General features: G+C 39.2%; 6 protein-coding genes and 1 long non-coding RNA gene across 12 annotated transcripts in view; 3 read left to right on the top strand and 4 right to left on the bottom strand.

Annotated features, from left to right (window-relative positions):
- enox1 (ecto-NOX disulfide-thiol exchanger 1) overlaps positions 1–28,009 on the bottom strand; it is an 83,584-nt gene extending 55,575 nt beyond the window's left edge. The window contains 1 exon segment of the mRNA XM_043249066.1: positions 27,641–28,009. The gene's annotated coding sequence lies outside the window, so the exon portion shown is untranslated.
- A 1,124-nt stretch (positions 28,010–29,133) lies between these two features.
- Positions 29,134–36,569, top strand: lacc1 (laccase (multicopper oxidoreductase) domain containing 1). Of its 2 annotated transcripts, none has more exons than XM_043249666.1 (5): positions 29,134–29,966; positions 31,566–31,744; positions 32,883–33,048; positions 34,865–35,090; positions 35,890–36,569. In XM_043249666.1, exons 3-5 carry the CDS (start codon positions 32,910–32,912, stop codon positions 36,056–36,058), a joined length of 534 nt encoding a protein of 177 aa, XP_043105601.1. In that variant the 5' UTR covers positions 29,134–29,966; positions 31,566–31,744; positions 32,883–32,909; the 3' UTR covers positions 36,059–36,569. The 2 variants fall into 2 exon arrangements, with proteins under 2 accessions (XP_043105601.1, XP_043105600.1); XM_043249665.1 differs by having other exon boundaries at positions 29,135–30,618.
- Positions 36,570–42,195: 5,626 nt separating this feature from the next.
- Positions 42,196–65,328, top strand: serp2 (stress-associated endoplasmic reticulum protein family member 2). 3 transcript variants are annotated; one of them, XM_043248028.1, is made up of 4 exons: positions 42,196–42,316; positions 46,111–46,205; positions 64,857–64,929; positions 65,011–65,328. In XM_043248028.1, the coding sequence occupies exons 1-4, from the start codon at positions 42,300–42,302 to the stop codon at positions 65,102–65,104; spliced, it is 279 nt and encodes a 92-aa protein (XP_043103963.1). In that variant the 5' UTR covers positions 42,196–42,299; the 3' UTR covers positions 65,105–65,328. The 3 variants fall into 3 exon arrangements, with proteins under 3 accessions (XP_043103963.1, XP_043103962.1, XP_043103964.1); XM_043248027.1 differs by lacking the exon at positions 42,196–42,316 and adding an exon at positions 44,625–45,222; XM_043248029.1 differs by lacking the exons at positions 42,196–42,316; positions 46,111–46,205 and adding an exon at positions 60,834–63,709.
- Positions 65,329–65,861: 533 nt separating this feature from the next.
- On the bottom strand, positions 65,862–104,064 carry tsc22d1 (TSC22 domain family, member 1). Of its 3 annotated transcripts, none has more exons than XM_043248600.1 (3): positions 101,047–104,064; positions 68,077–68,128; positions 65,862–67,158 (listed from the first exon to the last, which is right to left on the bottom strand). In XM_043248600.1, exons 1-3 carry the CDS (start codon positions 103,548–103,550, stop codon positions 66,904–66,906), a joined length of 2,811 nt encoding a protein of 936 aa, XP_043104535.1. In that variant the 5' UTR covers positions 103,551–104,064; the 3' UTR covers positions 65,862–66,903. The 3 variants fall into 3 exon arrangements, with proteins under 3 accessions (XP_043104535.1, XP_043104537.1, XP_043104536.1); XM_043248602.1 differs by lacking the exon at positions 101,047–104,064 and adding an exon at positions 71,641–71,858; XM_043248601.1 differs by lacking the exon at positions 101,047–104,064 and adding an exon at positions 68,463–68,786.
- A 4,396-nt stretch (positions 104,065–108,460) lies between these two features.
- Positions 108,461–124,927, top strand: gtf2f2b (general transcription factor IIF, polypeptide 2b). The gene is made up of 8 exons (XM_043248149.1): positions 108,461–108,634; positions 109,304–109,377; positions 109,461–109,479; positions 109,588–109,729; positions 121,911–121,992; positions 122,074–122,173; positions 122,769–122,912; positions 124,139–124,927. The coding sequence occupies exons 1-8, from the start codon at positions 108,566–108,568 to the stop codon at positions 124,271–124,273; spliced, it is 765 nt and encodes a 254-aa protein (XP_043104084.1). The 5' UTR covers positions 108,461–108,565; the 3' UTR covers positions 124,274–124,927.
- kctd4 (potassium channel tetramerization domain containing 4) lies at positions 114,406–116,325 on the bottom strand. Its single transcript, XM_043248148.1, has one exon. The coding sequence runs from the start codon at positions 115,836–115,838 to the stop codon at positions 115,062–115,064; it is 777 nt and encodes a 258-aa protein (XP_043104083.1). The 5' UTR covers positions 115,839–116,325; the 3' UTR covers positions 114,406–115,061.
- A 245-nt stretch (positions 124,928–125,172) lies between the features above and the next one.
- On the bottom strand, positions 125,173–127,027 carry LOC122351258. The gene is made up of 4 exons (XR_006251720.1): positions 126,871–127,027; positions 125,898–126,049; positions 125,722–125,788; positions 125,173–125,484 (listed from the first exon to the last, which is right to left on the bottom strand). It is a non-coding gene; the product is annotated as an uncharacterized LOC122351258 (long non-coding RNA).
- Between the last annotated feature and the right edge of the window lie 17,152 nt (positions 127,028–144,179).

Here is a 144,179-nt window from a genome sequence, read left to right as displayed (position 1 = left end):
ATAAATAAGATGGGAAAAAAAAAAAAAAAAAAATATATATATATATATATATATATATATATATATATATATATATATATATATATATATATATATATATATATTATTTTAATGTGATTCATTTATTTAGTACTGAACAATTTTAATTTTATTCTTTACTAGGACCAACTAAAATTTTAGTATCAAAAAGTGAGTTTGTAAAAATCTATTTCCACTTGAGCTTTCATATGCTATATTTATTTGAACAGCTTTACTTTTTTTTAATTTAGAGTGTATAATACATCTTTAAAAAGATAAAAAAATACTTTCTGATTTTGATCCATGCTTTCGGAATGAACCTGAAAGATTTGGGTGTTCACACTTACAGTAGTTTCCTCTTCACAAGCACTAACTCAGACTTCAATTTCAATCCATTTCCTCTTGGGTTTTACAGGTCAAATTCCCACTGTTTAGCCAATTAAGTATGACAATAAAATAATTGCTCTGAGAAGCAGAAACACTTCATCATAAGCTGCACACGTGTAAATGAACACAGCGCTGCGCTTCACTATGAAACCGTAGATGGTTGGATTGTAATGTGTTTGATTTGTCATTTGCACTAAGCCATATTAAATTTAGTTACGTTCAAAATATTACATATCGCCTAAACACCAGGACCAATGCTAGTGAAAAGAAAAACTGTATTTGTAAGCTAAAGGTTTTTCCAAACAGGAAGTCAACCTGTTCACATTCATGTCTGGTTGTCACAGGCCTGCATATCTGCACTAAACAGCATGATTGACGGAGTCACTCAGCTATAGCAACACCGTATGTTCCCTTCTCTTCCAATTAATTTCAGACTTAAGCATTAATTGGTGAGCCTCAGAGGTGTGCACACTAGAGTAAACAACACATGTTTACCATCAAATCTATGAATAATATCCTGATACGGGCCCACCCTTGGCTAATGACAGGCGAGCTTAACTCCAAGGCGGACCTGATTTAGAAGCAGACGGGACCCGGTGCGATCCAGGCGTGTCTCGCTGCTGTCTGCTGGGTTTCAGTTTCACTGAGTTGATGAGAGACCCAGATGTTTTGGCTCTTACTTCAGGGCATCCCGGGCTGAGCTGCCTGCAGGTCTAGTTTCCTCAACAAGTCAGAAGAGTGAAAGCAGCAAATTAAACACAGACTGTCCGTTATTATTCCCGATGAAACTTAAGAGCTCTTGGCGTACCGTGTGAGCAAAGCAGCTCAACATTTTCCACAGTCTGGTTACCACAGAGCAGCATCGCTATTAGAAATGGACACGGCCGAATCTTTATCTTTCTGTCAAGACGCCACTTAACCTCAAAGATTTTCATAAAAAACACCAAATAATATGAATAAGTTTTTATGTGTTTACAGTTCACATACTTGACAATACGTACCAATATCTAGTTCAGTTCATCATCAAAGCGCACCATTGTCATTCTTGTTTAAGTCTGGCTTTTCATTTTTTCCATTGTTCAGTAAACCACAATGTCAAACAAAGCTAGATATCTATCTGGCTTTGCCTTATTTCCATATTCTCATCATATCATAGTTAACAAGAATTCCGAATAAACAACTGTTCAAATGTTCAAGCTCAGTACAAAACAAATAAATAAAAACACTAATATTCTGAGATATTGCTGCAGTTTAATTTAAATGTTGCATATTTGAAAATGTCGTCAAACCTAGGATTTTAAAGATATTCGAAATGTAGGCTGTATACTTTTTTTGGGCTGACATCAAGTCAAACATCCAAAAGGAAATCTTAAGAAACACCTGTGTAGTAAGATTGATTTTGTGTCTCTCACGCTTAGATTAGATAATGTTCACATAAAGTAGGACACGGTAGGACAGGGTTTAATATGAAATGTCTTTAATAAGCTGGAATTTTAGAGAGTGCAAAAAAAATAGATCTAATTGTATTCTATATTAGACATGCCCTCAAGTGTTCTCAATTTAATAATCACCACAAAATATTATCAAGCCTACTAATTTGAAAGAGAGATGATAGATTCATATGGAAGAAACTAGACTTGAACAGCTCTCTCTCTCTCTCTCTCTCTCTCTCTCTCTCTCTCTCTCTCTCTCTCTCTCTCTCTCAGATGATTTGAACTGAAAGCCTTCAGTGACTAAGGTTCATGTACGCTTCTGCATCTAATGAATACTATCAAATAAATCAACTCGCAGTCAAATTGTGTCTCCGTTTTGCTGAGAGGCAGGGCTCCTTTTCATAAAAGCCGAGCGCATTCAATAAACTGACATATTATGAGGCAATTCACAAAGTTTACTCAGTTCCTCTGAATAAATGCTTGATAGACCATCAAGAAAACATACTTCTCAACAGCTGAAATACAGCAGCACTTATCTCCCTTTAGAGAGATTCACTCTGTGCAGGCTTTAATAGAACTGCTGTTGCATGGAGATTATGCATAGAATCAGGAGAAAAAAAAACATCTGATATGCGGCCAATTAAAAATAGAGGAAACCGGCAAAGGCGAGAAAAGACTTTTTTTTTTTCCTCCCCAGAGATTCAGACACTATAGTCGCAGTCTTATTCGCCTCAGCGTTGAAAACGCAGACGCCTGCTAGATGCTAACAGTTCAGGTGGTATCCGGCTTTTTTTGGTCAAGAAATCACTTGAGATTATTCACCAGTAATCCTCCATAAAAACTTGAACAATATGTTCAGTTACGTAAGTGATAATTGCTTCAACGCATGCGACAAACGCTGATTTCACAACATAATCAGTTACACGCTACAAGGCTTTCATTTTCCTCTCTGTTTACCTTCTTTTGACCATGCAAACCCCCCTGAGACACGTTGTTGGGACGATATAAGCGAATTACCAACAAAAAACAAGCAAATTTTAGCACGAGACAATGAATATGTCAATTTGCTATTGTGCTCTCTCGCATGGAGCGCACTGGATCCTTCGGGCTGTTAACAAACAGGATCAAAATAGCAACATAAGCTCTGAGCCTTAGATATTTTAGCCCATAATGTGATTTTTGAGCCTTGAGTTATGCTCTGCGGCTGCAGCTGTGAAGATAACAACATGCAATTGAAATAGTCAAATTCCGAATTTTGAATATGGAAATCTTTGACTCTTTTCAAGCTGTAAAGATGGCTGATGAGAGACAAAGAGAGAAAAATAATAAAAGGAACAAATGCATAGCTGAAGGGTACAGAATAATGTGCTGAATTTTAAAAAGCCTGTGTTCAGAGAAGGAAAATATGACTTTAATGTAGGTGGTGGCCCGGCGCATTTAACACAGTGAAAGAAGAAACACTTGAATGTGACATGCCCTTCTCTTCTTTGCTGCTGTTAGGAGGTATTAGCGTTGCCCTGGCCACAAGATCTGACAGCGGTTCAAAATGTATGGAGCAAAAAACGAGCTTTAAAATGCCTCCTGCTCAAATCTCATTCGATTAAGTATGTAATACCACCAGCGGGAGGTCACGGGCAAGCTTCGAGCATCTCCATAATCCACCTGGACTAAACAACCAGCCATGTACATAGTGCAGTTTCTCTCTGGGCTTGTCTTGTGCGTTTGTCAAACTACCTCTGGTTTACCCATCAAACCTTTAAAAGTCTGAGCTCAGAGAGATTATCCTGCCCTGAACTGAAACTCTTTTCCAACTGACCTTTTTTACATTGTCTTTTTAATGTGTGGGAATAAATGTTGCAGTGCATTACCTTTTCAACCCACATTATTCCATCTGAACTTACGTTTTTCTGACATTTTTGGACCTGATGACACCCGTTCGCTTCAGAGAATCCACTAGTGATCAAGTCATGTAATGCTAAATTGATCCAAATCTTTTCCCAGTGAAGAAAAGAACATTGCTGGAAACTGCATACTGTACTGATTCCTTGCTTTAATTCCCAGTACAAAACCACAGAGGACCTCAGTGTCCATTCTTGCCTTAGAGTCCAAGACAGCCAACCATCACTTTATTAAGGACCTTGACTACACGTAAAGTCAGAATTGAGAGATATAAGATGGTGTGAAATATGAGATTAAAACTGCAATTAGCTTTTTTATGTTTCATTCCACTGTGGGGGAAAAAAATACAGCCATTCGCTAAATGACTGGAGAGCCGAACAAGAATATTTCAACCACACCGTTACATCCCATTGATGATCAAATGCACAGGTCTCCTCATACCAAGTCTGGTAACCAGTATTTTCCAGCGGAGTAGAGTAAACTAAGAATTCTGAAGATATGAAGATATCGTGATTACAAACAGAGCATTTCTAATAATTTGGCTTATGTGTAATAAACGCAATTTAAAAATAATTTTATACAGGACTGTTGCTTTAATTCCTGGAACAAAAACCAGAGAGGGCCTCAGTGTCCTCTCTTGTCTTTGGGTCCGGGACAACCAACCATCACTTCATGAGGACCCTGACTGCATATATAAACAGCATTTTGTTCTTGTGAATAATTTTGGTTTTGGAGAGCAAAAAAATGATAGATGATGCTTTCAACAAAGAAACAACTGTATTGAACAAACACTATCTGGGACAAAAAGAATATTAGTCAGTGGCCTGGGTGTACGGTTTGTGGTTTTTCTTCATGAAACGAAGCCAAACCAGAATGATCTATATATCCACATCAGCAGAAGGTCATGCGAGGCCTCAAAGGAGCCTTTATGTTGCTAGTTTCCCATTAGTTCTTTATCATTTGTCACATACGTTTTTTTCCGCCAAGTAAGGAAAGAATAAGAGCGAAGAGGATGCTGTTATTTTGTCTGTTGAAGGGATTTATATTGTTTCGTCTCACAAAGAAGGGAGGGAAACTGCAGGCTGCACTCCAGTGGAGTCTGTCATAATCATATATGTGACAATGTTCGTGAGATGGATGTTGTGTCATTTGAGCACAGAGAGTTTTAATTAAAAGGGAAAGATGATTCATTGCCACCACAAATCTTGTCTCGTAGCTGAAGTTCAGCTCAGGCGTGCGCTTCGATTTGAGAGAAAAACAAACTAAAGGTGAAGTGTGTCGTTTTTGCGACTCCAAACACAATTGCAATATATATATTTTTTATTTTAATTAGCCTGATTATTGACTTAACCAGCAGCATGAGTTTGACTGAACCGAATAATGGTAATGGGAAAAGCGATTTGGTGCAGTAATAACTCACTTGACTATTACAGAATGACAGGATGCTTATATATGCAATAGATTATATGTACAATCTTAGCGGTCCTTGTCATGGGTAATTAATTGTCAACATCAGCGCAAAGGCAGGGAGACTTTGATATTGAACACTCTCACGGTCTGTTGACATCGTGCGAGTCTCTAGAGTTCAGATGTACACCAGTTTTGCTGAAGTCAGGGGTTTGACCAACTGAAGGCTCGTATGCGAAACTAATCAGATTGTGACTTGTGAGCGACCTCTGACTTCACCCATTATTCAGCTCATAGTTCATTTGTTTTGACAGGGGAAAAATGTGGGCCTGTCTGCATTGAGATTGAAATCAGACTGTGCATAATACAGTGGAAGTTGTGAGGTAAACATATGTTTTATCATAAATCTCCATCATTTGCGCTCATCTTGTTAATTAAATAGCTAATGACTAAAAGCTGTTTTATTTTGCTGATGACAAATGAAAAATATGAAACGATGAAAAACGCAGGATAAAAAAAAAAAAGAAAAACACGAAACATTGCCAAGTCAAAATGAGAGATGCCCTCGCATGATTGTAAAGCGCAGCAATACACAGTAAACAAAAATGCATCATTTATGTAGTCCTTTATGAATAAAACAAATGCAAAATGTCAAATATCAAAGTAATAAAATGTTATATATAATGAAATAAAAAGTCTCTTATGCTCACCGACGCTATGTTTATTTCATCTCAAATACAATCGCAGCAATAAAATTGCAAAATATTATACGAATTTGGAATAACTGTGTTCTATTTTAATACATTTTAACATGTAATTTATTTGAGGTATCAAAGTTGACTTTTCAGCATCATTCCTCCAGTCTTCGGTGTCACACAATCCTTCAGAAATCATTCTAAAATGCTGATTTGCTGCTTAAGAAACATTTCTTTTTAGCATTATGAATTGAACAATTTCAATATTTCCAATCCTCACAGTAGTATACTAATTAAGCCTACTCAGTTATTTTTACAGGAACCATTTTCACTTTACTCATATCATATTCCTTTGGACTAAAAATCATGAGTATGACTTAATAAAATGGTGTGAGTCACTTTATTTATATAGCGCTTTTAATAATACCGATTGTGTCAGATGTGAAATGTAAAAGACATTTTTTGTCAAAAGACCAAAACTATGACTGAAACAAACAAAAAAAAACGATGGAAACAAGCATGCAACCACTTGTTCAGGACAAGGGGGAACCAGAGGTAACATTTTAATAATGTACCACTGAAAGCCCACATAAATCACCTAATAATATTGGTGTCCCTCAATGTCTACGGTGATTATGGCCCCGGATGAAAGAGAAAAAGCAGAAAATGTCTTGATCCCAGTCCACAGGCATATTTTAAAGACATCAGTTAACATAACCGTAGGGTAAACAGCTTAAAATGAGCACCTTTTAAATGAAGACAGGAGTGTCATATTTTCCCTTGACTCAAAGTTGAGTTTGATGCCACTGAAGGGAGTCGAGTTGAGAAAGTACTGGCAGCTGACAGCTGGACTGGATGTGAGATCATCATACACTCCAGTTCAACACAGAAAAAACAAAATAGTTCCCTGAGGAGACGAGAGCTTGACATCCTTCAGGACTCATCAAGAATGAACTCTGGAAATTACACCCACTTACTGAAATAAATGATTAGGACGGGAGGATCCAGACATACGGAACTCAGATAATACGCTGGCTCCATGGAGCAGTGAAAAGCTCATTTTTCGATGTTAAAATGCTTTCTTCTTTCCTCGTTTGGTGCAACAACCGTGCTTCTGCCATGGGATGAAAACAATGGCAATGAGATCATTGCATTTTTAAATCTCACAAATTAGGTGTTTTTGTTGCCGGTTTACATTTTACAATTCAGACTTTTGAGATATTTGGAGAATTAAAATGATGAAAAGTAAAAAAGCGTAAATGTAAAAAAGTAAACTCTGAATTCTGAGAAAAAGTCAGAATTGTGAATTAAATTTGCAATTATGCCGTGATATTTACAAAAGGTAATTACAGCTTTTTATATGTGACCCTGCAGAGTAAAACCAGTCATAAATAGCATGGGTATATTCATAACAATAGCCAAGAATACATGGGCAAAATGTTTTATCCCAAAAATTATAGGAATTAAGTAAAGATCGTGTTCCATGAAGACATTTTGCACATTTCCTACTGTAAATATATCATTACTTAAATTTTGATTAGTAATATGCATTGCTAAGTACTTCATTCTGGCAATTTAAAAGGTGATTTTCTCAATATTTTGATTTTTCTTGCACCCTCAGACACCAGATTCTCAAACAGTTGAATCTCAAAATATTGTTCTATCCTAACAAACATACACCAATGAAAAGCTTATTTTCACCGTTTATTCATGATAAACATTACACTTATGACTGGTTTTGATGTCTTGGGTCGCATTTTAAAATTTTTCTTGCAACATTGATTTTTTTTTCAGTTTTGAAGTCTGATATTCTTTCTAATTCTGACTTTTCATAACTTGAAATATCCCACAATTCCTATGTTTTTAATTGTAGTTCTGAGAAAAAATGTGAGACGAAACGTAGCAATTATCTTTTTTTTTTCTTCTATTTAAACAAGCATACATGCGTGAGCTATTCGGTCTGTAGGTAACGTTTCCCAGATGGCACAAATTTGGACTGGGCTATCTCTTCAGACAGGAGAAAGCAATTTACAACAGTCGTTTTTTTTTTTTTTTTTTCTTTTGATGATGCAAGCTCAGAAAAGACACGCTGCCGCTTTAAGAGAGATAAAAAGTTTCTGGTGACTGTCTCGGCGAGAACGCAACTTCTTGAGTTCATGTGACAAACTGCAACCCACAACAAAAGCCCTCTCTTTGTGTCACACATTTACACAAACACAGCAAGACAGGGAACAGAGCGTGCATCCAAACATCCTATCTCACTTACACAGACACACAGAACAGCCCTGGGCTTTGTCTTGTTATGTGAAATCCTCTCAAAACATCTCTCACTTTTTTCCCCTGCTGCACCCTCTCTCCCACTTTCTTATCCCGGTTTGGATGTGGTCACTGTTGTGTGAGGTTTTTCAGAGTTTTATAGCGCTCTACGGTCCCGCCGGGACAGCTGAATCATGGAAATCATATTCATGCCTAAATCTTTATGCCAGCTGAATGAGATGCAGCATCCTGGCAAAGACGTGTGAGCCACAAGGCCCGTCTAACCAGATCCTCCGCACCTCCTGCGAGATACGATCCCGAACACCTCGACAACAGCGGCCCTTCGCTTGGGCACAAAGTCCCCTTACCTCTGTGTTCGCAGTCCTTCCTCATTGTCTGCCGCCGTGTGCTTTTCCCGGTCTGGGTTTTTCTACTTTTGGTGTCCCTATCTCTTGCTCCGCTCCTATATATCAACAAGATGAAGTGGCCTTATAGTGACCATCTCAGCCTTTAATAGCCTCCGTAAATCACTGCAGGTTTAGCGCAGCACAATAGCAGCAGTGACCCATTCATCACCTCCACACTACAAGAGTCCTCTGACATATCAAGATGTTAATTCCTACGCCATTACTACAGCGTGTTAATTAAAAATGTATTTTTCCTCAATGAAACTGAACTTACAGAGCCTTAACCCGACTTTTATAATACCTCGAGAGGTCAATCTGCTGTAAATATTATATCAGCTATTTTACTCCAAATTCATGCTACATAGGCTGCCGTTATTTGTAGCTGCACGTGCTGAAAAAAAAAAATCTAGAATTTAAGACTTGTGATTTTAAATGTTAAAAATCTAAATAGACACAATTTTTAAATTGACATTTTTATGAAACTATCTTGAATTAATGCGTCAAGATAATTTGATAAATTCTAGCTAAATTATTAATATGTTGATCGTTTTACCTTATCATTAAAACCATTAAAAATAGTCCTCTTTCACTAAAATAAAGATAAAAACTAAATCAAATCTAAATATTATTTAAAAAAAAAAATTTAATACTGTCTTGTCAATGTAATGAAATAGCATATATATATATATATATATATATATATATATATATATATATATATATATATATATATATATAATAAAATAGTAAAAATAAAGCTAAATAGAACTAAACTAAGAGAAACCTGAAAATTGAAAACTAAGCTTTTGAAATATCAATAAATAATATAATAGTATGTAAATAATTCAAAATAACACTAATTTTGTCAAATGCAGTCAACACTACAAATTGGGAGAAAAATACAAATATTTATTAACCTCTAATCTTGCCAAAAATCCTAATTTAATAGGAAAATCACTCTGTAACAGATTTGCAGGCAAAATGTGGGACATGACTACACATTATGTTTTTGGCTACTAAATTACTTTAATAAAATCTTGATTAAGAGAAGGTTTAGACCTGAGTTGATGCAGTTGATGTGTCAAGCTACTTTTAATCTTAATACTCTGTTAGCTAATAATTTAATGCCATTAAACCACAAAGTCTACTCTGTTCGTGGGAAACTGCATGCTTGTGTGTTTTCCCTACAGGAATGTATTTAAGTGAGTGGAGGGGGTGAAAATGCGGAGTGAAGTGACAATCAGCTAATCCAGCGCTAATCCACTTTTATTGCTTCTCCTCTCCGCTGGCCATCAGAGACTGAGAGTGTCACACACCTGATGCTGTCTCTCTCTTAAGTGCATCATCAATATCTCAGTCATCAGCTGCATCAGATAGACTTTCATATCAGCCTCAGACAGCAGGATGCATGGTATATGCTGCAGATGAAACCTGTGGCTACAAGCATAGATTCTTGGGACATGTGGACTTAGATCGTGTTCTCGGGCTAATGCGCGTTTTATATCCTTCAAAAACAATCAGCGTCATTTTGAACCCCAGAGTATGACGTTAAAGGCAAAGCCATGATGAATCAAACATTAAATAAAGCAAAATGATTGGGAAGTAAATGAACTGCATGTATGTGGTATCCCGTCTGGTTGCAGCAGAAGAAATAATGAACTGAAAGCAGAGCAAAACCAGCTCAGATAAAACATAACAGAAGCTACTAACAATGATGCCTACATTTCCTCAGTCATTAATAAAGCAGCTACAGAAAACAAAGAACACTTACATTACCAAAGAACATCATCACCGACTAGCATGAGTATATTTCAGCGCTGACTCATCGGAATGCCTCTGATTGGTTGCTGTGTTCATTAATTCAGCGGAATCGTGTGAGATTGGCTATAACACGCAACATCATAAAAAAAGGGGCTTGATAATAATACAATTCATAATAACAATAATAATAACAATCGTTTAAAGGCATCATGCATGCAATATATCGACTATTGATACATGACACTATTGTCTATCGCCATACTCCAGCTACGGCCATGAAGTCAATCATACTGCATTACGCGATGAATGTCTTTCTTATTTTCATGTAAATGAACTCAAATCCGTCATTACTTGCGTGTGAATTGACCAATTAGCAGAAGTTATTGCCGCACCACCTGCTTGTGAAGTCATTAACAGCAGTCCTAACATGGTGTGAACATGTCACTGTGGTTTCAGGAAACAGTCGCGACTTATTTTTTAGTTTCTATTTAGTGTCACTGTGTGACGAACACATGCCTCAATTTCCTTTCCGAAGCTGGTTAATCAGAGGAGCCTTGCTGGTTGAGCTATCAGAATTTGGCAGCTTGCTAGACAGCAGCAATCCATGCTGACCAAAAATCAAAAGTGCGTTAGGAAGGAGGATAAGAAAATATAAATAAAAACCATTACATTTAGGGAAAAAGGTGGAGTATATAAAATACAGGAGGGAACGTGAAGTTAACTCAAGCCATGCCGATGAGCGTGAGGGAAGAGCTTTCGAATAGAAGTGATCGATATTTCTCCAGCTGCCTTGAGTAATATCGATCTCTGTAAAGGAAGAGATCCTGCCGCTCTGCAAGCCGTAGTGCTGCAGGGACAGGTGGCTGTAGTTTGGTCGTGTCCGTTCCCACAAATGCGGGCTGCTATCTGGGTCAGCTGTAAGCGGTGCACGCCCATCCTGACGAACGCCAGGCCCGTAAAAGCCACAGAAGTTTTTGGGCGCAGTCAAGCAATCCAGCATAGCAGGGTGGGATCCAGACATCGGCGCATGACATCAGATTTACATCAGACCTGTACAGACCTAAACAAGACCTCGAAAAGTGATTCAGTGTTGAATTGCATGTCAATGCAACAGTAAATATGATTTATCGTGAGTTGCAGAGCACAACATTGCTTTTTACGGCTGCTAATTATTAACAGATTTAAATTTATTTAATTTATTTATGTAATTCGGTGTTTATTTGTTTATAGGCCACATTATAAGCATAGTGTGTTCTGTTCGAAGACAATAAATTAGGAGGGGAGATCTATATCAGTGCTTTAGTATGTTAACTAAGGCATTCAAATAGTGTATTTTATGAAAGCAATTTAAAATGTAAAAGTAAAACTTGACAGTATTATGAAGTGCACTTTTACACACATTTAAGTGTCATTAAAGTCTACTCTGTTTAATACACAAGAGATTTAGTATTGAGATTTGTAGCGCACGTTCAGCTAAAAACTAGCATTTGTTTTAGTACTGTACAGTTCAGCGTAACATACAGTATTTTCCGAATCTTAAATGTTAAAAGCGAATTATAATAATGCACTTTAAACGGGAGACAACCTAAGCACATATTTTAACATTGGCAGATTAAGTTCAGTCGATGCGAGCCAAAATCGCTCCACCTGCTTCCAGCACCCCTGCAAAGGAGTGGAAAGTAGCACGTCTTGGCTGAGTTTAAATTGCAGCATAGGGAAGAACGAATGTGATGAGTGGCAAAATGCAGGACAGACGAGTTCTGCATGTCATGGAAAGAAAATCGGAAAATACTGCTGTTAAAGCAGAAACAAGTGTTGACTGAGTGTGGGGATACGGTTGCCAAAAATGCACATATGGTGGAGCGGTCGTGGTCAGATAACCTACGGCTAGATGAGCGAAAACTGCATAGCGTGGCTGTGCATATGGTGGAGAGCAGTGGGTGCTCTCTGACTCTGAAGGGAACGGCTCATTAGCTGGAGGATTTTTTGGGTGAGAGGTACATTCTTTAGTCGTGACTGCATGGAAATTCATAAACGCAAATGAATGAGAATAAAAAACACGGAAATAAACAATGCTAAATAGCGAAAAATGCTTCATGCACAAACCCGGTGACATTCAGTGAGGTTTATGATTAAAATAAGGAGAAAAAAATGAAAACAGGTCTCGCTGTTCTACATAATTGCGCGTAAAGATAAATGTATTAGTTTTTAAGGATGTTTTGATTTACGAAAATCTCGATTATGAGTCACTGACAGGCTTTTTGCAGTGTGACGATGAATGATCTGGACGTTTTCAGTCCAGACAAGATGATTCACCGGGTTCAGCATGTGAAGTGAATAGACTTGTGAAACAGAAGAAGAGCCTTGCGATGGCAGGCTCGGGGCAGAGGAAGAGTTCACAGATAAACAGCCGTCAGCCTGAGGTGCTGTGTCCTCCATTCATCATGATGTCCATGAACAGAGACACCTCCTCTAATGAGCACCTCTTGTGGCAGGCTGCTGGATGGAGTGTGTCTAAGAGGTGTGATGTAGGGATGAAGCTTTGTCATGATCAATCACCTTCAGCTAACAGAAACCTATGCTTCACTACCTTTATTCTGGTTAACACTGTTTGTCAGCAAGGCTCTATCGGCGCTACTGATCTTTCGCCAAATACACAGATCAGTCACCCACCCGGGTGAACTGCATCGTATACTCAGAAACTCAGCAGAAATGACTGTTTGAGCTTTCTAGGTTGATTTATGTTTGGTGTTATCAAAACAGTGGGCTAATTGCATCCAAAAAGGCAGCTATGTTCAGAATTTAAATATGAATTCAAATATTCAGATTCAAATATGTATCTCTGTCATAACAAAAAGCGAATTTAACAATATAAACAATATATATGGACAATATAAATGGAAATCCACAAACGGCGTTGGAAACCTGTGTCACTTGGGCTAGAGCTCTCAACCTGTGGTTAAAAAAATTTGACGTAGCATGACGTAGACTAATATAGATGAAAATACAGTCCCATGTTTATTCTCCATTTCTGCAAAACAACCCTTAAATACAATTCACAGCAGCTGAAATAGACGCTAGAGGCAGTAAAAGACCAATACCTTGTAGCTAGCACTTTTTCCATTTACTTTTCTGCCTGATTTGTTAGGCTTTCTTTTCCTTATAATGTATTGCAATCAGGGTCTGGAGATCAGATCTCTAGCTCATGTCTCATATGTCAAAACAATGTCAACAACCTAACATCAGATTATGATTACTTCATTCTTATTTCTGCCAGAATGTCCCCTGTGGAAAGGACATACAAAGAGTATTCGTTGTGGAAATGATGCACTAAAAACATTTTTGCAAAACTGCAAAAATGTAGGCCTACCTTTAAATACAATTCACTGCAGTTGAAATAAACACTAGAGACAGTAAAGCACCAGCTTGCCGCCATTTTACCAAAAATGTGATTACAAGGGGATATAAATGATAATATATCACACTTTGATAATTGTGCATGGTTGATAAACTGATAATGTAATAATGCACAATCACATAACAGCTTCATTATTAGCATTTCTAATGTAGTAAACTTTGAAAATTGAGAGAATCACGTTAATATATTCCAAATAGGTCTGACCGTGACACATTTTACTCTTAAAGGGTCTTGAAATGTGCAAGAAGTTAATAAAAGTGTCGTTTCTGAAGAGCGCCCATGTGCGAATGTCCTCTAGTGCCCTGAGAAACCTGCGATTGACTCAACAGTACAACAACAACAACAGAGAAGAAAAATAATACGTTCTCCGAAGCCATGCAACAATCTGACAGCAGCAACACTGGCTCAACCAATGGCGTGACATTATCTTTATAATTAAAGCACATTTCTATACAATTAACAGAACTTATTTGACTTTCAACATTTTGTGAGGAAAATGTTCATTGTTATCAAGCCTAAGAAACAAAAGAAGCGTAGGCTATTTATACCGCCAATTATTAAAATCGTAATAATTTTACCCACATGGATAATGCTTCTTTCTAATACTTTTTATTAGCTGTATTGAAAGCATTTGTGCTGCTTTAACCGCAAAGCGTGTTTTACAAACATTGAAAATAGCATTAGGCTGATCCGATTTAAAGAAAAAAAAAATGCCAGATGGGCATGTTTTCGTTCCAAGGCACACAGCAAAATGTTGGCTTAATTTGGTTGTCGTGGATCTCCACAGATATCGGCCAAATGAAAGAAACATCTGCCAATTGCAGATGACATATTTAGTTTGGAAATTGCCTGCTTCCAATCTATAGCTAATCAATCTGTCTACCCACTATCTAGTTATCAACTAGACATGCGTACCTATGCCAAGACACACAGCATATACATTTTGTGATTATGTTTACGGGCGTGTCGTCCGGTAATCGTTTCGGCTCACGCAATCGTACTTGGATTCCTTTCAGAGCGATCGTAGTTAAGCCGTGCGAGTGACCTCAGAGTGAATGCAACCCAGATTCAAACACTTTCGCAGTTTCTTGATCAATATACAGAAGTCCTGGTCTGATCGATGAACGGTAACTCGAAACCCTCTCTCACTTTGTCACAGTGTGTTTTGAGTAAATTACCAACACCTTCACCTCTCCTTTCTCGAGTGAGTTCAGAGATCTGGATGCCTGCTGGAAGCACAGCATTTGTTCCAGAGGTGTATAAACATCCAAAAGTAAAGACATTTATTGCATTATCCAGGTTTTCAATGCAACATTAACTTCAAAACAAAAACAGATGGAGTGGTTTGTGCGCTCGTCAAAGTCCATGCCGCATATCCAAAGACAGAAAACAAATTATGCATTGTTTACCGCAAACATCAGATAGGTTGCAATGCAATTGCACGAGCCTATTATGTATATCTCCAATCCAGGAAATCTGCGGCCTAATTTCTTTCACAGGCTCTGGAGGTGCTATTGATTTTTGTATCTCCAGAGTCCTAAACCCAGTATAAGTAGAGCAGAATACATCAAAGCACATTTACATCTCACAAAGACAGCCTTGAAGATGCACTTGGTTGCTTCTTTGTTATCTCCTCATGCTTAAAAGTTCCTTTTTGAAGCACAGCACTTATTCGTGCCTCGCAGATGGACCTTACTGCAGATTTCCAAAATGTATCTGATTTGCGTTCTCAGCATATTTTTATACCAGTTCACCACTGCATTTGAAAATATTAACTACAAAGGTCAATCCAGCCTGCTTTTCTAAGCAAAAATACGTTTTTTAAGATCTTCTGTTTAATGTAAAATCAAATACACCCATTCGGAGCGATTTCGTGACTAATTACCGTATCATTATTTAGAATAACTCTTGAAATTGGTTGTAATGAACTTAATTTTTATGATAGATGAGATAAGAACAGCATGGATAAACCGAACAAAGAAATTCCTCAGACAACCCCCATCGCCACCCCGAGCACGCAGCGGCATTATGGAGGTGGACGTCCCGTGAGAATACAACGAGACGCCATCCAATAAAGAGGATTATAGATTCTGGCCTGTGCACCCAAGTGTTTCCAATGAAATAACCACCTCCTGCAAAAGTCATTAAAATTTAAACCATCCTTTCTTAGGGATATCGCCACACAGCATATATTACCCGCCGAATGAGTGGAAAACAATCTCTACCTTGACGCTGTGCATTAGGCTCACACTGGAGGGAAAAGCGTGCCTTGCGCCGAGGGTTGTGTGTGCGGGTCAGTAGCATTCGAGTGTGAATGTGTGTTTGCAGTGCAGAGAGAGAGAGAGAGAGAGAGAGAGGGATTTCAGGGTACACATTGCTGGGTACACATTTCAAATGGTGACTTTAAGCTGCCGTGAGAGGGAGTGGGATAATGTTACACATATTTTTGTAGGCTCTATTTTTGGCTGATATTCGACGGTTGATGAAACATTCATAGGGAAACACCGTTTGCCGTTGAGAGAAAGTCTTTATCTAAGCACTTTGGGTCTTTATAGTGTGTGATGCCAATCATGCCTCACGCCAATAAATGGAGAACTGCTGTTATTTGCATGGATGCTATTTTATTCTCAATTTCTTAGTTGCAAATCAAGCTCTACGCTGTAAAATTGTTTTTTTTTTTTGTTGATATTGTTCATAAATGAAGCAAAGAAGATTATTGTGGTATTTTGGTACACTTTATTTTTTATGGTTACACCTATTAGTTGCTTATTAGCATGCTTATTGCTAGAATATTGACCATTTATTAGTGCTAATTAGGCACATATTAATGGCTTATTCTACATGATCTAATTCTACATCCCTAATTCTACCCAAAACCTAAACTTAACAACTACCTTACTAACTATTAATTAAGAAGTTGTACTGTATATATATATATATATATATATATATATATATATATATATATATATATATATATATATATAACGCATGTATAATAAAAAATACCACCTTGGAGATTATACGATTTTAGAGACCCCAAGCCTAAATAGGACACAGTACAGCAGTGTTTGTCCGTTTTTACAAAAAATACTATACTTAACATATATACTAAACAAAAATAATATTACTTTTTGGTAACATTAAACCTTTGCGAGGCTGCCTGACCAATTTATTTGTAAAAATGTCATACAAAAGCAATTTATTCACAAAACTCAGCCCAACGGTGGCTCTCTGAGTTTGTTGTTGTGTGCAGCCAGCAGGGACACTGCAATAGAAAGATGCGTTGTCTGTTTATTGTCTTTTATTATTTCAGTGCACCCATTCTTTCTCCCTCATCACATTCAATTCAGGCGCAAGCTCACGACTGGGCTGACACAGTTTCTTTTGCTGTGGTGCCGTGGCTTCGCTAGTAAACACTCTCAGAGAAATTTACTCGCAGAAACGAATGAAGATGTTCGAGAAGTGCTAACGAAACCAAATGTCACGGAAATCATTTGCTTCCAGGATGTCTTTTATTCTCAATCTGAATGCGCATTTGAATAAATCCTAGATATATTTCCCATCTGGATGATCATAAAAAGCGAGTGGCACTTCGACAATGAGTTTTCATTCTGCTTGAAGCTTGATGCTTCAGGAGTGAAATTACAAAGGCAGTGAGGTCTGAACCTCAAGTTCACCCTCTGAACGCCTGAGATCTTCATTGCATTGGCAAAAAAAACACACACTCTGTAGTCCTCAGGTGCTGCTGCTCTTTCATGCTTGAGGAAAAACTGAGCGAGTGTGTCCACATAAATAGTTCGAGGTAGATTGGACAGCGCGGGAGGTTTGCTCATGTTTCATTTATGAAGCTCTGACATGTTTTTCCCTGTCTGTGTTCCTACCTGTGACCTTGTCATCAAAAATAAGAAATGTACTGTAAATAAAATAAATAAAGAAAAAAGCACTGACCAGTCGGACCAATTAAGATTCAAGCCTTCCAAGGAGGCTTGTGCTTGTTGCTTAGCAACCTGTTAAATTCCCAGTTGAGAAGGTGTCAGATCTGTGGCAGGTACATGTGTACATCAGCATTTATGTGCTGATCTCTTCCTTTCATTGATGCTCTCCTCGCACTGATCTGATGAATCAAAGACAGCTTAATTCCCCCATCGTTAAAATACAACGCTCACCGCTAATTAATCCACAGAAGCGTGAGGTGACGTTAAAGGCCATGTGAATTGGTATTCTTGATCCATTTTACTGCAGTAATGTGACATTTTCATGTGAAATCTGAGTTAACTGGATGGTGGAAAGTCCATTACAATCCAAAACTAAACAAGACCATATGTGAGTTCTGAGTTACATATTATACACTATGCACTATGTAGTCAACTGCCTAATTTATACAATTATTTGGGGTCCAACGGAAGATGAGACAGTAATTTGAAATGTCCAACACTGATTATAGTAATAGCTTTTTTAACCACTATCCCACAGCTTACACAGCCTAAGTGACGCGACTGAAAAAGCTGTTTCAAGTGAAAGTTATTTTGATTGAATATTAAGACGACAAACACTTTTATTTTCCTGTGAAATAATGTGTAGTCATGAATCATCCACAATATGACCTAGAAAAAAGCTTTAGGAAAGTAAATAAGGTTAATTACAATTCCAGATGACGCTAAAGTGTCTTTAATTTTGTTATTTGTCTTAGCAGGGAGAACTGATTCATCAGGATGTCTTTATTTTAAAGAAACCTTTACATCTGACAGAAGGTACTTTTACAACCTCATTCTTACAGACATAATTATATTTGTGGCTTACTAATGATTTTGCTCAAACTAACAAATTGTTAATAAAACCAGATTAAAAGGCTGTATTATTATGCATTGTATATATATATATATATATATATATATATATATATATATATATATATATATATATATATATATATTAGTGCTGTCAAATGATTAATCGTGATTATTCAGAACCAAAATAAAAGGTTTTGTTTACATATACATGTATATGTGTGTGTGTGTGTGTGTGTGTGTGTGTGTGTGTGTGTGTGTGTGTGTGTGTGTAAATGCATGCAAATGTTTTACAAATATATGCTATGCGTATGCATTATACATACATAATAAATATACCCAGTACACATACATATTATGTAAACAAAAACCTTTATTTTGGATGTGATAAATCGTTTGACAGCACAAATACATTTTATAACGTCCCATGGTTTTAATTCATGTTACATGACATATTATTCTATTTTTTATTTGCTTTGAAAAATTCAAAATAAAAGAAATTCATAATCAGATGAAATTAAGACCTTTAATTTCGTATTTAATAAATACATTTTATTAAAGGTATCTAATATTATTATTATTATTCCACAGCTTTAATCTTAAAAATGACTTGGCAGTGAGCACTTGACATGAAGGACTCTGGTCATCTCTGACTGTGTGCATGTCATCAAGGGTAAGGACTTGGGTTAACTGAAGCGGTGCCGCGTTACAAATGTCAAATGTGTAAAGCTTTGTTCCTAATGCACAATTCAACGTGTGTGCCAACCCTCCTATGCCAGTCTCCAGGCCTGAGCAATCGTCCCTCTCAGAGATACAGAGAGAAACTCCAGAACTTCAATCTACAGATGACTCACTTTGTTCTCTCTTTTAGATATTGGTCTGGCCCTTTCTGGTTAGATCTATCCCTGAAGCAATCTAGCTAAGAGAAATGGAACGGAGATGAGATTTCGGCTGTGAGGTATACCCTGCTCCAACACTATCAGTGCTGACGTTGTTTCATTAGAGAGTTCAATGCAAAAGGCTGTCTGTGTTTACCAAGGCTATAGCCGGAGACTCTCCTCTGATCAGTCAGCAGTTTGGCTGGAAGAGAAAGCACAGGGCCTTTCTGCTTACTGGCCATTAATGTCTAGAGAAATCCCATCATCCAGCATGGAGCTCAGAGCTGTGGGTTATTCACAGACCTGTCTTCATCATCTCCCATCACCTGCAGCGGAGCTAGACAGGGGTTAAATTTGGGAGATGCAAGAGCACTAAAATCTAGTAAGAGATATGACATAAGTGTTAGAGCACTGACTCTGTATAATGCTTATAATGAATGTTGTTATTAAAATAAAGTTTTTATTACGCATGTATATGTATGCAATACATTTTGGAGGTTGGTAAAAAAAATAATGTTTTTAAAATAAGTCTCTTATGCAGTAAAAACTGTAAAATATTATTGCAGTTACAATAACTAGTTTCTATTCTAACATATTTCAAAATGTAATTCATTTGTGTGATTGTAAATCTGAATTTTCAGCATCGTTACAATCTTCAGTGTCACATGGTCCTTCAGATATCATTATAATATGCTGATCTGGTGCTCAAGAATAGGGATTTGAAAAAACAATTCTCACTGTTAACTATTTGCTTATTGGCTGCTTGTTAGTATATTCTGCACAACCATATTCTACATCCCTAATCATAAACTTACCAACTAATAGCTTTCAATAAGCAACAAATTAGGAGTTGTAGTTACAACACAGTTTTTACGTACCTTGCTGCACATTTCGCAGCAGTTTCACAGAAAAAACGTCTAAAACATAGGTTCAATACGTGAACCCTGGAACGTTTTCCTTATGTTGATATATGTATGCATTGTGGTGGTTTAGAATTTAAATATACGTGGACCATTGCTAAAAGCTAATGCTGGAAATATGCCCTACACCAAATTCAACCCTAAATCTACCCGATAGTGTTAACAAATGCAAAACTGATATAAAAAGGCATTTGTTGATGCAGCAGTTTTTTTAATGCAGATTTGAACTGTTTAGTATTTTTTTCACTTTTGATCATTTTAATGCATCCATGCTGAATTAATTTCTTTTAAAAAATCTTACTGACCCAAATTCTGAACGGTTAGCGCATGCATATGTTACGGGCCAATAGTGTGTACGTGTCAGTGGTCCAGCTCTTATAGCTCCATTGTCTCCCCTCCCCCGCCTTTCCAAGCCTTTGTCCTTGAACAGGACATAGACGGAGGAGATGAAAGCCATCTTTGAAAGGATGTTCCGTATCTTGGGATATCGGTGCAATCATGCAGTATCTGTCCATTGATTCATTGTATACGGCAAAAATCTAAATCATTTCAGGAAGTGGGAGACTTCTAGCCATCGCTTGCGCAACGTTCTTATATCAAATCTGTTGAAATCTAGCTTTCTAATGGGTAAATGAAGAAAAAAATTATCTTACAGTTCATTCAAAGAGTTAAAAAGCACTAAAACAATCTGGAGAGGAGTCTGCGTGAATCCAAAGAGACGCTTGGCTTTAGACAGAATGAGTCCAGGTGTGTTGGACTGAACCGCTGCTAACCATCTAACGTTTGAACACAATTGGCAGAGAAAGCACATTAAATTCATATTGGTTTTTAATCATTATTTTTGCCAGCATCGCAGATATTTTGATATACACATCAATATATATACAGATATACATAGCCTACATCAGCCATGCCCTGTGCACTTAGTACGAACTCGCTTTTTCCTTTTGTTGTATCTTCCAGATCAGCTCAAATCAGATTATTTGAGTCGTACTGCAAGCTCTAAAACCTGGAGTAAAACCAAGAGCTAATGTAAAACAAGGCAATAGAACAATCTGATACTCTCCGCCTGAAGAGATACTATCTTATTCAATCTATGCACGTCTAGTGATGCAGTGCGGGGTCAGGACAGTGGCTGCCACAATGAGGAGGACTTCCTGCTCAAATGAAGCTTGAGAAAACACGTAACAACACACTAAGTGCACATTACAGACAAAACACCAGTCCGTTATCCATAATAATGTTTCTTTCATTAAAAAAGTCCACACTTTCTCATCAAACATAAGTATGTAAAAATATACACACAATAAGAACGTTGTACCAAAGGATTCATTTAAATGTAAGTACATAGTAGTTAAGACAACCTAATATAAAGTAGGACCGAAGTATTTTCTGATTAAGAACATTTACGTTTGCTATGGCCTAAAGGTGAGTAAAATTTCTGCAAATGTACATTTTTGGGTGTATTATTAGTTTCATAGTCCAGTTTAGCTAATCCATGTATTAGACAGAGCAACCAAATATGCTTCCAAACTATACAAAAATAAATATAATTCAAAATAAGAAGCTCCCAGTCAAAAGAAAACTGAACACTGTAATATAATTTTATCACATTAAGTTCACAGAACAGTCAGCAGAAATACAGTAAATAACAGTTTTTACAGTAATAGTAATAATGCTAAAAAGAATCATTGTGTAGAAGCAGACCGATACTGAGTGTTTTTTCCCTTTCACAGAGTGTTTTTTCCCTTTTTTTACTTGCAGTAAAGCATGCAGAATGGAAGGATTGAATAACCAAATGAGAGAGACACACACAGCAAAGACCATTAACTCCCATTCCTGAAGGCTTCTGCATCACTGCCTGCTGCACTATTTGCAGGCAGAGGTTTGTGTGTGCGAATAATAATCTGTCTCTGGCCACAGGCTGGTAATGGGGAGACAGACGGTCTGTTCCTTTTCCATAGCACTCCTGTCAGTTAGAGACTAAGCAAATGCACCTCTACAGGCAAAGTAACACAGCTGAAGTCACGCAGCACTCTGTCCTGACAAAAAAAAAAAAATTCCAATGCGGTTGCCAAAAATCTTGACTTTTTAACTGACACGAAAACCCGAGAGAGACGAGGAAAGAGTCGTCCGTTTCAACAGCCAGACCCTGCCATTCAGCAATCAGCGAGAATGAAATAACACTGTAAAAGCAACCCATGGACAATTAACTTTAGCACTTAAAATGTGTAATTACAACAAAAGCTAGCTGAATAGAAGGCAAATACAGTCATTCACAGTTAATTATTGTAAACAGCTCTCTTTAAAAAGGAAAAACATTTCCCTATTGCTGCTCATTGGAGTTTAATTACTATAGTTGTCTATATACCTCTGTATTTTAATGGATTTTAATTCAGAATCCAGATTTTACAAGGTGGCAAACAATCATTAAATTGTTTTATTGTGCAGAAATAAACAAAAATGTCCTCAAAAACAAACACAAATGTGCCCTTTTGGTGTCTAAATGTCTCTTGTAATTGTTTCATGATCCTTACTCAATAGCTGACTGCACGTAATTGCAATAGGTTCGGAATTTCGCTTTTAATTCAATGAGGTACTTGCTGTTTCTTTGTAATTAATCGTGAAATTTACAAGCAAGTGCTGAGTGGAAATAGTTTCTGAATCAAACTGTGTCTGGAACCAGCAACACAACAGATCCGCGAGACACCAGTTTGACTCTCGCCGAAGGGGCTCCTCGTGTCCTGTATAACCCGGCAATGTTTATTCAGAGATCTGAGAGGCAGCAAATTGCATTTCCTGCTCGCTTTATTCCATGGATCTCCATATAAATTAAATTATAACTTGATTTATTGCCAAGCCTTATACTTCGGGGCTCACGGCCCCCTCCAAAGGATAACGCAGCTTATTGTGGCAGAAAAGCCGTCCCAGAAAAACATCCAAACATCAAAGGAGGCTTTCATAACTGCTGCTTTGAGATGCAGTGAGATACAGTGGCTTCAGACGGCGAGTGTGACCAAAATCATTCGGACACGGCACATTGGGCCAATTACAGTCTCGTCAACAGCGGTCATGATCATGTGTTAAAGTACAGGGGGTCTAGATGAGATAATTCTAATAACGGCTAGTATTTCTAAACTGAGGAGACAGCTGGTACGGGGGCCAGCCGAGGAAAAGCGTGCCTTGCAGAATAGCATCAACGTCACGGTGTCCTAAATCTGTAAGGGAAAGTGTGACATAAAATATGAAAAGAGGAAAGATTTAGCATTTAGTCTTTAAACACACAACTGAAAGAATAATTCCGCCCAAGGAAAGAATATTTGCTGAACAGTGAATGGGTGCCGTCAGAAAGAAAGTTCAAACAGCTGATAAAAACAACACAACTTCAATAACGTCAAGTAATTTTGTAAAGTTTGTAAGAAATGTTTATATTTAAACTGTTGTTTCCAGCTGAAATATGAGTCCTCTAAATATTGCAAAAAATTATCTGAATCAGGAGAGAAATATGCACAGTTCAACACTGTTTTAAATAGATATTTTGATGAGAGTGGAAAACATGGAATGCACTTTTCACTGAAATAAGCATCATTGTATATTATATATTATATTTTTTGCTAGATTATTCAAACTTATTGCACCTTAGTTGCAAATTTGTTTATCACAAACATGCAGCTTTTCATTTTACAGGATATTAATTGACGAACAGGAATGGTGTGGATTATTGTGATGTTTTCATCAGCTGTTTTGGCTCTCATTCTGACGGCACCCATGCACTGCAGAGGAACTATATGTGTGCGAATCTGTTGAGATGAAGAAACAGACTCATCTCCATCTTGGATGACATGAGGTAGAGTTAAAACTCAGAAAATGTGAACTATTCCTTTAAAGAGGTTGTGTTTATGCATCCAGAGTATCAACAGCAGACCTATTAAGAATATATCAGCACAGACACCTGGTGACTGCAATTTTCCCCAGCTGATCTTTACAATTAATGTTTTATTTGGAAGTTCGTGCAGCGCTACAAGTAACAGTTAATGAGAAAAACCGCCTGTAGAAGAAATGCATTTGGGCTTAATTGCACACTCTTTTAATCTTTTTTTTGCAAAAATACTGGCCAGCAGACCTTTTACTCTCACAGATGATTCAAAGATAAAGAAAAACAGAGTCTGTGGAAAGCATTGGAGCAAGCTAAAATGCCAATCCAGTTACTGAGGATAATTCAATTTGAGAGGGAAGACATTGTTATGGCATTCTTTTGTAGTACGACTGCATTGTAAACAATATGAGTGCATAAGGGAATATTTCCAGGACTCTCTCAAGCTTTGTAATAGCTTTCAAATCTTAACTGTAGTATTGGCATGATGCTATTAAAACATCACAGTGTGATGCATTGTTTCATTTTCATGAATCTGCCATGAAGTCGGTACAGATGGGAATGCTTATTTCTTACTACCACGAACAAAGTGCGGGGAAACATGTGCAAGCCTTTTCAAATAAATAAATAAATGTTGCATATTTAGCTATTTATTTCAAATCATCAAAGCATCTCATTCGGTCTTTACGGCACCCTTCTATAGAATTCATCAGTCTGCATCTTCCTTACAGTATACTTCTTAGATCTCCATCTCCCTAGAGATCCATAAAGATCCTGTATCTTAACAGTCACTATTGTTTGCATTAATGGTCTGTTTGCAATAATCTGACTTCATGTTTACACCAATTTAAACATATATCACTATATACCAGTGGCTAATATATTTATATGTAAAAGTATATATGAAGAGTTCATTTGCAAAAAACAGATTACCGTCTTTAACAATTTTCAAACATTTTTTTTTCATTGTGCATTCTAATTCATTAAAAAATGACTAGTTGACTTTATGTCGAGCGATTAATTCATGCTGTTGAATTGTGTGTTGATAATTGTGTTTTGCATAGTTTCGTATGTTTTGTTTTTCTTTTTTTGACTGATGTGTTATTGTTTTGGTTTATTTGTTGGTGTATTACTATTAAGATAATATAGCGTTAGGTCATGTGAAGAATGGCACTGGTATTGTTCACTGATGAAGAGCATAATCGTGAATTTGATTAGGTCAAAAATATATAAATACAGCTAATTAGCACAATAAAGCATAATAAAAAAATGACAACATGACTATTAAAAATAAAAAAGGTTATCTGTTTTTGCAAATGAACTCACACATAATACTAAAAACAACACATTTCAAACATATGCACTTATAAACAAACAAATATTGCACCAAAGAAATATATTAATGATATATTATAACAAATAGCGACCCAAGCATTCAACGTTTCTTTCAGCTCTGATTAAAGTGTAGTTATTTTGTACTGATTTTGCTTGGCCGTCCGTTAAGAAGTCATTAGCCATCGTTTCAGAAATAGTACTTGTTTAGGTACTTCACTGACCCTGTATAGAAAATAATGATGCATCAAATACATACAGAGTTCAGCGCCTCGTAGCGATGACAGCCCGTGAAGATGTCTAGAGCGCTTTCACTCGCTGTGACTGAAAGGTCAACTGAAATATGCACGTTTTACAATGGACTTTTGCTTTTAGTCTAATTGGAATGAAATCAAACCATTTCTAATTCTCCGGTTTCAACAAAAGACCGGCTTCTTTGTGATCTGTTACATTCTGTGCTAGAGCTGCAGTGATTGTTCAGAGGAATCGGTTGCATTTAAAGCAGTGGCGTTTTTACAATATCAGAATTAAAAGCACAGTTAGCTTTGTTCGGCAAGAGTGTGCAAACACAAAAGGAATTTATGGTGTTTTTTTGCGAGCTTTTGGTACATACAATGAGCAACAGTTTGTAATGATGGTATTACGTTTTGCAACTACCTATCAAACAAGCAAGTAATTAAGATAAAGTAATTACGGTTTTGAAAGGAACCGACTAGTTGATTCGCTGCACTGTCGACAAAAAAAGTTTTGTTTTTTGTTTTTTTTTCTTTTTTAAAAAGCTTCCGTTCACTAGAAAAGAGACAAAATAATGAGCCCAGCATGAAGAAGCAGTGGATTAGGTTTGTTCCTGGAGGGAAGTTTACCATATCTCAGAAAATGGCTGGACACACAGGAGAAGGGTGGGGTTAGCAGAACTCATTAGCATTTAAAGGGACGTGCAACAAAGCAGCTTGCTTGAAAAGAGCTGTTTTTAACAGGATAAAAGGGGGGGTTGTTTGCTTACACGACCACTGAGAAATTCTAACCAAAGTAGGTTAAGACTCATATCAACCTGTGGAAAATGAGCATCCGATGATCCCTTTAAAAAAGAGGATTTTTGTGAAGTGTTTCACACACACACACACGCTGGCATTTGTGGTTTATGGGGACTCTCCACAGGCGTAGTGACGCCATTTAGCATATTTTTAAGCCTTTTGAATCATAGAGACATCGGCAGTGTCCTCATAAACCAACTTCAAATTGTGATAAACCACAAATGCCCACACGCCACATCTAGTCCTGCCTTTCTGTGAAAATGTCTCTACGTGCTGCTGTCTCTACGTGCGACCGAAGAATTACTCAAGGCTTACTTGCCACGCAGTGAGCCAATCAAACTCGAGGACCGGAACAAACTACATAAAACATCAACCCACATAAAAGTTGTGCTTGTTTGTATTACACCAGTGCCACAGCAAACCTGAGAAGAAGAAAAAGTCGCAAAACACATAACAGAAGCTGATATCCGCTGCTCTGTGAATGGAGAGTAACTTGGGTTCCTCGGAACTCTCTCCATGGTGCTGAAGCGGTTGCCCAGGTGACAGGATATCAAGGGCATCGGCGTTTCTACAGAGCCGCTGAAGCATCCGACGCTCACCAAACCCCGGTGATTAACCACAACAAACTACAGACATCAGCCCACATTCAACACCAAACTTCTGAAAGCGCAATTTAGCCAACCTATGTTGTCTCCAAACGCCGTAAAGCCGAGAAAGCCGTTTTGTTCGAGACCTTTTATCGTGTTATCTGAACGAAGCGACGTGCCCCCCGCTGAAGTCGGTGTCGCTTTCTTTCCGGTGAGCCGTGCATCCCGAAACAAAACGCGTGCGCGTTTAACTTTCAAAACTGATCTAATGTTCGGCGCACAGCAGCCTGTAATAAACGCTCTGTCTCAACAAGTACGCCAACAAGTACAATGCGCATTCCGTCTCAAGAGAAACTACGCGATGTGAAAAAAATACAGCGCGTAAATAAATTGTAAACAGAGCGCGCTTAAACGCGGTCGATGCCTCGATAGGGGGGAGACGCTGTGATGGAGCTCGGCTCGGTCTGATGAAATGAGGAGAACGGGAACCAGCAGACGCTGTCGGGAAATACGGCGGAGCCGGGGAACGAAGGAGGACTCTTACCGCTCTGAATCAAGCCTCGGTGTGATTCGGCGTGATAATCCCGCGGAACGAACGCGAAGCCAGCTGAATGGCGAAACGCCGCCCGTAGTCGCTCTTCGGCGCTGCTGCATCTGACGGCGCAGCTGCTGCTTCCACGCGCTCAGAGACCGAGCGCGCGACACGGATCGGCGTGCACGAGTCCACCGCGAGCTCGCTGTTTTCTGTGTCTCAAAACTGACTAATTATCCGAGGTCACGAGTCAGCCGTCTGATGCGAAGCGTGAGTCAGACTGATGTGGTGACTGCTGAAATTAATAAAGCGACAATAAACGAGACAGTCATCATTATGCATTTAGCGGTTTGGTGCGTGATGCAAAACACATGACAAACTATTTCGATCTCGTCATTTGCGCTGTGGGTTTTATGCCTATCGTTTTAAATTTTTTTTTTAATTGCAAAGACTTGTACCTATAATATATGGATCTCACGTACGATATAAGCTTTGTGATCTTTTTTATCTATTATTAGTATTTGTATTAGTGGTAGCAGCGGTATATAGTAGTAGGCTCTGACTATTTATTTATTTTGCATTAGTCGTACACAAAACGCACTAAGCTCAATTGCACACGTCTGATATGAGAATCGGAGCAGCACTGCTGGTGATGGTGAAGGAGAAATGATCTGGTGATTGTACTCCCTCTGTTGGCCGCTGGACACACGTCGGGTTTGGAGGAGCGCTTCAGTTAGTCTTTAGTCTGTCAGATAATATATGTCTCTATGACACGTCACGCGGTTACGAGGAAGTGATGAACGTGAGCTCAGCGAAAGACTTGACGTCAGGTCAAGTGAGACAAATAACTGAGCGGCCCTTAAACACAGTATAAGGATCATTCTGAAAACCTTTTCATTTATTCTACGTAGAAATCCACTAATGCAAGCTTCATGAGCCTCTGGAGAGAATATAGCATAAAACACTTCTGGTAGTCAATTATGGATGATATATATATATATATATATATATATATATATATATATATATATATATATATATATATATATATATATATATATATATATACTACACCATTCTGATTTCTATAATTTAATCCATGCAATGCTAAAAACTAATATCACAAGGCATCACTGGATTTATATGCTTACTAATGTTTGTGCATTTGTTTTCTCACAATGTCACTTTCTTGAAGACGATGTTATGACCTGTGACCGGTTTCAACAAACCCCTGAAGGACGTTATTGTGATTTTTATATATTTTTTGCAAGTAGCTGATGAATATTGATATTACAAAAGATGAACACCAGAAGAAAGTGAAACTGAGCACAGGAATAAACAGCTTGCTTTTTTCTTCCATTTTGAATAAAGAAAGGAAACAGCGAAGAACCACCTGGAATCTTTGACTGTTTTCCGTGTCAAAAAAAAGTCAACATTCATTCAGACAAGCAATAATTATATTAATTTCATTTTATTTTATTGTTTTAATATTTTATCCAATATAGGACATATATAATGAGCAGAGCTGGGTAAATTAGTTAAAATATTGCAATCCATTACTGATTCCAAGTTAGATGGAAAAACTTGGTAACGTAATCCATTACAATTACACATTTTATAATCACACCACTTTTTGATTACCTTTATATCACTTGCTTATCACACTGATTTTAATAGCTTTGTAAATAAATACAAAATATATTTCATTTGTTGCTAACAATGAAACGAAGCACATTAGACATTGCATTACGTCAAAGTTTTCCAAACTGGGGTTTGTGTTTAATAAAAAGCCAATAATTTCAAAATAAGGAGCTTACTGAAAGCGATAGTGTTTTATTTGTTGACCCAAAATCAATGTTGCGGTGTTAAGAAAACACTACTCAAAACTGAAATCCTTTTTGCAGATCCGCTTGTTTGATCTCTGTGGTCTCTCAGTGACTGGTTTCTATGTGAATGTGCACAAGACTAGATCATTTATTGCGTGTCTATTATGTAATCAGTAAAAAGCAACTAGCCTGATTACAGTATTTTAAAACTGATTCAAATTACAAGCAGCCCGCTTCAGGTTTCTGGATGACTACCCAGCACTGATGAGGAGGAAATGAAAACCTCTCATGAAAACAAAGCAAGGTTCACCTACAGTATCAGCCCAGAAGAACTCTTCAATGGGGAAGTTCATGAAGACACCTGACAGTCTGTTACAGTCTGCCAGAAGCCTAATTCAGCACATTATAGCACCCCTCTGGACATTCATGCTCGTCTAGCGAGGAGTTTCCACCGAGGGCGGTGCTACGCTCTTTTCAGGAAGCGCTGGCTCAGAGGAAATTTTGTTTTCGTGGTAAATTAAAAAAAAAAAGTTCCTCGTTTGTGACATTACCATACCGCCTGGTGTGGTGTGTTTGCACGTCCCGGCGCGCTCCGTCCCCGCGAGGCGAACGCGTCTGCGCGCGATGACCCGCTAACTAACGACCAAGAGATGGCCGCGGTAACTCTCGTGGACCTCACGCGCTCTCCGCGCGGCTTCTGCGCGGAAAAGCGCGTCGGCGAGTTCCGCGCGTCGACCGGGGACGGCTCGCAAGAGCGCGTCTTCTTCATAGCTAACCCGGAGAGCTCCGCGGGGACGGGCGGGTTTCCCAGAAGCTCTATCCGGGAGATGTTTATCGGTTTCGGCGATTCCCCGCGGGTCCTGTGCGAGAGCTCGCTTTCAGCCGCGTTATACTCGTTCAAACGGGCCATAGACGAAGAGGGCGTGAGTAACGTGAAGGTCGTGACTTCGAGCAGCGGGAGAGGATTGTTTCGGGTCTACCAGGAGCTCCTTTTCACTTCTGCGTACGAGTTCGAGTACAGCGTCGTGTTTGACGAGCCGTCCTGTGAGCGGCGTCCCCCGGGTCCGCGCGCGCCTGACGCTGAACGCGAGCTCAGCGCGTTTCTACAGCACCTACCAGCGCTCAAAGGAGACGTTGCCATTCTCAGATCTTCTTTAATTTCAGGTTGGCTAAATATGCATAGTTAGTGCTGGTGAGACAGGACTAGTGATACATGCTTGCATAATTTCACCATATACATACAATTACGTTTTATTAAACATTTCGAAAAACTGAGAGAATATGGAAAGCTATGGGAGCTTACTTTAAATTACTGAGCCAAAATGAACAAAAATATGCAATTTGATCCAGATGTTCATATATATATATATATATATATATATATATATATATATATATATATATATATATATATATATATATATATATATGGCCACAAAGTAAATTCTGAATACTAATCACTGGATAATAGACTACGTATAAATGCACATATATCAAAGCTGTGGTCTCTGTAGTTTTATTATTATTTTGAGGCCAAAACATATAATCCAATGCAATACAGTAATGATTAACAGATGAATGAATACATATTCTTCAAAAAATATACTTGGATAATCAAGTAAAGCTTAGTTGCTTCAGTCTGGTATATGTTCATCTTATGCAATATTTACAACCAAATAAATGTTACTCTGACTTTTACTAAAAAGTTTTCATGGCAAAAAGACATTTTTAGAAATATACTAAAAGGCCTTTTAAAGATGTGGCCATCTGTAATGCAGTCCAAGAATGCATATTTTTGCACAAAGCGTAAAGTATCGATCAGGCATGTGGAAGATTGAATACAACGGGTTTTTCAGTAAGTTTCATTTAAATAATTTAGATGCATTGTAAATTCAAGTATCAAATTTGATCCGGTAGTCTTTATAGGGTTAATTTGGAACAGGCAGCGAAGGAAATACAGGCAGCAAGTGTGTGTCATAGATGCCAGGATGCACCTGACAGGCAATGTGAATGTCCATAGTAAGCAGAGCTGGAATCTAGACAAAGAAGAAGCTCAAATATAATAGAAACATAATGTTATTTTAATGCCTCTATTTCTTTCTCATTCAAAGACCGCTTCGATCACGGCTTCTCCACTCGTGCCGGCGGTATCTCCTACATCAGCACTTTGAGCTCACTCAACCTCTTCTGTAACCCGCGGCGGAAAGACTCCAGAGCCGTGGTGAACGAGAACCTCCGGAGGCTCGGCCTGAAGGCTGGCTTTCACCCTCAGCACTTCAACCTCATAAAGGTGCTTCATCACAAAGAAAATACGAGGAAGTCCATCTTTAAGCGAGCAAACCATAACCCTAAAGGCATGCCACAGCATTTGCAAAACTGCATTCTTTTTAATACTTCCTCGCTGACTGATTTTTATCATTTTAACCTTAAGATCAACATTTTACTATACAATAACATTAAACATTTTCTACATAATGCTTTTATCTTTATCATATGCATCTTTTGTTTTGGAATTCTCATCCGCACATTCTTGAAATGAGTTTGTTGCACATATTTAATTAGTATGTACATATGACTTTATTTTAATTGAAATATTATTATTAACCTTGTTTACACTGACAAGTGAAATAAAAAGTTTTTTAAACATAAAAAAGAGTTCCAGTAACACTTTATAATAACTGCACACTATGAATCATTAGTTGAGCATTAGTAAATAGAGAATGAATAATAGATGTTTTGTTCTCGAGCATATCTACAATGTTTAATAATTGTATTTTCATACTTTATTAATGATCAATCAATTTATAGTTTGTAAATAAAAAACAATTTCTAAATCGATTTTTTAGGAGTTTGTTCATAAGATCATTTAGAAAGTGTGAGTAAATGAGTAATAAACTATTTAAATGTGCATTAATAAATCCTATTATTTAGTGTCAAATTAATAAATGCTTTATTAAAAGTATTCCTGCTGTAATCCATGATTAAGTCAGGTACTTCTAAAACATTTAGTAGTGGCCAGCCATCGATTTGTTTGAGCTCATCTAAAGTGAAGATGATTTATACCTTGTAAAGCATTTACGAAAGAGATTTAAAGGCTCGTTTAGATGATTTATTTTTTCAAGATGCAAAAATAGTACAGTACACAAGAAAAAGTGTCTTGAAGTATCCCCCTGTGTTGTGTTTGATTATTTTGTCATTGTTATGAAGAACCGAGCCTTTCAATCTCCTTTGTAATAGATATGCTTATAAATCAAGAACATTTGTAGCTGGATGAATGGCTATTAATGTTAACAAGGCTGAATTGAATTATGAAAGTGTACTGCTGAGTTCTATGAAGTGTTGCTGAGCTTGGCCGTCATATCTGATACGCCAGGCATCGGCTGATCTTTCTACACATTGATTGCGTGTGTCTTTGTCATTGACTTCAGTGTAATCACGCCAGTGATGTGTGGGTGATGGGCAAACCCGCCCCCGACAGTTACGACGGGATGGTGACCAATCAGGTGGGCGTGGTCATAGCAGCACCGGGGGCCGACTGCATGCCGCTGCTCTTCACTGACCCCGTAGCAAAGGTCATCGGAGTAGCACATGCAGGTGAGTCACGTCACCATGCCATAAATCTTAATGCTGCTTCACACAGGTTTAAACGTTAATGGACCAGTTTCATTTACCCAAATAGTAATGTATATTACACATCAGGGTTATACTGATACACTTAAAGCTTCAAGCGAGATCTGTAGGAAGTATGTATTCATATAAACAGGAAAGGGAACTTCCATTCGACCGCGAATTTTCAGCGAAGTGGACTGAGATGAGATTCGAGTCCGAAGAGAGCTGACATATTCAGTTTGAAGAGCACTGCAAAAGGCAGAGAGAGAAGGGGAACATTAATGCATCACTTAATAGGAAGTGCGTGTAGAAGGAAATGAACCTGCTAGTCTTTGCTCATCACTCCAGTACTAAACCACTGTGATAAGATAAGTTGAGGCGACTGTGATTTATTACGCCTAATAGGTGTATTAAATTTTTTATTTTGATTCATGTTATTTTAAAATGATATATTTCTAGCTTGTGTCTATTTGATCGGTGCCCTGAACTTGGCATCACAAGCACTGTTTGCTTCTTTAAGATTAATTGCTTTATGTATTCGCTTTGGATAAAAGCATCTGCAAAATTAGTAAATGTAAAATGTATTTAGCATGCAGCCGTTCACAAATACGAAGTGCGAGACGTGCGACAAATATCATGATCATAGCTAAATAAAATATAATTCATTCAAATGTATTAATAAAAAAAGTTATTATAATTTAATTAATATACATTTTATAAAACATATTATATTATGGCCGGTTTTGTTTGTGTAATGAAGTAATAGAGTGCTATTTAAACACAACATTTATTACTCAGTTTTAGTGTGTTCAAATATAACAACTTATATTGATTTAATTATTAATAACTTATTTAATATTTATATAATTATGCATTCATATTAATATGTGTGGTAGACAGCTGGGTAGTAAATTATTACAAAATTAAGTACTAGTAATTACATATATTGACAAAATTCTTCTTCTTTTTTTTACATATTTAAAACTTTTCTTCTAAAAATGCCTATGTGACATGCAGGTAAAGAAAATATGTCAGCTATTTATTTTGATTGCTGTTTATTTAATTTTTGAGTTTTTGAATAAACCCCCTGCAGTCCCTTCACAATCCCCGGTCTGAGAAAACTTGACACAATGCAATGCCTAATATGTTGTTTATAACAACAACAACAACAACTGAAATATATTTTCTTAGTATTTAAAGATCAATATGGAACCATTTTATCCTATTTAAATCAATGTTACGTTAAAGTAAACATAAAGTAGTCTGATAATGTTACCTAAAATGTAATGGATTATTTTAAAGTAAACTCCTCATCTTTTTTATATAGATATTAATAAATACATATATATTGTTATATTTAAATATGTTAAGTTTTGTGTGTGTGTGTGTGTGTTCAGACTGTGAAGTGAATTTCAGCAGATGTGCTCAGGGAGTAGTAAACACTGCGCAGAGACCCTGTCAATCTAAACGCAGCTAAAGAGAAACCCATGATGCACGGTTATAGAAAGCAATTTGTTTTATCTGAAATGCAGCTGGAATTGTAATATTCCCAAAAGGGTAGATGGTAATTGAGTTATTCTCAGCGGTGCTGTCATTGCTCTGCTGTGCTTACATAATCCTTGTTTATGCCGTTTGAGAGCTATATACATGCACTGTGATCATTTTCAGTGTATTTTATATATAATATTGACTTATAATGATACTCTAAAAATCATATTCCAGGTATAGCTTAAACAGCATGAATGTAACCGTTGTTTTCCTGCTGTTTGTGTGTGTGTGTGTGTGTGTTTGTGCGTCGCAGGCTGGAAGGGGACGCTCATGGGAATCGCAATGGCAACGGTGAATGCCATGGTGTCCGAGTTTGGCAGCAGACCTGCAGATATCGTGTGTGTGATCGGCCCTTCTGTCGGACCGTGCTGCTTTACTCTGGAGCGGGATTCGGCCCGAGAGTTTCACGCCATACACCCAGACTGTGTTAGACATATGGACTCATCTAGACCTTATGTCGACATCAGGCTCGCGACCAGGTAAACGTCAAAGGTCGGCCGGAGGAAACCCGGTCCGCCTTCGACTGCACACCGGAGACCTGTCTCATTGATCTCTCCGTCCTCCGTGTCACTCACAGAGGTCACGTCGCTCCCCGAAGTGACTCTCAGTAATTAACACCACTGACATTAAGGTGACTGATGTGGAGGGCAATTGCTTTTCTGATAGAATATAGCAGAAAAAACACTTTGGGGAAATGGAGGCAGACCAATTCTAATTCTCTTCTCTCAGAGATGTGAGGTGCAGTCACTTGATATTATTAAATCTTTCCTAAAAACAGTTGGTTTGTGGTTGTGTCTAATGCGCAGTGAGGTTTTTAAAAATAATTTGAATTAATAGGTTGTGTATATTTTTGCGAGGTATTTGTATTGTATTTGTATTTGTATTTTAGCGCTGGGCAACAATTCATCTGGATTTTTCACATCCAAATAAAAGTGCATAGGATATGTGTGCTGTGTATATTTATTATGTATATGAAAATAAATATATACATGATAATACATGTAAATATCTAAAAATGTACTGTATATAATATATATATATATATATATATATATATATATATATATATATATATATATATATATATAATTTATGAACATATATATTTTGGATAAATATATACATAAACATACACATTTTGGATTAATTGCGATTAATCGTTGACCAGTTCCAGTTTTTGATGTGTATAGTGCTTTGGAGGATCTTATTTTAAAAGTACTTTTGAATGTATTATTTTTACATGTTTCTGATTAAGCGACTTATCATGCTTTGACTTAGAATTCTGCTGGCCAGAGGAGGAATTAAAGCTGAACACATGGAGGACATCAGGATCCCAGACCAATCTGAGTCTACTCTCTGCACCTCCTGCCATCCTGAGCTATTCTTCTCCCATGTGAGAGATGGACCCAACTTTGGGACACAGATTGGCTTTGTGTGGATCAAATAATCCTGCATTCACCAAGCTCTGAATGAATGTGCAGAAACATTTCATATACATGAGAGAAGAATCTAAATGACCGTACATACATATATTAATATAATAAATTGATTGGTATTGAATGATCTCACTTGTAATTTATAACTTCCTTTTTTGCTAACTTTAGACTTACTGCTGGTCGGTATCCTGATCAGCAGAGTTTTCGAGATTTTGTCATTTTTAAGCAGAATGAATTGTGACAGTTGTACAGACTATGTAATATACATTTATATTTAAATAGTATTTATATCCAAATTGTTCATTTTGAAAACATAGTCCTACATTGCAGAATTTTTATTTTTTAATTTTTTTGGGTTGCTAAAATGTTAAAAATATGTATTATAATAGACAATTTTATGTTTTTTTTAATAAAATTTGTGATGTGCGTTGTCCAGACAATAAAAAAGATGCCGAAAAAAAAGCCTTTTTCAACAGTATGTCAACAATAATTGGAAGAAATAAAGAAACCTTGCTAAAAATACATAATTTATGAGCTGTCTGTTAATATACGCTGGTAAGAAAGATTTGTGTGTTTTTGTTTTTAATCATATGTAGTAATAATATAATTTTCACTCTTTTTGAGAGGTGGAAATGGACTGAATGTACACCAGGGGGAGCTTTATCGTTAGCTAATCGTGTTAGCATGTACGTTCACATATTAGCATATATACAACATATATATATATATCAAGATCAATATCATAGATCGAGCTTGAAAGTACGGGATCACGTATTTTGTACTGTAGCCTAATACTAAATCAATTTGTACATATTTGTGTACATCAGCGTTATTTAACATGATTCGATAGGAGTAAATATGTATTTAATGTCTCCCGGGCGACGCTAGAGGGCGCGCGCTTGTTTATTTAGTGAGAGCCGCTGGTCGCCGGCTGCTGTTCAAGCGCCCTTCAGCGGCTTCACAGGCGGGCTTTTGTCTGCAACAGCACTTCTGCAATGTCACACAAACATCTCAGCTATGCCCCGTCGAGCGCTGTTGAAACGACCGCGGTATTTGCCTATCACGCGAGTCATTAAAGGAGGGCAACGCAGATGTCCCAGAGTGACGTGATGTTTTGAAGAAGGACCCTTAATAGTCAGCACTATTGTCTGCTCGGCAGCGTGTCCTCGTTTCAAGGCAAGTGTTTTCAGTGTTCACAAAACGACGGATAAACCACACCACAGCCAATACCTCAATCTCCCGACCTACTAAGAGACCAGACGTGGTCAACGTGTGGGCTAACTCCCATCGCTAGCATACTCGGCTATTCTGCTAATTAGCGTTAGGAAGGTTACTTTAGAAATGTAATGGGTTACGTGTTCCCCTGTCTGAAAATGTAATGAGTAGTGCAGCTATTTCACTACGTTTTTATTACTTTTTGAAATGTGTAATGTTTTCAGGTATTAATCGCATTCAGACATTTAAACCAGGCCAAACCTTACAGTAGTTTTAGACACTTATTGCTTTGCTAATCCTCTAGCACCTCAATTAAGATTACATTAATTTAATTTTAAATTAAACAATTGCTGTGTTTGAAATCAGATCTTTATAGTCGTGACAGGAAGCTAACAGTGGCTTGGAAAAATAGTAAATGGCTATTTAAAAAAATAAAGCGTACACATAAACCCAAATAAGAAATAAAATGGGTGTCTGAGCATGCGTTTCATATTTTAGAGCAGCCATTTTAGCAATTTATGAATTAATTCTATTAAACAATAGATGTAACCTCCTTTGTAATCATTAACATTTTAATAAGTAAACTCATTAACAATTTTTCCTAAGTAACTGATTACATTTTTGTAATTAATTTCTTTAATTTAGTCACGTGTAACTAGATACTTCCTAGCTCTGCATAGGCCAGTAGTTTTGCTTTAATATCCTCTTTAAAGTTTAAATAGCATGTAGTGTAAAAAGTAAACATGAACTGCGTGGGCCTACCAGTATGGAAGATGATTACGAGACAGGCTGAACAGGGACATTTACATTATGCAACTATTTTATGATTAAAAAAAAAAACTATGCCATTAATGAAAGGGAGCAAAAATCCATCCTCTATCCGAGAAATGTATACTTTAATAAACATGCTGATTTCTGCTTCGGAGCTAATTATTAATCACGTTCTTTGGTGCGTTTCGTCACATCTGTACACAGAGCAAAGTAGCCTCGGCTGTGGGTAGCGTGAAGCTGAATGTTTGTTGTCACAACTAACAAAAAAAAAAGGCCAGATCATTTAAAACAGCAAACCTCAGCGAATCCTGTATTTATTGGTCCATGGTTTCCGTCCTCTCCGTGTGTACACCAGAAGCACATTTATTAAACCTATGCGTTTCCTTAGCTTTGTTTTCAACCGCTACAGGCCCGTAAGTGACATAATGTCATTTTAAGTTTGCAAACTACAGCGTAAGTATTATTTGGCCAAGAAACAAACACTGAGGCAAATGCTTTTATTAACGTTAGTGGTCTTTCTAAGCCACTGATGAATTCATGCCAATATTGCTTAGTTTGATTTTATACATGCACGTATTGCAACACAGTACTATGGCGCTCTCCGTAATGTGACTTAAACCGTTTTAGTTTCCTGCCCCGTGACCCTCTGGCTTTTAGTTGTTCTCACAAATCTTTTCTCTCAAGTCAGACTTTCTCCCATTTAGCTCTCAGTGACTTCCTTGTGCGTTTAACCGGGATTAGAGATTAACAGAGCAGGTCAAGTGTTTATGCCAACTGTGAATTTGCAGCATCTTTTAATAACTGTGTCCCGTGTTTAAATATAGATTTAAATGCCTTACAAAGCCTTTCCTGTGAGGTTTAATAAACCGCTTTTATGTGGGCCATGCATGAATGCTAAAAAAAAAGAAGGCTGTTCCTTTCCTTACAACAGATGGGGAGTTTCCAAATGCAGCTGTGATGTCCTGAAAATGACTTTTCGGCATTGCAGAAACGCGCTTAATCATTTTAAGATGTTTTAGAGCGCGCGTTGTCTGGTGTATTGAAGACAAAGCCACATTATCATCGCACAGGCTTTCGCTGGAACACTTCTGGCACCGATATTGTGGTTTATTGCACTTGGGATGATAACTGCGTATCCACAGTATTCATGTTTCTGTGGTACAGAACGATCGGCACAGCTTTCTTGTTTTATGGCTTCCGATCACGCCTCAGTTTTCCTGTAACTCACTGAAGCAATCGACACGAATATCAGCGAGACACTTCCGAAGAAACTGCGTGTGCAGGCTTGTAAACAAATAAGTGAAAGTTGGATTGCATTAGGGATGTGGGATATAGACATGCGGTTGACGGCTGGTTTTGAAGAACTCATCAGGTGTACAAGTCTTGGCCTGGGCTTTGGGCATGAAGTCCTGTGCCGCTGTTTGTTTTATTAACCTGCATTCCAACTTAATCTACATTTACAGTAAGCAAACACATTGTACAGTCAGTCTTACTGGAAATCACATGATCTGATCATAAACGTGTAGACGTAAGGAGGCGTTTGAGCAGCTAATGGGTGTGTTTAGAGCGTGCTCGGATCAAGGAAGATTACTTTAAAGTTATCATTCTAATTCTATGGGAATAGGGAAGTTTATACCAAAGCTAAAGAGTTCAACCATCAGTTTCCAGAAGTAGGTTATAAATCCCATTAATTATTTATTTTAAGACAGACATATTGTGATCTCTCTTTCTCTCTAGCTCTGTGTGTGTGTGTAAAAATATACACATATATGAAGAATTTATATGCAAAAACATGAATAAACTGCTTTTATGTGGAACATAATTTTAAAATGTTTTTATTCTTTTTATTGTTTAATCGTGTTAGCTGTAGTTTTTAACCTAGATCAAATATATATATATACTTTAGTATACTGTATATTCCAGTAAACAAATAAATTGATAATAATAATATATTTAAATGTCTTTCATGGAATTGTATTTTTTTGATAAAGCAATTTCACAACAATATTGTGGAAAAAAAATAATTCTGACCAATTTTAAAGTACTTTTTTTATCCTCCAAATCCAAGTTTGCAATATTGTGATTACTCTCGTAGCTGGTTGGTTTGGTTTAGCTTATAGATCATAGCTTCTTTGGTGTTTTAAGATCTCTATGTGGAAAAATAACTTTTTTTCCTGTCGATGAATTCTAAAAAGCATTGACAGCCAATCAGAATCCACCTTTAAAGAGCTTGAGCATATGAATCTTTAGTCGACAGAACTTCAGCATGCTCTTACAATAAACAAAATGTTCATTAAAATCATCCATTGCTGTAAATGATAATATTTGCCATCATAGCTTATTGTTTTTTTTTAGCCACATTATTATATCAAGAGTTAAGTCAAGCATAAATATAATTGACAAACCATTATGTTGTTGAAACATCAAATAAGAAGATTTCTTGAGATCAGCAGTATATTGAACTATTAGTGGCACTGTGTACGTGGCCCGTCTGATTTGCCTCGATGAGGGAACAAGGCTTAAAGAGCTTCCAAAATACAGATAACCTTTTGTTATGGAAAAATAGCAAGTCCTCAGGAACCAGCATCCTTGTCTGCACGTAAACCCTGTCATGCTGCACTTATTTACTGTGGAGATGTACTGGAAACAAGCTACCTGGCCTTTCTGTCCACTCCGGATGCATACAAGGCATCACACATTCACTTCTATATCATTCTTGTTATTATGTGTTTATTATAAGATAAAGAAAAATGTGCCACTGACTTCTTGAAATTATATACAGAGATACAGCCGAGTTCAAACGGTTTGAGACCAATAGATAAAAAGCTTGGAAACCGGATGCTTATGTAACTATGAACCTTTCCACCCCTTCGTCTATTTCTTTACATTCCGTATATAAACTTCAGCGTTTGCATCAGCTGTCTGCTGTGAACAGGATCCACTACGTAAATATATATCCCGTCTATGTGCACAGATAAGAAAAAGAGCCTGTTTAGCTTTAAAAGAACCATAAACGGCACCGACACCTACAGCGTCCCTGAATCCCCGAAACTACTGAAATACTGTCTTATTAAAGAAATGCTAATATGTAAATATTATCCGGCGCTTGAGGCTCAAGTTCTTTCGTGCATCATGAGCCACGAACCCCCACCCTCTCCACCCGCTCGCGTCTCATCTTTGATGTGGGCGGCTCGGTTTGCTTTGTCACGATTGCTCTGTGGATATAAAAACAACGGATCGCTCGAAATACATGTAGGTTTGGGGCGGGGACGTTCTGTGACTGTCCTTTTCTGATTTTTTTTTTTTTTTTTTTGCTGAATCATGTCTGCAATTATTACCTCGGGGGACATCCTACATAGAAAGATATAGCTAGCAAGAAAAAAAAAAAGAATCATCCGGTTTCATCCAGTATACGGCCCTTCTGTCATGCTTTCTGTGGTTTAATGTCTCCCTCCCACATCTTACGGCATGATGATATTTTACTGATGCTGTCTCTAATGTTTTTACTCTATATGACTCACGCACAAGTCAGACAGCTAAAAGGAGAACCACCTTCACGCTGAATTCTGAAGAAAACGGTGCTTCCCCTTGCGAACCTTTTTTTGGAGCGGTTACCCGGGTGTCATGATTCAGCTGAGTTAAGTGTCCATTAGCACATTCATAGGCAGTCAGTAGGGTCTTGTAGGTGGTGGCTTTTTGCACATTATTTGAGATATCCTTCTTCTAAATCTTGCTTGATGTTTCTTCTTTTTTGCCTCTTCATGAGACGGCATATAGTGGAATGAAATCTGAGGTGTAATGTGATTCTGCAAAATGAGCACCGCTGCTTCAGCGCAGGTTCAAGGGGCCATCTAAAGGTCCAGCATTTTTGCCTGTTAAAAACGTCAGGCAAAAATGACATCTCTCATACTTTTCCGCACCTTGGCAGTCAATGGGACAGTCACAAGCATCCTGGTGTTCATCCAAAAATATCTCAAACTGTGTTCCGAGGACACGTGTCTGTTAGCCGGGTCAGAGGAGGATCCGAGCCCGAGGGTGATCCTGGAGCAGGTCTGCAGTGCAGAACAGCATTGGCTGAAGTGCAGTATATGGATCGCACACGTTCCCGCTGACGCTGCAGCTTTCTCTCACCTGCAGATGCAGGCCTGCTGATGGAGGAGTTTACAGAGAGACGGACACATTCCTGGCAGCATCCACCCACTGCTATCAGCACAGAGCCATCAATCCCGGCTTCTGCCTCTATCGCTCTGAATACACTCCACCAACATGCACTACGGCAGAAAGTAATCAAAGAAATTATTATTATACATTAAATTGAGCAACAGTAATAACATTTTTATATATATATATATAATATATATATATATATATATATATATATATATATCATATATATATATATTCATTCATTGGCTAAATATCACTAAATATCACCTATAATAATTGTTAAAAATATATAAAAGAAAAGTAACCTCCACTAAGTTGTTAAAGTAGCCCAATTCCATGAGATAACCCCAGACTTGGCAACACTGAAAATAGTCCTGTTCCCATCTTCAGGTTTGTGTTCACTGCAATAAAAATGCATTTTAGTATTGCTTTCCTGTAATATAAACAAGATGCATTTACTTTCGAAAAATTTTAATGAAGTAATTTTTCTTACTTCACCGGCAAATATTTGAAAAGAAGGCATCTGACATAATTTACAGAGATTTATGCTTTAAATAATAATAATAAAAGCTATATAGGGGTTAAGAAATCAAGATAAATCCTTTGATCATCCGCGGGGGTTTTGGCAGTGTTGCGTGACGTATGTTTCTGGCCTAAAGCTGCTCTTCTGCATCTCTGCAGTCTACTGAGAAGCACGATTGCTTTAATCATGTAAAGAGGCATTATTGACCCTCCACTGACCTTCACCCTCTCTCTGTTTTTGAAACACGATGCCCTCTCTTCTCTAATCTCTCCGTTCGGTCTGGCCTCTGGACAGTTTAAAGCGTCTCGTCTCTGTTATCGTGCTACAATTAAAACTAGCGCGGGCCTTTGATCTTTTGATTTAAACGGCCTGTGTCTTCTTGTTACAGTTTCCTCCTGTGGCTGCTTAACTTCAGTAATGCTGTAGTAATGCTGAGTAATGCTGAGTGTCCCCTCGTCTTGGGCGGCAGAGACGGCTCAGCAGGTTTCGTCTGAACTCACGGGAGGTACAGATTTAATAAGAGCCTCGCATTACTGTTTCTCGGTGCCAAGAGATCAGCCGCAGTGCCCGGCTGCCAGCTGACCCACTGCTCCACATCCTTCACGTTTATCAGTCAACTCCAGTGATAAACACATTAATGTGATTGAGTTCCCCGTCCAGAGGGGAAGAAGTCCTTCAGTGTCTGTGAGACACCTTTAATGAGTCCCAATTGTGTTAATGGCATCGCTAATGGACTGCAGGCTTCGTTAAATCCAGCCGGTGTCGTAATGCACAGCGATATCCAGAGTTAATAAGAGCACATTTCCGACGTCTATCATGGTGAAGAAGTGTGGGAAACGCTTTTGTTATATTCAATAGGATTGGCATGAATTACCCTTTTGCCTTTGTTGGTGTGTTCAGATGCATTCAGGTTGATTCAGGCATGCCACGTAATATTGTGACCGGTTAAAATAAGATGTTAGATGTTGCCGTATGAAGTACATTTGGGGTTGTTTATACTTCAGGTGCAGTTGATGTGTTAAGCAGCTCTATTTAAATCTGGTGTGCCAGTAATGACGGTGAGAAACTTCCTTTCTCTCTGTGGCTGGGTTATTTCAGATGTCTCCTTTCTTCTGAATGGCATTGTCATGATCAGCTGCTTCAATGCTTTCAATTCTTCAACGCAGTCCAGATACACAGCACTGAGAAATAATTAGCAAATGTATTGTTAATGTACATATGTTAATGAAATATCAGTGCTGATAGATTCAATAGCAATAGTGCGACGTTTATAATAAGCACTGCTTAGTAATAATAATGTATATTTAGTTTTATGTATTCGTAATAATTTTAAAATACCAATTATTGCATAAAAATAATTATTATTATAAATGCATAACAACAACAATAATGTATTTTTAGTTTTATGAGTTTATATTAATTATTGCACAATTCTAACAATTATTGCACAATAATAATAACAACAACTGCATTTTAGTTTCATGTATTTATAATATTTTTTGCACAATAATACAATTATTGCATAATAAAAAAATAAGAATGTATTTTTAAGGGGAAATAATGTATTTCTAATAATTATTGCACAATAATAAGTCTTGCATAACAACTATAATGATAATAATATTTGTTAATGTTGACTGCATCACGTGTCATGGATTTTTGATCTGGATTTAAAAAAAAATTGAAATACCTTATATAAATGACTCAATGACATTTTTTAAAAATAATAATAAAGTACAAAATAATGAAAAAAGTTATTAATAAACTTATTGTCAAGAATTTGACAGTATTAATATACAACAAAATTATAGCTTTTCAATATGAGCTTTGTTCAAGTATATATTTGTTTGTCACATTGTTCATGTTTTTTTTTTCCCCTCAATAAATAAAAAGTTAAAATACTGCAATATCATTGAATCCAATCTAAAGTGAAGAGAAGAATCAGTTCTATCCCGGCGAGGTAAATAAATCAAAGACTCTTTGTTTGTACCCTTTTTAATCTCTAATGAAAACATCCTTGAAAGACTTCTTTGGAATCTGTCAGAAACCGGTCTGATCTGGTTAGCCGCGTCTTGACAGGAAGCGAGCAGGGCAGAGGCAGCCAGCTGTTTTGAAGGCGGTATGTTTTTGTTTAGTTTTTCCTGGCGAGGCTGAAGGAAGTGCCAGTTGTACTCAGGTGATCTCAGCAGCTGGGCTGAATACGCCGTCTGTTATCCGCGAGCCTCTGAATCCACGATGAGCGGGATGTTTTTATCCCCTAGCGTTTGGCAGATCCGCTCGCTCCCGGGGAAGGCTCTCTCAGGCCGACCCGTGTATACCTGCAGAGGCTCCCTCGAGACCGTCTGAGCCCTGGGTTCCTCGAGACGCCCTCGGCGGGCCTCCATCGCTGCTTTACAGCTGCCAGCCATTTGGCCAAATATTTTCCTCACATGCGGAGCGTATGCGAGTGTACATATGGACTGTGGGAAAAAAGCGGGGCCCGCGGAGGGAAAGAGAGAGGTGTGTTTGAGAGAAGAGATGTTTGCACAGGCCTGTTTGGTTTGGCTGGAGTCTGATCGATTGATTCCCCTCTCGTCGCCTGAGCTTCTTCCTTTCATTTCCTCCTAGCGGGGATAGGCTTGCACACTCGCTTCTTTTCAGGAAGCATTTGTGGCTTAGGTCTTTAACAGGCTCTGAAAACGCTTTCAGCGCTAGAGAGCCTAAGACAGCCGGCTCATTTAAAAAGCGTGTTTGTGATTTCGATTACTAAGATGAACAGGGTGCGTTCCGCTGAATAGCAGCGCTGAAGTTTACGCTAGCGTCACCTCACAGGAAGCGGGCAGGGGAGTTTTATTTACTCGTCATTGTGGCCCACCTGAGGTTATGAAAAGAGAGAGCATTTCGGCGCTGAAAAACCATGCAGAGTAATCAAATAGGTCGGTTCAAATTGATAAAACAAACTTTAATTCAGCTGGAGGTGCACCAAAATGTTCATTTGTCTTCCTGCTGTAACAAGATTATTTATTAACTAAATTTAGGGTATTTTTGCATTTTTCGATTAATACACAACATGTACATTGACAAAATCATGACTTAATTTTTTTCTAAAGGTTTATGCTCAAATGTGTCATTTTTAGTGAATTACAATTGCACACCGTCACGTCCACACACACACACACACACACACACACACACACACACACACACACACAGAGAGAAGACTGTTTTAAACTTTGATGTTTATTAAGGGCATACACACAACACAGGTGAAATGGGCAAATGACGTGTGCAACACATGTATATCTTCCAGCACGGGTGATCGAGAAAGTTCACTTTTACACGAGTTACACTTCTTACTTGAGTTCCAGCACAAGTAAGATCTCAACACAGGTGTTGCTTTGTCCACAGGTACACAGCGGCTGTCCTCCTCGGAGCGCAGGGAGAAAAAGACGCCGGGACGATGAGGAGAGGAAACGGTGTCCATGTGACTTTGGTACCAGCCGGTGAGTGAATAAGTAGGGTGTGTTGATTGCGGGGGCAGGAGTAAGTAGTTAAAACTCAGGAAGAGGGCTCACGGGGGCGGTCCGTTCGGGATTGAGTGGGCGGAGACTGATCTTGGTGTTTGGGACTGAGGGAAAGTGCAGTAGGTGTGACATACACATGAATAAAACTAAAATACTTTTTAAAATAATAAGAATAATTATTAATAGTAGCAGTATTTATGTATTAACAATGATCATCATTTTTACCACATTTTTAAGAGAAATATAAAAATATACCCATGCATATTTGTATGGACTGTTTTTTATATTAGTAGTACTATAACTATTTAAAAATATATATTTTAGCAATAATTATTTTAACAATTACTTAACAAATCATTTTACTACATGTTTTTATTTATGCATTAATTTAATATATAATTTTGTTTTTGTTAAATTTATGAGCTGGAATAGACAACAACAACAATAATAATAATAATAATAATAAAGTATTTACAATGATCCCTATTTTACCACATTTATTTGACAGATATAAATATATACTTATGTATACATTTCTTTACATAACAGGAGATTTTTTACTTATTATTATTATTATTATTATTAACAACAACAATAATAATGTTATTTTTTATTAATATTTAATCAACAAATTTTTGTACTGCATTTATATCATTTACTTGTTTCATGTTTTGTTAAATTGAGTTGGACAGTGAAGTAAAAAGCCATCAAAAAATGTCCAGCATACATGTAAACACCTTCGTTGTTATTTATTCGTTGTTAATCCCATGATGCACCTCACTAAGCTGGAATCTAGACAGACAAGTTCAAATAGAGATACTGTCATTAGGTTTGGTTCAAAAATGAGCATTTCTGCTGTTTTGCCTTTTGCCTTTCAAATAATACAAAATAACAACGAATGAATAAAAAACACTTTAGACTGGTAGTATATACAGATACACCTGGATGTGTAATAAACATGCGTCTGAAAGCGTGGTCGTATCTATTATGTTCACACACAAGCGTCTAATGTTGTCACACTGGAAATCCCTAATCTGCGTGACTCAGGAGTTGCCTGTGGCGTCCCAAATGATGAGAAATGCAAACACGGCTTATGTGACGCAGTCGGTCCAGGCCAGGCTCAGATCGTCCCGAACTTGTGTCCGAAAGCTTCTTAGAAATGATGTGCGCCGAACACAGGGTAATCTTTATATTGTGAGTGACTACCACGGACACCTTGAATCCCCATGAGTAGTACCGGGAAGATTCACTCGATCCGTACTCATGAATAGCTGATGCAGGCTAACGGTTACGTAAGCTTCTAAAGACTTAGGGACGGTCTCGGACCTCTCTAACCTTTACGCTGCCCGCATGAGGCACGCTTTGAGTCTAGAGCCCCGAGGTGCTTTCCAAAACAAACGGATCGCTGTCGGCAGGAATGTGGCCCGGAAGATGAAATCGTGTGGATTGAAGCATCATGGCTTCCCTCGTAACGCTCTCAGATCGGTGACGGAGTCCGGTGACAAAACAAACACAATCCCACAAAGACCTCAGCCTGCGTGTTTGCTCTGAGCTCTGATACACCGCTGAATAACTCTGGCCTGACATAACACGGCTTCACCGCTGCTTGCGTGACAAAGTGCCTATTGTGTGTCAAACTGAAACTATCAGGTTCAGCGGCTCGGGCTGAGCGTGGACTGAACACGCACAGACCTTCATCCTGTAAACACACAACTGGAGATAAAGGGCTGGAGAACATGGTAACGCTTTGTTTTACAGTTAGACCTATTACTTGCTTATCAGCATGCATATTAGCCCTATATTAATGCCTTATTCCAGATCTTTAATCCTGCCCAGTACCTAAACTTAACAACTACCTTATTAACTATTAATAAGCAGCGTATAAGAACTTATTGAGGGAAAAGTCGTAGTTAATAGTTAACAAGTGTTACCTATTCTAAAGTGTTATATTATTATTAGTGCTTATAACAATTAATCACATCCAAAATAAAAGATTTTGTGTATATAATATATGAGTGTGTACTGGGTATAGTTATTATGTGTATATAAACACACACACATGCATGTATACATTTAAGAAAAACTTTATATCGAGGTGTTAAATGTATTTATTTCTAATGTAAATTATATGAATATAAATACAGACATGTAAATATTTTCAAAATGTAAACTGTACGTGTGTGCTAATATGCATAATAAATAGACACAGAACACACGATTATATTATGCAAAGAAAAACCTTTATAATGTAATGTACTTTATTTTCATGCACTAATTTTGTACTTAATACAGTAAAAATGATTCTGTAGTAGACCTACTTCTTAAGATGAAGATCATCTATGTGTACTCAGCTGTGTTATTTTGGGACAGCATAAATGTATGTACTTTAATATGCTTTTAACACACTAGCTGTGTTAAATATATTTTTATTTACCATTTGTAACACACTTGAACTCATTTTTCATACACTAGTACACTGAAGTGTTTTTGGGTATCTCATATTTGTCACTCAATTCAGAAAATGCTTAGAATGGACAGAAAACACTATATTTTCACAATTCTTGGGGCAGTAAAATGTATATAATCAAGAAAACTATATTTGAAAACTTAAAAGTGAATTAAAAGTGTTGTTCCCGATCCAGGTTTCAATGAATAATCAAACCCAAAAAGCTGTCCCTGAGGCGGCATGTTTGTACCTAAAAGGTCCATTTAGATACCTTAAAGATACATATCAGTGCTTTAAGTGGACATATTTGAACCTAATAGGTACAAAAGTGTACCTTTTCAAAAGGTACCACCCCACTGACAACTTTTGTACCTTTATTTCTAAGAGTGTATTAACAAATGTATAAATAGCTGTTTATTAGCATGCCTATTATTAGTACATATAAAGTACATATTCCACAATAAATTAGCATACCTACACTAAACCATTACCTAACTGTTAATAAGCAGCAATAAGAGCCTGAAATCCAGTATGACCAAATCAGAACAGGATTGCTAAAAACACCGAAATCTGTATTTTCTGACCGCTCCTCTGCACTGATGTGGCGCTCTTCTCTGAGCTTTGAGCAGCCTTTTTTGTAAACACATCTGTACTAGCTAACATGATCGCTATAATAGGAGTCTTGAGCAATCACACCTGCAGCTCTAGTGTCTGCAAACAGCAGAAAAGCAGCCTGTCAGTCGTGTATCGGACTGAGATGAGCTCACTAGGAGAGAATGTAAACGGCTGTTGACTTTCACCTGAATTTCTGCCCTGTCCCACACGTGAGGAACTCTTCTCTAGCACTTCTATGAGGAATCCCGTCGCAAACATTACATCATTCCTGACAGCCAGCAGCTCGGATACTCGCGGAGGAGGTCCGAGAAGCACTCAGCTGTGTGTGTTCAGGATTTGGCACGAGGGGACAGAATGTTAAGCCGCCGCACAGACACATAGACTAAAATCAGTAAAACACACTCGGGCTGTCCCGTACATTCCTGCTTCTTCAGAGTGCGCTGCTATCACGTTACTTTTTGAAGCGAGAACTATTAGATTTCAACATAGCATGAAAAGTAGCTACTTTTTAAGTGCAATTATATCAAATATCTGCAATGCTGCAAAAACAAAGTGATTTATGGCCCGGCCTACCCCTGAGAGTTTGATCTCGTCAGCTCATTTAATGAATGAAATCGATCAACAATGTAATTTGCGTGTGGTATAATCTACTCAACTGATATTATATGAAATTTAAGTAAAAATATTTTAAGAAGTTTTATTGAGCTTATATTACGTTCTGTTATAAAAAATTTGTGCTATTGCTACAACATTCTGTGAATAAATAAATATATTATTATTAACAATAATAATTAGTCGGCTCTTACACTGTGTGTGTTTGATTTTGTTTTTTAATTTTTTCTAGCTCAACCTACTACTGTTAGTAATATTATTGAAAAAGAAATATCAGAAATATAATTTGATCAATAACTACAAAACAACATACCAAACTACTGAGTAACAGTTTCATTTGGCTATTCTGTAGGCCTCTTATTTGTAAATGTTGAATTGATTTATTAGTTTTATATTAAATTTATAAAAAAATAATAATATTTATGTGTGTGTGTGTGTGTATGTGTGTATATGTGTGTATATATATATATATATATATATATATATATATATTCATTCTAATGCACACAATTTTATTATATATTAAAATAAATAAAAATAAATGTTATAAATATTTAAAAATAAATATTTTCTATTTTAGATTATTTAAAATTTGCTTTAATTGATTTATTAATTCACCAACTAACAAAGTCTAAATCTAGAAATAAAACAGTTCAAATAATCTTTATTTTTTAGCTCTGAATATTAAGCCCTTCCTTCCATTGACCGCTTGCTGAAAAACAAAAACAAGCTTTATTTATAGCTTCAAAGTTTGTACCCTATTTATGGAAAGTGTCCTCCCTTGTACTGATGTGTATTGAAAGAGCAGGCAGCCCCAAACAGAGCGTGTTTTTGTCACTCCACCTCTCAGTGTTTTGTCAGAGCACAGTTATCCTCCAGACTGCAGTTTACTTGAAGCTCACTCAGCAGTCAGGGAACTCCAGCTCCACACCCACAAATCCAAATAAAGTCTGAAAGCCGTCTGCGAGCGGCTTCACCTGGCGACCGTGACATCACGAGGCTGACGTGTCTTCCTAGAAAGATAAGGTCACCATGGCACATGTTTTCAAAACAGCACGGCTGGAGTTTCGTATGAAACCGCAGCTCTGGGAGCAGCCAGGCATGGAGACTGTTTGTTTTTAATAGGCAGGGCTGCAGAGAAACCCGACTAATTGCCTCGAGTCTCAGAAAGCATCGCTGAGCTTTTGCTGCTCTCTCACTCAAAACGTTGTCTTGAAGTGACCCGCTTTCAGCTCACGCTTCTCAACTTTGGTGTGGCTGGGTTTGGTTTGTAAAGACCCGGCTGAGGAGAGCTGACTTGAAGGAAAGTTGATTGTTGTTGACTTTGGCGAGTCGAGACCAGCTGGGCTTCGTTGAAAATAATCGAATGGCTGTGGAGCCGCTGAAAGGCGGCAGTTTTGGCGTGTTTATCCACATAAAATGTCCTTTGATTGTGGTGAGGGTGTGAGGGAAAACCAAGCGTGTAAATATTGGTATTCGCGCACTGGAATATGTCATTTGAGCTGGTTAAGTTGTGCCGGCGAGCTTCTGTTCGGTCGTCTGTCATGGTGTGTGTGTTTTTTTTGTGACACAAATTTGGGGCATGACACGGGTATTACAAGGAGAAGGTGACTTACCTCCTTGTCCCCACTTTTCAAAACGATTAGAAATCATAAAAATGTCTGTAGTATAAAAACCATTACGCTTGTGAGGAGTCCCCACAATTCAAAACAGGCGTGTGTGTGTGTGTGTGTGTGTGTGTGCGCGAGAGTCGTTGAACAGAACAAACACATGCACACACTCGTACAGTCAGAGCAGCTCTGTCGTGACTGCGTGCCGATGAGGATGAGTGAGTGTGTGTGTGTGTGTGTGGTTTAATATTCAGGACGAGTGTAAATCAGCTGCACATCACAGACATTGCTCTGCAGTCATTAGAGAAACAACAGACCCATTCACAGCAGAACTACATGAGACCGCATCCCTTCTGACGAGGAACATCTAACAGTATTCAACAATATTATGTTTGTTCTATCTATATATCTATATATAATTCATTGTTTTTCATTTATTTTTCTCTTTTAATTATATATACATTTATATTTAATATCTTACTTTCTGTGATTTCCATGAAGCATATGGTATGTTCCTAAAATATTCTTTTCCCAAACCAGAACATGTAGTTAAGTTTCACATTGTTTCCATATTTGTGGCTCTTATGATGCTTTGAATACGAATCAACACAACCTAAGTTGGCCTAAGTTGTCAGAACGTCCTTCTCTCAAGTGCTTTTTATTCTTAGTTTTATTCAGGTTAATGCCAGTTTTGCATGGCATTAATCCACATTTTCCTTTGCGCGTGACCATGTGGAGGTCCAGCCCGCGTGACGTGATGTTTGCTTTCATTTCCATTTTACCAGAGGAATCCGTATCCTCCATCTTTCTGCGTTCGTATCCCTCTCGTATGACCTGTTCTCTGCCGTTGGGAGGTTTTCCCGGGTCAGCCGCTGTGGTGCTCCTTTGCTCTCGAGCGCTGTCCCTGTGTGTAAAGGGTTGATGGCTTAAACGGAGCGGGTGTGCTCAAATAGTTTTGTGTGGGCAGCAGCATAAACAATATGGCCAGTGGCAAGCTTACAGAAGCACTACAAGTGTTTGACAAAGAAGAAAATGGCAGCGTTAAGCGCATGCGGGGCTTGAAACAATACGGGCTGAGTAACACGGCTGAACCCCGGCAGACCCTCCTCCATCCAAAACAACTACACCCGGGCTTAAAAATGAAGTAATCCCAAGATCTGCTAGCAGTTATTAAATCTACAAGACACTCCCTCAGCTATATCCACTAAGAAACACCCAGGTATGTTGTATTGTCTGGTTGCAACGGAGTTCACTGCAAAAATATCTTTCAAAGATGGCTTTCAATGTCCTTCTTTAAGTGAACATATCTTGATTTTACTTTTTTTAAAACTTATGTTTATTAAAAAAAAACCAAAAAAGATTTTGTTTGCCAAGCATAAAATAAAATATTCTTTTTTTTAGATATATTGATCAATAGTGTTTTATGTTTAAATTATTAAGAATAATAATTTTAAAAAAGCAATGACCTGAAAACATTTTCTATGAACAAATTAACATTTATTTAGATGTTTTTGGGAGAGGTTATTTAAAAAAATCTCATTGTGTGATAAAACTGTCTTCATATAAAATTTTTGGAAAATAAGAGTAAAGAAACATTATTGTGTGGCATAATCATTTAGTATTGTTATTATAGATTCAAACCAATATGCAGCAGAAAAAAAGTAAATAAAGGAAATTATGTTGGCAGAACCCATTATGCATTAATTATTATTGAAATAATGCAACAATAATGTAATATTTTTCTTAAAAAATCATATTTATATACAGTATAACAACATTTTTACCTTTAAAAAAATATTTAAAACATATAAAACTTAAAATTAATATTTTATTCGCAATAGAAGAGAAATTTTTACAAATAAGACAAATTTTACACTTTTATCCACTATACTCTCATTTCAAATTTGATGACTGTTAGAGGTCTCAAAAAAGTTGGCACAGGGAGCAATGAAGGGCTGAAAAAGCAATAAATCATGCAACAAAAAAAACAGTGTTTCCTTTAAAAATAATTTAATATTAATATACATGTAATACAACCCAAACCCCGAAAATGTTGGGGCTTTTTTTAATGGGTTAAACGCCGAGCACACATTCCAAGTCACCATACCTGGCCATAAGTCACTTCACAAATAGGAAGCCATATGTGAAAAAGAGTAGTTAGAAATTCTTGTTGGAAATCCCAGATGCTGTGTCCTCCGGGTTAAAGAGGAGGAGACCTCCCAACATTTTTTTCAGCGTTCAGTTGAAAAGCCAGCATCTCTGATGTCTAGGGTTGCATAAGTGCATACGGTATGGAAAGACTGCATGTATTTAAGGGCACTATGAATGCTGAAAGATGTATATAAAGATTTTAGAGCAACATGCTCTCTCCAGGTAGGGCTGTACAACTAATCTAATTTCTAATGGATGCAACAATTACATAATTGTTCAAAGCTGTAACTAATCGTTCAAAATCCATTTATGTTATTCTATTTTTATTTTCATGTAAAAATATGCCACGCTTTTGCTTCAAGCAGTGGTATAAACATCATTCAATGTAAATTGCCTTGATCATAATTAATAATCGCAATTATAATAATCGTGCATGCAGCCCTACCTCCAGATGACGTCCTTTTCAGGAAAGGCCTTGAGTATTTCAGCAGAACAATGCAAAACTCCTCGTCCTGCAACTTCTGCAACAGCATTTTTTCATAGTAGAAGAGTCCTGCTGCTGTCCAGATCTTTCACCTGAAGACACATTTGCTCCATCATTAAATGAAAAATGTCGATGATGACCACAATCTCTTCAGCAGCTTCAAACCTATTTCAGGAAAGAATGGGACCAATCTTCAACACCAGAACTCCAGAAACCCATAACCTTGATGACCAGGTGTCTTCAAAAGAGAAGACAAACATGCCCCCCCTCCAACTATTTTGAGACTTGAAGCATATATATATATATATATATATATATTTAAAATTAAGATTACTATACTAAAATGGAATAACAACAACACCATATTCTTCATATTTTTCTTCTCCTAACCGAAGATATTTTACCTTAAAACACCTAAAGATCATTTTGCGGTGGCAGTGACGTTGTCTTTTACCTCTCATCATTATCTAACACAATGACCGCATGCTTTCCCTCACTGCAACATTAAATATTAATCCGTTACGCCACTGCTCCGCATTTTACTTTGCCCATAACTTGGACATTAGGATCGGACCAAAACACCTTCTTGGCTCCTGGGCCTCAAGCTTTTGGTGCTCTAATTTCCACATTACAAAACGATAAGAATGATAAGAATGAGTCCTTTTGTCAGATGCCATTGTGAAGGGCATTTTTAATGTTTTGGTCTGAGGCGTGTGGTATTGTGTTCCCTGTAAAGGTAACCCTTCAGGTTCCTGAAAGGTGTGACCGAGCGTTAGCGTGAGAACTCAACCGCATGCATTTCCAGATTCAGTTCAGTCAATCAATTATGAATGACCTTTGAGCAGAGCTCGGTCCTGTCGCCCGCTCTCAGACAACGGCCTGTGTGCAGCTCAACAAACCTCCCGTCAAATGCACGGAGGTACACCAGTTAACAGAGCTTGTTAACGGTAATAAATCTCCATGACCCCCTTCTATGTCTTCTGTTTATTCACTGTGGCAAACAGCAGACGGTCCGTGGGTGCTGCTTCACCTCAGAACATGTGGCAGAGAAAACAAGTACACTAATATATTAGTCCCTGGTATTCAGCATGTAGATGGTCAAAACAGTTAGAGACGGATGATCGTAGCATCTGGATATGGCTCGCGTCCGGCCTTAGCTGAGCCTGCCAAGTGGACTCCCAGACTAAACATCTGGAGGCTCCGAGGCATTCACTTGTCAGCCACAGATAAATTCCACTGCTCTGTGACAGCTGCAAAACAAATGCATTAAGGACAAATGAAGGCTTGAGGAAACCGGAACAAAGTGTAACACATGCACTCACACGCTGGGTTTTTCTGGGAAAGAGTAGGGAGACTGGGGACGGTTGCAACACTTTTTGTATTTCCTTCAGTTTCTCCGTTTTTTGTGGAAGGAGAAAATGTTAATGCATTAAGCCCACATCTGTCAGATAACTAGCCACGGTGCTGTAACATGCTTATATAAGATAATATATATGCAATTTAAGCTTGAACAGACAAACATCAAGCAATCATTTAACATTCCTTAAAATTGTAGATAAAAAAAAAACATATGCATAAACATAACAGCATATCGTAATCTCTTTATTTTTAACGTGAAAAATGTAAATGTGTTAAATTGTTGCATTCTTAAATTGGCCGTAGAAAGACAGACTAGTACAAGAGCAACTAACAACCAGTTTTTGGTTAATTAGATCTACAAAAGAATTGAACAACAAAATGTTTTTAATGAAAATCTAGACTGAAAATGTACTGAACACCTGAACAGAGCTGTGTGTGTGTGACAGAAAAAAAATAAAAAATACAGACTACATCAAGGCCTAGGTTAAGTGTATATACTTAGAAAGTAGGGATACCTGGATATTCAGATGTTAATCAATGAAATTATAATTGTATTACGTATTATTGTGATTTTGTGACTACTGCAACTTCCTCTGTCAGCCATGATACAAACCTGCTATATTAGCTAGAGACAACAGCTTTAACATAGTAATGCCTATTAGAAGCTAAAAAAACACTCTGATTTTTAATTATATGAATGAATCACAAAAACCATTTAGACAGTAAGAGAAATTTTCTGAACTTTTATAACACACAAAGTATTTTTTTTCCTGAAGGAATGTTCCAATATGGCAGATTTTTTTTTCCGACTGGTTTAGAGGCTGACTGAGCATGTGCAGTATGACTGTATCTAGCTCAGTCCTGATTGGAGAAATAAGTCATGTTGCCATGTGCAAACAGCTCAAAATATATAGCACAGTTAAATGATTGACAAGACACAAAATGCATTTTATTTATTTTAATCTATTTGATCGCACAGTCACCTCCTGCACACAAACAACATTAGTCAGAAGCGCTGTTTCAGATTTGTTGTTTATTAATAAACCAAAATGCAGCCACCAAACACTTTATCTTAAAATGTCCATCATGTAAAAATCACCACACAGATTGTTTTCATCTGCATTTATCAGCCGCAGATCGTCGTATGATGAGATTGGTGGCTTAAGAATGAACCACACGTGAACTCTGTTGTAAGTTGACTTGTATCAAAAACTTTACAAGTATAGTGTCAATCTTCTACTTACTAACTCCTAAACTGCACTCATCTACTATGAGAGTTAGTACATATGTGGTTGTGAATGAATGAGAATTAGTTGGCATGTAGTTACAAAGTTAGTAATTGTTAAGTTAAAGTTAAAGTTACTAAAGTGATTATCAAAATAAAGAGAACTTTTCTTTTTAAAGGGTGCATTATATGGACACTTTAAACTGATCAAGACATTTAGAATGTTACAAGATTTTCAAATAAATTCTGTTTCTTTCAGCTTTCTGTTCATCAAAGAATCCACATAGATGAAATAAAACTGTCTCAAATACAAATGTTAAGTAACACAACTTTGAGCATTGATTATAATAAATGTATGTTGAGCTGCAAATTACAATGATTTCTGAAGTCAAGTGACACTAGATATGATAATTCAGTCAGACAATAGGAATAAATTTTTTAAAACATTAAATAATAAAATATATTTTAAATTGGAAACATTTCTCAGTGTTACCATTTTTACTGTATTTTGGATCAGATAAATGTAAGTTAAGCATAGGAGACATTTCATGCAATTCTGACTTTATATCTAGCAATTGCAAGTTTATATCTCACAATTCTGAGAAAAAAAGTTACTGTGAGATTAAAAAGTTGGAATAATTTTTAGTGTGTTTTAGTTTTAAAATGGCATTTTAGAATAAAAAAGGATCCTCATTTGCACCGGTGTTTCCGCTGCTCGTCAGAAACAATCTCCGTTTACTACAGCATTTGAGATTGTGCAAAAATTTTTGTTTACTATTTAAACTTGTGAATTAGTGTAATTGATCGTGTAGAAATTCTGAATCCTGAGCCAGAGAACCTGATTATCAGGCTTTACACACACACTCGTGGTGTGAAATTTATTATATTATTATTCTTTTATTTTTTACATTTTTCAAATGTTAAATGATAAACATAAAAGGTATGTTAACTTGTAATTACATAATTTCAATTATTTTATTCAGACCTTTGGAATATTAACTGAAGAAATACATGACACATTAACCGTGGTAAGCCTGCTGTGTCAGATGATTCCTCTAAATGATTAAAAACCTGTTTTCACTATCATTTGTATTATTAGTCACATTTAAAGATACACATTTACCTCTAATTATATAAACATTTCTATCCTTATTTAATCACGAATCCATAATTAAACATAAATCTATTTTTAATCAAATCATGTTAAATTGTGAATTTCAAGAATGATACAACTTTGGACGATTATTTATCCTTGTATTGTATTGCATTATATTTTGGAGTTTTGTCCTTCACCTTCAAATCCACGTAGTTTTGATTATAAAACTAACCATTAAAAATCATTTCACTTAAATATATTACTGTAAAAAATAGAGACAACAGCTATTTATGCATTTTATACAAGTAGTTTCTCACTGATTTATATTACACGCTTCGAAACGTACCTTCATTTTGTAATATTTTTTGCCTAAAAGTCTTTCACAACGGTTCCAATGAACACAATAAATAAAGCCAACCTCAAATCAAGGTTTTATATGTCATATTTTATGTTAAGGGAGCCAAATGTGAGACATTACTGCTCTTCAACCCGGCCAAACAGGTCACCTGTAATTTGACTGTCCCAGAGAGGCAGCCATGGCTCCGAAAACTCGAGACAGCACTGCTTTTTCTTTTTCTTTTTTTTTTCACAAAAAGCCGTACAGAGATGTAAAGCGTCTCTGATAGGCCCCTCTTGTTCAGTGTGCTCCTGGGGGATGCATCTACCGTGTCCGCTCAAAGCTGGCCAGACAAAGACCTGGGATGTGACTTTTCAGGAGGTGCGTTGGGGGTGAGAGGAAGTACTTTTCATCATGACCTACATATCTACTGCAGCTCTGTCTGAGACTAATACATGCGTGCCTGTAATTCATGAGCTGCTGGAGGGGGAGGGTGCATGACTCTGATCTTCATCTCAGTGCTTCTCAAATGCATTTGCTTCAGAAGACAGATTTCTCAGGCACGGCCGAATCAAAATACTGACTGTTTTGTTTCTAAGCGTCTCTGTGGTTTACAAGAGACCAGAGCGACGCACGCAGACAGACTGCATCAAATATAGCGTGCAAACCTTAAATGCCATGACAGCTGGCCACGTTCTTAGATTTGGTTTGACGATATTATTTGGCATATTTGATGTTTTTTTTTTTAAGGTAAATAAATGCATATTGGGATAGAAGGCACTGTAGTATTGTTTCTGCTAAATTATATCAAACCCTCTTGAAAAGTGCGTATAGAGAGTACGCCAAATCAAAACAAAAATAAGGCATTTTGCAATATTAAATAAAAAAAAAACGATGGATGGAAACACCATTTCTTAAAATGTGCATAAAAAAACGTATACGCACATTTGCGGAGGATAAACTTTTTATCCGATAAGAAAAAATGCGCATAAACTAAAGACAAAAGACGAGACCAAATAAATTCACTATGTGCATCGAATGTGACTTTGCGCTAGGAGACAGGAAAGCTGACTAACCAGCGGACTGATTTGATTCACAGCGTGATGTCCTGGTCATTCTCAAATGACCTAGTTTTCTTTGTGATATTTAGTGCCAGTGTAGCAGGAAGTTACTTGGAAATTTTATTTGCAAGTGTTGTATGCTATATTCCAGTTTCACGCAAGTTTAATTAGAAAAGTTGGATGGAAACATAATTCATTCTTAATTGCTAGCCAAATACAGTACCGGGTGATCTACAGAGCAAGTTTACTAGGTCAGGAAATCTATACGTATGGAGCTGCTTTTGGGACAAAATTCAACACCTTTGTTTTGTTTGTTTAGTTTTTTTATTACCCCCCACACATTCAGTCTTAAATTACATGCTACCTTTTATGTCTTTTTTGTATCTTAGAACTCACAGACCCCATTGAATTTTAATATATATACAAGGTGAGCAAGTGAAAAATTCTGTAGCACTTTAGAATAGGTAACACTTGTTAACTATTAACTACGACTTTTCCCTCATAAATTTGCTGCTTATTAATAGTTAGTAAGGTAGTTAAGTTTAGGTATTGGGTTTGATTAGAGATGTAGAATAAGGCATTAATAGGCGCTTACACTAATGGCAAATATTCTAGTCATGTGCATGCTAATAAACAACTGTGTAAGACATTTTACTTTATTTTTAAATTATTTATTATAGCTAAACTATGCTTTTAAATGATTGTTGATTGTTACAATGTAGAGGCATACAGAAAGACGGTTTATCGAGCCTATACAGACTCAGACTAAAGTACTGGTTCATACTTCTCAAACACTCTTTAAAATCCACCTACATTTTGTAGTACCACATCCATGTGATTAATATAAATTATCAGCCATACGTATGACTCAAGCAATCCATGATAATTACTTTGTGTCCCCTCCTGTTTTCCATACCTAAATATCATTCGCGGGAAGACACCGTCTGCCCCACAGAGGTTTAGTTGGAACATAATTGGACGAGTAATTTGGGGGTAAACAGATCTGAATCTAGGTCAGACATTTCCTCTCCCTCTTTTGGCTCAGGGAGTTAAAATGTAGCTGCACTGCATCGCAGGACAGTGTGCTTAAAAATAAATAAACGAGAGCTTTCTGTTTTCGCACGATGGTTAATATTTGAAAGAAACACAAATGGACGATCTTATAGCCATTTGTTCTGGCACCTGACACAGAGAGGCATTGTGCTGAGGACACACGAGGAAGAAAAGAGGATGCCCAGTCGCAAATTAAATGAATGCGGAGAGCGAACGCTCCAATTTGTATGTATAAATGCGTGTGGTGGAACGCTAAGGACTGAGGGGGGAAGAAACAGAAAGAAGTAGCATTTGAAGCTCAAACCGAGGAAGTAAAAGGTGAATGTTTGGGTTGAGGCTTTTAACCCTTCTAGCTGTGATCACATAACAGGCCTCTCTGTGTCCTCTTTTCTATTTAACCTTCACCAGTTCGAATCTAAAAGTCAGATCAGAATACGGTAAACACATCTACGGAATGCATCTGCCGTCCTTGAAATGAAAAGGCTTCTTATGAATGCTGCCTGCAGTCAGTGGTCAAATGTCCGCTGTATTGGTGTGCTATTTACAAGCAGGTTTTATGTTTTATGGATCGGTTTCTCCGTTAGTATGCATCTCAGTTCTCCAGTGTTGTGGTCACATTGAAAGGTAAAGCTTGAGTGGAATGCAGAAAGTCAACGCATGGCCATGAAGATCATTTGTGATATGTAAAATAACGGCTTCATCCCTAAAAAATAATCCACGTCCTGGAGGCTGAAAAACCGACAGCTAATGGAGCAATATTTCTTGCGTGAAAATGTTGTGTTGACGCTCAGAGGGTCTCTAATTAGCATATTAACGAATACATGCTTGTCAGAAGATCTCAAAAGAACGTCAGCCACAATGCGGCAGAGTTATATGCACGTGGCATGTTTCATGGCTGGACGAGTCTTGAATGCAGCAGAAATGGAAAGTGCACCGTGGTCCCGCATCACAACATGCGCTGTAATGTGAAATGTGAGCCTGAGCTCGCTGCTATGGCATTGAAGGTGTGTGCTGCTGTGCACAACCCCCTTGATGCAGTTGCTAAGCAACCCCTTTATCGTCTTGTAGGACCTGTGCCGATTGCTGAGGCAACCTCGTATCTGATTCACTGGCACCGACTCAAAAATACAGCAAAAATAGGGCATTAGTCACCTTGACAGTTGTGGGGAAACTCAGTGGGAAAACACTGAACTCCCTGAAGAATTACAAATAAATGGAAAGTCCTCTGCAACTTGAAGTTGAGAATACTAGATCTAGGCAGTAGACATACTAGACAAAGCATCGAGGCACTGGAAACATCAGCTTAAGATGGTAGCTGGATTTTTGGAACTGGATAACTATTAGATGATGTTTACAAACCAGTCAGTTATACTAGATCTAAATGTGTTTTTACAACATAGTAAGTGGTCAAACAACTAATGACTATCTAGCTAAAGACCAGCTATGAGCATATAACTAGATACATGTAAGGAAATTCCGTAATAATTGCAAAATAAATGCAATTGTAATATGTTACTGAGAAAACTGTGCATGCAATTAGTTACTTAAGAAAATGTTAACGAATACAAAGGGTATTGTACCTGAATATTTTCACAAACATTTAGCATTGATTGATTTCTTTCCCAAATTGTGTTAGGAGTTTAGGACACAGAATAGAACATGATTATTATCTTGTTATTATTATAGAATATGATTATAACATTGTAGCATGTAATTTAAATAGTTAAACTTCCCAACACTGGCAGTGACCATTCTGGAACAGCCAAAATCATATTGGACAAGCTAATAACCATCTTAGACCAGCAGAGGCCATCCTGGAACAGTTATAACACACTTGGACCAACTAATATCCATTCTGGAACAGCTATGGTCAGCTTGGTCCAGCTAGTGACCATTCAAAGCCATAGTCAGCTTGGTACAGCCAATCTTGGACCTGATAATGACCATTCTGGAACTTCTCTAACCAGCTTGGTCCAGCTAATGAAAAGCTTGGATTAGCTAATTACCTTTCTGGAACATCTATGCTCTGCTTGGACCAACTACTGACCATCCTGGAACATATATGGCCATCTAGGGGCAGCTGTAACCAGTTTAGACCAGCTACTGACCGTTCAGGAAAAGTTATGGCCATCTTGGGCAAACTATATCCTGTTTAGACCAGCTGGTGACCATTCTGGAAAAGCCATAGTCAACTTGGTTCAGCTGGTGACCATCTTGGACCTGATAATGACCATTCTGCAACTGCTCTAACCAGCCTGGTCCAGCTAATGAGCATCTTGGACCAGTTTGGATTAGCTAATTGCCTTTCTGGAACAGCTATGCTCAACTTGGACCAACTACTGACCATCCCTGAACACATATGGCCATCTAGGGCCAGCTATAACCAGTTTAGACCAGCTGCTGACCATCGAGGAAAAGTTATGGTCAGCTATAACCAGTTTAGACCAGCTACTGACCATCGAGGAAAGGTTATGGTTAGCTATAACCAGTTTAGACCAGCTACTGACCATCTTAACCAGTTTGGACCAGCTACTGACCATCGAGGAAAAGTTATGGCCAACTATAACCAGTTTAGACCAGCTACTGACCATCGAGGAAAGGTTATGGTTAGTTATAACCAGTTTAGACCAGCTACTGACCATCTTAACCAGTTTAGACCAGCTACTGACCATCGAGGAAAAGTTATGGCCAACTATAACCAGTTTAGACCATCTACTGACCATTCTGCAACAGCTACGACCAGCTTGGTCCAGCTACTGACTATCTCAAACCAACTAATAACTATTAATAACCACACATGCTATGATGACCAGCTTCAGCCAACTAGTGACCAGTTAAGACCTGCTAGCGACCAATAACACTACCAATAAACTGGATAGCCGTTTCGTATCAGTGCATGGACTATATAGTTAATGATTTGGACCAGCTAATAAACAGGAAGAATGGAACTAACATGTTCCAAAACAACTACCAGTTTCAGCCGGATTAACCAACAGGGAATAGCGTGTTTATTTAATTTCATATCGTTTATTATATTATCAAATCGCTAAATACTCATCGGCCCCGTGGTTTAATACGCCATTGCGAGGTTTTAAATAATACGTAAATACAAAAATATGACCAAGCACTAAAAATACGAGTAATTGAACGGAGCTGGGAGATGGAGCAGAGCTAAATAGGGAGCGCGTCCCTCTAGACGTTGTTAGGCTACATGGAGGCGCACTTCCGTCCCGCATAATTCGGTTTAGGGGAGCAGGTGCAGGGAAGGGGACTGAAGCGTCACCTCACGTCAAGCAATATACTTGATTTACAGTAGCGTTTATTTTAAACCCCGTGCGCTGGGTCGGAAGATGGTAGCAAAACAAAGAATCCGTATGGCAAACGAGAAGCACAGCAAAAACATCACTCAGAGGGGGAACGTGGCGAAGACCCTGGTAAGACCGCCGTTTGTCGTTGCGTGTAAGAGAAAGGATGTCGCCGCTTCGCTGCTCGTGCGTGATTTCGGGCTCATTTCGAAGCCGTCGTCGGTTCATCATCGTACGAGGCGAGCGCGAGTCCTAATTCTGTTCGGTATCGGGGATCATCCGAAATCGGGCTTAATTCGCAAGCGACGTAAACGCGCTATTGTTTTACATAATCGCAATCTGCTCGGTAAGCTTTATGGGCGCACGAGCACGACGTAAAGCAGATTTAGTTAACGTTGACGCCTAGATTGTTGCCATGGCCACGGTTACGAGCTGATGACAGACGCGCTTAACTAGCGATCTGACCACCGCTGACCCTCCCTAGTGAAGGTGCAGTTGAAGTGGGTCACCGCATCTGACACACGATGAAAGCACTGTGTTTGTGTTTAACGGGTTAATGCATGACGAAGATGGCATGATGAAAATAGTATGTTGCTAATAACGTCCAGAATATATATGAATTTCTTTTCCCTCAAATTTTGTATGTATGCGAATTTTATAATAGATAAATGTGCAGTTAATTCTCGGGTTCCTCTTCCCAGATTTGTCACTACTGTAACTGTATATATATATATTTTTTTTTTTTTTTTTAAGGCTGCACCGACCTGTTAAGGGTTTGTTTACATTCACATTGTGAAGTTTTTAGAAGCTAAATCCCTTACAATTATCAATATTTCACATTTTGAGTGCAGTCTTTGTAAAAGCCATGAAGTTAAGGAATCTGTGAATCCTAACACATTTGTGGTTTATAGGGAGTCTCTGTAGGTGTAATGGTTCTTATACTGTACTTAAAAATAGTTTTCTGTCACCGTAAACATTTAAAGTTACCCTTCACAGGAAACTTTGTGCAAAAAAAAAAAAAAAAAAAAAAAAAAATGCAAGATCATGATTATGTGCTCATGAATCAAATCACCTTCTCCTCATAATACAGCATCCCTTGAACACACACAAATGTAAATCTATTTTTTTGTGTATAGACAAACACAACACGGGAAAAAGTGTCCAGGTGTTTGTGGTTCTTTGAGTTAGCGTGACACTATGTAGACTTCCGTGTCATGTGTAAACAGACTCATCTCTAGACGTTCCTACCATGTTTTGTTGACTTTCACTGTTCCAGCGGCCGCAGGAGGAGAAGTATCCGGTGGGGCCATGGCTTTTGGCACTCTTCGTGTTTGTCGTCTGTGGCTCAGGTAACATCATCAAGTCTGTATTTTATATAATGCACGGTTTGTCGATCGCTATTAAGCTTCCCTGGTTTTTCGTTTCCCCAGCCATCTTTCAGATAATTCAAAGTATCCGGATGGGAATGTGAGCGAGACTTGGGCTGACTGGACACAATCAGAAGGACAGAGGCTTGTATGCTGAGCTGGATCTAGTGTACAACACCACATGACATTGTCACACATGTTTACAGTGCCCCCGGACGAAGAGAGCGCGCGCTTTTCTACAAAACCATTGTCGTCGTCGACGCATCTTATCATTTTTGTCATATTTATTTGTGATTGATGATTGCCGTGATCTATTTCTCTATTTAATAGTGTTTGCGTGAGCCTTTTTCAAATAAACGTCAAACACATTTGGATAACGAGTTCGATGCATTTGCTTTTTCAAAAAACAATTTTTTTAGGTTTTGTGAACATTAAACGTCTACGTGTTATCCGCTCCATAGTGGCCTTAGCACTAATTTTACTACAATCAGAAAGCTTTTTTGAAATGTATGGGTCAACTGAGTTTTAATATGCAACCTTTGAGTCTTGATCCTCGTTCGCTGAACAGTTATTTCGATTTTTAGTCACAATGGATTAGTTTAGAGTCAATTATGAACGGTTATGAAGACCAACAGAATCCAGTTTGATAGCAATGCTGATAAAACAGGCACAAACTAAAAAATTAACCCCATTTTATGATCTAAGTGAAGGATAAACGCATTAGTTTTAATATATTCATATCACTTCCTCTCATGAGTTACTGATACTTCATGATAATCAGTCGCAATGCCAATATCACGTTTCGGTCACGTCTGCACAACAAAAACAGCAATATGAAAATATGATAAATACTCACCAGTAAGATAAACCCCATTCTGTCTAGCACCTCCACTCAAGCGCTCTTCTCAACGGTGTTCACAAACATGACTTTATTGAGAGTTGTGAAGTGCAACTGGCAAGTGCAATTACAGTATTTTACAACTTATCTCCTGGTTTTGAGAACATGCACAGAACATAAGCATACAAGTTGTACACAATGCAAATCCATGTCAGCTATATGATAGTCAAGAGTAACTAAGTTAAAAGATTGATCGAGAATACTTCACTGTCCAAACTGAAAAACAGAAACCACGTGGTGCGTAATACTTCAAAATCAGCTCAAGGGAACAAAGTAGTGTACAGTAGGTGTTAGATGAGTAGTTTCCATCCGTCAGATAAATATCGTAAGACCGATCCCGCTTAACGGCATTAAAAAAAAACAAGGTCGATGTCTCTTGGGCAAGCCAACTACCTTAAATCTGTACAACCTATATAGTGTCTCTTTAACCGCTTCACATGATATCGCTATTTTACAAAATACTTACACTAATCATACAATAATATACAGCCTTTTGCACCTCATCTGCCATTCTCACCGCACAGAGAACGAACGAGGATTTGAAGCGTCGTCGCACCTCTTCGTTTTCTTCATTCACAAAAAAAAAAAAATGATTACGCCAATGCAACTCTGGAAGTCAACGCGTCTGCCTTCCCCATGCCAGCTGGGGCACAGATCGGCAGCTCTTCAAAGTCTCATCACATTCGTCACCGTAAAAGTGCTTGCTTTAGGAGAAGCGCGCGGCCTCAAAAGACCGCCGTCAGCATGTACACTACAAAGGGAAGGGAGACACTCGACTGAAACCCCTCGTGAGTTTAGACACAGGCACAGTGATTCTTTAGAAACCGCGTCCTCCGGGATTGCTTTCTTCCTGACGATCGCATTCCGTGGATTTTGGCAACGTCCCGCCTCGGCCAACTGGATTGTCACCGGCGTGTGGGTCGCCGCGGTACGGCATCGGTCAAGTTTTGAAAGGTGTGCAAATTTGGTCAGTCTGACGCGCGAGCGAGGCGTGTTGGTTCGGTCCGTTTCCTCTGCGTCTCGAGCCGCTCGCCGCCCTCGACGGGAGCTTCGGGGTGCTACGCCGACGGGCCTGAGTTCTGTGCTGCGAGCTGGGCCGGAGGGGCGGGCGGCTGAGCTCCCGTGGACGACGGCGGAGAGCCGCTCTGGACCTGCGCCTGGAACTGGGCCAGCTGCTCCGGGCTGGCCAGGTTCTTCAGCAGGTTGTTCTCCTGCTCCAGCTGAGAGTTTCTCTCGATCAGTTCCTTAATCTGTTCCTTCAACACCTCCACCTCTTCACGGACAGCGTACATCAAGTGACTCTTCACCAGATCCTGAAAGAGGACAGCACTGTTATTAGCCTTTTCTTTGTTCTAACCAAAACATCTGTATAGATTAGATTTGTTTTATTACATGTATCATATGTGGCCATATATGGTTTTTTTAAATTATATATATATATATATATATATTTTTTTAATTATTATTTTAAATTTATTTATTTTTTGTTAGGGAAGGACATTTGATTCTGAATCTTGAATCTCAGGGTGAAAAAAAAGCAAGCCTAAAACTTGAAATTGTCCAAATTAAGTTTGTAGCAAGGCATATACCGTAAATATATAAAAACATTTTTTTAATAAATGAAATTTACCAAATATATTAATTGAACATGATCTTTACTTAACATCCTAATGATTTTTGGCATTAAAGAAAAACTTATCTATAATTGACCCATACATGTATTGTTGGCTAAACGCTACTTATGACTGGTTTTAAGTCACATATTGTGTAAAAACACCAATCTCTACTCTGAGATGCTGTTCTCCATTTGAAGTTAAGCCTCTAAAAGCTCTAACCTGCATCCCACTCTTTACCCACAATCCCTCCCTCCCTCCCTTCACGCCGTCACCAAACCAACAAAATGGCCGTCCCACGGCGCGTCAGGCCAATCGCAAGCAGAGATATTTTTAACTAGGCGTAAAAGCTTTGGGGTTTGCCTAGCAACAGTAACGAGGCGCACGGATCGCGTGAGCACGCAGGCGAAACCCCGGGCAAGTCGGCAAACAAACACCGAAACGCCTCGCTAGTTTTTCTCGAGCGAGCCCGAGCGACGGAAGCGGCGACGGGGCAACGATTGTTTGATAACGATTACATAATTCGTTCCAGCGGCACTGATGCAACCCGACAGCCCGCTTACGGCGCGTAAACAACACATCCGATGTTTATATGACGGCAGAGGCAGCACGACTTACCATCGCTTGTTCAATTTTGTTGTCTATGGCCACAACGCTGGCACCCGATGAGCTGTGGGGAGAAAGAGAGAGAGAGAGAAGCGTTACTTCACTGCTTAAACACACCAGACACTATGACAACGACAACGAAATACAGTCATAAAGCATTATATACGCTACTAAGGAAATCTTTGTCTATTAATGCAGATGTAACGTTACGCTTTAAGTGTCCAAAGCTGCCTCCAGCATCGTTTCTGAGTGAACCGCTCGCGGCTTAGGCTTATTTTATTATTTATTTTACCCCAAAATCTTCAGCTTTCATATTAAACGACCCACATTCTCAGCCCAGCGTCGCGTTAGTTCGCGCACGACGCTCGCGTTTCGCGCAGGCAGCTCTGACGTTTTACCTATTGTCGAGTTTGACGGACGAGGTCTCGGTCCCCAGCAGCGACGAGAGGAACGATATCGAGAAATTTCTGAGCTGACAAACGCCAAGATCCATCGCCACGGAATAGCATGGAGAATTCATGCTATTGCGTCCATAAGAAATCGCGCGGGGCGGCGAACGCGTGTCCTTCCTACAGCCTCCCGAGCGTTACATCCTTTGTGCGCGTTTGCAGAAATATTGTGCCGTGACTCCCCAGCAGAAAAGCCCGCTTTATCAGGAGACCGTACATCCAGTGCCGCAGCACAAAGAAACTCCAAGGTCAGCTCATCTCTGCGCTGGTGAATATCTGCAGCCTGGGCTATTTGCATAATTTATTTCACACCAGCGCTGCTCGGCACGCTATTGGCGGAGAGCGAGGAGCATTTGACTAATCCATGCGGCCACGCCCCCGCTTGACGCTCTTCCGACTCGCTCTCGCTAATTTATTCAAACTCGGCTTGCCTTATAAGACGATCCGGTTGGAGCGAGTTGATGTTATTTCCATCAAAAGTCTCAAGGCACCGACAGCTTTTAACAGCCCGTTTCTATTACTCAGCATCTATATTTTACCACAGAATCCGGGCAGGAATAATAACCGCTTCTTCGTGACCTTATGTGGAAAGAAATACTGCATTCCCCCAAAATGTTTTGCAGTCCGTGTTGTTTTATGACATGCACACACGGGCAAAACATTATTCGACGGGGAATGTTTACATGTCGCCGCCTATCGGCAAACAGCGGAAGCGCAGTGGAGTGAGTCTCTAAAACGGGGGAGTTTTAACCTTTAAAGCAGGCAAGGAGAGCCATCAGCCATCCCAGGGACTCCCAATTTAAAAAAGACAAAGGAAAAGAGTCACCTTTTGTATTTCATGGACACCATCGAAATTATTCAGTTGAACCCGCATTCAATTAATTGCACTTATTGCCATCTTGAAATGCAACATTTTGAACTAGAAATGTAACAGTATTAATGCGCCCCGTTTGAAACGCACAAACGGTTTGTACACTTGTTTTCTGTGTTCGTGGCTCTCCCTGACTGAAAGCATCTCCGGCTTGTTTAGATGAAACCCGGTCCCCTGTGATTTAGGTGCAGCTAACTAATCTCATGTGAGCTTTAATTAACGTGTTTAACTACACATCAGCGTGCTTCGTATTATTTGAGCGTGCACAAACGATCAAACTAAAGATGGGTATCTCTCTCAATCGACGACGATCAAACTGTAATACGTCTCAAAAGGACAGCTCTTTTTAAGCAAGCTTTACATGTGCAGCTTCCGAAGCATTAAATCATAATTCACCCAATGTTGCAAATCATATTGTGGGCAAATCGCCACGGCACGTTTGATGCGTTATGAAACCGTTTTTTGACCTCAAGTGAAAATTCAGACTTCTCTCTGGACAACCGTTGTTTCCATAAATCCCTTTTCGTAGTCCGTTGCGAAGATCGCATTCAGACCTCCGTCCAAACGAGCAGTAACTCTTCCATTAGCCATTTGATTTGCATGTACATCACAATAAAGAGGCAAAGATTGGTTGATAATTCTTATATTGCGACTAAACCGTATTTACAAGCCTAGCAAAGCAGAATAGGTGGATAAATTAGAGAAACTCCAATAATAACCAGAGTTGAATCTAGAGACATGAGGATATATTCACTTTTTCCAACCTGGCGGATATGCATCACCTTGAAGGGGCTTTTTCTGCATTATTAATCTGATTGTATTGTGTATGATCCCGTTTATTAGACCGCAACCTACCAAATAAGTGGCGTACTGATATTTAGCAGTCCTGATTTGATGTGTAATGCATCATTTGCATATAAGATGTGAATCTCTCACAGCGCAGCTGCGTCAGCTTCAACACTGTCGCCTTGAGTCATGATTGTGGCTGGGTAGCTTTCCACATAATTTCGGTCCTGTTGTAAAGGTGTGTGCCCACAAGCCAAACCATAATATAGGTTGTGCAACACCCACCCGGTAGACGAAGAGGAATGCTTCATTACGCTCACTGGAGCGCATCATTTCCTGCCAAATGGCATCCGATATCCCCTGTTCTTCCGAAGCGTTGCTCAAGTCCTGTGCATGACTGACACAAAGCTCTGAAAACATGAGCGGGGCTCAGCGCCGCTGAAACGTTTCAATCAAGTGTACACTTGTCTCCAGTAAAAATAGATCACTTATCCTAATTAAGTGCAGCGGCGGCACACCAAACGAAGCCCGAACCTAAGCAGCTCAGGATGCCGTTAGCTGTTCCAGGCTCTTTGACTGGAAGTGGATTTAAGCAATTACGGAGTCCAAATATACCTCTGCCGTCCATGACCTGCCCTCACACTACCACCATTCAGAGCGCTCGAATCAACACAGCCTACTTATTTACAGACGTCTTTGTGCGCCTTTCGCTGTCACGGCCACAATTAAAAGGCCGTGGCGCACGACCCTAGCTATATACTTCAAGTTATGACCAAATTTAAAGACCGGACTGAACCAGTAACAGGTTTTTGGACAACGTGTACTCTTAGTTAACACGAGGAACACTTTCAAAAAGTCCAGAAACCCGGGGCAAAGCTCAACGGAACAAATCCATCAACCAGATCGTAGCTTAGGTCCTGTTTATAGTAGTGCATTTTATCATGCATCCACACAACACGGCCAGAACCACACGACCATGGATGAGTGTACAACTATAGATGTACATATGTAGATCATTTATTCTTCAGATGTATAGGTAGACGCATCCAGGACATCTATAAGTACAATGAGCATGAAGTTATTGTTTACACACGTGTCAAAGATACGCTGAGAGGATGTGGGCAGCCAAAGCACCGACTAAACACTTTCTGTAACTCAAAACGGACAACGATTCCCTCGATTTTAATTCTGTACAGGTACTATGTTAAAAAAAAACAATGTAATAAAAAAAATAGAATGAATACGATCTCATTAAAATGACCAGATTAATTTGTTCCTCTGAGCATCATATGTGTGTCAAAGACCACCTGAGACTCTCCAAGAAATAGAGCCATCTCTTTCATTCGTGAAGTCAACTGAATTTGCATGCATTTCCAATCTTTCCACATCTAAAATAGCTTCCAGATAAAGCACACGAGCAGAAAACACTGCATGGGGATTTAAGTCCAGGCGGCGTAAAACGCACTTTACCTTTTCAAATGCTGCTCTAACTCCCAGAACAATAGCTTCATGGCCATTTCGTCTCGGCCGTGAACTCTGAGGACCGTTTCTCTCATTGATGTGTCAATCAGGGGTCCTTCAAACACAGAACTTGCTCCTCTATTCCTCACTCGGCTCAAACACACACACACGAGCACATGCACCGTTTCTCTTCTCCGGCAGCGGTGAAGGCTAAATCACAAGGCCCGGTGATCGCTCGGCGGTACTGCCTTTGTGCATCTTACGGGGAGATTCGTGAACGATTGAGTGAAAACAAGAGTAGGGCAAGCTGTGATGTCACGTCATTGATGGGTCACGTGACTGTTACATAAACCAGCAGCGGAGATTAAAATATTCCCAATGATGGCTTCTCGCACGCACCCTTGCTCTCGGGGAGCCTGCCGTCCTCACAACCCTCAACGGCTATCCTGTCCCCTGGTTTTTTTTTTTTTTTTTTTTCGCCTTTTCTTTTCCTGGCACAGAAGCGTACATTTCTCCCCTGTGGAGAGAAGAGACGGGCCCCTGCACTTGAGCCGGGACTTATCTTGTCACTTCTCATCAGTATCGTAGCCTGATTCAGGCTTACAGCATGTGCGGCTGGTGAAACGCGCGCACACGTCTCTGCGGCTTAGGCTGCTCGCGTTTAAAAAAAAAAACAACAAAAAAAACACAATACGGATCCCGACAATGGCAAGGGTTTTACCTGTTTAAACAACACTCAGTGAGAGCTCTGAAAGGCTCAGAGGCTCCTGTGCTTACGTGTCTTTCTGTGGGTTACACAGCTGATCAGAATGAATACTTGACTGAATGAAGCGCAGAGACATTAAATCTAGCTTTTATAAGATTTCAAAATCTATAACTGTCGTACTGGGAAGATGACTTCCTTTTGGACTTAAATCACCGCATTACACCATTTACAAAAGGCAGGGCAAGGCAAGGCTAGTTTATTTACACAGCACTTTTCAATAGGCCTGTAGCAGATTACATAACCAGCTGATCATAACAGCTGCGAATATATATATATGCATTTGTACAAAAAAAGTTTTTTTTTTTTTTTTTTTTTTAAACGATGTTGTCAATGTTTAATAACTTATTATTTTAGACTATTTGAATAGAATTAATAAACTAAATATCATTATTAAGAACAATTTTTTTAATTTGTTTGCAAAGCCTTAAAGGAAATCATACATCTTGTGTGTTTAAACTCATATACCTGTTTTTATGCGTGAAAGCCATCTGTGTATTAAGTGACACGAGTGACCATTTAATCGGCAGCAAGTTTCGTAATCATGACAGCCCTCGTCTGAGAGCTGGCCAGCCTCAATATTTACATGCAAAATGGGCGAACATGATTTGAATAAGCGCTTGGAGAGTTTCGTAGAGTTGTGCCGATATGGAGAATGTTTAAACAGCTGTGCAGGAGCTGCAGATGAGGACGGCAGCGTACAGAAGCCCCGCCGTCAGCAGCTCCTGAGACTCACCAGTCACAAAATTTATAGAAAGGTTACGAGTTTCGAATAGTGCGCTTAGACGGCCACTAGGCAACCGGCCACCCTCAGCGTCTGTAACTTATCTGAGAGTCAGAGTGCAGATGCCATTCTCCACATAGCCTTCAACCTGAACCCGCTTTATAATTTTGCCAGATTTCAACACAATGCCTGGACTCGTCCACCAGCTTTGAACGTGTACCCTGCATACAGCTATGCAAGTCGGCATTATAAATTGACCAAATTGAACCCAAATTCGCACGACAAGAGACATCTCATAAACCTGTGGTACAGCTGGAAGATCGCATTGTGGGATTTCGACGTGAACAAATGAAGGCCACGTTGCCACTCTGCGTGAGAGAAAGTGCCATTTTGCCAATTGGGCTGACAGCAGCAGGTTGCACAACAGAGCTTCATCCTGTATTCTCCAGCTCCAACTCTGACAGTGCAGCACACACAGAATAGACTGGACAACCTCAGCAAGTTTCACTCCATAAGCAAGAAAAGAAGCATGTGCGCATTTACTGCGCAGTACAACTTAATACGGCAGCGCTTTTCTATGAAGAGACAGCCGTGCATTTAAAATTTCCACCATTCACCCCTAATGAAGTGATTTTTAGCAGCGATTACAGGCATAATGTGCCTTTTTTAAAATGGAAAATGCAACAGCAGTTGGTTTGCGAGCGGCGGTTTTATTTTCTGTACAGTGGTAGGTTCCTCCAGCGTTTAGGAAGCGCCAACGGCCGACAACCTCCTCGCGCATATACAGTTATGTAACTGTGCTAGTGGTTTGCACACAGAAGAAACAGGTATAAGTAATGTGGAGTGAAATCTGGAATTATCAGGATTAGCCCAAAAGCAAAACAGGCACAGAAAAGACCCGGGATGATTCACTGAAGTCGTTTCCACTACAGAAAGCACGAAGGCCTGCGGCTAGAATACTAGAAGCCTTCTTCACTCGCCGCGGTTATACGCACCAAATCTGCACCGGTCCGCCCTCTCCTTTTGTCTGGAAGCACTGTAGCCTTTATATAAAGTGACAGACGAGGCACTGTCGAGACGTTAGACTCTGGGAATTCACGCAGTCGTTTTATTTTGCATTGTGTGACACTTCTAGCACCTTTGCACGCAATATATTGTAGCATTAATGGATGGGCCGCTGGATAAGAGCACTTTTCTCAGGAGAAGCACACCGAAAGACTGCTGGAGACAAACAGCCATTGATGGTGCGGTTAAGCTTCAGTTCGTTTGGGGCTGATCGAGTGGAGACAATAGCTGGGATGTAGGCGAATTGAGGGGGATTTGAGAAGGGGGGTTGTTTACATTGTACACGATGTTCTTGATGCAGACGGCCAGTCAAGCACAAGCATTACTTCCACTCGAGCTCCTAATGCGATTTGTGGACTTTTTGGTATGTTTGCAGACACTGTCAAGATGTGGAAATAGTATGTCGGGCTGATACCATAAATAAACTTGCTATGTCAAAGTTGGCCTATTCTTGTCACTACACATTTACAGTTTCCCACTCCAATTATATTCTCAAAAAAAAATTTTTTTAAATATATATTGAGATATTTAGATAATTTAAAATATTAAATATAATATTGGTGTTTATTACTAAAACAGAATTTTATAAGCTCCTAGGGACGAAAAAAAAAAAAAAAAAAAAACAAACCAAAAAAAAAAAAATATATATATATATATATATATATATATATATATATATATATATATATATATATATATATTTATTTATATTTTATTTAGTTATTTTTAACAAAAACTTGTTTTACCATAAAACAAAAAAAAAATATATATATATATATATATATATATATATATATATATATATATATATATATATATATATATATATAGTTATTTATTTATATTTTATTTAGTTATTTTTTAACAAAAACTTGAAGTGTGTTTTGAGGCTACAGTTTTTTTGCTTCCACACAAAAACATTTCATCTAAACACCCAGAACAGCTCTGTCCTTTCATTCGTTTGAGCATTGTGAATGGATTTTCTTTGCTGTAAAACACTTGAGACGTCTCAAGGCATGCGGAGAAAGCACAGAGGCAGACGCCCGATCTTGTTTTAAACTGCAGTACGATCGCTGGGATAATCAGAGAAGGTTCTCGCATCATTTCAATCCATCCCACTTTGACGTAGAAGCCTAAAAAGGAAGAGTGTCTCCTCAGGACTGCACTCGGGAACATAACGTTTCTAATGCAATAGTATATGCAGTGTGTGAACAGCACGGGATCAAAAATCACACGGTTCTCAAGTGAAACCGGGTTCATGTTCACAGACTGGGCAGCAATTACCCTGATGCAACAAAAGAGATAACAGGCCTGCCCTCAGCTCGGGAATATTTTGGTTAAAACATGAATCATTCTAGATTCACGTGCAACTATGTACCAAACCAACAGAAAACAAGTTGGGTTTTTTTGAATGATCTCAATAGAGATAAACTGATTAATATAAATTTTGGCATTATTATTATTATTAGCAAAACTGAATTTTCAGCATCACATGATCCTTGGAATTTTGGTATTTTTATTTAAATTGGTATTTTAAATAAAAACCTGTTTGTCTTAACTGTGTCACACTATAAATGTACTCAGCTCCAGTTACAAAGTTGAATTACAGTTTTCAAAACCATTCAGCCGAACTCCGGGTCTGACGCGCTTTTAGCTAAAGCTTGGCATAGAACATTCAGTCTGATTAAACCATTAGCATGCAGCTCAAAAATGACCAAAGAGTTTTGATATTTTTCCTACTTAAAACGTGACTCTTCTGTAGTTACAATATGTACTAAAAATTATAAGTTGTGATTTTCTAGGCAGCTTTGGCTAGGAACTATACTTTCCATTGTAGCATAATAATCAAGGAACTTTGCTGCACTACTGTGAGTACGAGGATATTACGCAGCACCTGAAAATAGTCCTCAACATTTTGGCCTAGAAAAATCACTTTATATTTTCAATTGGTCTTAGTACACGATGCAACTACAGAAGAGTCAAGTTCTAAATAGGAAAAATTTTAAAACACTTTGGTCATTTTTGGGCGTGATGCTAATGGTCTAATCGGAATCAATGATCTATGCTAAGCTATGCTAAAAGTGCTCCTGGCCGGACCCGGAGATCAGCTGAATGAATCAGAAAATGGTAAAACTGGCCTATTTAACTCCAGGGGAGTTGGAAAATGAGCCTTTTTCGAAAATAGTGGAGTGTTCCTTCAATAAATCAATGCTGTTTATGTCAAAGTATTTAAAATAATACGTTTTGTTGACTCCAAACGTGATTGTGTGTATATACTTAAAACTGTTACTCTACTTTTAGTAGGCATTTTAGGATATATGCACCTTTTTAGAGAAAAAGGAAACAAATGTGTACCTTTTGAAAGGTTCCCGCCCTAGTGACAGCTTTTGTACCTTTTTCCCCTGAGTGTACAGACTTAATCATCAGCAACCCTGCTCTTTCAATACTGGTACCCGTGTCGGCCATTAAAAACAAAGTTTTGACCACAAATCCCAAATATCTCCATGTCAGACACCTAGGGAAATGCCTTATGTAAATGCGCGCACGCACACACAAACACACAACACTGGGGCCAATTACTTGCCCAATAATGTACCAAGTCTCTGCTGGCTTTTTCTTTCTAAACTACGCTGCCTGTTTTTCCAGATTCACTGAGCTGACTCCCCCGCCTGCTCCCTCTCTCCATCTGTCATGTCAGCCTGTGACGAGTGCTCCTCTCTCTCTGCTCTGCCCTAATTCTGAGAAGAATATATACGCTCGGCGCCAACCGGCAGAATCCAGTTTGCTTATGGAAAAGAGCCCACGATGAGAGCCGCGGAGTCGTCCGGGCAATGAGGTGGGACGCATTCCAAGCCCTCCCTCCGCGAAAACATCAGAAGCATCTCTGCAGTCGTGTGCTGGCCTGTGTAAGCAATCGCACCTGCAGCAGCGCTCGAGAGGCTCTAAACGCCTGGCAAAAACACAAGCGTGACTCACTCGCGTGGCGACACCGAGTAAGGGAGCAAACTGACTACGGTCACAGAAAACGCACGGAGCTAGTGCCTCGAGGCATGAAACGCTGCTTTCCGTCACAGTGACATTTCTAAATGATAGGTGGCGGTCATAATAATAATAATAGAGTAGAAGTGGTTTGAATATACTTTGCTGACTTTGGCAGGACTAAAAGTGCATCCTGATAGCAACACATTAAGCTGTCATGCTCGTGAAGTTGTGACGAACGACTCGCATGAAGACCTTCATATGCAAATGAGTTTCTGAAATTTTGCGGTTTTAATTTAATTAAAACTATGACCACAAGGCGAGAATTACCACGAAACATTATTCAAATACTATTTGTGTACCGTGAATGTACCATGTACAATTTTCTTTTATTATTATTTAAATTTTCCCCTTAATTATTAGCCTTAGAAAACATTGTTTTAAATTCAGATGGTTGTCTTATTTTGTGTAGATATACAGTAGTCAACATATGAAGTGAATCAAAACATTGCAAAGTTGTCCTAAAAACAAAACCTGTTCTTGCCTTAAGGCAACTTGTGAACTTTTTTGACTGCTGTACTTATTAGCGCTGTCAAACAAATCACAACTGAATGCGTGTATACTATGTATATTTACATAAAATGTATAAAATAAAATGATATAAAAAATGTATATTAATAAAAAAAACTTTGCATAATCGTCACTTAATAAAAAGGTACTCCAATTCCAAATAAAAACAGAAAAATCGCATAATACGCAATCTGAAAGTATTGCACAGCTGTTACACAGCATCACACCGCCCAGGCCTAGAGCTCATGAGGGTGATGCAAGTTTAAGAAGAGCTTGTGTCACTGCCTTCGCTTGTCATCCACTCTTCTTCTCAACTTCTATTTTCTTTCCATTTTCATCAATTAAAATGTGGCTTAAATGGAAAAAAACCCCCAAATCTCCAGACGTAATTTCGTATATCCCGCACGTAATTCAGTTATCAAAGATCTGCAGTGGAACGCAGCGCGTGAGTAGGAGCGAGGGCCCCATGTTCCCTCTGTCTCTGTGGAGACTACAGGCATCTCATCCGACAGCATTGCATCCCTCTCCCGGATCCATTTTTCTCCATTCAGCCGGAAAAGAACCTGAGGGAGCCTCAAGCCTCGCCTGTCCTCATTGTGCGTTACATAAGCACCGCTTCGTTTGTAGAGGGGACCCCCGTTCGCTCTAATCAGCGAGCGGGAACGCGGCTCGGCTCCCTCTGCCAGTCCTCCCCCTTTGTTTAGACAGGAAGGGGGAAAAAAAAAAAACGAACCGCAGGGCTGGCAGCACAGCAGACGTGTGCTGTGTGTGGCGGAGAGCGGCGCTGTCAGCGGAGAGGGGGAAAAAACAACCCAAGACAGAAGTGACCTGAATATCAGTCAGTAGGTCTGATCACGATTATATACACGAGATAACCTTGTTTCTCTTTAACACGTCTTTTAGCTGAAGATAAACCTATATGGACCGTTCACCCTAAAGTTCTGCCATCCATTACATGCACGCTCAACTCTTTCCAAACCCAAAACACTTCTAATGAAAGCAAGCAAGTCTGAGCTTCCTTTCATCATATTCGAGGAGCTCTATGTACGCACATTGCTCTTTGTTCGCATCTTTATGTGAACAACAGCTTGAATCACCAGAAAAGATACTCCACACCCAGTGAGCTGAAGACTTCAAGCAGCCATTGCATGCAAAGGATATGCAACAAAGCACTAAACATGAACGTAATTTACATAATATCACCGTGTCCCAAACGTTACGGTATTAGGGAGAGAGACTAGGCATGAAAGGTGCCGTCACTTCTACACGTTGAATACAAAATGCATAAAAACACCCTTTAATGGGTGAGCTTTAAATACGCATGAAGGGCTTGATTACAAATCTAAAATATATAAATTATTGTACATACATTGTACATGCCTTTTACTGACTCCAAACATTGTCGTGTTTCTATACTTTTATTTATTTGTTAGGTAAAAATCAGGTTCGCAAAATGAATTGTTACTGTAACGTACTGTAATACATTAGGCATTTTAGGATACCAATATGTACATTTTTAAAGAAAAAAAAGGAAAAAAGGTGTACCTTTCAAAGTTTCTGTATTTTTTTTTTCAGAAATATTTAAGAAATTGAAACATCCATGTGACATTATAAATTTCACAGTGTTATGAACAGTTGTGCCGCTTTTTATTTTTGTGGCAACCATTTTTTCCTCCAGGATTATTTTGTAAAAAAAAAAAAAAGTAGTTAAAAAGACCAGCATTACTTTAAAAAACAAAATTTGTTTTGTAACGTTGTAAACGTCTTTACAATTGGGTTTCATCAATTGAATGTACACTTTTTTTTTAACTATTTTTAACTATTCCCGTCTTTAAAAATACATAAATCTTACTAACTCCAAACTTTTGAACAGTAATATAATCCGTGATGATTCATAAAACTGACACTGAGAATTTTAAAGTTTTCCAGCAGCGTAGCCTTGAGTCCAGGACTAGCACATTTAAGACTGTCAGCTCTTTATGACAGTTTTTCAGGAATCACAGGAGTTTGCTGAACTGGCAGATTGGCTGTCATTCTCAGTATTTATGATGGAGAGAACATGTCTCGCCTTTGAAAGATGACAAGCGAGGCTCAGCCGAGCGACTCGGGTAATGCTTAACATTACTACTGGGAATTCGGTTTTATGCTAACGGTGCCAAGCAAACTGCGTTTGTTAATGAAGACGACCTATGACCTGAACGCAATGAACCAAAACACTGTTTGAGGGGAACGTTTTAAAGCGATTGTTTGTGACGACTGCGTGGTTTACTGCTCAAGCCGGCCTATATTTAACCCGTTCGCTCTTCTCTTCCTGCCACGCTCTATGATCATCTCATTAAACGTTCACTCACAGAAACCAATATCCCAGATTACTAGTCTACGTCAGATGCAAATCCGTGACGCCCACGTCTTGACTGGAATAAGACTTAATCTCTGGGCGCTGTCCGGGGCCTCGATCGCGTTTGACTGCGTGGGGATGTAAAAAAAAAGCTGCTGCATTGTCAAGATTTTTCCTCAGAATACGATAACATTTCATATCAAATGATGAAAAAAAGTTGCATGTAACAATGGTTTAATAGCACAGAATTTGGCACAGAGTGAAAAACAGGTAATACTGTTAAAAATAAACATTCTGGGTTGGCATCGTTTCGTAAAGAACCTTTCTATCAGAAGTGAGAGATATTGATATTTCTGAGATTTTATCGATAACTATAATGTTTGTATCTGAAGGGCTTCCGTAGACAGCTGACAGGTTTTGATATTCTTCATATTCTGTGTGCCGGTCACTTCATACTAACAGAAAACAATCTTTTCCAATAAACTAAGACTTTTACATTTTGTGTGCATTTTTACATTTAGCCACTGTGTCCATTATCTTTTGAGTGAGATTTAATTACAAATGCATTACAAATGAAATATTTGAAATGATTTGAAATCATTTAAATAATAAAAAGATCATTGAAATTTGAAACTAATCTGAAACTGTGAAATTTAAACTGTGAGCAGGTGACCGCGAGTCACTTAACAAATGAGTCATTGCGATTAAACTGAATAATTTAAAGGCTTGATTCATTCACAAATGCCCTAATTTGCTCAAAGAAACCGTTTTGTGGCCGTGTTTGGAATTATTTTTATTTCTTTTTAAAATGTTCTTCATTCAAATGTTCTTCACACTAAGAAACCAAGAAAAGTGTCACTGAAAGGTTCTTCTGGAAATGGCATCTCTCCGAAAACCCTCTTCTGAAAGCTTTATTTTTAAGAGCGTGGCTGGAGAGAGGGAGACAGCGATATGGAGGGGGAGTGGCAGAGCCTAGCCGGTTATAACCGGTCCTCTTGACTCAGAGGAGCTCGCGGTCCCTATAGTACAGTTACAAAAAGACAGCTGGGTTTTCCTGTTCAAATACATCTCTTGGTTTTCTATTCGTCTTTGTCGTTTGCACCAAGCTCTAGCGGATTCATTTCAGGACTGCGAGGTCTCAAAGGCCCAACAAAGGTCACACAAAAAGCAGTGCTTAGATGATGACAGCAACACTGAAGCTAAAAGCAACAAACAAAGGAACAAAGACGATAAAGGGCCGGGTGGCAGGACGGGATAATACGGCTTGACAGTAGAAATGTCTTGACGGCTAGAGTTTTGCTACATTGTTTACAGACGGATATATTTGTGTGACTATCAGTGGGCAGGATCGCTGAAGTAATGAGCGTGACAAAAAACTGTGTGACAGGGGGAAAAAAGGGCAAGAAAGATCTTTTGCAACATGATTGCAAAGCAGAGTTCGGTTATTGCCAAGTAATGTTGCAACGTGCGCTTTAATATGATAATGCGGTTGCATTTCTGAGTATTTCAGGGTGGCTCACCCACTTAGTTTTTATTTGTAGTTTTTTTTACGTAATTTAAAGTTTTTGCAACGATACAGTCATTATGGATAATCCTCACGCTTTTGTTTTTAAATCCATACCAATTCTAATAAGAAGAATTAAATGAACATTAAATGTGTAATATCTATTGTGTTTCTATTATTCTGTAGTTATTATTTTCATTATTCAAGACTGGAAACTTTCCATGGGAATAAACTGAAAATTTGCAGGAATTGGGAAATGAAATGTAATTGAGAAAACAAAATCTTACAGCATTTTCTCTGTAAAAAAAAAAACTAAAACTAGATTTAATGCAATTTCCTGCTCAATCACACACTGAGTGCACACCATGCACTGTGCTTTCCTACATAACATGCACAAACTATTTCTTAAATCCTGCTTACAAAATATCAAAATGTCCATCTTGGAAGGCCCAAGTATTCATGCAAATTACACAAATATTACAACAAAAAATGCTGCACAAATACACTGACTGAACAAACATTTAGGTCAGCTAATAATAATAATAATAAAAAAAAGCCTAAAAATGACACACAATGCCCTCTAGCCACCTAAGAGAGGGAATCCCCTCCATTTTTTCTGAATCCACACTGGAGCATGAACAAGACAACATTATGATTAAAAAATACAGAACAAAACGGTTATATTGTGCAGTGACGGTATTCATTTTTAAAATGTATATTAGTTGGCATGCATGTGAGCCTATGATCAAACAAAATGTTTTTATTTATGATTGTATAGGATACAGTCCAATAAAATCCTTGCAAGTTTCACATCGAGTATTTCCAAAATTCCCCAGATGAAGTTTCAATGGAAAGTTTCCCAACCCTTTACAACTCTAATTATTCATTTTCATAAATTGATACATTCCCAGCAACAATATTCACAAAACATACACCATTGCAGTTGTATAAAACCGCTCTATACCGTGAGGTAACATTTTATTCATGGCAACCCCTGTATATGAATGCATATCTAAAAGCTGCCAGTCTCCAAACTGAGTCAAAATCATTCACAGTATCTCACAGACGAACTCTGTAGCCTCAGACTGCAAGTAAAATAACATTACAAAAACGTGAAACAATGCAATACACGTGCATTTTGTGAGCGTAGACAGAGATGGATAGTTGCTTAGGGGCTACATAATATCCTGAAAATCCACTCGCTTAAGGGTTAGCCCAAACAACACACTTTTTACCCCTGCGACATGAAAAAACATGAAGAGCAGCGTGAAGTTTGCCCAGCACTTCTAGGAACTGCAGTCTAGTGAAGTGACTGTACTCAGAAGATGCCTTCCCTGAAGACAAAGCTAAATTGCTATGACTTCAAGGAATAAATCCAGGCAGGTACGCACTAGTAAAACACAGATCGAGATAAGGTGGCTGTAAAAGGAGGGCAGTGTAAAGTAGCTGGCGTTATTTTGGTCATAAAGGCGACCCTGCAGAAGTAACCTTTCATTCGGTAACTCGACTCTCAAAAACATCTACAGTATCTCTCTGCGTGAGCGAAAGTTGACGCACAGGATCTGAAGCGGCACTGTTAAAATGACCTTAGAGTCGCGCCGGGGCAGGTAAACGTCATCCTGTCAGCGAGGCAGCGCGATAATGGAAAGGATATTTCATTTCAATGGACTTCCCAGAAACGACAAGGCTTCTAAAACACGCGATGAAACAAAGAACGCCGTCTATGGCTACTAGAGACTTCATACAAAACCTTACGAAAAATAACGTACCGGTTTGGATTGTATAACCACACATGTTCTAGAAGATACCGTGCACCTTATTCAATCCCCCCCCAAACCCCCCCGTCAGAAAACGAATGAACCTGCCGGATAACCGTGAACAGCACTCCTACATCTCCCTGGCACGGCACAGCGTGAAGTTCTGCCACAGAGCAAGTCAAGACAATGAGGCGCGCTGGACAACATACAACATCAGCTGGGCTTTTTCCAAGCCATTCATCAATGTGACGTCAAACCAAACAAAAGTGAGACAACAAAAAGCTGTTTTCTTTTAAGCCTGTCTCACCTGACCTATCTATCCATCTATATATCTATACATACATACACACATCTCAATCTGACTCAATAGTCCCGCTAAGACCCGTGACTGCCGTAAGCTCGCTCATTTAAACTGCTTTACACAAGCTGCATGACTCTCTGCTAATGATGCTCTCATACGCAGCTGTCTGCTGAACGTTCATAAATTAAGTTTTCTAAACCAACATGATGATATGATTAAGTCGGACTCGCACAGAAGTATTTCAGGTTGCTTACAAAGACTGTGCACCGTCTAATTCATTCAGCCAGTGCAGCGTGGACACTTTACCCATGACCTCACACAGGCTTGTGCACGGCTCAGCTGGTTTAGATGGTCACATTTGCCCTCTAGTGTTCGTTTGTGGCGAAATCATAATACCGCCAAATAATATTTTGGACCTGTATACCATTAGAATGGTTTATATAGTTATATGAGAGTACGCAAACAATTAAAATACTTTGGTTAAAATATACACATTTAAATGTGTGTGAATTAGTGCTTTCAAATGGTTAATAGTTTGTTTACATAATGTGTGTATACTGTGTATATTATGCATATTTATCTTTATGTATGGCATGCATGAACACATTTAAGAAAAAAATTTATTATATAAGAATATAAATATAAAAATGTGTAAATATTTTAAAAACATGCATTTGCACAAATATATACACTACACAGACATAATGTAAACAAACATATTTTGAATGATTAATCAGTTAATTTGAACCAACTAGGACTTGTCACTTACATAATTTGATTATCCATTTTCTTCATTTAAGTCTGTGTAAAAAGTGCAAAATATGTAAAATATATATATATATATATATATATATATATATATATATATATATATATATATATATATATATATATATATATATAAGGTAGCTTAGAATAATGTGAACTTGGAAACTTGGCTGTATAAAATGTATAATTTAGGCTTTCTAGCTCCATTTGCCTTTAATACAGCTTTCATCCTTCTCAGAATAGACCTTCACACAACCCAATAGTGTTTTAGCCTAGTAGTAAATAAACCAGGGCCTGCATTCACACAACACTTTCACCTAAATAGCACTCAGATTTCTCCATTAAAACCTATTCACAAAGCTGCTGAGACTAAAGTTCACTAAGAAACAGAAGTCCTAAGCTAAAAATAATACATTTCATTTATTTATTAAACAATCTGGGCTTCTCAAACAATTAGCAGATATGCATATAAACCGCATTTTAATTAATAGAGCAGAATAATCCCATGGCTGACCGTAAGACATGTAAAAGAAAACCAAAATCAAAAGAAAAATCCGGATATGGGATAGCCTCAAAAAAACAAACAAATAAGATGCAAATAAATGCAGTGTGTTTAGGTTTTTAATTAAAATGATTAGTTTAAAGCAGCAGTACTGAAAAGAAAAGAAATCAAATCAGTGATATATATTGAAAATTGCTTTTCTCACCCCTCTAAACCAACCTCCCTGATCAGACCCGTTAGTGGCGACTGCGAGGCCTGGGTGCGTCTGATAGGCCACTTATAAATTTATAAACATCCGGGATGAGCGAGCATCATGGTTGCAGAAAACCCAAGAGCACTGGCGTTTACAGCAAGAGAATTACATGGATATGGTACGAAATAGTTAAAACATTTGAATAGTTTAGGTATTTTTTCCATTAAAATTAATGTTAGTGAGTGGGATGTCTTATAGATCCACTTGCCACTTTGTTAAATGGGTAAACGATGAAAGTAATGGCCAATCATCCAGTGGCCAGAGACAACTGTGAAACCCTGGATAAAGTGATAATCTAATACTGAGATAAAGAATACACAACCACAAACATTATGAAAATTGGACAGTTTTATCATTTCCTTTAGCTGCAAAAACACCTGCTGAATTATCTATCATTAGAAACTACAAACAGATCTTATAAAAAGTCACGGGAAAGAAAGTCACATCATAAAGGCAAGAGACCTGGGCCGGGGGCCCGATTTCTGTGTGGATCATTTCACAGCATCACCAAAACCTCCAGAACAGCTTGTTTTGTCATTCAACACTCTGCCAAGATAATCAGCATAAAAATTAAATACATTTTATACCTGAAATAATTAGGCCTTTAGATGCTGACAGCTATATCTAGATTTATCTATACCTAAATATCTCTATATCTATCTCTCATACACGCATCTATATAAACTATAAAAGAATTACAGTTTATTGTAGATTAGACTTCACAGGTTTCTTCTTCTGGCATAACACTGCACAACGTGAGATGACCCCGGCTGTCTTTACTGACATGCTCAGTTGAAACAGTGTGAGGTCTGTGTGATGCAAGGTGACACTTGGTCTATAAGAGAGGCAAACAAAATGTACAGGACAGGTTTGAAAAACACTGCTGTAAACCAAGTGTCAGCGAATAAGTTTGGCATCGGGCCAAAATAAATGTCCCCGCTAGATGGCAGGCCACAACAAAATCTAAGAAATTAATTGATGTAAAACTAGAACAGACTACTTGCACTGAGCCTCATGATACACTTCTACTTTGAAAATATTAAATATAATAAATACAAATTAGCCATGGTTTTACTAGAAACAAACAAATAAAATTGGCAGTTGAAGTTAAGGCACAACCACAAATTAACTCTTTTACTACACTGTCCACAGTTTAAGCATGGTAGACTATTCATAGTAAATAGGAAAAACATTTACTATAAACCATGGTTAATTTGTGAAGGTGTTTATCGATCAAACCGTACACTCAACAGGTATGAATATGATCAGTAAAAAAACACTAGGCTCCTGTTCATGAGAAGACGAGCGCTGATGCAGCAGGTTAGTGGGGAAATATATTTATAGAAACATTTCGGCAGGTTGAAGAATTTATGTTAATGCAAAAAAAATATGATATTTTTTATTAAAGAAATGACAGCGCTAAAATGCAGTAATCTATGTAAGTGACCTAAACGCACTTACCCGAGTGTGAGTGTTATAGCACTTGTTTAAATCCTGTTTCCAGCATCTAGAAGGAACCAACTAATTCCTTGAGAACTATTGCTGTCATCATAGCCTTCACTTTCTTTCTGATTCGAGTGATCCTTCATCAAGCTAGCTAAACGTAAATCCTTGCTAATTATGCATTATATTATAATATTACGCAAGTTATTATATTATAATATTATGCAAGTTATTATAATAACTGGCATGAATTGTACTCGTGATGGAGCGAGGACGTAAAAGGATGTAAAGTAACCTGCCCATGAGTTTTAGACGAATACAACGCATTTACTTCTATAAAACACATGTAAGAGATAACAGTGTTGATGACTTTAAGGCACGGTTTCACAGACCGGGGATTAGATTGAAGTACAATTAGGACATTTAATATAAACGTGCTTAGAAAACAACACTGGTGTGCATCTCGAGACAAAACAAAAGGCACTGATATATTTTAGGATCAGTCGGCGCAAGTTTCTTTCAGTTTATACGGCTCAGATTTGTCTGTGAAAACGGGTTAAAAGAAAAAGCCAAGAAAAAGAAAAAGTAAATTAAGTCCTAAATGAGGTATCTGGGTCATCATGACTTCAGGTGTTTAGATGAGCGTTTGCAATCTTTTGCAAACTACAAGAATAATCGTATCAGTAATGATCCGACACATCAGATTCCAAATATTATTCACATTGCCTTCGCAAAGATGAAAATGCTCCTGAAAAAAAAGCAAACAATTAAGTCTAGCTTTCTGATCGCAAGTCCAACTACAGATGCCACAATTATGTAATCATTCAAATTGGCAATCAATCGGTCTGCATGTTTTTTTTTCTTTCTACGGGTTATCTTAAGGGTTTTTCCAGTTTTAGTTTTAGTATAACGTACCATTCATAGTCTTTTTATTGTAAACGATAAACCAATCCAATGTTTAATTGACATTTGAGACTTAATGCTATAGAAAAGCAATAAAGGTTTTTTAATTGGAGTGCTTGTTTTAGCTTATGTTCATGTAAAAATATGGCACGCGGTTGCTTCAAGCAATGGTATAAACATCAGGGTGAACTGTGATAACTAACTACTGTTATTACAGTTTCAAAAGAATAATTGCCAATTACGTTTTTTGTCATAATCGTGCAGCCCTACGTCAGGGTAAATTGGTTTTGGTTTCGAAACGATCACTAGGTGGCACCATAACACCCTACATTTGATTTGACTACTCTGAAAGCTTCTTTTGGACGATACAAGAACAGCAGCGAGCAAACAATCAAACACTTCTATTGCCTGTAAAGGCTGCAGTATGAAAGGTGTTGTCCTTCTCCCAGAAAAACTAAAGATCTGTACCCACTACAGCTGGAAACCGGACTCACAACAGAGTTAGAGCTGCTCGTTTAATGTGAATCTGAAAGACGTGCATAAATGGTTCAGTTATCACGCAGTGTGCAAGAGGTTTGAGTCCAGTCTGTGAGCATTAGGTGGTCCGTGAAGTTTAGTTAGTTATCGCTTGTGTTTTATCCTAACTAGGTTCTAGCTTTCTCCACGCAATACAGGCCTGCTCGCATGTGCCAATGTCAGAAAACGGCCGTCAGAGGGCAATGCAAGCAAGCGGAGTGAAAGCAGCGCTACTACCTCGCACTCATTCAGCTCGGGGCTGCCACATCCACAGGCCGTGACGACGCTGACCCCCTCCTGCCAAAGCCCTCGTTTATCAAAAGCCAAAATCATTGTGTCCACCATTCCCAATAAAGCCTCTCAACTCTTACATAAAGCGTGGGAGAGGCAGCTCCGTGAGAGTTCAGGTCAGGTAACGTCAAACAACCGGCCCCAAAACAAACAGAGCTCCTTCACGTGTGTTCGGGTGCAGAACCCATCCCAAAAAGCAGAAGAAATCCAGTCACGCGTACAGGAATGACTTTAATCCCAATGCTTCGTTTTTAACGACAGGTGAAGTTCATGTGAACGTGACCTTGATGCCGTCATAGAGTGACGCATAACGTTCTGATAAAACTCGTTTCATGACCTCAGCGATGAAAGATATGCGTCAGTCACTGTCATTAGAAAACTATGCCGCCTGCTGAGTAGCTAGTAGCTAAAACACATTTAAAAAGAAAGCTCACCAAAACTGAAAACTGTCACTAGTACTTCCCCTCGTGAGTAAAGTTTTTGGAGCTTGAAACATTCGGATCCCATTGACTATATACTGCATTGACAAAACAGGTTCTTTTGTGTTCAACAGACGGCCTTACAGGTTTGCAACAAGAGGGCGAATAAATCATGACAATGTTCATTTTTGGGTGAACTATTCCTTTAAAATGCCTCCAAGTTGGTTTTCAAAATAATTCTAAATATAATTCTCTAATTAACTAAATATGAACATTCCCTAATAAATCTGCTCAAAAGCTAATTAAAGGTATTAAAGTATTAATACTAAAAATAAATGTAAAATTTTATAGTTACAATTTCAAAATAATGCATTTATAAACAATCAAAAAACAAAAAGGTTTTTACATAATGTGTGTGCAGTGTATATTAAATGCACACGCATGCATTTATATATTTAAGAAAAATGTTACGCTTATATTAAGTATATTTATAAATACAATAAATTATATGAATTACATTCTAAAAATCATCCTCAGGCACATACCATACAAAAATCTATTCACCGTATGAGTAGCTTGACCTGGCCATCGCCGTGGCCTGAAAGAGCCTGACTGTCACATCTAGTCCTCATTAGCACTCTTACGCAATACTGTCTGTCCAGGAGCCTCTGTGTGTGTGTGTGTGTGTGTGTGTGTGTGTGTGTGTGTGTGTGTGTGTGTCTCAACCGCAGGCTCTCTACTGAGGCTGAAGGCACACGAGGCAGACCAGGACACATTTAATCCACAGAAAATGTCTATTTAAAGCCTCGTTCACACCAGACAAATCTTGGGGCAAAAAGAAGAAAAAAAAAAAATTCCATGAACTCAACACAGAGTTCAACATATTAGAACTGTATTTTTCAATTCTTTGTTTGGAAAACAATTTACTATGTCCACAATGTGAAAAACGTAGATGGTTTCAATGAATCCAGACAAATATATTTTTAAAATGCAGAAAATCACAAAATTTGTAAAATTGTCTTAACGTAATAATAATAATAATAATAATAATAATAAAAACAACAATGTTCAATGGTTTAATGTTCATTTGATTTAAAGTTAAATTGATTTATGCCTTCAATAGAAACATTTAAAAAGGTACATAGCATTTCTAACAAAAAAGTAAATTGTGTAATAACGAAATTAATATTAATCATTTTATCAATTCAATTAATCAGACATGCTTTTTTAACTTAAAAAATAAATTTAAATAAAAAAATATTGGTTTGAAAATTACTTTATGTAAAAAAAAATAAAATACATAAAGTATTTCATAAGGCCTACACTTTTTGGTAAATTTTAATAGATTGTTAATAAATTGCAAAAGTTTCATATAGACATGCTTAATTTTGGAAAAAAAGTGAAAGGTAAAAAATTTAAGAATTTCAAAAGTTGCTATTTATCAAGATAATAAATTGCTTAAGTTTAAATTAGACATGTTTTTGGTTAATATCTTTTAGTTTAACCATTAATCCAGAAGATTTCTTTGGGCCCTATTTCAACTGAAAATAAACTTGAGTAAAACAAATTCATTTCTAAGATGCTTTAACTTCGATCGCATTTTTGTATAAAGATGTATTCATTATATTATTATACGCGTACTTTTACACTCCGCTGCCCATTCGAGCGCCCCTCTCTCACAGCGGGTTCCATAGGTTTCGACACGAGCTAAAAATAGTGGCAGAACAGACACGTAGATGAAAACTAAAACCTATATAACTGCCAAGCGCAGTAAAGCACTAAATGAATGACTCCTCACAGAGCGTGACAGCTGAGGACACGGTGATTCATCACAACAGCCACAGGGGTCGATCAGTCAGTGGGGCCAAAAGCCATCTCCAGTCATTAAAACATCCAGCAGCACCTACATGCTGACTTGCAGGACTGTGGGCTTAACTCACCGGCCCGCTTCATCTGAAGGCCCGGCGAGGAATGAACGGACGCTTTTACGTAAAAGCACATTAAAACGAGCTCATATAATGGTAAAGGGAAGTACTGGGCAGCTCTGTCTATTGTGATTGTGTGTGTGTGTGTCAGTCACAAGCAGCACACAGAGTCAGGAAACACAAGTGAGGGAAATGTAAGAGCATACCGCATCACGTGTGTGTGTGCAGCTCACTCTCTCTTATTCACACACACACACACACTCTCACATTACTCGGGTGAATGAAAGGCCTGCGCGAGGGCCTAAAGGAAAGTTCTCCATCAATACTGCATGGCCGTCACTGGATCCGTGCCTCCCCTGCCTTCACGCTCCCCAGAGAAAGCTGCACACACTTGTGAGCGCGAGCGGCCTGTAAACAAATCAACCCCAAACCCCATTCACGTCGGACGGCGCATTAGCGAAGTCACAAACCGAAGCGCTCGTCCATTCGTAACCAGCTGCTAGACTGGATCCATGCTTGGTTGAGACTCGAAAGCAGGGCCGGATGACGACGTTTAGACGGGACCAAGACGACTAGATCCATTCTTTTCCAATTGAACCTCATTCTGAGGGAGATGCAGCCAATCTTCAACCAGATCTACGCACAAAAACAGTTTGGCACTGCGGAGCGCGTTTTGAAAGGGTGCCATTCACTGCCAGCACGCTCCCATTCAGTGCGATTTACACACAGCCTACCTGATACGCCTGTACACATCCACTCGCCGAGCCTATTTCAACACTGACGGCTTAAAATACTCTCTGCAATTTAACCAGTAATTCAAAGCATCAGCTTTAGCGCAGCCTAGATGATAACCTCAGCCATTAAGAGCTACAGAAGCCAACAGTCAACACCAAAAAGCCCGTGATGACAGATTCCAATATAAAGAGGAGTAATCTCTGTATCAGCTCCACCTGTGGTACCACACACACACACACACACACACACCAAAACACCCAGCAACAAAGTAACTGCATAACAGCGAGAAATCATTTCAGCATTTAAAATAAACCCATGCAAATTAAATACATTAATAATAAATCAGCACTTGGTTAAATAACGAAAAAGAAATGCTTAAAATATAAATATACAATTAAAAAAACCTATGCAAAAACAGAGTAATATAAAACATTTATATTTTTACATAAAAATATTCTTATAAAATAAATATTCATAAATTAAAAGAAATGGAAAAATGTAAAGCAAGAAATATTTCATAAATAATTAAAAATAGAAATAGAAATAAACAAGTTAACAAACTAGGAATAAAAATATGTTTTAACTAAACAGGACCATGGAAGTGAATGCGGATAAAATAAATGTATGAATATAAATTAAATGCATACAAAAAAAGTAAATAAATATGTAATAAATTAATATAACAAATGTTTATAAATTTAAAAAACAAATACAAACATTCAAGTAGCAAGAAAAAACGAATTACTGAAAAAAACAAAATAAAAACAAGAAATAAAAACTAAAATAAGCAAATAGAAATGAGAATGTGTAACTAAATAGAAATGCATAGAATTAAAAAAATTATTAAAATTGTATTTATGCATTTAAAAATAAATATTCATAAAAACTACAAATTATTCAAGAAAAAAAACTACAGATTGTAAAAAATAAACATCGTAGAATCACAAGCAATCTTTTAATTTTTTAATAATAAATTAAATAATTGGGGTTCAACGACTAAGTAACCACCCATAACACCCTAGCACCGATCAAAACACGTAAAAATCTCATTTTAATTTTCAGTGTTGCTCAAGTCTAGCCGACTGGTCTGTTGTGAGGTGATGACAGCTCCAGTGCAGACAGCCTAAGGTCACGCACTATTACAAGCCTCCTTCAGAAGTTGGTAATGTTTGCGTCTGGTCTAATAAAGGCCGTGTGTACAGTGTTTCAGGTTCACAGTAAGTGAAAAGGCAGGATTCTTGATGCATGTGGGTGGGTTGCCTGAGGGGACATGGCTCTAATTTACGAGAGCCAAACCCAGCGCAGCCGGGGAGCTTCTGGCGCTGCGAGCTCGAAACAAGCCACGGCAGAAACCCCAGTCATCTGCGGCCATCACACAGGAACCAGATCTGATCGGACTCTCTTCACTGAGAGCTACATGAAACAAAAACGAAAATCATGTATACCATTTTTTCTATATCAGTGATACTATCTTCTTTATAGTCACCTCTCTCAGTCCTGCTGTCATGCATGCCACTTTTATTTCCTGGCCACAATCACAGAAAAGTCCAGCCTGCTGAGGATGCTACAAAGAGGCTAGCCACAAACCGCATTATGTTTGCATATGCATCACACGGAGGACAGCGGGTACAAACTTCCAGTCGTCTGGAATAAGTCCTGCTCTGTTCTGTTTTTGAGCCATTGCTGTTTATCTTGCACCTAGAATAGGATCACAAGGCATCCAAAAAAGCCCAGACTTCATGGCATAAAGGACAGCTTCCCGCTAGCCAGAAAACAAGGACAGGGCCTGATTTGTTAAAGGGGCCGTTCCTGGAAAGTCCCCTTTTGAGACGAGCACTGCAAATACGGACGGCCACGGGAGCTGTGGGACAGGCTGTGTGAGAACACAAGCTCATGGTTACGCTTTCAAACAGTGGCACTGCTCATCCATTCACCCCACAGAGAACGATTTCAACACCCCCGGGCTCACTTAACCGCGCACGACAAACATATTAGATTTGTGCAGTCACCAGCGTAAAAATCAATCTACATTTAAATACTATAAAAAGGCACCATGGTACAATACAGCGGTTTTATCAATAGCACAAAGACAAGAAGCAGAAAAAGTTAATGCATCAGTTTGTTAAAGTCAGTCAATTACTATTACTACACGTGTCAAAGCGGACATTGTAATTATGAATAAAATCCAGATGGTCAAAGCTGTGCGTTAGTCATTTGCACTTTTTATAAATATACAACCTCAAGTGTGAAATACATGTTTTAACAGAACGTTAAGACTGCAACAAAAACAGCATTATTACAGGAAATACTGATATTCACATGTTCATTCTTTTTGTGTCATCCAAGACTTCATGCATTTAAAAAAATAGCATTATGTGCAAATTAGCACTGATTTATCAACCAGAGATCCCCAGCTCAAATGTTTCATTTTGTCAATATTTATTATGAACAAAGATAAATGTCTATATGAATGATTAAAGCCAATATTGAATTTTAAATCAGTATTTTAATGAGTAATCAACTATTTTGTAGAGGGTGGGTCAAAATGGCAATTTTTACCTGATATTGTAGACAGATAAATGGGGTTAAAAATGCCTGCAGAAGAATAATGTAAGAAACATATCTTGTTCTTCAATATTAAAACAACTTTTTCCAACATTGGATATCTGTAACTTAAAATGTATTAAAAGAGATTTGATCTTAGATTTTGGTTCTTAAATGAACTTTTCTTTTGGAATATTCAATTTCAAGTCTCTTTAAAAAAATAAATAGAAAATGAAAATGTAAAAATGATAATAATAATAATAATAATAATAATAATAATAATAATAATAATAATAATAATAATAATGGTGATTTATTGACATTGAACTGTTAAATCTACCAAATTTCATTGTTTAACTGTTGTCCAAGTAAATAATAATTTATGCAAACAGGTATTGTACAAGGCATGATTCAGTCCTGGAAGGAAGATAGCCGAGAAGTGCCCCGGATGAGAAAGCGACCCAGAATCCTCTGCAGGAATCTGTTCTTTATTCACGCTTCCTTGAAAACCGCCATGACTGAGCACTGCACTGCCATTCTGTCAGACGGCGAACCAAGCCTAGGCATAAATTTGCATGTATTTCGCGGCTAATCCTCAAACAACTAAGCAAACAATAATTCCGAAGTCCTTTGATTCTGATTTCCAGCACAAAGAGCGTGGCTTTGTTTTTAAAACGGGAACTCGCAGCCCCTGCTGAATGAGAGCGGCTTCTCCAGAGCCGGGGCGAGAGCGATGAAGACACAATTGGCTCTGGAAGGGCTATGCTAGGGGTTTTAGGGCTGCCGGTTGCTATAGCAGCTCGGTGGCAGCTCAGACGAGCGGGCAGACCGGCGCAAAGGACAGGGATGGGCGGGCGGGCGAGCGGGGGTCTGCACAGAAAGAGCGAGGTGGCCGGCGGCCAGGCGACACTGGCAGTGTGGCCGAAACAATGACTCAGTGCTAATGGCACACAGCAGCACGCTGTATGCTAAATACAGAGCCCGGCACTCATTCAGCCTCCTCGCATAGGAGAGAGGGATTACTCTGGACAAAGTGTTGAGAGAGACGATAAAGCCCATCGTAACCAAAGCGTTCTTTACCAGTGGATGGGACCGCGCGCACACATCAGAGCACTAAGACATCCATTTTATAGTTTTCTAACTTTAACAAAGAACTGTTTACTTTAATGAATTGCATTTCAGTGTTTTAATTCTAACAATTAAAAAAAAAAAGCATGTCTAATCATCTGAATTCAGAACACACAAAGTATTGGGTCACCACCTTCCAATGAACAGGTTTAACTACTTCAGTAAAAATCTCAACGTTAAAGCATACAAATGATATTCAAGGGAATTGTGTGCTTCTAATTTTATAGCAACAGTTTTGAAAGGATCCTTTTCTATTCTAACATGACGCTGTCTCTGTGTATAAGGCAAGGTTCAAAAAGAAATAACTGAGTCAGTGTTGAAGAACTTGACTGGTCTGTATAAAGCCGACTCCTAATCCCAGCTGAACACCTCTGGTGTTATGTACTGAAATAAATAAAATACTGGTGCAGTGACTCTCAGAAGAGCTCTGGAGATTAAGTCTATGTCGTCAAATACTGAGACTGCAGATGCTGAAAGCAACACGAGCGTCACACATGCTTCAGTACTGCTCTGCTTATTTTCACAAAGGAACTGAAAACGCAGCCTTCATATTTAAACTTGGCACAGACTCGACGGCGCAAAAATGTCAAAAATCAAATTTACCAAATTCCAAGATACACTGTAAATTCCACTATGACTGGATTGCACGATTTAGTCCACAAAAATCATACAGCACTCACTGATCTAGTGTCAGGTGGCCGTGGATTGCAGCAGCGATTCATTTGCAGAGCAGCCCAGGCTGTTTGCTCGTTATCTAGTATTAGGAGTTCAGAATTGTGCAGAGGTGAGAACCTGACTGGCAGATAATCCGCAGCACACATGGTGTTTGTGGCAGGGATGGGGAGGAAGTAGAGATAAGACACTCGGCACAGATGGAGCAATCCCTCAGGGACCGAGCAAGGTGCTGGGTGTGAAAAATTTCCCACCGTCAAAGATCATCAATCGTTTACCTGACAGGCTATTAATACGGTCTGTAAAAGGTTACGTTAAGCACTTAAAAAAAAAAAAAAAAAAAAAAGCTAATCAAATAAACGTCAGCTGAAAAGACAGTTCTGCCTTCACCCCTGAAGAATAAATCCTATTTAAATTAGTAGCCGTCCAATTAAACGTGTTGTGCAGCGGCCGCCATGTTTTCCACGGTGACCTCATTTCACTCCATCCAGCCTGGTGATACAAGAAGAGGAAATCTCATTGTACATGTTTAACAGAGCAAGAGCGCGGCATGGGCACATGCTCAAGGTTGCACGCGAGATTTCCTGCCCGGTCTGAAACCACAGCGAGAGGCAGCTTTCCAACTCTGCTGACTCACGTGCCGACTGCTCTTAGAAAGCCAAAATAGGAAGGGATCAAACTTTCTACAGGCTGCAGCTCAGGCATGAATAACGACTCGGGATGTGGAGAGGTTTAATTTCAGAGCAGCTATCTGGACTTCTCTGTGGGCAAATTAATCAGACGGCACAGGATTGACCTTTTAGTAAAAAGCATGCATCTTTATCATTACGTGTCCAAAAACGAGAACGCTGGAGTTTGGAAGATAGATCATACAACATCTGCGCAATTTTTTTTTTAAACTAATTGACCATTTTCAAATAATTTTGGAAGAGCAAACAAACAGTCACTAGCTATGTTCACAGCCACCTATTTTTATGCTCATTTTGAAAACGCTGAAACACACAAATAAACACATATACATATACATATACATGAGATAGTAATCGTAATAGTCTACTGGCAAGAAGACTAAAACAATACCAACCCCATTCAAACTGATAATTCCTCTCGCTGCTGAACAAACATTATTAAAGCAATGAAAACGAAATTAAAGGGGCCATGCGCAGCAATCATTACGCCCAGCAGATCAAAAGAAAATGTTAATTGTCCGCTAAAACGTGACAATGCAACAGCCACGATGTTGTTTTGCTTGGTCCCCGTTCTGCTGTTCTGAGAGCACTTAAATAGGGCTGGCTAAATGGGCCAGATGAAAATACCCACTTGGCAAATATGCTTTATAAGTAATAAAACGTGTTGCTGCGCCCTGGCACTTCCCTGTACGCTTTTGTGTAGAGGCTTCAAAATAATGAAATGTTTACATGTGAATGGCGTCACGTAGCAGCTGTCCAGGTGACGCTCCGTATGGACAGATGAACGGAGCGGAGCGTGGCTGAGGACACATCGGACACAACAGTTCCAACAGATGTGATTTCGTACTTAACTTTAATAGGCGACGTCAGCCTAGTGTGTCTTCAGATTAGAGATTTAACCAGAGAAAAACAACGCCAATTAGGAGACGTAGGAAGCAGCAAAGCGTTCGAGGATCGTGTGTTGTCACGTCTGGGAAAGAATATGAAAGGCAGCAGATTTCAAACCTGAAAAGAGTTGAGACCAGCGCAAATGCCTGTTGTGAATGCGTTTGAGAAACCAGTTCAGCTGAGCTCATGAGGTCTCTGCCCCTATTAGCTTTCAGTCCCTGAAGTACTTTTCTGTGCTCTCTGCTCTCAGGTTTGGAAGGACAGGTTCTAATTCAAATGACATCATCCTAAAAGAGAGACGCGCGTACAAAAGAGCCTTCTCCGGTCGAAAAACGACTTCAAAGTACAGGATCTCGTCTTGGATTACAGATGCAGAATGACCCTTCTGAAGTTTGATAATGATGCAGCTGAAAACCACATTAAAAGGAAAAGACCGTCCAAAAATGAACATTTTATCATTTCCTCGACTCCATGTTATTCCAGCCCGTATTATTGTTACCCATCCGTGAAAAACAAAAAGAGACACTAGACAAAAATGTCTGAGCAGTTATGTTGCATTTATCAACAACAACAAAAGTGTATCAATAAGAATAAATAAAACAAATATTTAAAAAGTGCATATAAATATGGTCCGTACGGTATATGCGCTATATTCCATGCGGTGCCTTAGCGTGAACAACTTGAATCGTATAAATGTCAGAATTTAAATCTTTCTTAGGGCTCTATGACTTCCATAACATGAAAGATAGAAACGTGCAATCTAGTCATAAAAACCAAACATGGATATTTTTGGATGAATCAGTAAAAAGTAGGGATATTAGAATAACATACTAAAGACATCCTTCTGTTTTGCAAGCCTCCACATGAATGGTAACTGTTCATAAAAAGTAAAAAAAAAAAACAAACAAACAAACATGCACTTAAAAAATATAACATTCAAAACAAATTTGGGGGAAAAAAGGATTTCAGAGGGCCCTAAAAATGTTGCTTTTGTTCAACTTTTCACAAAAACTAGTCATTTGTTTGTAATGTGCAACTCATCCCAAGGTGTGGCATCACTATGGGGAAATATCATATACTCTCATAATTATCTGAATAAAAGTCTAAAATTTCTCTTCAAATAGAGTTATTGTATGACTTTAGGAGACGTGAAGCAAATACATTTAAGTTTTTGGAGATTGACAATACCATCACCACTGTACAGAAAAAGAGCAGCTCTTACATTATGGCTAACATATGGCAATTTTTTGTTTTTTTAAGTGAAATGAATGTAACAGAGACCCAGAGAGAAAGCATGCATGTACTGCCGCTTTAAGTTCTACCACGTTATCAGCTCTGGTCCGATCTGGCCGAGTGAAAGCATTTCCTCTCCTCTCCCATTCCACAGGGTCATTAATTGGAGAGATAATCTACTTGATCTCCACACAATGAGTGATTCATTGAGACTCTCATGTGTGGCTTTTATCACTGCCAAGAGCAGATTACATTGAGAAAAAAAAAAAAAAAAAAAGCAAATGTGAGATGATAATCTTTCTATACGAAGCTGCTAGTCAACACTGTGACCTAAGAATGGCAAAAAAACAGATTAAAATAATTTGCGCTGACTTAATCTGCTATTGAGCAAGAGCAAAACGGGAGAAAACAGAATGATCTCATGCAGTATAAATGGCCTCACGCTCTACACCAAAACAGCACCAGCTGATGGCCTTTCACAACAAAGAAATAAAACGGGTCGAAATTAAATTGTTAGCTCACAGGAGCCAAAGTCTGTTATATTTGAAATGTCTGGCTCTGTAGGTAGTCCTGCTGTCCTTCACCCAAACGCAATCACGGCAAAAATAATGATACCAGTCAAAAGGACAGCCACGATACACACAACAAAACAGATCTTACAAGGACAACGAGCCTTGAAAGATGAATCTGAATCCAATAGAAGCTTTAGTGCTATACGCATACGATCAAACATCCGAAACTTCAAGCTGTCAACACGCAAAGTTAAATTCATACTTCATATAGCCTGTATTTCAAAATATACGCAGTCTCAGCAAAAGACAGAAAGCTGTCCATAATACAGATATAATGGCCAGATAATGCAGGTAAACAGAGGACTATCTAGCTGTGGCTGACAGTAAGTGCTGACCAACAGTTAATAAGGCCATCAAGTGTAATACAAGAGTGATATTCAAAGCAATAAAGCTACGTTATTTGGGAACAACTGTGTTTTACTATACGTCTAAAACGTATAGATGGGAACAGAGAGTCTCAATCTAAAGCTAGACAAATGCCAGATTATGACTAACACCTGAGAGAAACAAGCAATGTCACAATGATGTGTGTGCCCTGTGACAAAACTGTCTGTTTCATTAAGGAGTGTCAGATTACAGAGCGCTCCGTCATCCCTGGGACATCTGTTAGACAAGCTCCGTCAAGCTCAGGAAACTTCATTTATGAACAACTCATAAACATTGCACAGCATAAACACGTACGCCTGCTTCTTCCGAACAGCTCTAGACAAATTCAAACATATGTCACGGCACTAGCAGTAATCATATTAAGGTTACATTCTGGGCCTTGCCGTTTTAAATCTTAAAAAAAAATACATAAATAAAAATCTCAGTATATCAAACAATGCAAGTGAATCATCTTACTTCTAAAAGATTATAGTGCTATAATTCGAGACATCCGAAGAGTTTAAACAAACTCCATTTATCTATAGAGTTACAGCTGGAAAGCAAGCATGTCACCAAAAAATGATTAAAAAAAAGCCTGCAGCAAGCTAAATATAGTCACAAAATACATATTTTTTTTCTTTCTTTTTAAAAACTTTATATAAAATTGCCACCTAAATTATGAAAGTTAACTTCTAGTAGATATACACAAATGTCTGTATGTTTTCTAACCAAACATAATGCTGACTCATTTTCGTATCCTATCAAATGTGACCCTGGACCACAAAACCAGTATATTAATATATATATATATATATATATATATATATATATATATATATATATATATATATATATATATATATATATATATATATATATATATATATATATAAATAAGTGTATTTGTAGCAATAGCCAACAATACATTTAATGGGTCAAAATCATTTCTTCTTTTATGTCAAAAATTAGGATGTTACACAAAGATCATGTTCAGTTGTTTTGTAAATTGACTATCATAAATGTATGAAAACTTCCCTTTATACGAGTAATATCAATTCCTAAAAACTTCACTTGGACATCTTTGAAAGGTGATTTTCTCAACATTCATTTTAAATAGTTGTATCCCAGTCAAACTGATTCATCATTCAATTGATGTTGCTTCAAGTGATCTCAATATAAATAAACATGACTGGTTTTGTGGTAAAGGGTCACAAATGTTTTTTTAAATATTAAAGTTCCCGAAGTAACAGCCAGGGGGGTTAAAAAAAAATCATGTTTGTGGATGTGAAGCAAACAAGTCTACCAGCTCCTGGCCTAACTTCCTTTGTCAATAGCACAAAATCACTGTGAGTCAGCCTATAGGCCTCCTCCTGTAACCCAGCTGCTATGATATTTCATGCACAGCACCATTTATGTTTATAGCACTACATTAAGCCATAACGCTGATCACCCACTGCCTGCATGTGTAATTTTTAATGAAGCTATTCAAGCTGTAATTACCAGAGCAAATGAATTGGAAACACACTGAAAATAAGTAAACAAATAAATAAAACATTCTGAAACTCACCCATCCTCTTCTCCATCCACAGGTAAGCTCTTCAGCAGGCTGGCCGAGGCAGTTAAGGCATTGACTCCAGCACTTCCGTCAGGACCACCGGCGGGCTTGGGTTGCGTTAGCAGAGCCGGGTGCTGTAACAGGAGCTGGGCGTCCTCTTGCAGGGTGGGCATCACTGAGGGCAGGGAGCTCACCGCAGGCCCGGGCTCCTTCGAGCCGTTCTGGATCAAACCGGACTCATTCTGGAGGTTGGGAGGCACGTTTGAGGAGGTCACGACCGGGACGAACTGGGTGCCACGGCCTTGACTGCCGAGCTGCAACTGCTGCTGCTCCATGGAGGGTTGAGGGGCGAGCTGCTGCCCCTGGGTCTGCTGTATGAGACCGGCCCCGGCGGGCTGCACCAGCTGGACCATCTGCGGGGCGGGTGTCTGTTGTGGCTGCAGGAGACCTTGCGGAAGGGTCTGAGCAGCAGGGGGTGGCACAGTCCCCACGGGCTGCTGCGAAGCTGCCATCAGCTGATCATTCCCCGCCACCGGAGGGATGGGAGCAGACAGGTGGGGAAGTGTCTGTGTTGACCCAGGTGGCACAGCGTTCATGATCTGCTTGGGTTGAGGGAAGTCAGGTGGCAAGCTGCCTCCCTGGCTTAAGGGGTTAATGTGTGCCGGTGCTACCTGGGCCGGTGCAGCCGGCTGCTGTGCTGTCGGGTAGCCCATCTGCTGTTGGGTCACCACAGGCAGCGCTTGAGCAGGAGAGGATTGTGCTGCCTGGGCGTATGTCAGTTTAGGCATATGAGCGGGCACGGCTGCGGTCGAATGCCCGATTGTGGACTGCAGCCCTCCCATGGCGGCCGGCGGCTGAATGCTCGGAGCAACCGCATTATTCTTAAGATGGGCGTGAACTAAGTCTTGGGGCACGTTATGGGTAGCCGAGTAGTCGTGCTTCTGAGCAGCGGGCTGCTGGAAGGTCAAACAGGGGCCGCCTGCATCTCCGCTGCCCAGGCTTTCGGTGTAATGGCTAGCCGTGCCGCCGACGCTCTCTCGATCCGGGCACGCCACACTCTCAGGCACAAACTGGCGGATGCTTTCCACTGTCCGGGTGCTGGGGGCGTTTTCAGAGGGCGCCGCGCTCGGGGCCTCTTTGTCATAATACTCGGTGCAAGTCCAACGACCCTTCTTAAAAGGCTCAGAGGTAGAGTCCAATTTGACCACTCTGAAACGTGAGCTGGTGGAGGCTGGAGTAGGCACTTGGGCCTGCTGAGGCTGAGCGTTCATCGGCGGGACAGAGGGAGCGGGCATTGGGTGCTGACCCATGACAGCTGGGCCCACCTGCCCTCCACCTGTTGACGCAACACCACCCGAAGCGGTGGTAGCCGCGGCGATTCCCATGCCAATAATCCCACTGGGAATGTGTGTCAAGTTTACAATTTGGTTACTAATACTATTCAAAGCAGGGGAGTAGTTTACACTGCTACTATTGGTGCTCCTGCCACCCACAACAGGCACACTGGCAGAATTTAACATAGAAACATTATTTGTTATAGGTTTACCAGTACTAACTGTGGCCCCTGAAGTCACAGAGATCATTCCAGCTCCTGAGGCGACAGGGGCCAAAGGCTTGACGGCGGCTGAGCCAACAGAGGCGCTCTCAATCAATCCTACCACATTTGAAGGCATTTTCTGGCCTGTGCTAGCAGAGCTTGTGGTCACCGCAGACGTGACCACGGCACCCAAAGGTATCCCGATCTGCGTCCCACCAGCAGTATGGGCTTTTGCAGAGGAAGCGGGATTATGGTGATGATGGTGCACGGTCCCGTTAACCATAGAGCCATGCATGTGTGCTTGGGTGAGAATGGGAGGCTGGTTGGGTGACACGGCCCCTGGGGTCTCCGCCTCGTGGAAGTTATTCAGCGTCTCCTCCGAGGAGCTCCTTTCCGGTCCACCCGCGTTGTTGGCCCGCGAAAGAGACACGTCCATGATTTCAGAGGACGACAGGTCTTCCGTGTGGGACTCGTCCAAGTCGTCGCAGCTCTCGGTGTCCTCTGTAATGCTGTTGTTGGTGCTGACAGACGTCTGGGCGGGAGTAACGCTGGTGATCTGAAAGCCACTCTTCTTCTTCATCTGCGCCACTGTGGTGGGCAGAGTTTGGGGTAACAGGGTGGCCTGCACGGGGATATTCAGGCTCTGGGGAGGGTTCTGGGGCCCGAGCGAGGATGCAGCCGGCGTTTGAGACTGAATCAGCACCGGTGATGAATAATCATCCCCCAGCATCAAGTTGTTGCTATTAAGGCTGGTGCTTCCAGAAGTTGTCAATGCTGAGGAACCACCTACCGAGCTGCTGCTGCTCTCTCGCTTGGGTAAAGTCATGGGGTAAACCATTTTTCGGGCGCTGCCGGAGTCCCCGGATCGGTCGTGGTGATTCATTTCTAGAGGGTGGTCTCCAACAAAGTTATAAACGCAGCTCAAGAGAACAAGCTCTTTCGGGGAAGCAACTTGAAGCCGCTCGAGTAATTTCCACATAAAACCAACACTTTCCAGTAACTGCCACAGATAATTCCACTTGAGGTGTATTTAAATGTCCACCATGAGGAGCAGGCTAACGCCGATGCTAGTTAACACTCGCTAGCGAGCTAGCTGACGCGGATTCGCTCCGGCTGTTGTTTTCAAGCGTATATTCCTCGCGAACGCGTTCAGTGCACAAGTTTAAACGCGAGGGAGTCGACACACACGGCCGGGGCGATCGATGTATCCAACCTTACAACGACACAGTCTCTCCCCATCACAGTTCAAACTGCCAGACGCATTTTCAATTGTTGTATCGCAGTCACCGGAGCTCGAAATCAAGCGAAACAAAGTCCTTCGGCCGGCGTCAGATGGCAGAGAGAAACCGAGCGACTCAGCGCTGTCCCGTTTTATTCCATCCCGTGCTTTCTTTTGTTTTAGTCCCGTGTTGGTCTCTCTCCCGCTCCGCTCCTATTCACCAGCTGCCTCCTTGTAATGTAGCCTGTGCTAGTGCTATCAGCCTGTGACGAGTCCCAGAAAGGGGGAGGAGAGCGCGAGAACATGGCGACCGCGCATGGCAGTTCGCCTCCACCGCGACCAGACATAAAGCCCGGAGAGTCTGGCGAGGATGGGGGGAGGGGGGTTTCCTAGAGACGGCCGGCCGCCGAAGAGTTCCGGAAAAAGCCGAGCGCGGCCGAGCGCGTTGGCGAGGGACGTTTCTTATTATAGCCTTCGGTAACTGTGGCAGCAAACACTCAGAATAACATCTTTTGTCCGCCGCCGTTATTATTATTTGACATTGAAGGAGGGGAGGGAGAGGAAGGGCGCGGGTTTCTAGGATTTCCAATAAAGTCTTAACAAGGAAAGGCGCGTTTCACTGGTGCGGATTTTAGAAATAAACCCGTGAAAGATTCTGCAGATACCTGTCTTTTAGGTCGGGCGCTTTTGTGTGCGTTTTCCCCCATGCAGGGCAGCTACATCAACAAGATGTAAACAGACACTGTGACAACAATGTTGTCAACATAGTCCAGAGATTTGTTCTGTTTTTACAAAACAGCCAGTCTGAAAGAGGGGGCCAGATATTTCCACAGACAGAAAAGAACAACCGAACATCCACAGTGACACAGTTATTTCACACACGCTGTTTGTTGTGTTTGGGGGACTAGAGAACTAAAGCTCTGGCCCCGGCACACTTTTACGCAGAATACATTCATGTGTTTTACTTAAAGCAGATATAACTTGATTCCACGATATGCGCTTAATGTCAGACTTAGGTTATAAAATTACAGCAAGGAATGCATCTCATGTGCACTGATCCAACTATATTTAGCTTTCAGCTGTGACGGTGAGAATAGCATCTTTGTTGTGCGGAAGAAGATACATTTTTAAAAGTAGATATGTATAACGCTCAAGATAACACTGGGCTGTGGTTTATTTTACTGGTAAAAAAATTTGAATATCAAAAAGTATGTTAGGCTGAATAAATTACCATAAAGTAATGTGTGTGTGTGTGTGTGTGTGTGTGTGTGTGTATATATATATATATACATATGCATTTGTGTGTGTGTGTGTATTTTATATTTACTTAGTATAGTGCATTTTTATAATGTTATCTGTATTTAATTTTGTTAACAGTTCTCCTGATTTTTCTAATATATACATTATGGGGTTTTCTCATACAGAAAGCACTCATAAAGCACTCACCAACATCACTGTCATTTATTACAACACGTTGTTGATTTATGAGTGTCCCTTTAGAAAGGGCTGAAACATCCCTTCGCCCTCACCAAACCTTTGCACTTGAACCTGAAGTGGAGCGACCCGAGCGAGCGATGGTAGTGTAACACATTATAAGTACGAGGAAATGAGGTCTGACAGAGCCCAAATGGGCGTGTGCCCTGATGTCCAGACCTAGCAGACAGGCTGTGCCCGTCCATACAAATTTCAGAGGGAGAGAGCCAGCGAGAGCTGATTGCAATGTAAGCGTCTGGTGCTGTCAGCAGCTTTAAATCACACAGGCACTCCACAACAAAAAACACAGAGAGCTATTGTGCTCCCGAACAATAATGGTCAATTTATACACCGGAGTCTGCTTTCATTTTGTAAACACTTATTAAAACAGGTATCTTTGGTGATTTACGGAAAAAAATAGAGAACCTCTTCGAGAATCGCTATTGTTCTGTGTAATTTCACACCGAAATGAAAGCTTATCCCTCCGGAGAAGAGCTGGTGTCGGGAAGGTTCACTTTAACAAGGCTGCCGATCGTTTCGATCCTCGACAGTTTTAACTGAGATCGTTTTCGAATCGGCCCGCGTTGCAATAATACGGGCCTCGCAGAGAGTTTGTTAGGGCAGCCACTAATGTACTTCACTGGAGTTTCACGTGCCAAGAGGGAATGTGCAGAAACATTTAATGAAGGGAGGAAGGACGGATTGAAAGGAGGTCCTTAAAAAAACAAATCGTGTTTGATGTGAGTCAGAAGGAGCTGATGGAGTCTGATTCTCTCCCGCTCTCACCTTGAGCTTGAGGGTCTGTTGAACTTTTTTTTCATAATTAAGGACCTTAACAACATCGGCACCGGTGTCAAACCGATTTGAGTCGACCCTAAACAAATCAGAGCTGTATCTTGACACTATTGTCTTTGGTAGAGCTGCTTTGTCGATGAATATAATTGGATTCGAAATTGGAAATGCAGCGAATTCAATCAATGCTGAACCGCCTTGAGTCAAATGCTGCCGCTGTTGGTATAGCTGCATCGAAAGAGATTCACAACGTATGAACTTTGCATCAATTACGCTGTTGTTGAACTAAATTAAGTCGAATAACAACAACTTCTGTAGAGAGTCACAGTCATTTAATTTCAGTTGTGCAACGCTGTGAAGCTTTTTAAGACCAGTTCGTATTAAATAAAGCGCCACACATGTGACTTGACTCGTTTTTATTAGTCTTTTTTCTGCGTGAAACCACTTAAGCAGCACCTGAAGAGTCAGCTAACTGCTTGATGAGGTTAAGAGCAATGCTCTGCTGACTTTACAGTATTTAACGGTTAGGACATTCATCTCTCATCAGTGTTTGACCTGGACCTCCTTCTCGTCTCTATGAGGAAACGCAACTGTTTCGAATCAGCTTCTTCAAGAACTTTAAAGACAAAGCATCCCTCACAACACAAGACCACTGACGTCGATCCGAAACAGAACGCTCTTCAGCGGTTTGAGGCCCGGGAAGCCGCGAGGTCTCAAACGACGGGCCGTTCAAGGCGGCAGCAAATGAAGCAATTATGAAAACGATCATCTAAGTAACTTCTTAATCGCGTGGAAAGTTACTGATAAATGTCCACACGCTAAAGCAGGTTTTACAAGTTTACTAACTCGAGCAGGTTTATTTATAGGACACGTGAAAAAGTGATTAGAGGCATTAAGTGACATTATCCGTTTTCGCTTGAAAACTTGATAAATTCCTCTCGCGAGGCCCGCCGGGCTGGATTTTCAAACCTGTTTTTTCATCGTTTGTTCGCATTGTTTCAGTTCGCTTGTCGTGATTTTAAAATGTCGAGTCTGCAAGCTGGACTACGTCTCAACGAACACAGCTTGTTCCAGAACCCTCACGATACCATGTCCTTGACGGAGACGGCAAGGACGGCCGGCGCTCCCTTCGTTTCAGCACTCTCTAATATCATGCGAATAATCTTTGCAAAGCTGCTTGTTCAGGAAGGTTTGAATTCGCGTGAAATATGAACATGTGGTGAAAGGAAAGCATTTTGGTTTATGAAAGATGTACTTTGTGTAAACTGTCTGAGTCAAAAGTGAAGCCAGGTACATTTTAGAGCCTCTTCGACCATCAGGTGAAATAAAGGTATAACTTTGCACGAGGCTTTTCTTCAGTTTATTTCTATTTTATCTAACTATCATTGGTGTAAACAAACTATATATTTTTTATAGACTGAAGTGATATGAGGTAATACAAATGTAGTCACTATTAACACTTCACCTGCAATTTTTACTGGTCCTGTAAATGCTAAATTAGAAATGTTTGCCGTGTTGATCTCAGGACTTCAGAAACGGGCCCTAGTTTAGAGGACTATGGAAACAAAAGAGGGTCAAACAGCTTCATCTAGTGGCGGCTTCGTCAGATTTTCTTTCGCCGGTTTATAGTCAAAGTCTTAACAATTTTAGCCATTTTTAAAGTTTAGATCTGTGCTGAATTAATAGTGTAGTAGTATAGCTATACTCCAGAGTCATTTGTGAATGAGGATGAAAAGCAGAATGTGAATGTTTTTTTTTGTTTTTTTACTGATTATCTTAAAGATGTGCAGCCTAATGTACAAAGATGTACAGCTTGCATGTAAAACTAAGAGTTAAATGAGTAACAATGTATTTTATTAAATGTAAATTTTGAGAAAGTGAATTTATTTATATAAGCTTTGCACCCTTATCTAGCTTATAATATTAGTAGTGATTAGTATTAAACAAGGCCTATGTTTTGTGTGCCACATATAGCATGTATAATTAATTAAATGTTACTGTTTTTTGGCTTGGCTGGTTAAACACACACACACACACACACACACACACACACACACACACACACACACACACACACACACACACACACACACACACACACACACACACACACACACACACACACACACACACACACACACACACACACACACACACACACACACACACACACACACATTCCCTCACACACACACACACACACACACACACACACACACACACACACACACACACACAGACACACACTCTCTCTCTCTCTCTCTCTCTGTGTCTCAAAATCACTTTTTGAGATTATCTTTGCATGCAAATCAAAGTAAATCTAATGTCTTCCCATGGCCACTAGATGGGGGTAAATTGATATAAAAGCCTCTCCCACGAGCAGCAGGCTCACGAGCGATACTTTGTTCATGTTGACTACATACAGTGCTATTTGCTTTTCAATAACCAAGCGTGTATTCGCTGTCTTTCAGTAAAAGTTTTTTTTGTTCTTAACACAAAGCCCTCCAGTCATGTCAGACAAAGGCCAAGACGTCGATTTAACTAGAGCCAAACAAAACACGGGAGTGTGGCTGGTGAAGGTTGGTGGTTTATCAGTCAGCATTGTGCTGAACCTCGACAAACTCTGGAGAATTAAACGATGGCGGTAAACTAATTCTCTCATATGAATGATAGAGGGTGTTTAACTGCGCGCTGTATATATATATATATATATATATATATATATATATATATATATATATATATATATATATATATATATATATATATATATATATATATAATCGCTTTCTCCGTCAAATTCTTTGCACATAACTATCAGTCATCTTGACCCCTGTAGCTTTTGTCTATTTGTAACACGTTAAAGTAATGGTGTACAACTCCCCTAAATCTCTCTTTATTTTAAATCGCGAGCAGGAAGATCAGAATCGCTGAGGCTTATTTATCGCGACAATTTTTCGTTAATCTTCGTAGCCAGGATTAGTAAGTAACCAGCTAGCAACCACCCAGAAAACCAGAGGAACGTACTAAGAACCACCTTAGCAACTGCACGGCAATGCCATGGCAACCCCACACCACACACATCAAGTTTAAACTCACATTTGTTTCAGAAAACGTAAACGTGCAGTTGAATCACATTATAATTAAAGTTATACTCGCCTGTGACAAATATAAACAGCACACTTTTTTTTTTTTTAGGAAACCAACATGGACCTATAACTAAAAATAGTCCCTTTCACTTCTCGTAGGTCCCCAAATATCTTTCTCAGCAGTGGGCAAAAGCATCAGGGCGAGGAGAAGTAGGCAAGCTTAAAATTGGGAAGTATGGTCTCATTTTAAACCCCGTTCGAAATTGGCGTTTTTGCATGAAATCCTTCCACTCACGCTCTCTAATCTCTCCTCCAGAGCTCAGGGGAAGACGGCGGTGAGTTTTACTCCTGTTTTTTAAAGACCTCATCTTTTATTAAGATGTCAGCGCCGATTTGCATAATTGCTATGATGTGACCCTGGGCCTGACTGACGGTTTCCTCAGGTGTCTTTCAGTCTGAACGAGGAGCTGACCGTGGTGCAGTGCTCCGGGGAGACGCCTTCGTCGGTGCGCTCGCCGAGGGAGCATCCCTTCACCGTGCAGACGGTGGGCGGCCAGACCCTCGCTGTCTTCACAGAGACCTCAGGTGAGCGGCACCCTGGAGCGCTCTCACCCCAACACAAACAGCTGAGTTGGTCTGCCGTCAATCTGTCATCGGACGATATTTGGCTATTTTGAGATGACCGGCATCAGCCAATAACCGCCTGCTTGGCTGATCAACAGAATTAATCATCAGTTAGTGCCGAGAGCTAAAAACACCCTTGTTAATGTTTTAAAATCATTTTATTTTGTCGAATACGTTTTCGTTTCAAACACATTTGCTCACTTACGCTTACATTTTACTGCCGTGTATAGACCGGGGTTAAATTAGGATTATAATCCATTTAATGTTAAACAAAATCAGACTTCTCACCACCTCTGTTTAAATACAGATTCACAAGATATAGTTTATTGGCTATGATGCTGATTTGAAATACATTTTTACGTAGGAAACGGAGAACTCCGACAATGCTTTGGAACAAATAGATAAAATATAAAGCATTTAACCCAAATAGGAAATAAGATGGTTATACAAATAATCGTGTCCTAAACTCCTCAATTTGGGAAAGGAATCAATAAAACCTCTGTGTGTTAAAATATTCAGATGCAACCCCATTTGCGATCGTTAATATTTTCGTAAGTAACCGTTTTTCTCAGGAACCGTAATAGATTACTTTTCTATTTATTTATTTATTTATTTTCTAATTAAATGTTTAAATTACTTACATGTACCTAGTTACTGAACGACGCGTTTTTAAAAGTTTATGAAAGAAATTAACATTTTTATTCCGCAAGGACACATTGAAATAGTTAAAAGTGAGAGCAAAGGCATCTGTGATGTAATACATCATTTCTATTTAAGATAAATGCTGTTGTTTTGAACTTTCTGTTCAGCTCTGTCTATGATTTTAACAAAGAATTCCAGTTGGTTTCACAAAATATTAGCAGCATTTTTAACATGGATAATTATTTGTTGAGCACCAAATTAGCATATTAGAATAATTTAATGATGCTGACAATTCAGTTAAAATATATTATGAATTGTAATAATATTTCCCAATATAACTGTCATTATTAATGGTAGTTGACCAATTTTACGGTTTAGTTTTATTATTTAACTTCTACTCTATCAGGCCGTGCAGCACTGTATTGTTTATGTTGTACAGAAACATTGCTTGAGGCTGTAATCACTGTATAAGCTTGTGGTCATCAAGGCCCTTTACTGTCGCAAAATGAAAGATTTTTGAAGATTGCAGCTTCATTGTGCATCTTATATTCACAGCATAATAATTGCAGCCTTACTGGAAATCGCACAAGGCTAAGTGTAGAATTGCAATCATTGTGTTGTGCGCTTTTGTTCACTTATGAATTTTTTTTTCTTTTTTTTTTTTCCAGTTGTCTGCTTAGCGCTCACAAGCCCCAGGTATTGATTAAGTGGTTGCTAAGCAACAGGTTGGCCACAGAAGTTGGCCATGAATAGAGGCTCTACTTGTTACAGTTAAAAGCTTTTTCTGGGGGTGGAAGGGTAACAGTGTCTTTTTCTCAGTAAGTTATGAATTGAAATGGTTCAGGGTATGAAAAGCTCTCTATTGGCTAATGCAAGGCATAAACACTCTCTTCTTTGGTATTAGTTTCTTTTTTAGCGTTGAAGAGGACATGGAGGGCTATTTGAGGGATGGAGGTCACTCGTCATCGTGCGGACGGGGAGCAGAAAAAACAGGTTTTCGAATTCTCTGTCAGAAAAGGCCAAAACAAAACCTCCGCGATGAGGGTGTGCATGCTTAGAGATGGCTTTGAACTGCACATCTATTTGTTTTAATGGCCCACGTTGACCTTGGGTTTAATGGCGGACACGTGCGTCCTTGGCTTCGTGATCGCGCATGCTCTGGTTCATCTGGTGTAGGTTATCGTTTGTTAAAAAGGACTCTTTTTATTATTATGTAAGCTATCGTTTTGAGAGAAAGACTTCTGTGGAAGCTTTTCGGAGATTTTTGAGGGTTTTGTGAGCGATTTGTGCAGCAGCGTATAGGCCAGGTGCTGCCAGGTGTGGAGGAGCTGCCGAGACTTTGATAAGCTGTCAGGGGCGAACATTTTTTCCTACTTATTAAGTCCTTCAGAATGATAGGTTGAAGAGGCAGCTCGACTTGATTGACATGGCCGCTTAAAGCCTGTTGCCGGGTTAAAGTCAGACTTCGGGAGTCGGACACTTACGCACACACACATGCGCTTTACTTGTGAAAGGCGCTTTCTTTGCGCACATTTCAATCAATGACTTGAAATAGAGATGCCACTTTTCTGCTCGAACAAAAGAGTCACGTGACGGTGGCAATCAAGGCTGGATGTTGGGGGTTGAGAAGGTAGTTTTTTTCCAGGCATGCAAGCGTGAATGTTTAGTGCATTCAGGTGGTGTTTGTTTTAAAGGGGTCATGGCATGAGAAATCAAAATTGCCTCGATCTTTTGGCATACAAGAGGTCTTTGTACCATTAAAACATCCTGCACGTTTCAGAGCTTAAAACGTCCTGCTTGTTATACAAAGCATTTATTTAAATAACTCCACCACAAAATTGACTTAACACCTTGTCGCTCTAAACCGGTAAGAGCTTTGATCGTCTAAAGAACGCAATTTAAGATATTTTGGATGAAAACCGGGAGGCTTGTGACTGTCAAGTAATAAACACTGTCAAGGTCCAGAAAGTTCTTCATTTAGGCAACGTAGCGCCATTTTGGAGAGGGTTCACTGGACACAAAAGGCATATTCTTTCTGTGTTAGCAGCGGTACATGGATGATCTGTTTTTGTTTGAATCAAATCATAAATACATGTAGACATGTACATGTAGCGTACACCGTTTGCGTCTAGTGGATACTCTCCACAATTACGCTACACTGCCAAAATGTTGAATAAAGTAAGTTCTGATGATGTTTTCATACTTTTCTGGACCTTAACATTATTTACTTGGCAGTCTCACGGTTTTCATCCAAAATATAAATACTAACATTGTGGGTAAGTGACTGACAAAATTGTAATTTTGGGGTATAGTAACCCTTTAAGCTCAAGAAACCTTTGTTTTGGATTCGATGTGAAAAGTGAAGGTTGCATCAACACCGCCTCCGGACCAGGATATTGACAATAAGTCATCTTCTCAAAACAGGCTCATCTAAATGAGTGTCAGTAGAGACTCCAGGCTTGATCGGAGCATTTTGTTTTGTAAACTAGGCACAGCGTCATGGACATTTCACGGAAAAATATGTTGAAAGATGAAGCGGAACTAGATCTGAGTGAAGCTGCATCACAAACCGTAAAAGTTTTGATCATGTTGTCAAACATGGGGGTTGCTGTTTCCCATGAAGTGACCTAAGCCCCTTAAAATTGGTTATTTTAGAGATGGGGGTCAAAGTGAGTGTTTAAAAATGATAACATTACCACAGATTTATTTGTTGTTTTCTTAAAAAGACTTTATTAACATCATAAGGAACATATTAAAGTAATAATTAAAACAATTGTGCAAAATATTCAGTTTGGTCTAACAAATACTTGTTGAATATCAGAAGTTAGCATGAAATATGCAGGTATTGTTCCTTGCATTTTTCTTGTTCGAGCTCTATGAAACTTGTTGCAGGCGTGCTTTTCTTTTACAGATGGCCTTGAATATTGCCTATTTCACGTTGTACTAACATGGCGGTGTGTTCATACTCGCGCTTTGAAAAGTACATTAGCAGGAATTTTATTTTTCGCTTTTGCTCCGTTTTTTTTCTCTGTGCCGCTGAGAAATTGGTCTCTTAAGGGCATACGAGTCCTTGAAGTCACATGTTCTCCTGACCATTAATTTTGATCAAATTGAGAGGGAGCCATTAGTCATGCCTCCTTGGGAGCACATGATGAGTATCTTTGGCTTCTTTTTTGTTATGTAGGAGTCTCATTTGCCTGGCAACAATTGGATGTGAGACTAATCCATGAATATTTCAGCTGTTAATGGGTTTCTTCCATTTGAAATAAATGCTCCTGCTTACCAGCACCCTCCCGCAGGTCTCCAGTCCCCTGCTGGCAGCGGTTTAGAAACACATCAGCCGGTGACGACGGCTAATAAGCCCTGCCGTGTCTCATTAAATATGAATGACTGATATCTGCAATTAAAAAGGACCCTGTTTTGATGTCCACACGACAAACCGTGGAGATGGAAGGCGTTTCATTTTTTCCCCCTTGTCACAAATATGTTTAAGATTCATTTTAGCGGGAGACTGCATGAGAGTGCATGACAGATTTGATGAAAACAGATGGATACTAGTGTGTGGAGATGTCGGCTAATCCAAAGTGAGTGTAACCATATGTCTGCCTTTGCCTTTCTTTGAAACAGCCGACTTAGACCGTAACTGTCAAGCAGAGCTGTTTTTTTTTTTTTTTTTTTTTTTTTTTTTTTAGAATTACTCAGCGCTCTGAATGTTTTGTTGCAAAATTCACAGTGTGCCTGATCTATTTTGAACTTGATATTTTCCCACGGTAGCTAAGCTCCTGGCTCTCTCTAATGCTCTTGCACTTCACATGCATTTTTAAGGTTGACAGGATTTTTTTTTTGGTCGATTTGTTACCGAGCTAAACGAGCGCGTCTAGTTTTCTGGGTAATACATCAGATGTTGTTTATGAATCAGTGCACACATGCTAGAATATCTGTGGTGGTGGATGTATGTATGCCACGTGCTCTAAAAATGATCAAACCCACTCGAATTTGGATCAATGCTGGAGGAAATTTAATTTTAGGTCACATTTCGCTGCATAATATTGCAAACTTACAATTTAGGACAGAGTATCTCTCGTACAAGCCGACTCCACAGCAAATAAGAAAAAATAAATGTAGCTCTATTTATACAGCCCACCGTACATCCCACAGTTCACAGACAGAACCAGTGTAGACTGTCACGTAGATGATGATCCACATTCTCATTTATAAACATGTGTTCTGAATAAATCATAATGTGGCTTTATTGTGCAAAACATTCACAGACTCCAAATTACAACCTGTTGTTCACTACATGTGTTCACATTACCAGAAATCACAAAACTTGCTCACAAATGTAATGATCGTTGCCTTTAGATTCCACAGTACTCTGCAACTCGGATTTATTATCATCTCCATCTACACCACAAACTGTTGCTCTTCATCTGTAAACAGAAGACGACTACAAACACAGTCCAAACAAAAACCCCACAGCACAGTACACATCATCTCTCTCTCTCTCTCTCTCAAGGCTGTCTGTCGGAGTGTGTCACGTTGAAGCAGTTAGCGTAGAGTATTCCAGAACAGGTTTTCGGTTGAGGACGCTGGTGTTTGTTGACGCAGGGTGGTTTTACAGCAGGTCATGTGGTGACCGTTGTGCTCGGGGTCACTTGACAAAATGCAGAGCCTCGCACTGAACCACCGATCCACGGCTGCTGTCCAGGCTGGTGAGCAGGCGGAAGCCTCCTTTGAGCGCGAGCATCACCGTCTCCAGCTTCAGGCACTCCAGCGTACACAAAAACGTGCTGTCCTGCTTCAGCACAAGCCGAGAGCCCTGCTCCGACTTGATGAAGTGCCGGAACTGGATGATGTTGGACGACACCTCGAACTCCTCCGGGAAGCCGTCCAGGCGGCTCTTGGAGATCTGCACCAGGCGGTTCTTCACCTTCTCGATGAAGCCGTGGTCGCTGCAGTAGACCCTCAGACCCTGCGAGCGCTCGTGGCTGTCCGTCACCTCCAGGAAGGCGGGCTCGCGCTGCGTGGCCTGCTGCTGCTCCCAGTCCTGCAGGGCTTGGGCCAGCTCGCTCAGCCGGTAGAAGTCGGCCTCGCGCCGGAGCAGCTCGGCTTCCTTGAAGTCGTCGGGCAGCACCAGCTCGCCCAGGCGCAAGAAGTTCAACACGTGCCGGAAGATGGGCCCGTCGCGGTCGATGAAGGTGTTGCCCATGGAGTCCACGTGCACCACGGGCTTCTTCCCCGTCACCATCTCCTCCAGCAGGGAGCCGGGGTGCTTGGCCAGGGTCTGGCGCTGCGCGGCGTACAGGTAGCCCCCCACATTGATGGTGATGGTGCCGGAGGAAGGTTTCTTGAAGCTCTTGCTGGGCTGCAGCAAGTCCGGATTGATCTGTCTCAGTTCACTCTCCATCCTTCTGAGGTTCCATTCCATGCCGTGCCTCACACCCAGCCTGCCGGAGTGTGTGGGGAGCGTGCGCGTGAGCGGGCGGGCGGGCGAATAGGAGCGCAGCTGAGCGGCGCTGGCATGGAGCGCGGGAGCAGTGTGCGCTGCCAACGGTGTCTGAGCCTTTCACAGCCACGCAAACGCACACATATATGCATGTGCGCAGGCACTCGCGGTGGGAGGAGGGGTGTTAAGGGTGGGCTCTACTGCGTCAGCGTCGGTGTGGGCTCGTTTTGCTCGCTGCCCTCCGCTCTAAAGGCTGCATTTAATCACCTTTCCACTTCAGCGCCTCTCTGGCTCGGCAATTAGCGCCGCTGCCCTGTGATGAAAGGACTCCTCGGTTGGGTGGCGGCACGTGAACTCCCCGAGAGGGCCGAATCCCATATAATGAACTCCCTCCGATGAGAGAGAGATGTTAATGCTTTGGCGTCTGTCGTGTTAAGTTGTTGCTTTGGAAAGCCGTCTGTGTGATGTGCCGACAACTGCTGGCTTTATCGCCAAACGAGAGCCGAATCGAGTGGTGTAGGTGTAGTTATGTAAATTATTTGCTAGTCTTCATATCAAAAGGGATGAATGCATTGAAGCCTTCTCGCTCTCTTTGAGAGGCTTTTGAGGCTCTCGCCATGACCCAGTTGTCGGCGGAGCAGAGAAGGAGCCTTTGATAAGGAAGCCTACGTCTTCACTTGAAGTCGTGGGGACTGAGCCCGTAATTGGCGCCAAGCCGTCTTTAAGGGTGTTGTACATACAACCGAGACGTACAGTGCTGTTTCATCATATAACCCACCCAGGGATGAGAGCCCAGAATCGATATTCTTAATATAATCCTTGTTAAACTTGGGCTGTCGGTAACAAAGTGCCTGAGCCTTTGTCTTTCGCAAAGAAGACATGCCCTTAAACGGCAGCACAATCGCTGTGACATTTTTCTCAGTGATGTCACTAACAGATGACAGCCTGTCAGTCATTTTTGATTGACAGCACCTCTGTGGGCAGCCCCAGGACGGAGGAGATGGAGCTTTCTAAAAATTTTTTTTTTTTCCGTCGTGTGTACGTGATCAGCAGCTGAGACGGGGTGGAGGCTAGTACACTGATTCGAGTGCTGAGGTTGATTTGGCTTTACATATTCATCAGATGGATTAAATTGGATGTTTTCACACATACTTCTCACTTTTTCACTGAAGGAATATTTAAAAATATCACATCATTTACATTTTGGAAGCAGATTTGTCCTTGCTACTGTTGTACGCATTATGACAGCTGGTATTTTGATTTAGTAAATTACTAGAGTTTTACTTGCTTTGGATGAGTTTTGAGCAATGGCGTGGTCTATGGGGTTTTGTCAAATAGTTGTAGCGAACTAGATGTACTGTTTTTACAAAAGCTAATTCAGATAAGATCAAATTCATCTATTTAAAGCAAGACAACCCAGGTGAAGAAAAAAATGTATGGATTACTCACAAGTTAGTTGATAGCATTTAAAGGATTAGTTCACTTTCAAAGTAAAATTTCCTGATAATTTACTCACCCCCATGTTTATGTATTTCTTTCTTCAGTCAAGAAACGGTCGAAGGTCAAAATTAGTTACAGTGCAGCTTCCAAGGGCTGTAAATGATATCAGGCAATGAATAAGGGACCTATCTAACGACACGGTCGTGCGTTTAAAAAGTCAAAAAATATATTAAAACATTCAAGATATGCACACGAAATGACATGTACATGTACATGTACATGAGCATGAGCATGTACATTTTTATATATAGGTATATATGTATTTTTTTTGAATGACTGATCGTTTCACTAGATATCTCCCTTATTCTTCGTATGGTATCGTATAGCCCTTTGAAGCTACACTGAAACTGATTTTGACCTTCAACCATTTGGTTTCCATTGAATTTTCTGAATTATGATCAAATATATACTGCAAATATGCAATAATTTTAATATATTTGGGGAATCGAAATCTGAACATTGGGTAAAACCAGATTCAAAATTGTTTCATTTTGTTGACATATCAGTCAAGGATGCTTTCGGTGTCTGTTTTTATCGCTCCATAAAATACTTTCAACAGCCAGAAAACAATTTCACAGAATTTTTTTTACATAAAATCAAAAAAACTTTAAAAACCATATCATGTAGTAAATAGGAATAAAACTCTAAAGTTTGGTGCTAATAAAGTGGAGCATCTAAAGAAATGATTTGTTTTCCAATAGTAAACTACAGATGCAAATAGATAATAAAATAAACATTTAAATGTGTACTTTAGATGTTTTCTATACACTATTCTGAAAGACGACATTCTGTGGAAGCAGAATAATTCAAAATAGTAATAATTTAAAAAAAAAAATAGTTTTTGCCTGTAGTATCTTGGATTTGTGATCTATGCAACCCTGCGCAACTTTCCTCATGACTTTTTTTTTTTTTTTTTTTAAACCATGCCGCCCATGCAAACAGCCATCTGATTACAGATTCAGTGACAGTTCATTATGGTCATATATGACTGATTATAGTTGTTATAGGCGATGGCTCGGTCATGGTTTAATCATCATGTGATTACTGGGTTTATTCATCTGCATTTGAATTGCAAACAGGGTTTAACTATGCCAGAGAAAATAGTGGGTGGCTGACCTGCTTTTTCTCATCTATCTTTTTTGTTTTAATTAGCGCACTTGTTTGTTCAACTTGAAGAGGCCCAAATTGATTTTAGTCCATCAGTGGCAGACACTCAAGCAGGCAAATGTAGATCAGAGCACATGGATAGGAGATATTAGTTAAACTGTGGAGAATAATGTAGGGCTCCACAAATGCAGAAACAATGAATGGAGACAAAGTGGAGCAAATGCTGTGCTTTGTGGCCAGATTCATAATCAGTTATGCATATTCATGAAACTACAACGGCCAAAAAAGTATTTGGACACTTAGGTTATGCATTACAAAGCAGAAGAGCAAACTGGGTGGAAATTATTTTAGAGCATGATAGCTTTTTCATGCTTTAAATCACAGATGGACCATACAGCGTATGTTATGCAAAATAAGCATATCTGAAAATGAATTAAGAATTTATTTCCACAGTTAATTCGTTCCCTTATTATGCAATTCATGATGACTTTGTACTAATCCGATCCCTTGTTTTAGCTCAATCGTGACTACAAAGGGCGACAAAATTGCACAATTTGACTAAAATTAGGGAACAACTTAAGTTGTGGAAACAAATAATTTGTCACAATAGCTTGTTTTTTTCCTTAGACATGCAATTAATTTTTGTTTTGTTTTAGTTTGAACGATATTATAGTAAAATATTGCATGAACCTGGTTTGTAAATGGTAGCATGTTCATAATAGAAATGTGGTTGATTCGTGTAAACTTTAAGAACTTTATTTGTGTGAATTTTATAAAGTATGTCCATTAAAAGCCAATGGCCACCGCTTTCCCACTGCTTACTTTGAAACCATGAAAGAAATCGAGCAAATAAATCTCTTCAAGAATGGACGGACGAATAATATCATCCTGAGGTGTTTCGTTTTTTTGATACGTTACCTCGGAAAGAACCACTGCGAAATATTCCTTTCACATTTATACATCCTCTGTTTGTTTGTTTTCCCCCTCAGTCTAAGCAGCTGAATTTCCTTAAGTATGAATTTAGCTTTTATGCTGTTGTCATGGAAACATTCTGATTCACAATAAAGTGGCGGTTACGTATGGCTGTTTGAATGGCCGCATACGAGACCGTAATGCCCTGCACCCATAAGAGCATTTGCTTCAAATCACCTGCCCTCGCAGAATGCGCACTTCTGAACGTTATTAACCCTGAGAACCGCCTCGAGAAGCTTTTGTAACGAATGCGATGAATTCATGCATTTTTAATTGCGACTTAAGTGTCTAAACGCACTCGGCAATGGCAATGCGTGCCATTGTTTGCGAAACTGTCAGTACCCTTGCTGTATTTGCGTAGCGTTTGCAGACACTAAATTACCAAGCGCTCGGTATTTCAAAACAGATGAGGAAACGAAGGCGGCAGAGTTAGAGCTGAGAGAAATCGTGCTGCAGACGTGATTTAAAAAGCCTCTGAGGCATATGATTAAGAGTCGTCTTATTATTTTACTGTCATGTCTTGTCCCAGAAATATCTCTGTCTGCTCCCTCAGAGTCCTGTGAAAAGATTAGGCTACTGTTACTGCTTCTCCGGCAAAGCTTCTCAGTGTTATGGCCCTTCGTGAATTTCAGCGCCGACTCCGTCAGCTAATGAAAAATCGTAATTGAAAAGCATAAATTAAAAGCAGCGGTCTCGGAAAATGCAACGCGCGATGCTAGACGCTTTTGGAAACGATCAAAATCAACAGGCGCCGAGGTGAGCGCTGGGCTGAAGAGACCTCGAGGCGCTGAAAAGGCTTTTCTGCGGAGACTGTGGGGATTGAAGCTCTGCCTGCAGGTGGGTGTGTGAGTGGAGGTAGAGAGGCTGTGTCCTGCTGAGGGCTGGGGATGTTATTGCTCTCGTCTCGGAGGAAGTCAAACTGGTGGGATCTTGTGAGGAGGTGGAAGGCCGACCCCCGTAACCTCGCTATCATCTCAGCATCGGATCCGCTGCCCACCATCGGTTTGAGCATCTCGCGCCACCCCCAAACTCCAGTCCTACTCCATTCAGAGCCGGCATTAATGCATCTCCGGCTGATTTAAATACGAATCCTGTGTGGAAGCGCTTATGTAACGTTACCGGGCCTCGTAAGATGCACGAGTCACGTGACGCTCGGGGAGGGACGGTGCAGAGGAGAAGCGAACCTCGAGGTCTCGGTTTGCCCTGACCCCTCTTCATAGCCTCCGGGTAATTGCGAGGAAAATGGATGCTTTGTTGAAGTTGTGAAACACAAGTGGGCGTTTTTATGGAGTTACTCCAACAAGTGCTCTAACACTCATCTGGCAATAATTGCCAATAATTGTGCGCATTAGTGCCGCTCTGATGGATTTTGTGAGTGAAATATTTCTGCCCTTTTAAAAGGCCTCTGGGACAATACCCACAAGGTATTACAGGCACCGCGGTACAATTAATACGATCAACAGAAGCAAGCTAAACCATTAGGCCATCAAACGAGAGCCCCGCAGCACAATGCCGTTCTGCAGGAGGGAGGCTCATTGGGGTTTGATTAAAATCATCACTCGTCGGCTGGTTGACCATACAAGAGTCAAACACTTCAGAATAGCGCCATAAAAACCACCTGGTTGAATCACAAAATTTCAATTGTCACCTTGAAAGAGGGGTTTCGTGCCGGTGCTTTATTAGAGAGTGCTTGCTGTTGAAGTATGTTAACGTTTTAGCACAATGCGAAGCCATTAGTTGTGCTCGCAAAAAATTCTGATATTTTTAATTGGGTTTGCTTATGCTTTGTGTACGAGTGTGTCGTGCGTGACGCATGGTGTTTGAACACGGCTGCGCAATGTTAAATGAACAGTTCGCAGTTAGCTGAAAATGTACTCTCCCCTCTCGGGCCATCCAAGACGTAGACGAGTTTATTTCTTCAGAACAAATGTGGAGAAATGCAGCATTACTACGTGACTTGCCGTCAGAATGAGAGTCCAAACAGCTGATAAAAACTATCCACTTGACTAGAGGTCCATTAAGTAAAGACAGAAGCTGTTTAATGAGCAAATCCATCATTAAGGCGTTTTAACTTTTAAATGGGTGCTGTTTGTTTGACAAAATACAGTTATATCGTTCATAATCCATAATAACGCTTTCTCCACTGTTCTCCTTCTGTTTTCCTCTCACATCAAAATCCACAGCATATTTGTATAGAATGATTTTGAACTGCTTTTGTTGGTAAACATTGCTTGATCCGTGCATATTTCTATCCTCATTCAGATGAGATGATGTTTTCATCGGAAAAAGCAATATTATGGATAGAGGTCTTTTTTAACTGGACACAATGTTAAATCTAATTATGGATTTATTACAAACTCACAGCTTTTCACTTAACAAGAGATGTTTTATAAGCTGTTTGGACTCTCATTCTGACGGCACCCATTCACTGCAGAGGGCCCATTAGTGAGCAATTAATGTCTTTTTGTTTTTAAGACAAGGTGGCTCTTGAAGGCATGGTTGTGCAGCGAGCCGAGTGTAGACCTGCAGTCAGTGAGAGCTACATGAAGCTAAAGAAGTAAGCCAAAGTTTGATCTCAATACTTCAATCTTGTCAAATGCATTTGATCTGACCTTCAAGAGATGCGTTTTATTCACAGGATCCAGATTGAAGAATCCATCAAACCTCTTCGTTTTTCCCAGAAGCTTGAGAAAGCTGTCACAACAAATTACAAACCTGTGTCCAACCATAGCCATAATGTAAGTGTGTGTGTGTGGTGAGTGTCCACCAGTCCCTTAAAATATGGAAGCGTCCTGTATTTAAAGATAAAATTATGCATCCCGTATCAAATCAAAATGGGACGTGATTAGGTTTTTTACGGTTTTTAAGTATTTTGCACTTCATAATACTAACAGCAGTTATAATGAAATCCATTTCATAAGAAGGATTGGGAAGGTTATTTGTGCATGGTTACGTTTTGTTTCCATAGCGATGGAGTCTCCAGAATGCACTGCGCTAAAAACCTTTCATCTGCCCTTTGAAGGCTCTCCAGATGTAGGGCCGAATGAATGAATATGCTACATCATTTAGATTAAAATGGAAGAAATGACTGCGTAGTAATGTAGTCCTAATTTAAGCAAATTAATTAAAAAAATAAAAATTAATCCAATTCAAGTAAAAGCTGCAGAACCGTCCAGAAATAATGAAAAATAATCAAATTTAAAATAATATTGTGTTGCGAGTTTAGATACTTTAACATGCTGTCTTCGCTGATTATTTGTCATGCATTTTGTGCGTGTGAGATACAATAATGTGAGCAAATGAACGAATGCTGTGGATTATGCCTCCGTTCAGGTGGAATATGAGAAGAGAAAGAAAGAGGAAGGCAAGCGTGCAAGAGCTGACAAGCAGAAGGTTCTGGAAATGCTCTTCTCTGCCTTTGAGAAGCACCAGTACTACAACATCAGAGACCTGGTGGACATCACGAAGCAGCCGGTGGTAAGCGGTCCAGCTCCAGGCAGTTGAACGTTGAAACACTGTGCCATTTATATAAACGAGAGCTTGTGCCTCCTCTCGTGAAAAGAAGTACACTTTTGAAAAGAGTACTCTGGTAACACTTTAGTGTAAGCACCAGTTCTCACTATTAACTGGTCGATTATTAGCATGCACATTATTAATATATTGGCTGTTTATTAATACTTATAATGCATATATTCTGCATTATCATATTCTAGATCCCTAATCCTAAACTTACTAACTACTAATGAGCATAAAATTAGGAGTTTTAGGAAAAAGGCATAGTTGGTTGGTTAAAGACAAGACATTATTTGTTATTCGCAATTAAATTAACGTGTATCATAGGTTTATATTAAATGTAGTTTTTCAGAGTGCTTTTTTTCTTTTAACCATCAATACTGTTTCACCACGCTATTATGTTAAGATAAAATATCTTTGAATGTAATTTATTTTGAAACTCCATTAAGTATTTCATATATATGTAATTAGACATTTGAATTGAGGTTGCAATTTGCAAGGGTTCATCAAAATGGATGTTTGCTCTGTTAATGACCATTTTAAATCAATCTTTTCTGTTGTTTTATCAGAAGTTACACCCGAGAGAGATTAAACCAAGTTACAAGAAATCGCAAATATTCTACACGGGCTTGGTGTTGATTATATTATCATAGTAAAAATGAGCTCTTGATGATCCGGTGAATAATTACCACTTGACTGCTGCCTCAGTCTCCCTCAAGGATTGGAGAAATATAAATGTGATTGAAGTTACATGAGTCATAACTAAAAAGAAACTAAACAGAACCGAGTAAGATAATTGTTACTTCCCACGGTGTTCTTGCCATTTAGTGGATAGATTGCACTGAGTGAGGCTAAATAAAGAATTTAGCACTCTTCACAAAGTTGTTAAAGAGCCGTGGTTAAGAGTTGGATGTATGATCATATCTTCACTCTTAAAAATAAAGGTGCTTAGCGAGGCTGTACAGGAACCATTTTTAGATCCACCATTCAGTCAAAGGTTCTTTTAAAGAACCAACTCTTTAGAATCTTAAGAACCTTCTTTCGCCACATAGAACCTTTTGTGAAACTGAAAGATTCTTCAGATGCTGAAGGTTCTTTATGGAACCATTCAGACAAAAACGGTTCTTCTATGACATTTTTTAGGAGCGCTGGCAGCACGTGTTCACCCTGTCCATCTGCTCTTCCTCTAGATTTACCTGAAGGAGATTCTTCGGGAGATCGGGGTGTATAATTCCCGAGGGCCTCATAAGAGCACCTGGGAGCTGAAACCAGAGTATCGCCACTACGAGGAAGGACAGGAGGAAGAGGAGGAGAAGATGGAGTAATCCGCTTTACATAAGCCTGGGTTGGTTTTGCTTTCATGTAGCGGTTGTTTGTTTCTGTGCCAGATTTGTTTCGGTCTCGTTCACTCCCAGGTGGAACGAATGTCAGTATAAAAGAAATCAAGATAAAACTTTTTTTTTTTCTTGGGTTACATAACGAAGCGTTTCTCTAAGAGCATTATGAAATGAATACTGTAATTTGCATGACTCTCGACAGTCTTCTGAGTTAAGAGCACTTGTGTTTATGGTTACAGAAGCGCATTAATAACATTAATGAAAACGCAGTCACCCTTTGGACTTTCCATTAGTTTAATAGTTTCATAACTCAGTAACAGTTCTGTCCTGCTGGGCCTGAATAATCACATGCGAGACTAAATTGCTCGAGATCACTGGCAGGTCATACTTCACCACGAAACTAAATTAAAACTAAATTTGCATTGCAATATCAAGCATATTTGTAGGACCGACAAGAATTTTTGGGGAGCATTATGTAATCGGTTTCTCCCAGAATTCACTACTGTAACGGATTTTAGTGCGTCCGTGTTTAACATTGTGCTCTGGGGTTTACAAGTCAACACTAACATTCATAATTTATACTTTTGTTTTGGAAGTTGAGAATTTCTACAGAACAAAAAATAAAAATGGATATCTACCCCAGCAGGCTCTATTTTTTTATATATATAAAAAATAAAATAAACCCCCACCACCAATACATTACAGTTATAAGTGCATTTAATTTGTAACAGGACTAAAGCCTATAGATAATATAAAATGTAAAAGTACTCCAGTGTACTCATTAATTTTCCTACAAGCATTAAACACTGTTCTATAGTTTAAGACACAGGCAAGATATTTGTAATTACAGTAAGCAAGCATTAAAACAAGAACTCAATGCAGTAGTCTTTGTTTGCATTGTTAAATGTTTATTATGAAACGGGAAGCTCCAGATATTACAGTGAAAAGCATGAAACAATAACATTACTGTTATTGTTACTGTAATGTCATAAACGATACATTTACATTTGTGTTCATCTGGGCTTTCTCTCCGAGCCCTATCCGATGTGTGAAGACCATGTGTGGTAGGTACTGTAGGTGTGAAATTCTCATTCGATCGCCACCATTTTTTTTCCCTTTTCGGCCCTCCACTGTTATTTTTCATCAGCTCGGGTTGATCCAGCATGCCATCTGGATTTATAGTTTTGCCTGTGGAAAAACTGGCAGTAGAGAAGGAATCAAAAATAGAGCCCTCAGACCTTAAAGCACACGAAGCAGCACAGACAGCATGTGCTCAGGTAATACATGCTATTATGTAGTTTCACTGGTCGTGACCTCAGAGATTTGTGGTCATCATTGCACATCTTTACTGCGTTAACGTCTTGACATTCACTTTAGTCCATGTTGCTAAACCATCTGCACTAAAGGTGCATTTAAGACCGTTTGAAGTGCTATACCTTACAATCCTTTGTGGTCCTATTTTCGTTGCGTGCCATTCAAAAGTTTCACTTCATATTGGCTTTGCTACGAAAAAAAAAACAGCATTAGGCTCATTCACCATCCACACAGGCATAATATCAGTAATAATGCATATTCATGAGGCAGAAGGGCTCTTGACATAGTGAGCACTTACCCGTATGCTAATGCAGTACCTGATGGACAGGTAACAGCCGCCTCCTGCATGTTAAATGCATTTTCATTTAATGAGCGCCTTGCTGCTGCTCTCGGGTGATGCAAGGACCCGAGTGAGAGCAAGCCGCCCTTATCCTGTGTCCTGCAGCCAGACTAGTGAGAAGGAGGGGAGGGTCAGTCACTTTTACAAAATTAACAAGCCAGTTTTCACCACTACTTACAAAAAAACCAAAAATTCTTAGAATAGTGGGATATAAACCAATTGTGTTACCAAAATTGAATTCTGGCGAAAAAAAAAAAAAAAAAAAAAAATTGGTATTTGCTTGCTCTTAAAATAAATTGAGATGTAAACGATGAGATTACATAATTGTATATCTGGAAAAAGTGAGAATTGAGAGATTATATTGCAAGTCTGACATCAGAACTGCACGTTTGTTTATTTCTTAGTTGGTCTCAATTGAGAAGAGTCTTAAAAAAAAGCTCACAATTGTGAGAGGGAAAAAAATACGAAGTTGACTTCCACATAAGGGTCAGCGAGGAAAATAAAGACGTTAAACAATCACAGAAAATAACTCATGTGAAGCCATTGCGCGCCCTGTTGGGACGATTTTTTTTTTTTTTTTCTCGGTGTATGAAATTTTCACATGACAAGACTACAATAAACTGCCACTTGCAAAACTGCAAGTCAAGTTCATTAAATTCAAATTATAACTTTGTGCAATAAAGTTGTGCAAGCCCGTTTCCGCCACTGAATTAAAAATAAAATAAAAAAAAAAGGTTATAATGACTTGTCTCAGAATTGCGAGAAAGTCGCATTAACCTTTTTTATCCAGCGGGGGAAACGGGTTTCCGCGGTTTGTAGATTAAGCTCTCGCACGTTAAAGTGGTGAGCTCTTTCTCGGCGCAGAGCACGTGTTCAGCAGGCCGGACCACTCAACACATATGCGCTCAAGACGTGTTTAAGATCACGTTACCTGATACGCAGTCTTGGTAAGTCATGATAGCGAGCTGTAATTCTGCCATTGACATGAGAGCAGAAGACCGCTGCCGCCGCCTCGTCTTCGAGAAAGAGGGGGAAACTCTCCGTTTCCCGGGGTTTAAAAGAGGCAGGAAATGCGTCACTTGCTTCTCTCCGCCCATCGGCTGGACACGTGCGCCCTCTACAGGACACACGTGACACTTCAGTAACGACGAAATCAAAAACAAACGCTTAATAGCGAATAAACATGCTGTCAGCTTTATGTGTGTATATGAGATCTAAGTAGTCTAGAAGGTAATTGTTATGTTTTGGTGGTTCTTGACATAACTCACGAAGATGCTCGAAAACACCTCCCAGGAGCTCCGTTAAAGGCTTTAGGGGGAATTGCAGTCAGATGTGTTCACTGTGCATAGCCCACAGAAGAAAAAAAAGTCTAAACAGGACTGTATAAGTTAGATGGATGCAACGTGACAACTTTAAGATGAGCATTAGAAGAATAAACCAGTTTTGAGGAAGTCAGTGTTCATTCATTTAACATTTTTCTCCAAGCACATTAATATTACAAAGATGCATTAATATTTATACATTTCTGACACATTTGATTAATCGGAGGTTTTGCATGTTTTTTTACTACACGTGTTCTTTTCAATGAATTCAAAAGCCATGCGGAAAGACGGTGTCTCTTTTGTCTAAAAGCAGTATTATCGTTCAGAGGAAAGCTAACGCGTTTGATAGCACGACTAGAACCTCGCTTTTGATAAACGTGCTGTCAGACGAAAACGGCACAGACAGGTTTCAGGTGTTCGGTCCCGCCTGTAGGTTACTCTTAGTATCAGTAGGTGGTGCTGTTCACCAAGCCATACGATCATTAAACACGACAATAACTCAAAGACGACTCTTAAAACAAACCTATGGATAGACCCCCGGCCTCCTAGTAATGCATTTCATTAATGCTGATCACCAAGCACCCCCGTAACAGTGAAGCACCGTATAAACTAGGGTAAACACAATCTAATCTAATGCTGGAAACGGCGCTTAGGGGGCTTTTTGAGCTCAGACAGATGATTAATGCCGCTCCTTTTTTTGCCTAATTAGTGTCTGGGCAAAATTAAGCCATTTGCAACTGATTTTATTCCCCCTCGGGATACAGATAAAGTAAACCGAACCTATTAGTGTGAAAAAAACACACTTTTTTTACGAGGCTGGTAAAATAACAACGCACTTTTGTCGCACAAACTCAGAGACGTCCAGATGAGGGCAGCAGCGCGTTACTGTCTCTCTCTCGGACAGAGGAAACACCGATGAAGTTTAAGCTCGCGTGAAAGATTTTACTTCCGGAACCAGTGCGTTTTAAAACTAGTGCATGCACAGAGGCAGATTGGCTTTTAAAACGAGATCTTCAGGCCCTCCCTTTTATTCAATGCCTTCTTTTGGCCCATAATCCATTTACAGTGTCCTGCGGCGGTGACCGGCCATATTGCAAGCGCTCCCAATATGGGAGAGTTGTCCACCTGAGAGATACCAGGAAAGAGCAATCAAATTCTCACATTACCAACAACTTAGCATGTTCAGCTGACTATCCAATTATCCGTCGCCCCTTGATACACCAGCCAGTGACTCAATTACAATAAAATGCTTATGCTCTTGGCTGAAGATGGCTGTCCCTCAGTCGGTGCTGGTTTGTGTCTCCTCAGAGATATGCTGCATGTTTGCAGATGAGCAGCGCCGGGTCATAAACGCCCAGTGCAATTAAAGCCTTCAAACTGGGGACCAGACTCTGAGTGATTTATCAAAATCAGCTTCTTTCCGGTTTTCATCTGGAGAAAAGAGAAAGACCTTTTAACCCTTTCCTACGACACACGCAAAGCAGTCGATATCCGGCTCGAAGCTCAAATGTTGGTCGGCTGGCGGAGTAAAATCTTCCCCCGGAGAAGTGCTGGGGCACGCTCATGCAGTTTTCGGGGAAATTAATGTTTTTAAATATTAAAGGTTTCAGAGATTTACTTTGATCGTTCATTTCTGTTTCCGCGCGTGCTGTCGGGTTATATTTATGACAGTAATTTTACTGTATTTAATTGGAATATGAATATTTTAATGTGCATTTAAGCTGTAAGGGACTGTCGGAAAATGTGATTTTAATCACAGAATTATTGAGTGGCTCTGCAAAAGGCAAAAGGGTCAGGCTTTAAAATTCGCGGGATGTGATTTTTTCTTTTGAGCAGTAGACAAATATATCGCGAAAACTCACAATAGATCGTTTTCAGATATTTATCAGCCAGCAAAAACAATCATTTGGAGTGAATATTAAACAAATTAAGTACGTTGTTTGAAATGACGTTGCTTGTCTTTGAGTCAATAATCTGAGGCTTCAATATATATCCCAGTTTCTTTGAACAGAAATGAGATAATTAGATAATATGAGATAATGCCAAGTAACTAACTTTCATTATTTGGCAAATAAATGAATTAATATGTAATTATATTGTATTATGACTATGCAAAATAGTAGGCCTAGCCTTTTGGAGCCCACTGTGTCTATTAACGTCACTGACGTATCGTTTTTGACATAACTCATATTGTTTTAATTCCTCAATGGTTAAGTCATATAGAGAATCAGGGTAGTCTGGGGCCGCAGCGCCTTTTTTGGGAATGTCATGTGAGAGCGCCGATGCCGTTTTGCCTGAAAATAAAGTTGGAGCTGTCTGGAAGTTGTGGAATGTGTGGCCGGCTCAGGGCCAGGGCTGTGTTTGGAGACAACTGGGCCGGAGAGCAGGGTTCTCAGGGACACCCAGACAGACGGGAGGCAGGTACTGCTGATCTTCATCCTTCTCCTCCCACCGCATCCAAGAATGATCTAAGAATAGCCTTCATCGCAGCTGAGCAGTGTCCCGTTTGTGAAAGGAGTCCGTCACTTTCTGCTGAAGGGAGGACAGTGCTGCTGATGCCGGTGCTTCGAGATGCCCTTCGGCAAAGTGTTGGTATTAATGGACATTCGGCCCTCAGCCTCTCCCACTGGAATATTAAAGGCACGGTGCACTCAGAGGCTGTCATTTTTCACTCTCCATCTTGCGCCAACCTTTTCCTATGAAACAAAACAAATATCTATCTATATCTATATCTAACCCTGAAACATTAGATCCCACCGAATTTCATTGTATGTTAATATAAAATAAAATACTAACATTTTTGTACTATACCGGCATGCCATTTTCTTTCTTTTCCCTTTTTTAAACAAAAAAGGAACGATTCCTCCAAATGTTCAAGCTGCTTTTCTCCATACAGTGAAAGTCATTGGAGCCCAGGCGCTTTCGTGTACTTTTAAAACCCTTAAAGTACTGTTAAAAAAGGAAAAGTTTGTTTTAAAAATGAAAATTGTGTCATCATTTACTAACCCTCGAGTAGTTCCTTTGTTGTAATATTTTGAAGAAAGCTTGTAACCAGGCTGTTTTGAGTCACTATCGACTTCCATAGTAGGAAAAGAAAATACTATGGATGTCAATGGTGACCCAAAACAGCCTGGTTTACAAGCTTTCTTCAAAATATCTTTTATTATATATTTTTATTTTATTTTAGTTTTAATGTTTTAATAGATTTTATTGTTGAAATGTTGTTGTTTTGTCATTTTATTACCTTTATTTTTATTATATCCAAATAGTTAATTGTATTATTTTCAGAAGGTAATTTTAATGAAATTTTATTTCAGTTTTAGTTTATTCTATTTTATTGTGTGTTTTTTCATGTTTATTGGCTTTCTTTCTTTTTATTTTTTTTTAAATTTGTCTATATATTTATTTTATTAATTTCATAGTGTTTCATAAAAGTTATGTGACGTGTACATGCAGTGCATACAAGTGAGGAAAAGACCAAAATATATTATTTTCTGACAAGCTCGTTCGACGACTATAGTCACTTTACATTATCAGCAGCTTGCCTATTTTTCTACATATCTGCTACTTTATTTCACAAAAGAAAGAAATGAGTATTAAAAATAATACTAACACGAACCATCCCTGTAGGCAGCAGCGAAATACCTCACTTCATCTCCGATCTTTTTCAGAGCACGTCTTTAAGGACCATTTCCCATCGCTCTGTAAAGTGCCTTACATGTCTTACAGCAAATAAAAAGTCACCCATGCAGAAACAGACACTGCGCATTACAAGCCAAATCCCAGGAGGACAATAACAGTTAATTCCTTTCATTATTTTATTCCCATTGCAGGGAGTTATAAATTTAACAAAGTCGTCTTGAAACTATTCCAGAAACTCCCAGGGCAGCCCTAAGGTTTAATGGAGCGTGCATGCTCTTATCTGTGGTAATGGCCAGTTTGGTTACTGGAGGATGGGAGAGGACTCAAACATTAGCCCGTGTGATGCCAAGGTGACGGTGTGCTGCTGGCTGTTTGTACTGGGCATTAAAAATCACAGCAATCAGGGAAATACATTTCAACCCTGTGCTTGATGTAGAGGAGAAATAAGCTTGTGGGTGTGTGATGGTAACACACGATGTGCTCTTTCAATGACACGCAATGAAAGCTTGTGAAAAACAAGTACTTTAGCATTCTTTTATAGCTGATCTCAATTGCTTTGGCTCAGTCCTGAATGATTTTATTACATTTTTCGAAAAAGCAAGTTCAGATCTCTGAACAATTAACTTGTTGTTCACATCGGATGAGAATTTCTTATTGATTTGAGTAAAGTCTGCAATTGTCTGTAGTTTGCACAGCAACTAACTGCATACGGCTTGAGTCGATTCCCATTCAATTATGGAAAACTTGACGTTGACGTTGTTTGTAATGTCTGATAAATTGTCAAATGACGTCTAATTGCAGAACAATCTCAATCAAGTTTGGGAGCCTATATATTAATACATTCACACAGCAATAATGTACTGTATAAATACAAACGCTCGTATACTCAACGGATATTAGATTTAAAAAAACCCAATGTTAATCTTAATTTCCACGGTTGACTGTCATGGTGAAAAAACTATATTTTTGACCAGTGTGGCTCACACAATGACAAAAACGGTAAAAAGTGTTTTTCAAAGGTACAAAACAGATTTCAGTACTTTAATAGGTTGGCATATTAACATTGTATGAGTTAATAAAATTACGGTATTTAACTGAAAACATTTTTACCACATTTTCTACGGTAGAATAAAAAAAATTTTACCTTAAATTTTACTGATTTTTTTACAGTGTATAAATGCATTCTTTAAAATACAGTGAGTTACTAGGCACTATATACTAACATGTTTGTGCTCCAAAAATCTGAAACCTGCAGTATCATTAGTTTCTATTAGCTTCTGTAAAAAGCAGCTTTCTACATCAGCCATTCCTACGTTTTAGTGTATTTTTATGATTTTTTTTTTTTGTTGTTGTTGTTGTAATGTTTCTTTTTTAAGCAATTATATCATATTAGATGTTCACGAGTGCCCAATTTTTCAGAGTACTCTTAAAAGCATGAAAAAGACTTATATTTCCCCCTCTCATCTGTCTTTGACGTCACTGCGAAGGATAACTCTCAACGAAGGGCTTGAGACGAGACTGGAGGCCAAAACATCCACAGAACAGGCCTGTCAATTTTATACATAAAATATAAATATATAAATCACATCTCAACAGAAGGATGGTATATATATATATGTATATACACATAACTGTAGGGGGTGCCAAAGTCCCTGAAATTACAGAAATATACACATAAAACGTTTGCGCATTGCATTCATATCCTGGATTTATCAGTACATAGTATGTTTTATAAATAAGATGTAAAAATGTGGTCCTCCAAATTTACAGTTTTAATGGATTAAGCACTTTCTTTATAATGGTTTTCTATGTGTTAACCGCATGCCGTGTGACTTGAGTTTCTATTCTGGGCGCATTTGTTCACTTATATGTTGTGTGCATCATTATACAATTTATAAATTTGGTCTGTTAATATTGCTGTCTTAGTGCAGTAGTAGTTAGTACAAAACCGGTAAAAATAACTGGCGAGGCATTGTTTTTCTCAAATGAACTCTGGCAGTCTGCACAATCATGATGTCATTTTCCTGCAGCTCGGTGATTGGCTGAGTAAAAACGGGCATGTCAAAAGATAGCGAAATTCACATCGCATGTGCCAGCCAAGCAACTACTATTGAGAGAAATCTGAATGCTAAAGATTTAATTTGAACGGACAGCCTCTCATAACTTTATTAGTACATTTCCATTAACAATTAAAACATAACATCATTAGAACAAAGGTTAACAACATGTTTAACTGTGTTAAACTATCCAAAAATATTAAAAATTTATAGGAATTTGCCCAGAAGTGACGTGGTTTGGAGAGCAAGTTTAAAGGCAAAAACTTTGAGCATTGCTCTTTCAGTGCAGAATTAAAATTGGTATGGTGCAAAGCCTTTGAAGTGCATTATCTGTCACATCTGTGCCACATGTCAGGGAACACGTGTGAAGGAGACATAAACACACTAAATAAGAGCAGATTCGGGTTACAGCTGTGCAATCTAAAAGATCAAACAATGCGCCTATCAGCAAGCTTGCAAAAGGGTCGTAGTCCTGCAGCTGGAGGTGTATGTTTGCCAGGATTGAGCTTGATTGGCTTGCTTTTGAAAACACTTGTTAGCTCTTTATGTGGTTACTGAGCTTCATGTCAATTATCCGATCATACTGTCGCCGCTTTATGCATTCGATTCTCTGATGTGCAGAATCTCATTAGTTTCTAATTTAGTGAATATGGTGCGTTCGCTCCAAGCGCATTAACAGGAGTGCTGTGAACATGACATCAGAAACGAGCTGTACACCAGAGAGATAGAGAAAGCACACATGTGGGTGTCGTACACGGCCAGGGCTCTGGCTCGCAGCGAGAAAGGGAGGAGTCCGGGAACGAGGCAAAGAATGACGTTTTCTCTCAATAAAATCCCTTGTTTTCTGTATCACGGTGAAAGGACACGAAACCGGCCCAGTTCCAGCCTCATTACCATGCCCTTTTGGACAGGGTTCAGACTACTTTAATGTCAGCTCTGTTGGCAAAGCTCCGGTTTGCACAGCGCGGCTCCTCAAGAGTCTGTTCGCTACCAGCTTGCATTTAGGCTGCATTCTGAGGAGTTCTTGTTTAAACAAGAAGGAGGTGTGACCGTTGTGAAGTGGAGTTGTTTGCTGCTTGTTAAGTCTTATAAAGCAAGACACAGGCAAAACCGTTGTTGTATTAGGCACTGGTCACTTTTTATTTGCCTTTTTTAACTCGTCTTCTTTCAGACAAGTGGAAAGAACAAGTCCAAACACACATTTATTTTACACATCTGTCAATTTTAAGTGCAGTACATTTTTTTCTCACGCACTAAAGCAGAAATCTCCAGTTAAGTAGCACTACACACACACCATTTGTATTTGTTTTACAATTAATTTATTTACACTTATTTGTATTACAATTAATTTTCTAAAGGTTTTTAGAGAGGGGGTTGTTCATATAATTTGGCGTTTTATTCCTAAATATATTCTTTTGAATGACAGAATTTTTCATTACATTTGTTTTGGTCGATATTAGTCATTTCAAATAGTCCCAAGCGTGACAAATCATTTTTTACAGCAATTTTATTTACAAATGTCTGTCGACATAACATTAGATACATGCAATGTAATTATAGATAAAAAATAATAATGACATTTTTCAGTTTTACATTTTAGTATATAGTATGAACTTTCACATAAAAAAACGAAATATATTAGTTACATAATGGCTATAAAACTGAAGTTTATTTGTTCATTTATTTTATTATTATTATTATTATTACTTTTTACTATTACTCAAAATGTTTTATTTAAAAGGTTTTTAGGAAACAAATCAAATCTTTCCGTGTGTGTGTGTGTGTGTGTGTTTACCAGAGACCGCTGGATATGTGTGTAATCAAATCCACTGAAAAGACATAAGATGGAAACTCAATTAGCTTTTCCCCTTGTGGTTGCACTGAGGATCTACGTCTAATCAAAAGTGTCCAATGATATTACAAAAGAAGAACGTTGGAGTGCTTTCTACTTCCCAGTGTTCTGCTTTATATCTCCTGTGTCCTGTTTTCCCCTTTCAGCAGCTGTGGACGCGTAGACGCAAGCAGCACAGACATCTGTAGCTTAGCTACGTTTCTTTAAATTAAAAACAATTTATTTGGAGATGTTCCCAATCGGTGATTAGTCAACCAAGGCTACATTCACTCTTGAGGGTCCTCGGAAAGACTGCTACTTTGCTTTAAACATATGACTTTTTGAAACATTGATGTTATTAAATTATTACAGTGGACAATAGATTGCACAAATTATATGTAATAATAATAATAATAATAATAATATGTTTTGTCCATCAACATGGATGACAGCTGTGTGCATGCACAGGAAATTTGATTCGATTGAGCCCCAGGCATTCACTTAAAATAAATCAATGTAACGACCATTTTAATGATTTAACCGTGATTATAGTGAAAATTATCGTTTCTGGAAAAAGTGCCTTGATTGCACGCAGTTCTAGAGCTGAACACTCAACCAACTTTATTTATATAGCACCAATAAAAGCAATAATTGCTGACCAAGGGGCTGTCCGATCAATCGAATCTCAATGAGTTTGCACACAACATGAATTTCAGCACAGAACAGAGCTGACCCAGCGAGAGAAAAGAGATGGGTTTCCAGTTTTGCTGTCAACTCATTCAGCGCATAAATGTAAACGTATACATGTTCTAGAGCCCGTTCCAGAGCTAGCTCTCTAAACATGTCTTGGACATCGGTATCTGAGACGCGGGGCTGGCGGCACATTAGCCAGTGTTTTACTGTACTGTCGATGTGTGAATGAGGTCATCAGCAGGAGCTGGCATTCTCGGCCAGTCCTTCAGCCTCCACAGTAGCTGGCAACACAATGTACAGCCTCACAAAAAGAAGTGCGAGAGAGAAAGAAGAAGGAATTCTTGATAAGCCTTGAGCACAGAGGAAGGCATGATGGAGAATGCCGGCTATGCGGAGCATTCACAACAATGTGTAGTGTCACTGGCAGGGCCCCACAAAAGCGCTGTTCTCTCAGCTGTCAAAGACGCCATTGTGGCATGAGCCGAACAGAACCAAGCCGCCAAGGCTCTTTATCACTCGCACATTCCTCTCATACTGCCCCCTGATGCACAAGAGAGCGCATTCCCCTCCATTCACCCTCTCCTCGAGTGGGGCCGCGCTCTCTTCTTTATTACACCTGCCTCCAGCTGTCGTGCACCAAACGGGACGGGAGCTGCCGGAAAGCGGCGGTTCCTGGGTCTCAGCACCTGAGGAGAGTTGCGCTTTCTGAGAGCGGGGTGAAGGGATGACGCCTCCCGGGGCACGGTGTCAGTCAAGCGTGGGAAGCACCAGTCGACGCGCGCACGCCACCCAAAAGCCGCACCGCAGCTAAGATTGTAATCTCTTTGAGGAAAAAGTGGGATAACAAGGGCTTTAGCCTGCTTATCCCTCTCATGCTTCAAAGCAAGGATGTGTCGCTCAGCAGAGAGGAGCTCCTAACAGGATAAGACATCTCAATCCTTCGGGGAAGTGATACAAATTGGGAGCTAATTCCATTGTCCCGTATTCACCCGGCTATTGTTTGGCCGTCCAGCTTAGGGGACCGACAGCAACAGGGTTGCTCTCTCAGGGTCCTGGCAGGCTTGCTTGTTTAGGGCTCGGCCGACCTACCGAGAGGCTGGGTAGGGGTAGGGTCTGGATCAGGTCCCCTGCGGGGCTTGTCTTAGTGTGAGCGACAGGAGCCCCGGCCCAGCTCTACACACACCCACCTCACCGACTCGACTTCCTCTTGGCTCCTAGAGCAACTGATTGACACTTGTTTAAGGGGCCTGGCTTCATGAAGACATTTGACATATGTGAGGTGCCTCCTTCCTGTCATGTCTTCCCTCCCCTGGCTCTCCTGACTGTGTTAACGGGTGCAGGTGGCAGCATGGGTTATGAAGTGAGTAAATATCAGTGCTATTGGCCACAGATTTGCAGAGCAGATTTGGGAGCATTTCCCAAAAACACCGTCTAAGCAATCAAGTCCAAGCAGATCGTAGAGAGCGCTGGTGCCAGTGGTTTGTACAGTTTGCATTGCTTTTAGGAAACACAGACATTACTGTAGACTTACTTACATTGCATTGAATGTGTAATTCATGCAATCCGTTATCCAAAGCCACGATCTTGGTATTTCTAGCCTGCGACTGTTTGAGCTACAGGAGACTCCAGCTGGTGGGATGTCAAACCTGAATCAGGAACTTGAATAGACTGTATGACAAGATCCATCCATTTTTCAAAACTGCAAAGGCTTTTGGAATATTGCAGGAAGTAAACTCTATGAAGGTTAACATGCTAACAAGTTTTAGACATCTAACATCTTTAGAATCTTTACAGATGAAGTCAACTTTTAAATGTTAAAGCCTAAATATGATTACCAGAAGTAAATGCTATAAATTAAGGCTATAAGTGAGCTACGCCATAGTTGCACTACTTCGCCATGTTACCATCATTGAAAGGATCATCCAAAAATGACAATTCTGTAATTAATTACTCACCCATGTGTCATTCCAACCCCATAAGACCTCCGTTCATTTTCAGAACACAAATTAAGATATTTTTGATTAAGTCTGAGGGCTTTCTGACCCTCCATAAACAGCAATACAACTGATACGTTCCTAGGCCTAGAAGGACAATGTTTAAACAGTCAGTGTGACATCAGTGGTTCAGACGTAATTTTACAAAGCTATGGAAATACTTTGTGTGCAAAGAAAAGAAAATATGACTTTATTCGAGAGTTAATCTCTTCTGTGAAAATGCATGTGTATTTTTTTGCTTGTAAACAAGGCACAGCGTATGTAAATGCCGAAGGATACTGAGGCGGAAGAGAAAAATTTGCTGAAATTTACTTTTTTTGTTTTCTCTGTGGGAAACAATCTCCTCTGTTGGACTAATCAAGATGACAGAAAAAAAGACAATACAATTTTGTCCTATTTATGAGACGCACCAGTTGGGGTTGAATACAAATGAATTATGTACTTGTGCATCTGGTTCTCAGGTAAAGTATCAGAAAGGATGAAGAGTAGTACGGGCAGCACATTATTAAACTGCAGATCTGAAATGTTAAGGGCCGGTCCAGTTGATGAGCCTAATTAGGGACAAGACAGGATTTTGACGGATCACTTCCTGCATGAACCTTAGCGCCTGTTCTAACTCAGTTAGTTGACAATGGCCGTGTTTGTAGGGATAGGGTGGAGTGTGGGACCACTGTGGGAGTGCATTGGCGTTTTGTAGATTTAGGCTGATTTGGATCTACAGGAGGCCGTCAGAAACCAGCAGGTCAATGACAAGAGGAGGATAAGAGAACACCCCCCAACACCCAGCCAGCACAGCACTGACACAGACACTATATCTCTTCCATCGTCTTTTATTAAACGAAAAGTTAATTCAAAAATGTAAAAAAAGGAAATAATTCACTTATGTCTTTTTCCATGATGCATATTAGACGCATAGAATAAAGCACAAATAATGTTATATAAGTTCACTTTTAAGGTGCTCTTTTTTCATTCTTTTCAAGCTGCCTTCCACTTTATATTATTTTACAGTGCTGCTGTATGCATTTGTTATAGCGATTAATAGTTGTGTAATAACTTAAGTCGTTAAGTTACCTTAAACTAACCAGTACCCAAGCACACAAGCTGTAAAATGCGGTAACACTTTCCTTTAAGGTATCCTTACATTATTAGGCGGTCACTCTAAAGGTTGACTGACTGTACTCTCATGCTTTTATTTGATATTCAGCATAGTGAAATCTAAGTCGTGCTGACTTATTCCTGTCAAACGGTCCATCAGCAAGTGAAGCCATTCATGCCGATAGCTCATGTCATTGCCATCTGAATGAGATATATGTTCTGCAGGGTTTAATTTATTTGTCATGCTTCTTGTACCTTAAAGCTGCTGTAATCCTGCATGTCCTGGGCAATGCTCTCAGCCTCCTTCCCTCGGAGGTCTTGAGGAAGCTAGTGACGAATGACTGGGCTGCAGATTACAGGCCTATGATGAATAACTGGCCTGCACATTACACTGGGGCTCTCGATGGTGCGCTCTTCCTTCTTACCTGCCTGCATGTGTTTGGTTTATGTGAGAGAGTGCAGTCAAACTCAGTGCATTCCTCTGGCTGCTACAAACCTCAGCGCTGCTCAGCCACAGCCTCTAAATGATTTCAGATGCCTGTCTGGCAATCCCGTCTATCTTAAAATCTCATGTCAAGTACAGTCTTTAGTTTTACAAGAACATTTTATTTTACGGCATATACCCTCGACTTCCCCTAAACCATCAGTTATCAGTCCAAACGTGAGTACAATGGCTTTGGTGAGTAAACTCACCCATTAGTGTGCTGTTGACGGTGGAGCTGCATCATTAGGGTACCTGGTTTAATCGAGGACAATAATCTGACGCTTGCTGATGTATGTAATGTTGCATAACGCAAATCTTAGACATGCAAACTGTGTAACGAAGGAAACATCTGTCATGATTTGCATTTCTTCTGCATGCGGTGACATGCAGTATATGCAGAATGATGGTCACATTAAGACCAGGGCTATTGTACGGTGGCTGAGAGAGCTGCAAATTCAAATTAAAAATACATTTCGTCAGTTTGACAGCTGCAAATCCTCACAAGACTAACAAATGAGAAAGTGTGCAAACAACAAAATGAAAATGAACTATTAATACTATTTGTGTAACCACATTTGTAGAAATACCACGGTAAATGGTTAGCAAATCCATGGTTAATTTGTGCAACTAGTAACCATAACCATTTATAGTTTTTTTTTTTTTTACTCTATATGTAAAATACATTTATTATATAAAAGTAATTTTAATAGTAAAACCATAGGCTATGGTTAATTGGTATCAGGGAAGTTCCCAGCTTACATAACCTTTCGCAGTTACAGTAATTGTGTATTTTGTCAGCTTTATTTAGGCTAATACTAAAAATAAAAAAAACAAGGTAAGGAATTATATGATCAGGATGTTAAAATAAACAAAAAGCTGTCTGTGTCCCATGTCTGTGCCTATGTACAGTGTGTTTCCTTATTATGTTTGTGTTGTAGGTATTTGCCGCATAAGTGTTTTAAATTTCAGGATTACTTATGTTTTTTTAATTTGCGAATGTGTTTTTTTAATTTATTTGTAAGTCATCTGCAGCGCAGTGAGCCGTATTATTGCTTATAATCGTGGGCCCCAAAACTGCAACCTGTGCGAAAAAAACAATTAAATAATCCCATTGTCATAAAACATGAACTCTAATCTTAAACGAATAAAAATGGGCCTAAATGTTGTAATTCCACCCTCGATTGGCAGGTTAATTTTGGCCCCTGTCTACAGTATCATTCATATCTCACCAGCCCGTGACAGTTGTTTTTCCTTTTTAGCCAACAATGTAATTGGCTCATGTAAGTAGATTTTAAATACATGGTGGTGTTATGAATTTACATTCCCCTGAGTTTGTTTACTTTGCTGTGGTGGTTGTTGAGGGCCGGTTTGGGCCCTGGAGAACACAGTGATCTCATTGTGAGCATGAGAAGCTTGTGGCCCGGCTCTGTGATTGAAAAGCACAACGTGCCAAACAGATGTAGGGGCTGCACTCTCTTGCTGAGCCCACTCTGCTCGTTGCCAAGCGCCTGAACCCTAGAAACAGGTGGAGGGTGCCTACTAATCTCTTATTAAAGTGGAGAAATATTTTAGCTATGCATATGCTCCACTCTGTTATTCTAGCCCTTGGCTGAGCGCTGCCTTTCATTACCTAACCGGGCTCAGGCTTTGCTCACAAACTCAGTTAAGTGCCTCTGGGTAAGATGGAAAACGGACTAGAGAAAAGTCGCGCAGTGCTTCTCCCGTGGTAAATCATGCTCCCATGCAAAATTGGTCATTTGAAAAATGAAGTCAGTTTTGCTCAGAACAGCTTGAATGTCATTTATAGAAAAGCAAACCCGTGCTACCTGATTAGCCATGTTTTGTAAAAGAGCATATAACTGAATCTCTATAGAGTGCTAAAGTAGCCTGGATTCTGGAAGTATTTGTCTAATTGATATTTCCCGTAGTGATCTTAAAAACCTTGGTTGAAGAGTCGTGAGCCAAACTTCCGGCTACAGGTCAGACTTCGAGAGAAAACTTTACGACAGCCATAGCACTCTTTTAGATTAAAAAGCTGTTATTATCAGATGGCTATATGCAAAAAATTCAAAAACTCTCCAGTGTTTTATTCGTCCCAAATTTATTTATGTATTTATTTTTGATGGACTTGACTTTACATTTTTTCCCATGATGCACTCTCTACTACTGGACTTTATCTGAAGATTACAAACTTATATTTAAAACAAAATCTTACTTGACAGTTAGACAATATGACAAAAGTGCAAGATTGTGCATTTAACAGCTTTAATGAGGGAAAGAACTAAAATACCACGAAGCACTGCAAATGCTTAAGAAAATGCTTAAATCAAATTAAAAATAGAATAAGTAATTTTATATAAAAACAATATGTTGTAGTTTATTGCAAAGCAGGCATATTGTATAAAATACGTCATGGGAGTTGGTGGGCACCAAAGAGCTTTTGGTATGATTTGCTTGCCGTGTTGGCAAACGGTACTTATTGTGTTATTTCATTAAAAAAAAGTAAATAAAAAAAATAATAATTGTACCACTTTTTATGGAAAGCAATGCATTTTGTTATTTAATGTCACCTGGGCTTGGCTTTCTTATTTGTTTTTTTAATTAACAAAACCACCAACTTTATATTTGGGTAACTTTAAACTTCTCTGCTGAATCATGGGTAATGTAGTTTTTTTTTGTCTTTAAGAGACCCATAAATCTTCACTTGTGTTCAATGGGAGAAAGTCAGGTGCAAGACAAACCTTGACCCCATCAGATTATCAATTCTCCACCTCCTAACTTCCTTTAATAGTGGGAACACTTACAGATAGAAGTCCTGCAGTTTAAAACACTGGTACATATTAAACGTTTGGTGGTGGTTGAGCTACTGTTGCTGTGCCCAGCTCGATCAAGCTGCTCAAACAGACTGCAATTCGGTTTGGTGCCACATAGCTCAGATTTTAGACAGACAAACAAGATTGAAATGCAGGCTGTGGACTCAAGACAGAGCGAACGAGAGAATAAACCTGTTGAAGTATCAACTCTGCTACATTGTAGCCTGGCTTCCACCTGCTCATTTCATCCATCAGCAGACCACAGAGAGTTTTAAGCAAAAGAAACGGAGGTGGCAGTCTGTGAACGGGAGCAGGCCTACTAATGAATCTCTTCCTCTCATCAGATGACCTTGAGTCTCAGTGATTAGCACCACTAATGAAAATGTTTGGTCTTCAGCTCTGGGGAGGAAAGAGGAATCCCTCTCTTAAAGCTTATAAGCACTGACCATGTCCAGACTTTCTCTATCTGGCCAGGGGCCAGAGCTCAGATATTTGTGTGAATAACTCTTACTGTGTGTCTGTGTCCAAATTGGACACCACAGCCCTGCGGACTGGCTCTTCATGGCGGGAACAGGAATGTTTATAGCAGAAAGGTTTAGACAGAGTTTTGCAGGAGGAGACTTTGTATTGGACTCTAAAGCCCTACTCAGATTTCCAACGTAGTATTCACACTTGGGTCCGGGATGGCATGGATAGGGTTTGAAATAACATGTTTGAGACCGGGCAGGCATTTAAATGCACTAGAATGAGGTGAACATTAATAAACGTTTTTACATGTTACATGTCAACTAACCTTCATGTCTGATTATTATCCACTAAATCTTTATTGTGATGATCCATCTACAGACATTCTACTGACTATACCTTTTCAAGAACATGTCAACTTATTCTAACCCTAACCCTACCAGTCTACTAATACTCTACTAACACAAGTGTAGGTGCAAAGTTACTTATTGGCAACCGAAAGTTCATAAGGGACCATCAAAATAAAGAAATGCATTCACGTGGATAAATATGACATGAGTCCATTAAATGCGGAGGCTCTTGTGTTTACACCGAACCGATTCTGAGCTCTCAAAGTGTTGTTAATTCTGAACCATGGCACGGACGTTAGGAAGTGTCCCAGGGGAAGTGTTTTCTGTGTCCTGGTGAGAAAGCAGAAAGCGAGGGGTGGAGAACCTGTCTGCTGTCTGATACCTCCTTCAGACTCATACCTCCTTATACTCTTCTTTCCATTATATTCCTCTTGTGTTCAAGTTGGGTCACAGCTGCCAGGTCTGTGATTTAATTACTGTGTATTACCTTAAATGTAGCCATGCAGTTTGCTTTCTGAATGCTCTCTATTGGTCTTCATATACTTGAGATAAAACTGATTACTGTACTAGATTAAAAATATACATTTTCTCATCTGTCTTTGTGCGTCAGAGAGCACAAGATTAATGAGATCTCATTTAAACCGGGGTCAAGATGGTTTCTTGCTATTAGTTTATTATTAGGCTTAAAATAATTTTAAAGGGCTGTTTGCTCTTAATGCAGGCTATTTCATTAAAATGTTTTAGAGCAATCATGTAGCATGTAGAGTACAGTCATGGATGATAATAGAGAAAGAAATATCAGAAACAAATGACATTAGGTTACATATCATTACTTTGAGTGCTATATAAATTACTTTATTTATATAAATACTGATTCTCTTCTTTAGGTTTTTAGCGCATTAATCTACAGTTGAGCCTAAGATGAGTTCTAGTGTCTAAAGATACGGTAACACTTTAATAAGGTTCATTTATGATTCTTGAACTAGGTGAACTACAGCATTTATTAATCTTAGTTATTGCAAATATTGTTTGTTACATTGTAATGCAAGTGAACTAACACTAATATAGCAATACTGTATAGTAAACTATTGCATATTTGAATAAAACATATAAGAGTAGTGTAGTGTAGATTTATTCTATGACATTACAGTTTAACACTTTAATAAGGTTCATTTGTTAACATTGGTTTACAACATTGGTAAGCATGAACTAAGCGTGAACAATACTTCTACAGCATTTAATAATCTTAGGTAATTTCAGCATTTAATAATGCATTATTAAAAATTAAAAATCTAAATATGTGTTTGTTAACAATATGAGTACAACAAGTACTTTTTTGATGCAAGTACATATAGTCAAGATTACCTAATATAAAGTGTGACTGAGGTTTACCACAAGGCTGTGAAAAGCCATTAAAATTTATTTTCCAAGAAATAATAGTTACACTTTATTTTGATAGTCCGCTTTAAAATGTCAAGTGCACTAATACTCTAA

Source organism: Puntigrus tetrazona, chromosome 9 (assembly GCF_018831695.1).
Source record: "Puntigrus tetrazona isolate hp1 chromosome 9, ASM1883169v1, whole genome shotgun sequence".
Taxonomy (NCBI): Eukaryota; Metazoa; Chordata; class Actinopteri; order Cypriniformes; family Cyprinidae; genus Puntigrus; species Puntigrus tetrazona.
The sequence above is the reverse complement of the archived record's forward strand: the minus strand, read 5'-3'. Positions and strand labels throughout refer to the sequence as shown.

Excerpts from the sequence above, each read along its gene's own strand:
- serp2 (XM_043248027.1), top strand. The coding sequence starts at position 45,164 with ATGCGAGTGTACATATGGACTGTGGGAAAAAAGCGGGGCCCGCGGAGG. Across the intron at positions 45,223-46,110 it reads CCGCGGAGGGAAAGAGAGAG|GTACACAGCGGCTGTCCTCC; the intron begins GTGTGTTTGAGA and ends CTTTGTCCACAG. Across the intron at positions 46,206-64,856 it reads TGTGACTTTGGTACCAGCCG|CGGCCGCAGGAGGAGAAGTA; the intron begins GTGAGTGAATAA and ends TCACTGTTCCAG.
- kctd4 (XM_043248148.1), bottom strand. The coding sequence starts at position 115,838 with ATGGAATGGAACCTCAGAAGGATGGAGAGTGAACTGAGACAGATCAAT.
- tsc22d1 (XM_043248600.1), bottom strand. The coding sequence starts at position 103,550 with ATGTGGAAATTACTCGAGCGGCTTCAAGTTGCTTCCCCGAAAGAGCTT. Across the intron at positions 68,129-101,046 it reads GTGGATGGAGAAGAGGATGG|CTCATCGGGTGCCAGCGTTG; the intron begins GTGAGTTTCAGA and ends TTCTCCCCACAG. Across the intron at positions 67,159-68,076 it reads ACAAAATTGAACAAGCGATG|GATCTGGTGAAGAGTCACTT; the intron begins GTAAGTCGTGCT and ends GTCCTCTTTCAG.
- gtf2f2b (XM_043248149.1), top strand. The coding sequence starts at position 108,566 with ATGTCAGACAAAGGCCAAGACGTCGATTTAACTAGAGCCAAACAAAAC. Across the intron at positions 108,635-109,303 it reads CGGGAGTGTGGCTGGTGAAG|GTCCCCAAATATCTTTCTCA; the intron begins GTTGGTGGTTTA and ends CACTTCTCGTAG. Across the intron at positions 122,913-124,138 it reads ACATCACGAAGCAGCCGGTG|ATTTACCTGAAGGAGATTCT; the intron begins GTAAGCGGTCCA and ends CTCTTCCTCTAG.
- lacc1 (XM_043249665.1), top strand. The coding sequence starts at position 30,105 with ATGGCCGCGGTAACTCTCGTGGACCTCACGCGCTCTCCGCGCGGCTTC. Across the intron at positions 30,619-31,565 it reads CAGATCTTCTTTAATTTCAG|ACCGCTTCGATCACGGCTTC; the intron begins GTTGGCTAAATA and ends TCTCATTCAAAG. Across the intron at positions 33,049-34,864 it reads CATCGGAGTAGCACATGCAG|GCTGGAAGGGGACGCTCATG; the intron begins GTGAGTCACGTC and ends TGTGCGTCGCAG.